The sequence below is a fragment of the Abrus precatorius genome, unplaced genomic scaffold, assembly GCF_003935025.1.
Source record: "Abrus precatorius isolate BTA unplaced genomic scaffold, Abrus_2018 Scaffold2, whole genome shotgun sequence".
Lineage (NCBI taxonomy): Eukaryota > Viridiplantae > Streptophyta > Magnoliopsida > Fabales > Fabaceae > Abrus > Abrus precatorius.
Window position 1 is genome coordinate 12,294,215 of NW_020874362.1, and position 144,179 is coordinate 12,438,393.

Sequence of the window (144,179 nt, forward strand, 5' to 3'; positions counted from 1 at the left end):
TGTAATGTTTTTCTATAAACAATTATGCACATTTCAATTGCTTTATAGTGCTCAATTGCATAGTGGCCGGTGGAGTGTACGGTAGACTGTGACCAAACTCCATTACGGTTCAATAGGAGGAGAATAAAAGAGGAACAAATGGATATAAACTAGCAAAAGGTAGAAGACAATGAAGCACGAATACGAACATGTACATTAAATTTCCAATTTATCTTTCATAAATATAACTTGTATTATCGGTTGCCTCTCTTCCACTTTTTACCATTGGATTTTCATCAACAATTCACAATGTTTTAACGTTTTTCAAAAAGACATATATCCCTTATTACCAAAAAAAGACAAGTATAAGTAAGGTTGGTAAGAAACTTTTACCCACTATTGATAATATTATTCTTCATGTGACTAAAACATAATCTATTTAACATGAGTCAATTTTGTGAAAGTAAATATATTATTTCATTTGAAAAAGAGAAATGTAAAGCTAAAATGCATGATAAATCCATATTATTTACTCTTGTAGGCATAATAATCTTTACAAAATATATTTAGAGGAGATAAATAAGCAAAAAATTATTTATCTATTTAAAACAAAAAGATGAAAAGTAGGTCTAACACAAAAAAAACTTGGAATATCAATTTAAAACATATTTCACAACTTCACAAGAAGAGTAATGTGAAAATACTACTTGATACATCCTTCAAATATAACATTTTATGTGAAGCACGCTAGAAAAGAGAAACAAACTAAAAATTCTTTCAAATCCAAAAATATTATTTTCACTTTAAGACTACTTGAGTTACTAAAATGAACTATTTGACTTCATTAGAACCTTGAGTTTAGGAGGTAAAAAATATGAATTAGTCATAGTCAATGACTATAACCCTGTTTGGATAAATATTTTTATAAGTACTTATATCAAAAATAACTTATTATAAAATGCCATGAATTGTAATTTTAAAATTTTGGTAGAGGTATTTTTTGTCTAATCAATTTTTATGGACAACTTCCCAGAAAGTTAAAATTTAGAAGCTCTTAGAAAATATGTCTGTAAATAGCACTTTTTTAATAGATTTTTTAGTCTATAATTCTCATTTAAAATTTCTTGCTTCATTTTTAAATTACAAACAAATATTTCTATTTATAAATTATGTTTGTAATGTTTCATGCAAAATATTAAGCCAATTACAAATAAAAAATCTGTAAATTTATAAATCTGTCTATATAACAAATAGGAAAAAAAATTTCTATAATTTTTGTCTGTATTAAGCGTATTTCTAGTAGTGTTGAAATTATTTTTAACTATTAATACTTAAACATATGTTTAAGTGATAATTTTATTTAATAATAAATTATATATATATAATAATATATTTTTTATAACTTATCACAATTTTTTTATTGGTATAATTTTTTTGTTTTAGTACCCATAGAAAAATTTTGAAGTATATACCACATCACGCACTTAATCCTTAAGTATCTTTTAACTTATTTAAGAATCCTATATCACATTTAGAACCGAACATATACAGACTAGCCATCACTTTATTATAAATTATGTTCAGAAAGGAGTCTTAAATATTAAGTTCATTGATGCATATCATCAAACCTTTATGAAAAGATAGATAGGTTTGCATTTACGAGGGATAACATAAACATGCTATATTGTTTGTCATTGGGGTTTTTATATATCAACTATCAACTGGTATTATGATGAGAACATGAGTCATATTACATGACAATTGAATTTCAAAATAACTTCTCAAATATCCCTCGGAGCCAAAATAACAAAAACACTTTTAGATAACCTTTCCTTATGCCTTTTTTTTTTATACTGGAGTTAAAGAACACCAAATGAACGTAAACATTAAGTACTCCTGAAAATACAAATTATTAAATTTCAACATTTAAAAGAAACCTTACACGTAGTAGGTGAATAGAATATTATAAATTGAGATCCCTTGATCAAATGTTTCTGTTTGTCACCTTAACCTTCAAGCCATGTCTCATATGAAGGACAATGGAAACACTGGGGGATATGGGGTGGCCTTCGCTTACTTTGATGTGATAATTCCACAGTATAGCAGCAGCAACCATCTTCATCTCAGTGAAGCTTATGTCCTTACCCAAACAACTTCTTGGTCCAGCATTAAAAGCAATGAACTTGTAAGAGGGCATATGAATAATCCCTCCTTTCTTAGAAATCCACCTCTCTGGTCTAAATTGCAAGCAATCTTCTCCCCATATTTCTTTCACCCTTCCCATTGAATATAGAGAATATAATATCATGGTATTTGAATTAATCCCATGGCCACTAGGAAGAACATCAGATTTTAATGCACACTTGTGCTCGAAAGGTAATGGAGGATAAAGCCTTAAGGCTTCACATAATGCTGCATGGAGGTAAATTAATCTGCTAAGCCTTTCGACACCTAAATCCTTCCAATTACCTTCTCTTGATGGCAAATTTTCTCGAATCTCTTGAAGAATATTGGATTCCACAGATGGGTGTGTTGCAACCAGCCAGAAAAACCAAGTGAGACCTGCACTAATGGTGTCTCTCCCAGCTGCAAGGAGATTCAGCGCTGTGTCTCTCATAAACTTGTCATTTATATTTCCCTTTCCTACCTCATCTATAAGAACATTTAACAAGCTAAACGGTGACTTATTTGCTAGGCCGCTATTGCTACTGCTTTGGCCTTTCACGTTGCACTTGGATGCGATTTCTTCATACAACATCTGGTCAATAACTATCTGGCTTTCTTTCAGCTTCTTCTCAGTTCCAACATTAAGCCATTTCAGCAGCTTCCATAAGCATCTTGGCATGACATGTCTGTGCAACAGAGCATCCTCGACATCAGTGAATGCTTTTTCACATGCAACGTGAGGGAGTTCAATGGAAAGGCAATTAGGATCATATCCTAACACTATGGAACAGATGTTGTCAAAAGTTAACCTTTGAAAAACATCTTGCAAGTCCACTTCCAACCCTTCTTTCCATGCATGATCAAGAAATGGAAGCAGGGAACTCTCAATCTTTTTCATGATGGTTTTGTGAATAAATAACTGAAAACCTGCCTGCTTGAAAACTGAATGAAGTATGGTTCTGTTATACTTCCATAAAAGGGAATCAGACCTGAAAATCCCGTCTCCCAGGATTTCAAAAATCTCGCCAAAATCATCCCCTTTCCCATAGTTTTCAAACTTTGTGCTTGTGATGTGTTGTACATTCAATGGGTCACTGGTACAGAAAAAGTTCATGTTTGATAGCCAAGGTCCTTCAAACATGGCAGTACCACCTTGTTCCTTCAGAACTGAAGTAACATAATCATAGATGCTGGACTTGTTAAGGAAGAGACCAGGTAGCATCCCAAGCACGGGCCACTTAGTGATGGGCGTGCGTCGGTTGAGTATCCAGTAATAGATTATAACGAAAACAAGAAATGCCGCAAGCAATTCTCCACTCCCAAGCACAGCCATCACTTGTGATCGTAATTGATACCAGTGCTGTTTAGTGTGTTGGAATCGAAGGCAGCAATGAAACTCTATTTATAAGAGTTTTCCTTTCCTTCAACATTTATGTTTCTAGTTACTAGTTTCTAGTTATTTTCTCCTCTAGCACCTACATTTCGCCATTAATATAAATAAAAAACCAACTTTTAAAAATAAAAACGTTACAACATTAGTAGCCTGATATAGCCACTACATCAGTCACGCGGCATTATTCAATTTGATAAAAACTAAAGTTTTAGAAATTTGGTAAAGCATTTAAAAAATTATCAAATTTTTCCCATATAGTTTAAATTTAGCTCATTTACATAAATATATTAACTTTATGTAATTTATTTTTTTATAAATTAAAATTAAATTTTGAATACTCAACTTGTTTTTATTAATCTCCATATATTAAATAATGAGTCTGTCTTTAAACGAAAGCATTTTTTAGAAACTATCTTAAATAATTGCACTTTCAAAAATTTTATTTTTCTGATTATATACGTGATTTTTCTTACATTTAATATTTAATTTTAATTTTAATTTTCAATATCATAACTCTTTAATTTAGTCTTGTTTAATATAGTAAAACATCAACTTTATATATAAATTATGAGTACTAATTATTAAAGTGTTTTAAAAACATTTTTAAACTAGAACATTTTTAAAACAATTCTCAAACGAGAATATTTGTAAAAATTATTTATTTCATCATGTTAAGTAAGTTCTTCTATATGGTGTGTTTATTTTTTAATTTAATATTAATTCAAGTTTTAATTTTTGTTTAGTATGCTTATCCTTTTTAAACACATTGAGCATACTCGTTTGATCATAAATAATACAATCCAGAATATATATAATTTCGTTTGCATTTATAGTTGTCTTTATTTTCATACATTTGTTATTATTTTTTATCTTTATATATATATATATACACACAGTGTATTTTAACGTGAAAAGATAAGAGAAAAATGACGTTGCAGTAGTATTTGCCCATAAATATCAGTTGTCTCACTGTCAGAAATAAAAACAGGGGAAGAAAGATCTGCACGTGTACGAGGTATGCCAACAGAGTCAAATGTTGTGAAATAGTTAACAGTTGAACGAAAGAAGGCACAGGGAACGGAGAATACGAATTATACGATGCATGATGCGATGCCTGACCCTCGAATAACTTCTGAAATGATCACTTTTTATTATACAGTTTTTAGTTGGGAGAAGGGCCCCAAATATACTTATTACACGTTAATTTTAGTATGGTTAAATTTTATTAAAAATTTAAAATAAGAAAATTATCATTAAAGTTAATGTAAAAATTATTAAATATAGGTTATCTTATATAATTTTTAATCAATAATATTCACAGTTTACTTAATTAAAATACAATTCACACCTTTTCATGATCTAATATTAAATATTAATTATAAAATCTTTAAATATAATGTGAAATTATAATAAATATAAGAAAAAGATCATTTAACATTAAGATTTTAAGACTAGATATTATAAAGTAGAGTATTTTATCTAACATCAATAGTTAAATATTAAAATAAACTTCTAATAAAGTTGTTTTATTAAGTTACAAGTCCTATTATAAGACCCTTAAGCTATCACTTTTTAAAGTCTGTAAATAAAATATACATTAACTATAATTAGTTATATATTTTAAAATCAAATTAAAACAAATAATAAATTTATTGTTTCGTTTCAATAACACTAATAGACTCAACAACCTTTAAGAAAATTAAAAATAATTTCTAATTAAAAGTAGTAAATATGAATTTAATTGAATAAATAAACTAATGTAATCCTTTTAAATTATTTCATAATTTTTTTTATTAAAAATATACTCAACATAAGAAAATTATTCAATATTTTTATAATATAACGTAAATAATTAACAATAGAAAAAATATTAAATATATGATACACCTTATATCATGTGTTCATAATTTAGTACTAATTAGAACATGTGAATTTTTTTACCATCAATATTTAATAAGTTGTTTGGGTATAAAATTTAATAAAAACAATTGACAACAAAACCATAATAACATGCCAACAAACCATTAAAACTATATCTAAACTAAACAGTATATATTGTGGAAGTATAATAGAGAATAAATTTTTACAAATAAAAATTAAATACACAACAGTGGCCAACAAAAAGTGCATAGATAGATGTAAGATTGATAATCGATGAAGATGAACTTGAGAATATCTTACTAACAGGACTTAGCAATAACAAAACTTGATAGAAATTTAAAAAAAGAACAAAAAGAACAAAAATCACAACACATTCCTCTCCGTAATATTGCAACATACAAGTTGTTTCCAGTCCAAAGTGCACGCCTTAATGACATGTCATTCTTTTTGTTATTGGAAAATATTACTGGAAAATATTACGTTCAAACAAATTAAAGTAAAAATATTTTTTCACACTAATGTAAATTTTAAAACTCTTATATTTGATTCAAATTTTTTATTTAACAATTAGTAAAGTAATAAATTATAACTTATTAAATATAAATTAAATAAAAGACTTAGATCGAGTAAAAAAGTTCTTAGAGTAATACTAATGTACATAAATTTGTACAACAAGTAATTACCTTAGTTGTTACTTATGAGTACATGAATACTCATTAAGGTATTATATTTGTTGAAACTTAAATAAATAAAAAGTCTTTAAAAATGAGTTTTTTATTTAAATAATACAATTTTAATTTTTTTTAAATAGGATAAATTAAAAATTAATTCTATGTTTAGTATTTTTTTTTTATCATGTTAGCATTAGTTTCACATCTATACAAACGATAATAGCTTTATATTATTATTTTAATATAGTATTGTCTCAGTTTCATTTTGTTTGATACAAGCTCCAAGTATAACACATGAGCATTGAAAAATCGGCAAAAAAGGTGAGAAAAATAAAAAAATAAAATAAAAATAATATCTCACCAATACAAACGATACATGTTACATGTTTGTGTTGCATTAGTGTGGACAAAAAGAGAGGGAAACGATACTTATTTGAAATAGACAGCTCAGAGAAAAATTTAGCCATGTGTGTAGATCTAAATAGTAGTCATTGGCGCAGCAACAGGGCTAACATCCTATCTGTGATGATAATGCTTTAAATTTTGACATGTGGCATAGTGGTAACAGCATTACAAAGCCCTTTTTTTCTCCCCTCCTTCTTCATCTTCCTCCATTACGTAGGCATAGAAAAAGTGCTAAGTTAGTTATGAGAAATTTTCAAAAAATTGTATTTTTACTCTATTTTTGTCAAAGAAATCAAAAGATAAAAACAAATTTATGAAATATTTAAGTTTTGTCTAATTTTTGAAGAAATAAATAACAGTTTTGCATATTAATTTTTTAAGTGGTGGTAGTGAATTGGAAGTTTGTTAGTGAAGGATGTAAATTTCATATGTATTCTTTTAGAATTTTTCTGAATATGTAAAATTTATTTCGTATTTTATTAAAAAAAAAGTTTAAATTGTATTTTTTATTTATTTATTTCTTAATATCAGATTTAGGTTTATGTTATTTTTTAGTATATAATATCTGGAATGTTAAACCACAAATTGAATCATTAGTTAAATTTTAAAAAAGGTTATTACAGTAAATAAATAAATTAGAACTTTGTAAAAATTTAGAAAAAAAATCATCATTGTTAATAATTAATTAAGAGTAAATTTAATTTATAAATAGTAAATTGAATTAAACAAATATAAATGTAGGTAAACAAATTTTATTAGGTTGTAGTAGACTCAAATTACATAATTAGATAAATTATTAAAATAAATAGGTAATTACATTAAAATTTAAATTACATATTTATTAAAAATTATGAAAAAGTTAATAATAGTTAATGATTGGTCAGGAGAGTGAATTAAATTTATAAAATATTTAATGAAAATAAATAAATTGAAATGTAGGTAAATTAAATTTATTAGGTTTTAGTACACTAAAATTAAAAGTTTAAATATTTTTAAAAATAGGCAATTACAGTAAACAAAAAATTTGGATATTTAAATAATATAATTCATAAAATAAATCATTATTAATGATTAATTAAGGGCTTTTTTCATAGAAATAAAACATTTTGATTACAAAATTACGCATGTGCTTCAGAAAAAAAAAATCTGTGAATGTCCTAAAACTGGTACATTGAAGTCGATTAAAATTGACATTCTCAATCAGAGAAAGACTATTTGAATCAACTTGTGTGTTGCAAATCTCCCATTACAAAAGTCGATTGAAGTGGTTTTCCTGTGAATACTGAAGTCAATTGATGTTGATTTTCCTTTGTCCATTCTATTCCAAATAAGTCGATTGAAGTTGACTTTTATTCCTCCTTTTTGGGTCTGAAGAAGTCGATTATAATCAACTTGCCTAGTGAGGAGAAATTAATTAGAATTGACTTCAATCATTCTGGAAACGAGTATAATCGAATACTATGTATCGTCCCCTAAGCCAACAATACTGAGACCAGAGAGAGTGAGAGTGAAGAAAAGCAAAGGCAGTGGAGGAAGATGGATAATGATCTATATCGGCTTAATGAGACGTCCCTATTTTCAATAGGTATTTTTCAATGTCATCTCATTTCTTGTGGTGAATAAGGAATAAATTAAAGTGTTTAACAACTACTCAATTCCAAATGAATACACATCAACATGCTTATTTTATATATATATATATATATATATATATATATACACACACACACACACACATACAGCATGTCCTCAAGTATAATGTTTAGAGTACATAATATAATATTATATACTATCTAAATTGTTTTCAAAATTATTTAACTATGAAACATTACAAGGAATGATAACAGTTTAGGATAGTATACTACATATAATACATAAATAAACTAAACTTCTCCTCTCCTCTTGACTCCTTCCTTATTCATCGAACCCCTCTAGAGGAGGGTCGAGATTAATGCCAAGGTATGCAGCTGCATGGCAGAGTGGCAAATGTACCTCCACTGTATCTTCTCCCTGTATAATAGTAAGACTAATGTAGGAATTATTAACAGTAGATATAGTTAAGATAATAAAGCCCTGAAATATGATGGTCTGGTTGGAGTCATTGAAACTCCACTCCCCGGTTCCCATACTAAAGGTCATGGTATGGGTGATTGGTGCACTTCCACTCATTCTGCATCCATAGATATATTGGACACATCACATAAAAGACAGGGGTGAGTACACACATTCATAAACAATCTAATAGGAAATGCTTATGTTTAAATGAATAAACCATCATTCAGACGTCAATAATACCAAGCATCAACAGTAGCTATGCTTAAATGAATGAAATAACATTCAAGCGTCAAACAATATCTATGCTTGAATGAACAAAACAACGTTCAAGCATCACGTAATACCAAGCTTCAACAATACACATGCTTAAATAAACAAAACAACATTCAAGCATCAAATAATACTTGTGCTTAAATAAACAAAACATTCAAGCATCAAGCAACAATCATTCAATGTCTTTTGTTTGTGAATTTTTCATGGAGTAATTAATTAATTATCCAACATTTTAATTTTAGATTGAGATTGAGAGTTTTGTGTCTACAATCTAGCTAGTATCATAGGTACATCTTCTCCCTTTACTGGAGACAAAACATAAGTGTACAATTCTTGTTTTATGATCACCATCAGTAGCCTACACTTAAACCAATCTTGGTATGCTCTAGTGCTTGTTAGGATAGGCTAGTAAAATTTTGACTGTTTACGGCACAAGTTAGCTAGACTTGGTCCCTTGTAAGTCTTAGGTACTCTCCTATCCTCTATGGTCAGACTAATACTATTTACTTCTCGCCTGTACCATGGTGTATTCAACTTTTTTCACAATCATAAATACAAATACAACAATTTTTTAGGCAATAGTTGTCCGACAGGTACATTTTAACATCTCTATTTCAAGAGAGCAATCAATCACATAGACATGGCTATCAATCAGAAATTTCTAGATTTCATAAAGCAAATTGTAAAATTCATAACTAATCTAATACAAGTCCAAACATTATGAAATCACAAAGTTTTTCTTCCTTTAAATGTCTAATATAATATAAAATTACAATCAAAATTCAAACACTTCTAGAAAATTTATTAAACCTCAATTCATCTCTATTGTTCTCAGATTAATTCACTAAACAGCCAGCACGTTAGAAAATTTGTAATAAATTCATTTTTCATCCAAAATACATGAAATTAGTGAGGTTATTCTCCTTAACATGTCTTCCATGTGTGCAAGGTCATTAATTCATGTCCAAATATGGTCCTAATCAGTTTCGTGGTCCTACCACACATGTGGTCAAGTGTCTTGCATTTCCAAGGTATTTGTGGTCCAAGTCCATGGTATTTTTATATTTTTAGGTTCAATCTTTCAAATTTATTTTTTCAAAGTTTGTTCTCATAATTTTTCCATGTAGTCCATAGGTCCAAATATGTCCATAAGTCCAAGGGTCTTCAATCACAACTTTGGGTTGAGGCTCCCCTTGACTCAAAACTATTTAAACAAGGTATTCCCCTTGATTATGAAAAGTACCCTCCCCTTTTACTTGGTGTTTTTGGGTTGATCTTGCCTTGATCTTTGGGTGATCCTCCTCCTATTTTATTTTTGTTTTATTTTTCCTCTTGGAAGTGAGTATCTCCTTCCTTGGCCTCCTACTTCCTCAAGTGCCAAATAGTATACAAAAAAGAAAGTTGGGGGCTTGGTGGATTATGTGGGGTATCTTGGTGTTTCTGGTGGGGTTAAAGGTTTGATTCAAGATCCTTATGGTGGGGTATTGGGTGATCTAACTTGTGAGGTTCAAGTAAAGTGTTTGAGATGAACTTGGATGTGTATAGAGAGAATTGAGATGAAGAAGAAGTAAAGAACTCTTGGGTTGCATAAGAATTGGTATGAAGGATCTTTTTCTACTTCATGCATGGCTTTATATAGAAAATCTCTTGATGTTGGCCCTCCCTCATGTATCTCACAGTTCCACCCTTTCTCTCACAAGTCTTGGTTTTCAATTTTAGTTCCTTTTTGGCTTATTTCACAAGCCTACCTATGTGCACATTTGTAAATGTTCAAAATTGCCCTTTCATGATAGTTTTGTACTTCTAGTTAGATTTTAACCTTCCTAGTTCCATTTCAACCATTCCAATTACTTTTTGAAACCTATTTAGTTCAAATTCAATGGTCATGGTCATGGTCCAATTAGATCCATTAGATGAGGATTAGTCCACAAATTATTCATCATTAGCCTTATCTTCTAACTAAAAATGCTCACCTTGTTGTTTTGGCTTGATTTCACTAGCTCTTATGGAATATGCTCATCCATCTAGAATTAAGCCATAAATGACCGTATCCCTTAATCATGATTAGTCTCACATGACTCTAATGGGTCACATGGCTCCTTACTACTATTCCTAGTCCACTTTCTTTCATGTACACTTGATTTTTGAGCCTCTTTTTGAGTAATTTCTACTTACTCTTTCAACTTCATATTTGCACGTCCATAACCTCTACACATGGGCCATCTATCATAAAAATTTCATAATTTATCTCCTTCATTTGCTTGTGCAAAATTACCCTCCATACTAGGTGTTTCTAGGGGTATTTTGGTCATTATGGTCAAATTTTACAATTTTATTTATTTTTTATTTTTGAATCTTTCTAAATTTTTTATAATTCATATAAAAATATTTTTGATAGTCTAAAATGTTAAATAAATTTTTTTGATATTTTTATTTCTTTTTTATATTACTCGATTATTTGTTTCGGTAAATTTTACTAAGAAAAATTTTAGTTCTCAAACTTTTTATGTACTACTTACTTCTAATTAGAGAATGTTAACATAATTCAAAATTATTTATGAAATGAGGAAAAATTTAGAGTATTACACTTAATTTTGTGGATTATATTACAAGGAAGCTATTAATATAAGTGAATTAATTTTTAAATATACTTAATTAAATTTTAATTAATTATTTCTATATTCAATTTAATGTATTATTAATTTTTAATTATATGTTTGGAAAGATGTGGAAATATTAGTTATTGTATCGTAAATTAAATTTAATTATTTGTTATAATTATAATTATTATATTGAGGAACGTAATTAAAATTTTATTATATATTTTTAATTAGTATAATAATTTAGTTTTGTATTGTAGTAATTTATAAATTATAATAATTTTGTTATAATGTTTTAATTTATAATCAAATTTTTTGTATAATTGAAGTCTATTATAATCGACTTCTTCGTTATGCTGCCAAAAATGATTTAAATCACTTGTGTATCAGAATTAAAGTGGATTTTAATTTATTTTTGTGTAATTCAAATTATGATATTTCTGTAAAATATTTTATTCTATTGTAGATTGAAATAGAATAATTAGTTAATTTTTTCTAAAAATTATGTAATTACTGTTAATAAAAAATACATGTCATTTATTAAAATTTGTGAAAAATTCAACCATTGTTAAAGATTAATTAAGAGTGAAATTAATTTATAAAATATTAAATAAAATTATAAAATTTAAAGGTACGTAACTTCTATTTATTAAGTTACAGTTTATAAAATTTGTATGCGACGTGAATATGAAATGTATGTATGTTAATTTTTAAGAAATTGTAATTTAGGAATATTAAAGATTATAATTGTAATAAATATAGTATGTTGAATTAATTATTATGGATTTTTTAAATTAAAGTACAATTTTGTTTTTTTTAATTGTAATAATATTTTGTATGATAGAATTAGTTGTTATCACAAATTATTATAAATATGAAATTTTTTTTATTAAAATTGTATATTTATTATAATTATGACACTGCTAAAAAAATGCTTTGTACTTAAATCATTTTAACATTTATTTTGAACAAGTGTATATAATTACTTAATAATATTAATTATTTATTTAAACTTTTCATACTGCTTCATCTTCGTCACAAGTTATAGTCATTAATCAGGAGTTAAAGGATCCATTTTTGTTGCGTTTTCAAAATATACATATGTTTGAATACATTTGGGATGGTCAAAAGCATCTAATATTGAAGGTGAGGAAGTACTAGTTTATACCAGCTAACCTAGAGGGTGTTCTAGCAAATATTCCTCCTCATTTGGAAAATTTTACTATTAATGCTTTTTTATATATATTTCCTCTATCCTATTAAAAACTCTTCTGTTTTGGGAGAAATGTTATCAAATCTAGAAAAATTCTAAACTAAAATATTATTCCTAAATCTTTCAACATTACTAAACCATCCCTCACTAATATATTAACTATTTTTTACCTATACTTCAAATTCAAGTTGGGATAACCGAGGAGCTAATAATTTGAAATAATTATCTCTCTTAATTATTTATTAAGAAATTAAGTTTCAATCAGAGAGCCACATGGTCATATATAACTAAAGAAATATGAATTAGAGAGTAGTGAGAAAATATGAATCATCATTCATTATTCACAATAATTCAATTAATTCTTTCCCTTAAATTTCCCATTTTCTAAGTAAAAATAATTCCTGTAAAATTTATAGTCCCCTCTCCTACCTTTTCATATTTATATAAGGCTAGGTTAAAATTCCCTAGTCATAACCCCTTTTTTATTAGACCTTTTCTCCAAATTATGGCAGGAATATGAAAGTATCCTAGACCAAGAAGAGGCTTATTGGTGTCATTAAACTAGGTCTAAATGGATTCATTTTAGTGATAAGAATAATAGGTTTTTCTACCAAGCTGTTGTTATTTGTAGGCAGAAAAATCAAATAGAATATTTTAAAGAATCTAAGAAACAATGGTATTATGACCCTAATTAACTTAGCAGTCTTGTTCAAAATCATTTTAAATGCTTGTTTTCTTATAGTCATATGATTTTGGGAGAAATATTACCAAATCTACAATGGTATTAATTTAATTCCATGTCATTAAATTAATCTTGTAACTTCTCTTATTGTTTATGTGGTTGGAAAATGGGGTGCCCAGAAACGGCAAGAAGGATGTCACACACTATAGATATAAACTTGACCATCTTAAACATGACAATGTATTATATCTTTTGAGTTTTTATGATTTATAATTACTATATTATTGGTATTTAAATCAATTATGTTATTCAATTTTTAGATCATATGACATCCTTATAGTGAGGAGTTACTTTATGCATTGCCTCACATTTTCTCGGAAGGGATGATCATTTGAAAGTTAGGGGTGCCCCTTATTTGCATTTAGATTTGTGGGGGCGCTGTAACACTTTAAGTTTAATTTTGAAATAATAAATTTCATGATACACGTTTTTCTATCGTAGTACTTAAATGGTGTAATTCACTACTAGCAAGTGTACTAGGTAGTTGTAGCAAGTTATAAAATGTGGAAATCAGATTGAGTCCAAAGTATCGTCCTCTAGGATCTTATTTTTAATCATCAATTCACAAGATAATAACTATTTGCACCAAACAATTCATTGAACAAATTTCAATATGCAAGAAAGTAAAATTCAAAATTAAAGAAATGAGAAATTGTTAAAAATAAAATGTTAACTTGTACTATTAGAATGAATTACGAATGGATGAAAGTTAGGAATTTATTTCACTAGAATATCAATATCAATTCAGTTCTGCCTCTGAACATTCAAGCAGTTGATTGATTGACAATCGGTTTCTCTTTACAATAACCAAAGATTGATTCCTCAGCTCATTGGTCCTAATATTCAACCAAATCTCCCTAATTCCTTAGGCCAAATTTAGTTCAATATTGCATTACGAATTAGAACCAAAAGATTGCAAAACTAAGACCACTTATCCCTAAGAAAATCAATAGTTTTGGTGATTAATTCAGATCCAAGCAACAAACCCAATTTCCATCAGTGAAGGCTACTCTTTGATTAATCAATTGAATTTCCATTCAAAGATCAATTAAACACAGAATTAATCCCTCAATCAAATCAAATACTCAAAGTTTAGGGTCAAAACGAAATCAATATATCAATTCTAGATCCATAAATCCCTAACAAAAAGAGTTAGAAACACATTACAATGAAATGGAGAGAAGCAAGAAGAAAAGAAGATGAAAAACAGAGAGCCATCTCCATAACTTTGCCTTCCCCCAGATTCCTCTAGCAAAGAAGAACAAAAGTCGCTCCTCCCTTCTCCCTCTGACTTCCCTTGGAAGTTAAAGCGGTTACAAAATGAATACCAAAAACTAAAAATGACAAAAAGCTTCTTTTCTAAGTTTCTAATTCCTATTTATAGAGTTCCCCTAATTCTTCGACTTAACCCTTGAAATTCTGATAGTTAGTTATCCCCAGGTGTTCTAGAATCTTCTAAAAGTGATACAGAAGCTTTAAAAATCCAAAAATTGGCAAGAAGAAGAAGTTATAAAGTTGCAGAATTTTGTGCCAAAACGCGCAGTAGCTGAAGTGAAGGCGCGCAGTTGCGCGCCTTGGTTGCATGTGATCTGCGTTCCCACGCTCTTAGCGCCAAGGCTTCAACTGATGTGCGTTGTCACGCGCAAAGTTCCAGTCTAGGCTTTACTTGGATGCTCAGTTTCGCGTTGCCATGCCCTGTACTATGAGTTACAATGCGCTCTTGCGTGCCAAGGCTTCAAGTGATGTGCGTTTCAACGCACAACACTTCAATGAATGTTTCTTCTATGTGTTTAGCTCTGCGTTGCTACGTCATCTGCTATGCGTTTCTACGCTCTATTGCGCACCAAAGCGCTAGGTGATGTGCGTTTCAACGCAATGACAGTTATCTAATTTCAGTTGCTGGAGTGTTAGCCCATATCACTCAGAGTAGCCACGCAGACCCAGTGTTGTATTTTGTTCATTCCATGTTCAAACGCCAATCACTTGGAGTTGTAATGCCCAGCTCTTAGGATTTCTTCAAGCTTGATTCTTTGATTATTCTTCTTCAATTTCAGCTTTTACTCCTTCCTTTAAGCATTTTCAACAACTTTCCATCTTTTTGCATGAACTCCTACAAAAATCTAAACAATTTTTAATATTTCAATAGAACAACAATTTATACTAATTATTTTATTTTTGTGATCTTTTCAAGTTTATTTTAGAACTATTTTCCTAATTATTAACCAAAAACTATGCTAAAATCATGGTAAAATATGGATTTATCACCACCCCAAACTTAGAATGTTGCTTGTGCTCAAGCAAATCAAATCAAACAAAAGGGAAAAAGAATAATCCAATTGACAAGAATTCTATCATCAAACTGATTTTTCAACACTTCTAATTCCCAATTCTGTATCTTTCTGATTTCTCATCCAAATCAAGTTATTTATCCATTGATCAACATGATCATTACACTGTTTTAACCAATTAATCAACAAAAACATGCCATTTGAATTCATGTAATTCAGCAAAGTTTCATATGAGCAAAATTGAAAATTATGTTCACAACTCATAAGTAGTGTTTCCCTCATCACTCAATTAGTGTTTAGGCTTAGTATTTACTCTCAAAATTATCATTTTTACTACACTCTACCATAGGCTTGCATAAATTCTCAATCTCCTCTTAAAAAAATGTAACAAATCACATATTAAGAGAACTTTTCAAGTGAAATTGAGGTTAAAGGATAGGTAGGTGTTCAATCAATTTGGGAAACAATGCAGGTTATGCCAAACAGAAAAGATGCAATTCAAGTAGATGATATTCAGAATTTAGCATGAGATTGCATTATTTTTTCTTCCATTCAATTTCTGCACAGCATTTTCTGAATTTTTTGAAATATTTCAAGTGCTTTTCATATATCAGTTTATGCATTTATGCACGAATTTCTTTTCTGTTTTTCACTTTTCCTATTTCTCTTTTCAATACTTTGCTTTTTCATTCAATCATTCTTTTCAAATGACTCATACTTTGCTGTTACCCATCCCAAACTTAAAACTTTACTTGTCCTCAAGCAATGTCATACAATATCACAACATGTCACCCCAAACTTAATTCTGAAAATCATTTTTGGTTAAACTTAAATTGCCTCTTTCTTATTTGGAAAGGAGTCATGGTTTTTCAGTAGGGCTTGAATTGAAGTTTATCAAAAGACAGGTTAAAGGCTCAAAAAGGGTGAGCTAGGATTTTCAGCACAAGGGAGGTTTATTTAGGCTCTAAGCATCCACAAGGAAAGCCTCCATCATATATGTGACTTTAACATATTATAAATTCAATCAAGAACAATGCAAGTTCTAGAGGTGCACCAAAATATGAGATCCATTTCACACATCAAGAAATGTTATGCATGAGGCTCAAATCTCACCAAGGAATTAAAGTGAAAATATTAAACAATCAAGCTCACAATCTACTTTTTCAGAATTGAATGCACATAATGGCAAGACTACCTCATTTTGAAATTGATAAGTGTGACAATCATGTGAGAATAGGAAAAAACAACTTAAAAGAATTTGAAATTCAGAATTCACAGAATCTTACTATATTCGATTATTTCAAAAGATGTAGTTCAATGATTCTTTTTCAATTATTTTTGTGTTTTTCAGGAAGTGTTTTCAGCTTAAAATCATGAAGTAGAGGTATAGACTTTCATCCCTCTTCTATGAAAGCTTGTGCAAGTGTGCAGTCCAAGTGTGAGTGTTGTGTGCAAATGTGAAGTGTTCTGCACAAACGAAATTTAGATGATATCATTAGTTTAAAGGAATTTCATGAAGTGAATACTACAGAAATTTTAAAGTAATTAACAACAAAATGCATTCCAACTGAAAATGATTTAAAATGTTCTCAGCATTCAAAAGTGCTAATTGAATTATACAAAATATAAATTATCCTAAGCACTAAAACTTTTACAGCTGTAACATAAAGCAAAATAACTCCTAATCTATGCTTCTTCTTCCTCTTCTTCATCTTCTTCTTCTTCATTTTCTCTTGGAGGAGTGCGCATACCAGGAGTGACCAATGGAAGATTGTTAAATGTAGTGGCCCTTAGACATGCCACATTTTGAACTTCAGACTCATACAACTGCTCCTTTGTCATTCCTAGCTTCTTTCCTGTGTTCATCATCATCGTGTCCATCAAAAGAAGTCCAGATTTATGACTTTTAAGGAGAGCATCCTACCTTGCAGCCAAGGACTCTTGCCTGTCCAGAATTCTCTGCAGCTGAGACTTCATTTTCAGAGGTGATTCCTTTTTGAATTTAGTTGGAAGAGGTGAGGCAGCAGTGACAGGGGTGTTGGTGTATATTTCCTTGATCATAGCAGCTGTTATAGGAGGAGTGACCTTAAGTTGTTCTCTGAAATCTGCAAAATCCACTCAGCATCCTTGCACAGCAAAGCTAACACACCTGGAAAAGCTAAAGAATCAGCTTTTGATTTTAAACTTGCCTTGATGCTGTTGTTAATCACCTTCCCAACATCCACAAAAAAGTCATCCACTATTGCAAAGATCAATTCTGCTCTCTTGATGACAATAGTGGAGCTGTGAATTACAGGCATAAAGGAACTCAAAATAAAAACACTCCACACTTTTGTGAAGGGCAACAGATTTCTGGTTGGGATATTCTTGGGTGTGGAGATGTTTTTGGCCTCATCTCTTGCTTTCATTTCCTAAGTTGTCCCAGGTCTGCCTATCCTGTGCAGAATTTCTGTATAATCCTTGTTCTTTTCTGTCAGAAATTCAGAGAAGTCTTTCTGCCCTTATTCCCTCTCAGTTGTGATCTGTAATACTCTGTTGATGTTCTCAGCTAAGAAATTGATCACTTTGCCCCTAACAAAAGTGAAATTGGAAGGTAAATGTTCTCCCTTAGTCCTCAAAGCATTAGCATAGAATTCCTGTGTCAGCTCTCTGAATCCCTTGCCAGCAGCTGATACAAATAATTCCCATCCTCTCTTCTTGATTTGGTCAGAGAATTCAGGATGTTCATCCTCCTTTAGTTCAAAGTTTCTATCATGCACTATTTCTATTTTCAGAATATTAGCCTTGAAGTAGTTTTCTTGTGGGATACCTCTGAATCTAGGATCATGGTCAGGGATTGTTCTTGAAGAAGGACCTTCTGAAAATCTGCCTCTTTTTTTCCTAGGAGTTCCCCTTGGTGTGCTTGCCATTTTTCAGTACCTATCACAATTTTACACCAAGAAAGAATTAGTTCAGAATTTAACCAAGTGTGCAGAAATTAATTCAACAGGTGTAGCACTTTTTCTAACTCCAAACACAGAGAGTATGCTATCTTAAAGCTTATGTGAACCATCAGCAAGTTATAATTCCAGTATCTAGCTATGTCCAAAGTTTTTAGGTTCAGCTCAACTCTTAATTTCCATATTCAATGTGCTAAATGTAGAGAAGTATGACAACAACTGCAGGATCAAAGTTCCATGATAAAAAAATAAAATTCAAAACAATTCACTGCAATTCATCAGAATAATAATCCAGAATGTCTTGATCAAACAATTTTCAGTACTAAAAAGCACATTAGTACTCATAATATTCAATTTGAATTCTTTTTTTGGATATTAAACTAAGGAAAATTAATTCAGCATTTCACAGAACATGTTTTGCATTATTCTCAATACTACATTGAACAAATTTTTCAACAAAATTCTCAAAATATTCACTGCTATATTTCTGCACATACTCATCAAAGGAACATAGCAAAAATTCATAATACAGATTCAAATTCTCATTAAAAATTACAAGTCTGTCATGTATTCGACTCAATCACACCTTAATTTCATGTTCCAATCATCAATTAAACATAATTCACACCCAAATCACAATCCCCAAATTATCCCCAAATCAAATTCAGAAGAACCCTAGAATTTAAATTTTGCAAATTGAGGAAAATTACCTGGAATTGGAGTGCTGATATAGACTTACTCGACAGTGATAATGTAGTGGAATGAAGTCTCAGATTTAGTAAACCAAACAGAAAATTGCTGATTTTTGATGAAGGTATCTGGGCAGCTAGGGTTTTTCACATTGCGCTTTGGCTCTGGGGGTTTAAAGTGAGAACTCTGAACGCGTGAAGGCTTTAAATAGGGAAAGTAATCACGCAGAAGATTTAGTTCAAAAATCCCCTAGGCGTGGCTACTTCACTCGTTCTGCGTTTCAACTTAAAACCCTCGTGCAGCTCACGTGCTTACTTAAAATGAAGGAAATTAAGGTTTAAAGATCTGACTTGTGCACGTGTTGGCTTCAAACGGTTAAGGTAAAGAAGTGCAACTGCGCGTGGTAACTTCTCCCAGTTGGCGTTAAGGCGCGCAACTGCTCTGTGTAAAGTGCTCTGAACGCGTCTTGGCTTTATTCACTTAGAGTGAAGGCGCGGTTTTGCGTGCCAAGGCGTCATGTAAGTAGAGTGAAGACGCGCAACTGCTCCTTTTCAGCTCTTCATTTAGAGCTTCTGCATTTTGGCTCTATCCATTTAGCGTGTCGGCGTGCAACTGTGTATAGAAGCTTTAGTTGTTTAGAGTGAAAACGCATAACTCATTACTTCAGATGCTTCTTTATTGGTCTGCGCATTTTGGCTTCAAATGTTTAAAGTTTCAACGCGCAGATCATAAGGTCCCTGCGTTGCTACTCTACTCACTTGAAGTCTCAACTCTTATGATTATTCCCTCTATAGTAGCTTAAGAACTACAATTTTTTTCTGCAATCTGAATTCCTTGATCATTACCCATCTTGAAACTTAAATTCACCATCTAATTTTTCTCTGAATCACAGCAAACAACCAATCAATTTTCACTACACTTCCTTATCAAAAATCAAATTTCAGAATATTAATTTCTACCTAATTCAAAAAAATATACTACTATGACTCAAAATTAACTAGAAATTCAACATCTAAACTACAATCAATAAGAGTTCAGGTTTTAGAAATGTGAGTTGCCTCTCACAAGTGCTCTTTTAACGTCACTATCTTGACGTTTGATGTTTCTCATTCAAGAGAAACCACTTTGATGCATGAAATTTCCTTTGAGAATGCCTCTCCATAATAAATTTTCAACCTTTGACCATTGACTTTGAACTCTCTCCCTGTATTAGGATCTGCCACCAAGACTGCACCATGAGGTGATACTTCTTTAATGAGGAAGGGTCCAAACAACCTTGATCTGAGTTTCCCTGGAAATAATTTTAGTCTTGAATTGAACAGCAACACTTGTTGTCTAGATTTGAGTTCCCTTTTCAAGATGAATTTATCATGGATCCTTTTGGTTTTCTCCTTATATATCATGGCATTTTCATAGGCTTGCTGTCTGAATTCTTCTAATTCTTGTAACTGCAGAATTCTCTTCTCTCCAGCCTTTGCCAAATCAAAATTCAACCACTTTGTAGCCCAATAAGCCTTATGTTCCAATGCCACAGGTAAGTGACATGCCTTTCCATAGACTAATTGGTAAGGTGACATACCAATTGGAGTCTTAAAGGTTGTCCTATATGCCCATAGACAGTCATCTAGCTTCTTGGACCAATCCTTTCTTGATTGATTCACCACCTTCTCTAAGATTTGTTTAATTTCTCGATTTGAAACTTCCACTTATCCACTTGTTTGTGGATGATAAGGTGTAGCAATCTTGTGTCTCACTCCATATTTTGCTAAGACTAAATCAAGATATTTGTTGCAAAAATGAGTACCTCCATCACATAGTAAGAATCTAGGTACTCCAAACCTAGTGAATATGTTTCTCTTGATAAAGGATATCACCACTTTAGCATCATTGGACCTTGTTGGGATGGCTTCCACCCATTTAGACACATAGTCTACTGCCACAAGTATATATTCATGAGAAAAGGACGTGGGAAATGGTCCCATGAAATCAATTTCCCAAACATCAAACATCTTCACTTCTAAAATATTGTTCAAGGGCAGTTCATGCTTTCTAGAGATATTGCCTGTCTTTTGACACTTGTCACAACTTTCAACATAATTCTTGGCATCTTTAAACAGTGTTGGCCAGAAAAATCCTGCTTGCAAGACTTTTGTAGCAATCCTTGAGCTACCATGGTAGCCTCCATATTCTGAGTTATGACAATGCCACATAATTTCAGCTTGTTCTCCTTGTGGTATACACCTTCTCAGCAGACCATCTACCCCTATTTTGAACAAGTAAGGGTCTTCCCATACATAAAATTTGCTGTCATGCAGAAATTTCTTTCTTTATTGCCAATTAAACTTTGCTGGAATCAGTTGAGTGGCCTTAAAATTTGCTAAATCAGCGAACCAAGGTGACTCTTCCATCACAAATAACTTCTCATCTAGAAATTCTTCATTAATGTCCAAAGAATTAGAGTTCAAACTGTCCAATGGTAGTCTAGACAGATGATCAACTACTCCATTTTCCTTGCCCTTTTTATCTCTAATTTCCAGGTCAAACTCTTGCAGCAGCAGAATCCATCTCAGCAATCTTGGTTCGGCATCCTGTTTTGACAACAAATATTTAAGTGCAGAATGGTCAGTATATACTATTACTTTTGATCCTATCAAGTATGATCTAAATTTGTCAAAGGAAAACACAATGACAAGGAGTTCCTTTTCAGTAGTTGTATAATTCACTTGTGCAGAATTTAAAACTTTGTTGGAATAATAAATCACATGCAATTTCTTGTCTTTTCTCTGCCCTAGAACAGCTCCTACTGCACTATCACTAGCATCACACATTAATTCAAATGGTAAATTACAATCAGGTTTGGCTAGAATGGGTGCAGAAATGAGTTTCTCTTTTAAAACAGAAAATGCATGCAAACATGCTTCATTAAACACAAATTCAGTTTCCTTGACAAGTAAATCACTAAAAGGTTTTGCTATTTTTGAAAAGTCTTTTATAAACCTCCTATAAAAACCTGCATGGCCTAAGAAACTCCTAATTCCCTTAACATTAATTGGTGGAGGTAGTTTACTAATGACTTCAATTCTGGCTTGGTCCACCTCAATTCCTTTTTCAGAAATTCTATGGCCAAGGACTATTCCCTCTTGGACCATAAAATGACACTTCTCCCAATTCAACACAAGGTTTGTATCTTGACATCTCTGCAAAACAATGGACAAATTAGATAGACAGTCATCAAAAGAATTGTCGAATACAGAAAAATCATCCATGAAGACCTCAATGGTCTTTTCTACTAAATCTGAAAAAATGGACAGCATGCACCTTTGGAATGTGGCTGGAGCATTGCACAATCCAAATGGCATCCTTCTATATGCAAATACTCCAAATGGACATGTGAAGGTAGTCTTCTCTTGATCCATAGGGTCCACCGCTATTTGATTATAGCCTGAATATCCATCAAGGAAGCAATAAAATGCATGTCTAGCCAATCTTTCTAACATTTGATCAGCAAATGGCAAGGGAAAATGATCCTTCCTTGTTGCATCATTAAGCTTTCTATAATCAATGCACATACGCTATCCCGTGACAGTTCTAGTGGGTATTAATTCATTCTTTTCATTTGCCACTACAATTATTCCTCCTTTCTTAGGAACTACTTGAACTGGGCTGACCCATTGACTATCTGAAATTGGGTAGATTATCCCTACATCTAACAGCTTCATTACCTCTTTTCTAACCACTTCCTTCATGGCTGGATTCAACCTTCTTTGTGGCTATACTACTAGCTTGTAGTTGTCCTCAAACAGAATTCTATGTCTACAAAAGGATGGGTTAATACCTTTCAAATCTGAGATGTGCCATCCAATTGCATATTTGTGATTCCTTAAAACTCTCAGCAACTTTTCTTCTTCATCTCCCTTAAGATTATTGCTTATAATCACTGGATATTGATGTCTTTGATCTAGAAAAGAGTACCTCAAGTGAGATGGCAATTGCTTCAGCTCAAGTTTCTCCACTTTCTCTTCTTCCTCTTCTTTTTTCAGCTCCTCTCTTGCTGAATTTTTGGATAAAGGGATGATAGGCAGTGTTTCAAGTTGCTGCACATATTCCATGAATTTTTCTTCTCTTTTTACAGCATCTTGTGAATTTCCTACAACTATAATTTCCCTTAACATAGAAAATTCATTAGCATTATCAATTAATTGAGGAAATGAAATAGATTCTAAGATATCAACTCTCATGCAAGTACTATCGTCACTAGGATGTTTGAGTGCTTCAAAAACATTAAAGGTAACCTTTTCATCCTGCACTCTAAGCATTAATTCCCCTTTTTGCACATCAATCAAAGCTCTCCCTGTAGCTAAAAAGGGTCTTCCCAATATTAGAGGAATATCGACATCCACTTCCATGTCTAAAATCACAAAATCTGCAGGGAAAATAAACTTGTCAATTTTAACTAATAAATCTTCTACAATACCATATGGATAAGTATATGATCTGTTCGCAAGTTGTAGAGTGATGCTTGTTGGCTTGACTTCCTCTATTCCAAGTTTTTTCATGATGGCAAGAGGCATAAGGTTGATGCTTGCCCCAAGATCACACAAAGCTTTTCCTATTGTACAATTTCCAATAGAGCATGGAATGCTGAATGAGCCTGGGTCTTTTAATTTTTGAGGCAGCTTTCTCTGCAAAATAGCACTGCATTCTTCAGTCAAAGGGACTGTCTTGTCATTTTCTAACTTTCTCTTCTTGGACAGCAACTCCTTCATGAATTTTGCATATGAAGGCATATGTTCTAATGCTTCAGCAAACGGTATATTAATTTGGAGCTTTTTGAAGATGTCTAGAAATCTCTCATACTGCCTTTCTTACTTAGGATTGGTGACTCTTTGTGGATAAGGCAGTCGTTTGTACCTCTCTTCATCTAGAGGTTTGTTTGAATCTTCTAAAATTTGCCTCTTCGTTCTTCTCATAGTTTTAGGAAGGATATCCATTTCTGAATTTTCTCTTTTCAATATGGTGAAGTTCCCTTCCTCTAGATCAGATTTGATCTTCTCCTCTTCCTTGGTTTTCTCTCTCTTTTCAGCTGGTTTTGGACTACCCACAACAGCTCCACTCCTAGTCATCACAGCTTGGCACTGTTCTTTTGGATTTATAACTGTGTTGCTAGGAAATCTCCCATCTTCGCTGCTGGAAAGTTGCTCAGCTAGTTGTCCAATCTGTGTTTCAAGCTTCTTCATGGAAGATTCTTGATTCTTAAAGCTTGTTTGTGTTACTTTCATGAATTGCAGCATGATTTCTTCCATTTCATTTCAGCCTTTCATTCAATGGTTTAGAAAACCTCTAATTTTTTTGAAGTTGGTTGGCTGGATTCCCTTGGAAATAAGGTTGTTGTGCTGCTGGACCTGCATTTGAAAATGGGATAGTAGAGTTAGAATTTTTCCAATTAGAATTTTGGTTATTCCAGCTATGTTGCTGCTGGTTTCTATTGTTAGAGAACTGAAAACCAGGGGAAATGAAGATTGTTGTCTCTGAAAAATTCCCCATATAATTGACTTGCTCTTGAGATTCAGAATTATGTCCATCACAAGCTCCGTTTACATTATTCCCTCCACAAAAATCACACACAAGTGGAGTGTTCTGTGTTAGTGCAGCTTGTAAGTTGCTGATTTGTTGGGTGAGTGCAGCTATTTGTTCAGAAAACAATTGGTTTTGCAACTGATTTTGAGTCAAAAAGGTCTCAAGAAGTTTTGTCTCATAGCCACTACTCCTTGTTGATTGTCTCAAACTACAGCTTTGATGCATGGAGGAGGCCATCATATCTATAATTCCTTGAGCTTCTTCTAGTGATTTGGTGTTCAAAGAACCTCCTGCAGCTGCATCTATCATTGTTCTAGTTGCTGGATTCATCCCATTATAGAAGGTTTCAAGTTGCATCCATTCCGGTATGCAATGGTGTGGGCATCTTCTCAAGAGTTCCTTGTATCGTTCCCATGCCTCATAAAGTTTCTCCTACTTGCTGCATGAAGGATGTGATCTCTCCTCTTAGCTTTGCAGGCTTAGAAGGTGAAAAATATTTAGAGAAAAATTTATTGACTAGATTTGTCCAAGTAGTTATGCTCCCTTGTGGTTGGGCTTGGAGCCAACATTTTGCCTTGTCCCTCAAGGAAAATGGAAACAACCTTAATCTAATTGCATCTTCGCTAACTCCATTGATCCTTATGGTATCATATAACTGCAGAAAATTAGAAATATACAAGTTAGGATCATCTGAAATTAAACCAAAAAATTGATCTTGTTGAACTAAGTGAAGTAACGCAGGTTTAATCTCGAAATGGTTGGCTTGAATGGTTGGTCAGACAATAGAAGAACTGTATCTATGCATATTAGGTACTCCATAGTCTCCTAAAGTCCTTTGTCTATGTGGTTCAGCCATCTTTGCTTTTGAATTTACAGATGAAGTTGGAGAATTGGCTTGTTTTTCTGCTAAGTTTGGTGAAGAAGGTGTAAACTGTGAATTCTGCTTCTTTTTAGCCGAGTTCTCTGCCCTTAATTCGTTCCTTATCCTTTTCAAAGTTATGTCTATGTCCGGATCAAATACAAGAACAGATTTATTTTTATTCTTCCCACGCATATAACACAAGGAAAACTAAACACAAACACTAATATTTGAACTTTGATTAGAACACAGAGCAATGAAGTGCAGAGAAATTACAATCAAAATATTCTTCAAGAGCTAAAAGATAACCTCTGTTTATTTAAAAATAGAACAGCAATGCAATATTACAAAAATTAAAATAATAACAGCTAATATATGTAAAATAACTACCAAAACTTAATATGAAATTGAACTATCAAACAGAATTGACTTAAAACAGAAAGTAGGTGGTACAATCTAGCTATCCTTTAGTTAATAATGATGTTAAAAATTAAGATCCCTGGCAACGGCACCAAAAACATGATACACGTTTTTCTATCGTAGTACTTAAATAGTGTAATTCACTACTAGCAAGTGTACTAGGTAGTTGTAGCAAGTTATAAAGTGTGGAAATCAGATTAAGTCTAAAGTATCGTCCTCTAGGATCTTATTTTTAATCATCAATTCACAAGATAATAACTATTTGCACCAAACAATTCATTGAACAGATTTCAATATGCAAGAAAGTAAAATTCAAAATTAAAGAAATGAGAAATTGTTAAAAACAGAATGTTAACTTGTACTATTAGAATGAATTACGAATGGATGAAAGTTAGGAATTTATTTCACTAAAATATCAATATCAATTCAGTTTTGCCTCTGAACATTCAAGCAGTTGATTGATTGATAATCGGTTTCTCTTTACAATAACCAAAGATTGATTCCTCAGCTCATTGGTCCTAATAGTCAACCAAATCTCCCTAATTCCTTAGGCCAAATTTAGTTCAATATTGCATTACGAATTAGAACCAAAAGATTGCAAAACTAAGACCACTTATCCCTAAGAAAATCAATAGTTTTGGTGATTAATTCAGATCCAAGCAACAAACCCAATTTCCATCAGTGAAGGCTACTCTTTGATTAATCAATTGAATTTCCATTCAAAGATCAATTAAACACAGAATTAATCCCTCAATCAAATCAAATACTCAAAGTTTAGGGTCAAAACGAAATCAATATATCAATTCTAGATCCATAAATCCCTAACAAAAAGAGTTAGAAACACATTACAATGAAATGGAGAGAAGCAAGAAGAAAAGAAGATGAAAAACAGAGAGCCATCTCCATAACTTTGCCTTCCCCCAGATTCCTCTAGCAAAGAAGAACAAAAGTCGCTCCTCCCTTCTCCCTCTGACTTCCCTTGGAAGTTAAAGCGGTTACAAAATGAATACCAAAAACTAAAAATGACAAAAAGCTTCTTTTCTAAGTTTCTAATTCCTATTTATAGAGTTCCCCTAATTCTTCGACTTAACCCTTGAAATTCTGATAGTTAGTTATCCCCAGGTGTTCTAGAATCTTCTAAAAGTGATACAGAAGCTTTAAAAATCCAAAAATTGGCAAGAAGAAGAAGTTATAAAGTTGCAGAATTTTGTGCCAAAACGCGCAGTAGCTGAAGTGAAGGCGCGCAGTTGCGCGCCTTGGTTGCATGTGATCTGCGTTCCCACGCTCTTAGCGCCAAGGCTTCAACTGATGTGCGTTGTCACGCGCAAAGTTCCAGTCTAGGCTTTACTTGGATGCTCAGTTTCGCGTTGCCATGCCCTGTACTATGAGTTACAACGCGCTCTCGCGTGCCAAGGCTTCAAGTGATGTGCGTTTCAACGCACAACACTTCAATGAATGCTTCTTCTATGTGTTTAGCTCTGCGTTGCTACGCCATCTGCTATGCGTTTCTACGCTCTATTGCGCACCAAAGCACTAGGTGATGTGCGTTTCAACGCAATGACAGTTATCTAATTTCAGTTGCTGGAGTGTTAGCCCATATCACTCAGAGTAGCCACGCAGACCCAGTGCTGTATTTTGTTCTTTCCATGTTCAAATGCCAATCACTTGGAGTTGTAACGCCCAGCTCTTAGGATTTCTTCAAACTTGATTCTTTGACTATTCTTCTTCAATTTCAGCTTTTACTCCTTCCTTTAAGCACTTTCAATAACTTTCCATCTTTTTGCATGAACTCCTACAAAAATCTAAACAATTTTTAATATTTCAACAAAACAACAATTTATACTAATTATTTTATTTTTGTGATCTTTTCAAATTTTAGAACTATTTTTCTAATTATTAACCAAAAACTATGCTAAAATAATGGTAAAATATGGATTTATCATTTCACAAAATGGGAATAAGAAAATTTTCATTCAAAATGGACTTTCCCACACAGAGTTTTACCAAAGTATTCAAAGTAATAAAGGTTAACAAATTCAGATTGAGTAACTGTTACAGGACTAATTCATGTACATCACAATTTCAAAATAAATCTAAAAACCCTATAGCAGTGTCATTCACCCCTTCACTGAGTCCGGTGTTGATCGTCTTAGTCACCTGAAAAATAAATGTAAGGGTGAGTACTCTATGCTATCTAACATACACAAATATAGAGACTCACCGTGCACACTTCACGCGTTTCCTAACATATCCTACTCAATTATAAACAATCACAATCAACACTTTCAAGCATTCCAAATCAATGAACAACTGATGCGCTTACTGCACCAACAACATTTTGCACACACACGTGCACTTATTGCATGTAACCATGCTCACTGTGGCACTATGATCACTGTTTCACACCATGGATGGTCGCCGATTAGCCATGCATCATGGATACCGCGTGTGTAGTCACGAGTTGCTCAGCAAAGGTGTTGGTCAGAGGTTTAGTCAGGAGGAGAGTGTATGGCCTGTAGTACACCTACGCTCACTGTTGGTGTCACCACCACTCTCTCTTTCCCAAGGTATTTCTACCGTTCCCATCTTTTATATCTCCAGTGTATCGCTGAACCATTTATAGCATATTTACAACTGCATATAACATGCCTCTTTCACACACATTTCAATTTACATGCCATATTCATATTCGCACACGGCACACAGGCCCATACTCATTCACATTACACGGCACAAATGCCCACACTTATTTGCGTTACATTTAACGCACAATAATTTCATACACAACTCTTTCAACATAATCCACATTTACATTCAACATACCATCCACACCCATTTTCAACTATTTACATTATTCAATCATCAATCAATGGCATGCTCATACACATTCACTCCATCACACCCATCATTCAATGTTCATTTCATCATATCTAACATAGAATTTCTATCAAAACATACATATTCTGACATCTTATCTCAATAACATGGTCACACATAGCAAACTAAACGAAATATAACCGAATGAGGTAGGGTAGAGTCCCCATTTACCTCGAATCAAAGACCCAACACAATCTAACGGTAGAAAACGTTCCCTACACAAATTTCGTCCCTAAAACACATGGAAAACTCCATGAGAAATCAAAGAGAACCCAGAAAATAGAGAAGAGGGATGAAAACTGAAATCCTAACAATTAAACTCACCTCCAAGTGTTCCTAACATGAATCAAACCTTCAATCTAGCTCACGAAGGGTTTGAAGGCAGTTTAATCAGTTAGAATGGCTTAGGAACAGAGAAAATCGAAAGAGAGATGAAGTGAGAATAGTGGGAATGTGTTTCCCAAACCCTAGACCCTTCAAATACCCTTCAAGTCACGATACTCTCGCTATAGCTACTTCACTGCAGCAACGCCCCTTGTCGCTACAGCAAAAATCTCAAAGAAAATTGCATTCTAGTTTCTGTCGAATATCACTACAGCGAGACCCTCTCGCTACAGCGATATTGCACCCAGAAATGCACCCCTCATTGTCGCTCTCTCGCTACAGTGAGGGACCTCTCGCTATAGCAAGAAGGCGACAATTTCATGCCTTCCTCCCAGGGCCCTTTAGCTACAACGAGAACACCCTGCACCATACACTTAACCTATTTTAAACGGTCCAGAAAGTCAATCTTGTTGCAAAATCAACATCCACATTGCATCTCGCAAACATACACATATTTACACGTATATTCTCATCACCATTTAATATTCATCATTATCATATCAACTCATCACGCACTCAAGTGCACATTCCACATTCATTTTCCCACATGAATTTCGTCCCTAAAACATATGGGAAACTGCATGAGAAATCAAAGAGAACCCAGAAAACTGAGAAGAGGGACAAAAACCAAAATCCTAACCATTAAAACTCACCTCTAAGCGTTCCCAACATGAATCAAACCTTCAATCCAGCTCACGAACAACTTTGGAGGTAGTTTAATTGGTAAGAATGGCTTAGGGACAAAGAGAATCGAAAGGGAGATGAAGTGAGAAGAAAGGGAATGTGTTTCCCAAACCTTAGACCCTTCAAATACTCTTCTAGTCGCAAAACTCTCGCTATAGTTGCCTCGCTGCAGCAACGTCCCTTGTCGCTACAGCGAAAATCTCAAAGGAAATTGCATCCTGGTTTCTGCAGAATCTCACTACAGTGAGACCCTCGCGCTACAGGGTTTCGTTACAGCGATATTGCACCCAGAAATGCACCCCTCATTGTCGCTCTTTCGCTATAGCGAAAACACCCTACACCATACACTTAGCCTATTTAAAACAGTCTAGAAAGTCCATCTCAATGCTTTCACGCCTTCCTCCGAAGGCCCTCTCGCTACAGTAAGAACACCATGCACCATACACTTAGCCTATTTCAAACAGTCCAGAAAATCCATCTCAATGCAAAATCAGCATCCACATTGCATTTCACAAACATACATATATTTACACGTATATTCCCATCATCATTCAATATTCATCATTATCATATCAACTCATCACGCACATCCACATCCACATTCCACATCAATTCCAACAACTTATTCGGGACTGATGACTGTCACCACAAACCACAATCACACACTTCCCGAAAACTTCTCAGAATGTCACCCATCCCATAATTTTCTCAAGTTAAGCACGCTTAACTTTGGAATTTTTAAGTGATAAATGCATTTTGTTTGTATAGGTAGTCCTAATCAATTTATTTATGTTATCCTCAACTGTATACACAGTCTCTGGATGGTGTAAGTTTGATTCATTCAGGTGTCCCTTACAGTTGGAAGCCTGCCAGGAGCCACTCTTTGTCCGTGTCACATTGCACCGGCGATCACTCCCCGCCTTCACGTAGCGCCTGGGTGTCACAGGCACCAACCAGATCATGTCATGCGTCAATTTGAGATGGTGTAACATATTCTTTGTGATCCATTCTAACATGATACAATACATGACATCACACTACGAGAGAATTGACATGATAAGTTTAGACACATCTTAGTATTAGGAAATGAGACTAGATTGGGTTTTGAGCAATGAGGTCTAGATTATATTATTGAGTTCTAATTCAGAGTACATGCAATGATATATCACTCATACCAAACGTTGGATGACAAAAGATGCAGTTGTATTTTCACTCTTGGTATGTATTTCTATACAAGTCCCTAATATGATTTGTAAACTATGGTAAATGTTTCAATGAGCTTTTCATTCCAGATCAAATCTTTACTTATGTTTATGCATTATAGGGAGATGTATATGAGAAGGCATACTACTTGGCTACTAATCGCCAAGAATCATTCACATTCAATGAGCTGCACGCATTATGCAAGACCATGTTGTCTCTACAGAGTGAATAGGCTCAGATCTTACAACTAGCATCATCAGTTGACCCACTTGTTCAAAGTGGACGCACAGAGGACCCACATATTGATCTTGGATGGCATGAGGGACGCAAAGAAGGCAGAGGTTTGAAATGGCGTCAGACACAAGTGCATGTTGCAACATGGTCTATCCCTTCTCTGCCAGTTAGATGAGATGGTGTGTATTATATCCCTCCTCAATTTCTATTCATCCCTTCTTTGTCTACATAGAATTCCTACTTTCACTCATCATAACCTACCACACATGGTGCGTTTCCGTTCAATAGTGGACAAGACTATGTTCTCAACTTTCATTCTTTTATGACCTTTCTTCCATACAATTTGTCGTTGTTCACAACAGGTTTGCACCAAGTCATGTTGAAGGTCAGACACCTTCAAACTCAACTCAAATCACATGTTTTTAATAAATCATATTTCATCCATTTAATAAATAATAAAACATATATCATCTAGTTCATCAACTCAAAGAATTCACTTTTATGCTTAGATTTCTAAAATAAAAAGCATGTAACCACTTACAGAAGCAAGAGTGTATACTAAATTCATATATATAAAGTGCAAAAGATATCCAAGCTTGGATTCAAGAGGAGTTTTAGGAGTAAAGGTATTTTCTAGCTGTGGAAGAGAGTGAGAGAACTGAGTGAGATAAAAACATCAAAGCATGTAATGGTTGCTTGCCTTGGAATCTAAGTTTTAAAAACATCAAAGTTACTTAAATACCTTTTTACTCGAAGATTTTTGCTTGAGCAAGATCATTCTCAGTTGAGTCGATGGCATTTTTCGCTTAAGCGAGACCACATTCTCACTTGGGCGAGAAAACCAAATAAATTTTGTTTACATATTTGCTGATATTTTTACTTGAGCGAGAACATCCTCACTTGAGCGAAATTACTTAATAAAACTCTCATTCTATTGCCTATTCTCACTTGAGCAAGAGAGCTCCTCACCTAAGAAAGAGTACAATTAAGAAATCTTTATCCACTCTCACTTGAGCGAGAGTGCTCTAGAGGCATCCTTGTCCATATAAACAATCTCGCTTGAGTGAGACATTTCTCACCTAAGCGAGAAATGTTGTAGTTTTAAAAATAAAACTTTTTCATTTTGAAAAAAAAAGCAATAAAAATTAAGGTGTTACAAAATAAACAATCAAAACAATATTAAATTAAAAATAAGAATTGCTCAAATAGGATAAATATTAGATTTTCTTAATATTGGAAAAAAATATTTGGTAACGACGCTGAAAAATTGTTCGTGAGCAAGAGTACTCGTTGAAAAATAATAAAGGAGTTCTAAAATAAGTTTCCAAAATATTGTCTCATAATGATTGTTTTCAATTACTAAGAATTTCTTAATTCGATTGTTTGAACTTAAAGGATATGAAATTAAATAAAACAAGAATTCAAATATAAAAGCAATTAAAAAGAATTAAAACAATGCAATCTTTGACAATAAACTAATCGAGAGGAACCTAGAGCGTATAGTTTCATCTCTACACTTCTTTATATTCACTTTTAGATTAACTCTAATTTTATTAGTTTCCTTATGATTGTCAATTGCTCATACTAAACCATATTAACATTCAATGGTCATACAATGTTAACAATCTCTTTCCTAAGCTATTACCCCCAATAATCATGCTAGGTAAAAGAAAGAGAAAACATAAAGAGTCTATGAGCTATTAATTTACTAATGATGAAAAAAGAAAAACTAAGTTTTGTCCACCTAATCCTTTGTCTCATTTTACCCTTATAGATCCATTAACTATATATGATACGATCGCCTACAATATACTTAATTATGATATATTTAAGAGTTGTTAATTCTAAACATACAAATATAGCACAGTAAGTGAAACACCAATCAAGAAAGAAAATAAAAATTATTATCAAGCACAAAGGTCACATACAGTTATGTAAATGAGCTATTATAGTCTTAACTATGGATTTAGTTAGACATAATATAATAGAAAACTAAAATAATAATAAAGTAATCTATAGTTATTCAAAAAGTATATGCAAACTAGAGGAGTCTCCAATAGAGAATAGACAAAAAAAACTTTTGATCCAAAGATATCTTCCCAAAGCTCTAATAGTCATTAGTGGCTAGCCAATCCTAAGATCCCCAAGTTGTAGCCCTCGAAATTCTTTAAATAGGGTTTAGAATTCACAAAATATGATGGTTGTTGCCACCAAAAGATATGCTTTATGTCTAATAAAGATATAACATATCAAGAAAGAAAAATATGATTTTTTAAATTTAAAATTCAAATTCTCTCTTTGTAGATGTGTAAAAAAATGTCTAAGTTGAATCTTCAGAAGGTAAGCACAGTCATGCTACCCATTATGCAGTCCCGTGCATGGTCCATGAAGCACCCCCATGCTTCCTCATAACCAAGGTTGTGTTGGCTACTCAGTGAGGCCCATTTCCATCCAATTTGGATTCAAAATGCACCAAAACTCAGTTGCGACACTCTTCATATCAAACTACACAATTAATATAAAAAAAATCAATATAAACTTCTAATAAAATAATTGGCATGCATGCATATATATGTTATAAAAATATACCAAAATATAGACTTATCAAAGACAAAACTTCAAAATAAAATAGATTGTGTGTTTCTTGCAAATAGTGTAGGTTTATATATTAAAAAAGATATTGTTAGTCTTTTTAGTACAAAGTCAATTATTGATGAACAATGAACTCAACTTTCATAAATAACTATCGTAAGTTTTTTTATTTTATCTTGCTACTTTACATTATATATAAGTATAATTATTATAAAACATCTAATTATTAGTTTAATATATTAATTTTTTAAAAATAATCTTTTTTATTTGGCCTTTTCAAGAAAACTATTCTACATTGTCCTTTTATGCAAAACTATTTAAATAATCCTCTAAAATTAAAAGTTTACTCATTAGTCTTTAAGATTAACAATTGTCAATTAATTTTGTTATTGTTATTAATTAGATATTAAAATTGAATAATAGAGTAATGATTTATCACGTTAAGTGACATAAAAAAGTTCATTCTAGACTAAAAAAAATGTTATTTTAAGATTTTTTTAAAAATAATTGATTTTCATCTTTAGTTTTTAAAATTTTTAAGTAGTGATATTCTTTCCACTTTTTCCTGCTTGTACTTTATTTTCTTGCATGACATCATCTTCCTTTTCTTTGACCACCATAATAATGACATTTACCGCCGAACAACTATATCAAACCTCACACAAGTTACTCCGTTTACTACAAAAAAAAGTGTGAAATGCAAATAGATTTTTTGAAATTTATATACAGATTTTGTAATTATAAACGGATTTACTCTCCCCGCCCCTTTGTTGGGTCATACACTTTTTTTCACTATTTTAGTTTTTTAGACCATGGGTCTTCCTTAAATTCAGATATGATATTAGAACTTATGTATGAGCCATTGAGCCCCTTTCCAAGAGTGTGAACGAGCAAGATTTTATTATCCAACAAACTCAAATTACATTTACATGAATGTGTTTTTGTCAATATTATAATTAGCTATTTTCTCATAGCAATTCATCTAATTTTCCTTCCTCAAAATAAAAGTTTTAACTTCAACTCATGCCATGTGGGTTGCTGTTATATTTTACTATAGTGATGTTTAAATTTTTAGTCACAATTAAAGGAAATAATGTACCATATATAGTTAATAAAATATAATTGCCATTAAGATGGCTTATGTGACATTTTAATGATACAAATGAAAGAATGTCTTGCACCGACCGTTATAGATAAAAATGTCTTCAAAGGACGGTTGATTACTTTTGCATATTCTCTCCTCTTCAAAGTTAAGCAGGGTCCCTCTTTGCTCACTCTCTTTGTCTTTTCTTTCTCTCAGTTATAACTTTATATCCACTGACATCAAACATGGACTCTATGGAAAACGCATAGTTATGGGCACTGTCTTTTGAAACTCCAAACAAATCATAAAACAGCTCACAGGAGTATTATAGTAAAAGATAGCCTCAAAAGTACGCTAACCCATTTCCTCTTTTCACATAATTCAATTGGAAATTGCTTCTTCCTGATTTGTTTTTCTATAGTTTCTCTGATTTCTAAAGGGTCTTTTTCTTGTGACAAAGGGGTATTATGGTGATCAACCTTTTATGTAATATACCATGTGTGGTTTGTTCAGATGGTGAGGATGAAAATTGATATCTTTTTTCTCGTATGATTGGATGCAGCTGGATTGGAGAATAGGGAAAGTGAATCCATTTATGAGTAGCATAAGGGCAAGGCTAAGGCCAAGACCGATGCCATTGAATATATTTCAGGACATAGATGGATTGCCTCGGATTATATTGACTGAGCCAACTGGTTCATCCGCAGAGGTTGGTTGTTTCTCTTGTACCAATTATTTGATAATTGTGTTTATGTTACGCTTTGATTTTAATGATTTAGTTACTTATCTTTTATAGCTTATGATAAGCTTCAGAAGTAGGATTTCACTTCAGAAATAGCTCGCGTTATGTTATGTAGCATATGATCCTCTAAGTCTGCATGCTCAACTCATGTTTAGTGTTAGATTAACACCTTCTGAAGCCTTTTGAGAGCACTCTTTGTTACCCCGGACTTCAATTTATAATGTTTGTCAAGCTTTAACAGTTATTTACAAACAAGATCTCAGAATCTATTTTAAGGCTGGTGATGTAGTTTCTTCAACTTTATCATTTGCTTAAAAGAACAAGATTGTGAATGAGGCTCACTACTTGCACAATATTTCCAAAAATATTATTAGTTTTTAAATAAAACCAACCATAATGATACGATATTCAAGAGGTTCATTTCCTATGATAGACGGATATATACTTCAAATTTTATAACGTACCCATATCGTATTCATACGGGATACTCGATACGTATACCATAGAATTGCTTCAGTATCAAAATTTTATTATATTAGCTTCAATTATCTTAAAGTACTCTTTTTTAATAAATTTTTCAAGAAGTAAAAGACCAACAGTAGTACAATAATGATGACAAATCTTAATAAATATCACCTATATAAAGAAATTAACATGATAAAATATAAGTAGTTTACAAAAGAAATTATACCTCATTTCAGATATTTTGCCATACCTGTATCTTAATTTTTGAAAAAATTATTGTTTTTATTTATCATGTTATATCGTATCCGTACCAATGCAACGAAGTTTACTTCACTTGATCAAGTTTTTAATTGACATATATGGTTTCAGGTGCTTCTAAATGGAGGGCAGGTTGTTTCTTGGAAGAACGAACGGAAGGAAGAGTTGCTTTTTATGAGCACCAAGGTAAGTAAATATTGTTCATTTGTATTTTCAATTTAAAAGCCAATTCAGAGCAGCACTGTTATTGTTTTAATATAATATATATGTCAAGGTGATACATAACGTATAGTGTGCTCGTTAAATTGAAGTATATACAATATTTGGTCCTGTAATAGAAATGAAAGGCATACTAATGCCGATAGTCATTTGAATGTCGAGAACAATCATTAAGAATCGTGACAATCAAAAGGAAAAAATGCTGGTCGAAACTATGTTCATGTTAGTTTAGGTGGCAAAGTACAAAGAAGGCTACTAGAGGCAACACTAAAAAAAAAAAATTAAATAATATGACTTTTAGTCTAATAAAAGAGAGGAGATAGAGACTTAAAAAACTTTAGAAAAAATTATTAAAAAAATTTAATAATAAATAATATTCTTAACAATTTAATTTTTAATTGATCTCAATAAGATGTGTGATGCATGTAGTCAAACTCACAAGGTTTTGTTATTGTTATTAAATGTTACAATTTTTTATAAAAAATTATTATTTATTGAATTTTTCTTGTGTGGACTTTTGTAAGTTAAAAAAAACAAACTATGATAGTTACTAAGTGAATCAAGGTGATACCCTAAATCCTAAAATTATTGTTATGGTAGAAAAATTATCATATATTCTTTTACTTTTGCATTGAATTTTTTGTAAGAATAAAAGGATATGATTTCCATGCATTTACCCCACACATTTGTAGTTGTCAGTTTGTCACATTCTCATGCTCGAATTCTTAACCCAACAGACTAACTGGAAACAATCCAAAGCAATCAGAGGTGGTATATCAGTTTGCTCTCCAGAGGTTAGCTTTAACATGTTGGTGGAAACATGTTTGAATTTTGTAGTTGTTTAAATTCTGCATCCTCAACTAGAATTTTTTATTTGCAGTTTGGGAATACTGGTTCACTAGAACAACATGGATCTGCAAGAAACAGATTGTGGTCATTGGATAGGGACCCTTCTCCTCTACCTCCATCAGACAATCAGTGCTCTGTTGATCTGATATTGAAGTCAACAGGAGTTGACTTAAAGACCAGACCATGTAGGTATGAGTTCAAGTTGTGTTTTCCTTTTTTCTCCATTCATTTCCATTGTGTTCCCTAAAGATGAAATATTTACTCAAGGGCTCCATTGAACTGTACAAAACTATTCAATTTTGTTCTGCTTCTGCAGTTTTGAGTTTCGGCTCATTCTGATTCCAAGAGTCAGAAACACTGATAATAAAGCACTTTCTTTTACACTGTCAATAAGCAACTATTTGTCTGTATCAGATATCAGGTATGTATTTTAGATATTGAAATTACCGTTTTTATTTTAGTTGATGTCTACAAAAGTTGCTTATCATCACTCTTGATTTCTTGCATTTTTATTGCCAAAGGTTTTCAGTTTTGCGAACTTTCACTTCTACTATTGCATCATCATGCCATGATAGTCATTTTTTGACCTTGTCATCGCTGCTATGATTCAAACAGAAGATTGAAAGATCTTACTTCATTGTGGCTTTATGATGGATTGAATAGTGTTGTTCAAAATTTGCAGTGAAGTGCGCATCGAGGGATTGGAGACACTTGATTATTTTGACAATTTGATGAACAGATCAAGGTTCACAGAGCAGGCAGATGCAGTTACTTTTGATGGCCATGTATAAATTCATAAGTGATAAGCTTAACATTTCTAAATAATTATCTATCATTTTCTTAATATATTTCACATGTTTGCACTGTAGATTGATACCAATCATATAGCTTTCAAACTAAGGACAATTTTGGTTGCCTTGTAGATGGACAGGGTGTACTTGTGCACCCCAACAAAGATTGCTATCATAGACCATGAGAAAAAAAGAACTTTTGTACTGCAGAAGAATGCAATGCCAGATGCAGGTTGTTAACACTTTGGATAAAATATCCTCCGTTATATTCTTCCTATTCATCATTCATATTGTGTATTTTTGCTTGGGGGTCTAGTTATTCAGTAAAATTATTCCAAATCACGGTAAAGTTGCATTTGAAATGATGGTAGAGTGAATTGATAACACTTTTTAACGAGAAAAACATTTTTAATTCCTTAACAAATGCACCGAGGGCCCACTGATTAGCATTTTCTTTTCATTTTATTTTACTAGTATTTCCATCACTTATTCACTTGTGATGGGAATGCAGGGGTATGGAATCCAGGGTATAGGAAGGTGAAGGCTCTACCTGATATGGGGAATGATGATTACAAGTTCATGATATGTGTGAATTCTGCAGCTATTGAAAACCCAATTGTCTTGAAGCCCTATGAAGAGTGGAAGGGCTATCAAGAGCTCTCTACTGTTTCATCAAGCTATTGCAGTGGACAATTGGATCCTCGAAAAGTTCTTTAAGGATTTCACTCATCACCTCAATGGAGCCAGTGAACATTTATAACCAAATGGACTTAAATCACCAAATTAGATATACAGAGTAAGTGCACTTGTGCAAGTATACCATGTGAGGTCGTAATAAAAAGTAAGAGCAAGATTAACATTCATTAAGCTGCCACTATCTAATAATTCAGAGACGCTTCTGTCTTCATATTTATGTCAACTAAATAATTTCCTTCTTGTCGCTGCAACTATTACTGTAAATCCATTGGATTGGATGTCAAATATAGCTTTGCAATTTTGTAATATATTGTTTGAAAGGAACAGGCATTGGCAACCAAATTAAGATTCATTGGTAGCACATTTATTGAACAGAGTAAAGATAATGTTTTAATTTCCTAGAAAAGTTATGTAGGCTGACTACAATGTCCGTTTTTAAAATGTTTTATAATTATGAAAGGAGGACTCTTTTAGAGGGAAAACACTCCTATGACCTCAAATATAAGATATTCGCTTATTGAAGAAAACTCAAATGTTTACAACAAAGCCTAAAATGTCTTTGTTTTATAATCTATAGTAAAGGTCTATTTATAAAACCAATAAAGCCTATTCTTATTCTAAGCTGGAATAAAATCATACAAAATATAATAAATTCTTTAACTAATAAGTAATTTCAAAAAAATGTTAATTATGAAAATAAACTTTGAGTAAAATAATAAAAATGTCTTAATTATATTTTACTCTCTATAAATGTTGATCATTTTGTTATAAGTTTTTAAATTTTATTATTAGAAATTAGTCTCTGAAAAGTTATAATTTAGTCACTAATTCATATAGCATTTCACATCATTTAAATTTATAATATTTTATTATTTAAAATTAATATTTACAAATAAATTATTAAACACATTTTTTATATTTGTAAAATGGACCTTTGTAACATTCTATTTGTAATTTCTAAAAATAGATAATAATTTGTTACGAAATGAAGGGATAAACGAATTTTATTTAAATTGTGTAATATAAATATGAGAGAAAGTTAAAACTTTTTCTCAGTTAGACATACATTCACAAAATTACACAAAGTGTGCAAATACCAAATCTAAGTTATATGCGAAAGTATACCTTTTACATCTTGGATTTAAAATACCTAATTACAAAATCAAAATTAGCAAAGTTTTAAGAGTAGTTCTGATTCATGACCAAAATACCGAGAGTCTATTAGCTAAGTCAAAATAACTCATCTTATACATATTTTGCATCATTTGAAATTGAATAGAGCCTTCATAATCCCAACTAGAAAATTTCTTTTCAACAACTAGAGTGGTGAGAAATTTTAATGTGAGCTCTCTATATGTAGGCTCAGTAATAGAAAACTGATTTTTCTAATGCCCCACTCCTACCAATTTCCTCACTTCCTTAAATAGATTATAGTGATGCAAAACATCCTAGTCAATAAATTTGCTTTGACATCAAACCCAATTTTTTAGTTTATCATACCTAGTGCGGTGAGTAGGGGCGTTGAAGGTAAGTAGCTGGGATAAGGGAGGTTGTGGAGAAGGTTCATGTTGGGGACAAGGATGCTTCCTCACTGGTTCCTTGCCTTTTATGGGCGCTCTTGATAAAGACCTATCTGCCATGATGGATGTAGAAAACAGAGAATGAAGAGTGTAGAAGATAGGGTTCAGAAATGGGTGAGTGGAGAGAAAGAGAGGTAGAGCATGGGGCTGAGAATGGGTGGAAAACTGGAGGTGAGACTTTAGGAAAGGTAACCCAAAAATAGGAAAGGGAGTTGGGGTTTCGAGGGTGGGTATGTAGAGAGATGGAGATGGCTTATATAATTAGGATTCTGAGAATGACAAAGGTGAAAAAGGGAAATTGGGGAGTTTAATAAGGGTCTAAGAAAAGGGATAGCACAGCGTATGATAGAAAAAGGGAAGAAAACATTTAAACTTCGTCACAAAAGGATACACAGTCATGTATCTGGACGTGTAAATCACTGCCTAGAAAATTAAAAAAACAAAAACAAAAGACTCACCTAGACGTTTACACGGTTGAGTACACGGCTATGTACATGGTCGTATACATCTCTGCCTAACAATATCAAAAGGAAAGTAAAAGTACATGGTCGTATATTTGGCTGTGTACATCACTGCCTAACAGAATTAACGTGAAAATAAAAGTACACAGCTGTGTATATCACTGCTCTCTCTTTTCTTTTTTTTTTATAAAAAAATATAAATAATTGAGCAAATAAATGACTAACTTAAAATAAACTAAACCTACCTAACCTAAACTATGTGATGTAATTCAAAATTCAACATGGAGGAGTTTAAAGTCCTCATTTGCAAAAGTTTAAAGTTGATCTCGTGGTACAGTTTCAGTCTATGTCCATTCACCTTAAAATTTTCTTTTTCTGGATGAGTTAATTCAATTGTACCATAAGGAAATACCTCATGCATAGTGAACGCCCTAGACTAACGGGATTTGAGTTTACCTGGGAATAATTTGAAGCGAGAGTTGTACAACAGTACTAAATCACCTTTTTGAAATAGTTTACCTTCCTTAATTATTTTTATCATGGTAGACCTCCATCCTTTCTTTGTAGATCATGGAGTTTTCATAGGCTTCAATGCATCATTCTTCCAATTCATTCAATTACATCATCTGCTTGTTGCCTGCATGATCAAGATCCATATTCAGGGATTTGATTGCCCAAAAACGCCTTATGTTCTAATTCAACTGGGAGATGACAGGTTTTACCAAACACAAGCCTATATGGTGTAGTGCCTATGGGAGTTTTAAAAGTTGTCCTGATGAAGCATTATCCAACTTATCAGTCCAATCCTTCATATTCTTCCCTACTATTTTTTCCAACACTCTTTTTAGCTCCTTATTAGTTACTTCAACTTGGCTACTCGTTTGTGGGTGATATAGGGTAGCAATTCTATGGGTAACTTCATATTTATTCAAAACTTTTTCAAGTTATGTATTGTAAAAATGTGTACCCCTATCACTAATTAAAACTCTTGGTGTGCCAAATCGTGAAAACAACTTTTTAAGAAACCTAGTGACTACCCTTGCATCATTAGTAGGTAAAGCTTATGCCTCTACCTATATGGACAAATAATCAATAGCAACTAAAATGTATTTATACCCTTTTGAATTAGGAAAAGGTACCATAAAATCTATTCTCCAAACATAAAAAATTTCATAAGTTAGGATGTAATTTTGAGGCATTTCATTTCTTTAAGAAATATTGCCTAACCTTTGCAATTATCATATAACTCAATATACCTATGAGCATCCTTAAAAATAGAAGGCCAATAAATTCTAAATTCTAGCATCTTTTTAGTTGTCCTATTCCCAGAATTATGTCCTCCAGCAGGGCCAGTATGACAGTGTCCTAAAATTTTCCATCCTTCAGAGTGTGACACACCTTCTAATAACCTGGTTTGCACAAATTTGAAACAGATATGGGTCCTCCCAAAAGTAGTATTTCAAATCAGAAAAAAAAAATTCTTTTGTTGATATGAAAACTCTTGTCGTAAAACCTTAGCAACCAAATAGTTAGCAAAATCTGCAAACCATAGTAAATAAAAATCAGAAGCAGTTACCACATTATATAGGTGTTTTTTTTTTTGGAAAGTTGTCATTAATGTTCTTTTCATCTAGTTCTTCCATATTAGGATTTTCCAACCTTGACAAATGATCAGCAGCCAAATTTTCTGAACCTTTTTATCCTTGATTTCCAAGTCAAATTCCTGTAGCAACAAGACCCACCTCATTAGTCTAGGCTTTGCATTAGTTTTGGTTAGCAAATAATGTAATGCAGAATGATCACTATACACTATAACTTTAGAAAGAATTAAATATTGGCAAAATTTATCAAACGCAAACACCACAGCCAATAATTCTTTCTCAGTTGTAGTGTAGTTCTCTTGAGCACTTGTTAGGGTTTTGTTGGCATAATAAATGGGCTAAAAATGCTTGTCTTTTCTCTAGCCAAGTACAGCTCCCACAGCATAGTCTCTTGCATCGCATATCAATTCAAATGGATAGTTCCAATCAGGACCACACAAAATAGGAGCTTGGGTTAGTTTTCCTTTTAGTAGCTCAAAAGCGATCAAACACTCCTCATAAAAAACAAAGGAATTTTCCTTCTTCCAAAGTCTGATAAGAGGTTTGGTGATCTTGAAAAAATTCTTGATAAATCTCCTGTAGAATCCCGCATGGCCTAAGAAGCTCTAAACTGCCTTAATAGAAGTAGGAGGCGATAGCTTCTCGATTGTGTCAATCTTTGCCTTATCTACCTCGATTCCCTTACAGAAAATTTTATGACCAAGTACAATGCCCTCTTTCACCATAAAATAACACTTCTCCCAATTAAGCACCAAATTGGTTTCTTCACATCTTTGAAGCACCCTTGACAAATTCTTTAAACAATGAGAGAATGAGTCACCAAAGACTAAGAAATCATCTATGAATATCTCCATTATACCCTCTACTATCTCATAAAAAATAGCCATCATACACCGTTGAAAAGTTATCAGTGTATTGCACAATCCGAATGGCATCCAGCAGTAAGCAAATATTCCATATGGGCATGTGAATGTAGTTTTCTCTTGATCTTCTGGTGCTATTGGAATTTGGAAATATCCTGAGAGCCCATCTAAGAAATAGTAAAATATATGGCCCAAAAGACACTCTAGCATTTGGTCAATGAATGGGAGAGGAAAATGGTCCTTCCTTATTGCATCGTTTAATTTCCATTAGTCAATACAAACCCTCCATCTAGTGATAGTCCTAGTAGGCACCAAGTTATTTTTCTCATTGGGCACTATAGTCATTCCTCCTTTCTTAGAAATGACTTGCACCAAACTTACCCATGGATTATCCGAGATGGGATATATCATTCTGGCATCAAGTAGCTTAATCACTTCAGCCTTCACCACCTCTTTCATATTTAGGTTTAACCTTCTTTGTGGTTGCACTACAGCCTTGAAATTAGACTCCATCAATATCTTATGAGTGCAAAAGGAAGGACTAATCCCTCTTATGTTAGAGATCTTCCATGCTATTGCTTTCTTGTGTTCCCAAAGTACATTCAACAACTAGGCTTTTGTTCTTGTGTTGACTAGTAACTTGTAACCATCTTCCAAAAAGGCATACTCCAGGTGTTCAGGTAGGACCTTTAATTCTACATCTGGTGGTTCATTAATAGATGGGTTGGATTGCTTCTCTAATTTTCACTCCAAAACTTCAAAGTCCCTTTTTTACAATAATGGCTTAGTGGCTTCTAAATGACACCAATGTTCTTAAGTTAGCAAGCTCATATCATCTCTTCCTCCATCATGAACTAAGCTTCTTTCCAATGGGTCTGAAATCAAGAATTATTGTGCATAATCAGAAAACAATCATCAATCACATTAATGAAGTAGTAAAAATCATCTTGTTTCAAAGACTTTATCAATTATAGCCTTTATAGTAGCTAAAAATGGACAACCTAAGATCAAGACGACTTCAGTGTCCTCGTCCATATCAAGAATCACAAAATCAACAAGAAAAATAAATTTATCCACTTTTACAAGCACATCTTCAATGATACCGCTAGGATATTTAACTGACCTATCAGCTAGTTGAATACTCATCCTAGTTGGCCTAGGCTTCCCCAAACCCAATTTCTTAAAGATAGAATATGGCGTCAAATTAATATGAACACCTAAATCAGCCAAAGTCCTATCAACTATCGATCTACCAATGAGACAAAGAAGAGTAAAACTACCTAAATCCTTCAATTTCTTGGGCATCTTGTTTTACAAAATTGCTGAACATTCTTCATTTAGAGTTACTGTAGCCAACTTCTCCAACTTCATTTTGTTGCACAATAAATCTTTTAGAAATTTAGCGTACTTGGGCATTTGTGCCAAAGCATCAACAAACGGTAAATTAATATGAAGTTGACGAAATAAGGAACAAAATTTATCAAATTGTTCATCATCCTTGTCTTTCTTCAATCTTATTGGGTAGGGAAGTGAAAGTATGAATTCCTTCATTGTAGGGGGCTTTTCCACAGTCTTTTTTTTACATTTATCCGCCTCTTCAACTATAGATTTTTTTGTTTCTTGCTTCCCCTTCTCTTGTAATGTCTTGCCACTCTTTAATGTTACTGCCTTGACCTGCTCCTTAGGATTAGTCTTAGTATTGCCAGACAAGCTTCCTTGGGGTCTTTCTAAGAGGAGTCTAGAAATTTGAGCCAACTAATTTTCTAGATTATGGATAGAGGCTTGTTGATTTCTTAGTTTAATCTCAATGGATTGAAACTGAGATTCTGAAGTTTGAATGAATTTAGATTAACTCCTCAAGATTTGATTTCTTTTCAGCTAGGGGTGGTGGTGGATGTGAAGTTTGTTAAAATCCTGGAGGTGTGTTATTTCACATTGGCTGTTGGTTGTTGTTCCATGGTGGGTTTGCATAATTCCTCCAACCTGGATTGTTCATGCCGTTATAAGTTTGGTAAGGTGGTCTATTTCCTATCACATTGGCATGCTTTTCTTGAGTAGCTTAACACTCATGATTAGGGTGACATCCTTCACAAATATCACATCTCATCACCGAAGCAACTGGATGGTTAATAGATAGACTATCAATCTTCTTTCCTAAGGCTTCAACTTACCTTGCTAAGGATGTTACAGCATCAAGACTATAAATCCCAACAGATTTCGCAGGTTTGGATTGAGTGGAGCTCCACTGATAGTTGTTCAGTGCCATTTCTTCAAACAGTTCTTGTTTAGCCTTTGGTGTCTTGCTATTTAAAGTTCCTCCAGCTACAACATCTATCATTTGTCTTGTGGCTGGGTTCAATCCATTATAGAAGGTTTGTACTTGAAGCCAATTAGGGATCCCATGATGTGGTTACTTCCTTAACAATTCCTTAAACATCTCCCATGTATCATATAAAGTCTCTGACTCCATTTGACAGAAGAAAGAGATATCATTCCTCATCTTGGCAGCTTTTGCAGGAGGGAAATACTTTGCTAAGAACTTTTCTACCATGGCCTCCCATGAAGTCATAGATCCTCGTGGGAGAGAGTTTAACCACTGTTTTGCTCTACCCATGAGAAAAAATGGAAATAGCCTCAAGTGGATTGCATCATCAATAGCTCAATTAATCTTAAAAGTATCACAGATCTCCAAAACATTAGCGATGTGAGCATTGGGATCCTCATCTTGTAGCCCATCAGATTGAATAAACTGTTGAATCATATGAATAACACTGGGCTTTATTTCAAAATTCCCTTGCACATCCAGATGGACAATGCTAGATTTTGTTCCAATTAATGATGGACGAGCATAATCGAACATGGTCCTTACTTGATCTTCATTGTTTGCAATTTGTTCCATGTGATTTTGTGTGTTTTTCCTCTGTACTAGTAGTCGCCTCTCTTTCCGAATTTTTCGCAAGGTTCTTTCTATTTCTGGGTCAAGTTCAAATAGTGCAACAGAACTGGTTCTGGTCATGCACCAGAAAAATCAGCTCCTAAAGAAAATGAAAGCCAAATAGAAAAGTTAATTAAAGACTAAAGAAATAAAAAAAATTAGTAAAGACGTAATCAACGAAATCTTAATCAATCAGTCCCCAGCAACGACACCAAAAATGATGTATAAAAATCGATTATTGGGCAAGTGCACCCATTGTTAGAGTAATATTACCCAAAAAAGAAAAGAGTAGAGTACCAAGTGTTGTATCCACAGTGGTTTAGTGTGTTTTCCCTCTGTACTAGCAGTCGCCTCTCTTTCCAAATTTTTCGTAGGGTTCTTTCTATTCCTGGGTCAAGTTCAAATAATGCAATAGAACTGGTTCTAGTCATGCACCAGAAAAATCAGCTCCTAAAAAAATGAAAGCAAAATAGAAAAGTTAATTGAAGACTAAAGAAATAAAGAAAATTAGTAAAAACGTAATCAACGAAATCTTAATCAATCAGTCCCCAACAAAAGCGTCAAAAACTTGATGTATAAAAATCTATTATTGAGCAAGAACACCTATTGTTAGAGTAATATTTCCAAAAAAAAAAAAGTAGAGTATCAAGTGTTGTATCCACAGAGACTATTACTAAGATTTACTTCCTTGATTACCTCATTGTTAACAACTATAAGCAAAGAAATTATGTTAATAAATTTTTTTGAACTAAAAAGAATAACAATTAAAAAGAAACATATTTCTATGATAATAAAATCTAGAAAAATATGACTAAGTGTATTCAGGAGAAATAAGTGAGTATCTGGGTTGTAAATCCTCATAAGTGTCTAAATAACTGAAACTCTCCATCAACTACTTAGTTCTAATCCCTTGTTGGTGCAGGAACTCCTAAAATAAACTAATACATTTCTCAAGGATAATGGTTCCTAACCTTCAATTGAACAATCAGAATCTCTTCCTTAATTAGTTCCCCTAGATTGCATTAAGTTCATTATGAATTCTATGATTAGGGTTATTCCTAATACAAAAAACTTATGTCTTTCTATCTCTAGAAATGCATTCAAGTCCTTTTAATTGAGTAATAGTAATTTCATGCAGGATTTTTACTCAAAATCAAACAAGAAGATAAAATAGGAGATAACTGAATCATCAACCAACAATTAATACTACTCAATTAAGCTCAAAAGAAGAGAAGCAGCATTAAGAAGAATTCCAGAAGGATTGGTCATATAGGATTCATTACATCTAGATACTCAAAGGAAAATTAGAACCTAAACATGTAGAAACTATAATTACAAAAGAAAGAAATTAGAGAGCTTGATTGCATTCTCTCCGCCGTCATTAATTCTTTTCTTTTCCAAAAAAAGCGTCCCCTAGGTTTCTATGCCAAGTGTCCTTTTATAGGAGTAGTCTAAGGGCTTATTTTCTCGCAAAAGTTCAATTCTGACGTACATTAAAAGTACACGCCCAATGTACATGGCCATGTACTTTGATCATATACATCTCCGGTTTCTAATATTTGCCCTTCACAGCTTTTCTGAAAAGTACATGCCCATATATACGATCATTTACTTTGACCGAATCTCTGGTTTTGATGATGTGATTCAATTGACACGACCAGTAAGATACACATTTATATATACGGACGTGTACTTGTCTGTGTATATCTCTAGTTCTTCTCTTGCTTCAATTCTCAATATCTTTTAAGCTCTCACTTCTTGATCATTCTTCCTAAAATATGAATAAAATTGTACTTAATAACAATTTCTCTCAACGAATAACTCAAAATCTCAATTATCATTAATGAATTACATTATAGGATTAAGTATAGAAGGTATTTATGACAAACTATATTAATTATTTTTAAAATAGAAAACAAATACATAAAAGAATTAATAAATTTATTATTTTAATTTTATGACCACACATAAATTTGTTATGCTTAATTAGTTATTTAATAAAATTAATTTTTTATAATATTAATTCTATTAAGTTATCAAACAATATGTAATAATTTAATCACTTTAAAAAACTCAATTCTATATTTTTTATTTATTTTTATTTTTATCGACAACTAGACTTCTAAATTAAGAATATATATTGCATTATTAATTTTTATTTACAATATTTTTATACAATAATTTTATTTATGTAAAACAAATAATATATTTTTATTTTTAAGTATTAACATATAGTTTTATATAAATTTATATTGAAATTATATTTTTAAAATTTCATAAATTAGTTAAATAAATATAATTTTATTTTTGTATATATTAGTCAGATGAGTTAATTTTAGAAAAGTATTATATCATTATTTTTATAATGATATCATAAAAATTTTATTAGTAATTTTAAATTATAATTATAAATAAATAATTTATTATATAAATTTAGATTAATAAATATAAACAAATGCATAAGTCAAAATCTATAGAGTATTTTATTTAAACTTTATAGTTTATTAAAAAAAATTTGTTATATTTAATAAGTCATTATTATAATTATAAATTTTATGTTATTTAAAATTAATTTTATAATTTTATCATAAATATTTTTTTAATCTATCAAATTTCTAAATTGATATAATTAACTCTAAAAAAAATACTAAATTATACACATTTTAATTTTAAAGTATTGTCTAATATTATGATATTTTTTTAAATAAATTTGTTTATATAACAATAAAAAAATATTTTTAATTTGCATACATTATTATATATTTTTTTTTATGTATTTATGCTTAAATTATTATTATTATCATTTTTAATAAAATTATGATCGTAATAAAAAAAAATTCTTTATTTATGCTTTACTTAATCAACATGTTTTTTTTAGTCTAGCATTTTAATTTTATTTATTTTTATCTATTAATAAATAACTAAAATTAAAAAATATTAAAAATATGTATTATATTATTATCAATTTATTATTTATCACAAATTTGTAAATTAATTTATTGTTTGTAATCATAAAAAAAAAATATACTTTTTAAGTAGTAAATAAAATATTTATTAATGTTATCATTAATTTTTAAAAAAAATTAGAAAATTTTTAAGTATGTTGATATTTATTTATTTATCTTTTAAATTTTTTTATAATTATTACTATATGAAATTTAATTATTATATTTTATTTTAAAATAACTAATTATATATATATATATATTAAAAATTCACTTATTTATTTATTGGTAATTTTTTAAAATTCAACATATTTAATATAATAATTTTTTTTACTATATTTATTTATATTTATATTTAAATTATATATTTTTATTTTAAAATAAATTTATTTAATAAAAATAAAACAAATTTATGCAACGCACACACATATTTATTTACTAATGTTATTAAGAATTTTTTTATTAAATCTATTAGTCTTTATAGTATGAATATTACCGATAAAATTATGTTAATTAGTTAGATATTTGGTATGAACTCATGTTCTTTGAGTTTCTTAAGACTTGTTCTTTTCTTTCATTAGCTCATCGTTTAATTATTTTTTATTTAATTATTGACAATTTGATTTTCCTTTCAAGTCGAGGGAATCGTGCAAATATTATTAAAGATAGGATTATAATTTGTTCAAAATTTGGTCATTTTGCCTTCACATAAAAGTTATTTTTGAGAAATTTTTAACTTAAACTTTAGACTTGCTTAGGGTTTAAAATTATAATTTTCTATTTTTATTTTTTAAATAAAATAAATATTTTACATCATACGTCAGTAAAGAGTATTTTGGTTATTTTATATTTTATAATAACATTTTAAGGTTTAATAAATATTTTACATACCATAATATTATATTTATATTAATATTATTTAATTTAAAATATATACGATAAAGTTTACCGTAGTTTTAGTTTTATTATTTAATAAATTTTACAATTTACCTAATTATAATATTAAAATTAGTATTAAACAGAATTTTATTGTTATCTGGTTTTAAAATTTCAGGCTCACGGAGAAAAAAAAAAAATTAAACCCATCGGTGGGATAACGGTAGTAAGAATATGCAACTAAAGAAGAAAAGAACCCTAGCATTGTTACTTCATTGTCGTCAGTTTTGTGGGAACAGAGGAAAGAAGAAGAGTTTGGTTCAGATTTAAAGTCTGAATTGTAGCAATGACTAAGAGCAAGGTTGAGAGCAAGAAACGAACGAGGCAAAGGAATGGTGTACGAAACAAAACGAACAAAGAGGAGGAGCCACGCCTTATTCTTTCAGCTTCTGCTACCGGCACAAAGTCGAAGGAATCCTCTTCCTTTCTCGAAAAGGCACACTTCCCCAAATTCAACATTTTTATTAATTAATTATGTTAACTTTGATTTGAGTTTTCATCAAAACGTTGTCTTTCTTTTAGATGCGAGCGAGGTTGTCTGGTGGGCATTTCAGGATGATTAACGAGAAGCTCTACACTTGCACGTATGTTATCTACTATTCATTCACTGCTCTAATTCCTGTTCTTCCTAGTTAAACACCCTTTTTTTAAGAATGGTTTAAACTTAAATGATCCACTCCAGTCACCTGATTTCTTAAATGTCCTACGCTGATTTTTTTTATGCTGTGTGTGTTTCTTTTTCATGTTGACTAGAGATAATGATTTGTGTCTTCCCTTGCAGTGGAAAGGAGGCGCTAAATTATTTCCGGGATGAACCATCCCTATTTAACTTGGTAAGGGATTTTAGTTCACAATATTTTAAAAAATATTTATATATAGTTTTATCATTTATTGTGTGATTGAACTAAGATTGGTTCCTCCTTTGAAGCTTGCTTCAATTCTTCTGATGTATTAGTGCATTAATAGCTTGGAGATGTAATAATGGTTTGAATAGCTCATTCTTATTGTCCATCTCAATTTGTTTTTCATTTGTTTGGCTAGTATCATGCAGGATACAAAAGCCAGATGTCAAATTGGCCCGAACAGCCAGTTAATGTAATTATTAAGTGGCTGAAAAAACAGAGTCCTTCTTTTGTAGTTGCTGATTTTGGTTGTGGTGAGAATCGAATTTTTTCTTTTTATTAATTATAACTTTTACCAGACATACATGTTCTTTTTGTTCACTGCTATGGTTTCATGTTTGTTACTATCTAGGGGAAGCACTCATTGCTAAAAGTGTGAAGAATACAGTGTTCTCTTTGGATCTTGTGTCCAATGATCCAGAAGTAATTGCTTGTGATATGGCAAATGTAAGTTCTTCTGTGTGTAAGGCTAGTAGTAGTACACATTGTAAAGTTCCCCTATGCACATTGAACAGTAGTAATATTTTTTGCTACCTCACATCACAATTATGTAGAAAGCAAAGCAATATTCCTTCTTTTGATGTTTATTTCTTAAGTGTGTATTATTTGAGAAATCAAAATTAGATGGTCACCAATTTTTCAGAATACAAAGATTAAAATAGGCTGTTTCTGTTATTATTGCTAATATACTACAGAACCAATACAACTGGTTAGGCTCGAGGTTTGCATCTTTAATTTCTTCTAGTCAAATAATGGGGCTACCTGAGATGCAGTTCTTTTGGGATATTTGCACCTTAGAGGAGAGCTAGCAACACACACACACACTTTCCAACACATTCTTTGAAATACACTCTCGATTATTAGTTAAAATTTAGTGGAAAATACAAAAGTTTGAGTGAGAATCATTAAATTAGGAGTGAGACCCACATTGTTATGTTTCTTGATAAGGATCATAGAATTTATAATTCTCACATGCACGTTGAAATAGCAAGAGATACTAACCTTTTTTCATGAAATCTGATGAGAGTAATTCTTTAATCTCCTTTCTCAATCTATCTCTTTGCCCTTTCGTTTCTGTTCTTTCTCACGTTCGATGGTTAACGGTGAGTTCCTTGAGATTTTTTTTAGCAGAGATAGAACCCTTATTCTATTAGATCCACTTCCATCAAGTTGGTTTCTTTCAGTTGTAACTTCCCATAATAATAACCAATTACCAATAGGCCCTTTTATCCATAATTATATTTCACATGAGTCACACTAATTAATTTATTAATTTATTTATCAATTTATTAATTTATTTATTTTTCCAACATTCTCCCACTTGACTCATGTGATGCCATAACATTTCATGATTTAACAATTACATAAATCATGATGCGCATTAAAACTTTAAATAAATTGGTTCCGTCATTAATCATAATTAAAGATACAGAAATAATAAGAGTCATGGTGGTTACATGTCATTCAATCAACATATTCCCTTTCATGTACTACTATATTACCCTTCTCCTTAACATGACTTTAAACTGAGAAGTCCATAATGGGTTCAAACATAAAGTCATTTTCATTAACAATAACATAATTAGTTTTCCACATCATAATTTGCATGTATGTATATAAAGTAGAAAACATAAATTTCAGAAACTTGTACATTAATGAGCTCAGTGTCAAATAGGCATTAAAGACAACATTAACATTTAACATTCACTAGTAGACATAATGCCCATATTCTCTACATGGCCAGTAAACACTTTGGGCGGTAACCTTTTTGTTAAAGGGTCAGCAATCATGAGATCAGTGCTAATATGTTCTATTGACACTCTATGTTTCTGAACTTCTTCTTTAACGGCAAAGTATTTCAATTCCATATACTTAGCACCTTTGGAATACTTGTCATTTTTAGAAAAGAAGACAGCTGCGGAATTATCACAATAAATTTTCAGCAGCTTGGCAATATTGTCAACTACTCCAAGTCCTGAAATAAAATTCCGCAACCAGTTGGCCTGAACTATGGCCTAAAAGCATGCCACAAACTCAGCCTCCATGGTAGATGCAGCAATGACTGACTGCTTCGCACTCTTCCATGAAATTGCTCCTCCGGCTAAAAGATACACATAACCAAATGTAGACTTTCTTGTATCTATACAACCAGCAAAATCTGAATCTGCATATCCAATCACCTCAAGGTGATCAGATCTCCTATAAGTAAGCATGTGATTCTTTGTTCCTTGCAAGTATCTTAATACTTTCTTTGCAGCTTTCCAATGATCTAGTCCTGGATTACTCTGGTATCTACCAAGCATACCAACTGCAAAGCTAATATCTGGCCTCGTACAAGTTTGAGCATACATCAAACTCCTAACAACAGATGCATAAGGGATATTTTCCATCTGTTTCCGTTCCAATTCATTCTTTGAACATTGTATGAGACTAAATTTGTCTCCTTTTTGTATTGGAACGGGAGATGCTGAACATTTATCCATTCTGAATCTCTCTAAAACTTTGTCAATATATGCTTTCTGAGACAAGCCCAACATTCCTTGTGATCTGTCACGGAATATTTCTATTCCTATCACATAGTCCGCCTCACCCATATCTTTCATTTCAAAGTTGTTAGAGAGAAACTTCTTAGTCTCACTTAATAGACCAAGATCATTAGTTGCAAGCAAGATGTCATCAACATATAGAATCAGAAATATAAACTTGCTCCCACTGACCTTCAGATATATACACCGATCAACAGTGTTTTCCTTAAATCTAAAAGACATAATAGTATCATTGAACTTAAGATACCATTGCCGGGAGGCTTGTTTAAGTCCGTATATTGATTTCTTAAGTTTACACACCATGTGTTCCTTTCTTTCAATGAACCCCACTGGTTGGTCCATATAAACATCCTCTTCTAAATTCCCATTCAGAAAGGCAGTTTTAACATCCATTTGGTGTAACTCCAGATCATAATGAGCTACTAGCGCCATGATAATTCTGAAAGAATCTTTCTTAGAAACTGGAAAAAATGTTTCCTTATAGTCAATGCCATCTTTTTGAGTAAAAACTTTGGCAACAAGTCGAGCCTTGTAACGTTCGATATTGCCATGAGAGTCACGTTTAGTCTTAAAGACCCATTTACACCCAACTCTCCTACTTCCTTCTGGCAATTCCACAAGGTCCCAAACACCATTTTGTGCCATTGATTTAAGCTCATCTTTCATGGCATCTAACCACTTATTAGAATTATCATCATTAATGGCTTCTGAAAATGAAACTGGATCATTATCAATGCCTAAGTCATTTTCTGACTCTTGTAGATAAACCACGTAATCATTTGAGATGGCAGATTTTCTTTCTCTCTGCGATCTTCTTAATGTTATTTCTTGTGGTTGTTCTACTACAAGTTCATTGTTAACCTCAGGATCATTAATTTGTTGTTCTTCTTGATTGTTATGTGGTTCAACAACATGAGGAACAACAGTTCTTGAAGTAGAAGCACTAGTTAAAGGAACTTGTACTCTAATTTCCTTAATCTCCACATTTTGTGAAGCTTCACTCCCACTGGTTTCACCATTTTCAATGAACCGGACATTTCCTGTTTCCACAATTCTTGTACTATGGATAGGACAGTAAAACATATACCCTTTTGATTTTTCTGGATAACCAATGAAATATCCACTAATTGTTCTTGCATTTAGTTTCTTTTCTTGCGGATTGTATATTCTAACCTCTGCTTGGCAACCCCAAACATGCAGGTGCGTCAAACTAGGTTTCTTACCTGTCCACAGCTCAAAAGGTATCTTTTGAACTGCCTTACTAGGAGCCCTGTTTAACAAATACGTGGCAGTTTTTAAAGCATACATCCACATCGATATAGGTAAAGATGAATTACTTAACATGCTCCTAACCATATCCATTAAAGTACGATTACGCCTTTCTGACACACCATTTTGTTGTGGTGTACCTGGTATTGTGTATTGAGCACAAATACCACGTTTTTCAAGGAACTTAGCAAATGGACCTAGATGTTGTCCACTTTCATCATATCTTCCATAATACTCACCACCTCTATCTGATCTGACAATTTTCACCTTTCTGTCTAATTGCCTTTCCACTTCATTTATATAAATTTCTAAGGCATTCACTGCTTGAGACTTCTCATGCAGTAAATAGACATATCCATAACGTGAAAAATCATCAATAAAAGTGATAAAGTACTTTTCTTTATTGAAAGAGTTTACATCAAAAGGTCCACATATATCAGTGTGTATTATTTCAAGAAGCTGAGTGCTTCTTGTGGCTCCTTTCTTTGTGTGTTTTGTTTGTTTGCCTTTAATACAATCCATACATATATTTAGATTAGTAAAGTCTAACTTTGGAAGAATTTCATTCTTTACTAATCTTTGCATTCTTTCTTTGGAAATATGTCCCAAACGCTTATGCCACAAGTAAGCGGAACATTCATTTACTAAACTACGTTTAGCGCCAACATTATGATGCACGGTCATAAGAGTTTCAGCATATAAATTATCAAGATTCAATTTATATAAACCATCATAAAGTGTACCAGATCCAATCATACAAGTACGCTTATACAAACTGAAACAACCATTCCCAAACCTAAAAGAATATCTAGCAACATCAAGTTTAGACAGAGAAACTAAATTCCTAGAAATACTAGGTACATAAAAAGTATCAAACAGGTCTAAATGAAATCCAGTGTCAAGGATTAAACGATAAGTCCCGACAGCTTCCACTGGAATCTTCACTCTATTCCCCATGAAGACAAACTTCTCATTTGGGTTTATGGTTCGGGTTGAAAGGAATCCCTGCATCATATTAGAAACATGAGTTGTACATCCAGAATCAATCCACCAAGTATTATGTGGAACTTCAGTTAAATTTGATTCAAAACATACATAAGCATTATGCTTACCTTTCTTTTCGAACCAAACTTTACGTTTTGGGCAATTCTTCTGGAAATGCCCAGACTTCTCACAGAAATGACATTTGTCATCTTTCTTCTGGATTTTAGTAGAGGACTCGCCAATCTTTAATGGTCCTTTGCCCTTTCCATGTTTCTTATCAGCTTTCTTTCCAGCTCCCTGATTATTCACATAGTGAATGGAGTGGTTTCCTTGATTCTTTAAGTCTAGTTTCCTCTTGAACTAACATACTGTGCAATTCATGCACATTCCATTTGTCTTTCATGGTGTTATAGTTCATTTGGAAGGGACTATACTCAGACGGTAATGAGTTCAAAATGAACTGCATAAGGAAATTCTCATCCACTGCCATTCCAAGAGACTTAAGTCTTGCTGCAATATTTATCATTTCAATGACATGTTCATGCATAGTACAAGAACCATCAAACTTCATGGTGGTTAAAGTACTCATTAATGTCCCAGCAAGAGACTTATCAGCAGTTTGGGAGCGCTCTTCCACATTTTTCATAAATTGTTTTGCATTATCAGTTTTGGGAAGAGCCGATTTGATATTACTTGCTATACTCATTCACATGAACATTAAGCTCAATCTGTTTGATCTTTCCCAAGCCTTAAAATGGGTTTTCTCTTCATTGCTACTAGTAGCAGTAATAGTAGCAGGCTTATCAACTTGAAAGGCCAAATCAAGATCCAAGACACCTAAGTGAAATTGGACTTGTTTGCTCCAATCAGAGAAATTCAACCCATTAAAAACTGGAACAGACGTAGCATGCGAATGTAAAGATACAGGAACAGATACTGCAATTAACACATGTCTAACATTAACACTTTGAGTCATAAATTAATCATACAATACAGATTCAAATAACAAACAAACATTCTATACATATTAATGTTCTTCTTTGGGTGATACACTAATACGCAAAACATAATGATGCTAATAAAATTAACATTATTTGGTAAGACACATGCATTAATTAGAAATACTTATTATCTTTGGATATATAAACAAAACCAATAATGCATACTCACTACCAACAATCATATTCATTATTTAAAAGAACAACTAATCAACCTTTGGGTGATTCATAAATGTCTTATAATAATGAATTTCAATTAACCCATAAACCAATTATCTATAATTTAGCATCTATTCTTTGGGCAATCGAAACATAGTTCTATGAACTCAAGGAACTCACCGTTAACCATCGAACGTGAGAAAGAACAGAAACGAAAGGGCAAAGAGATAGATTGAGAAAGGAGATTAAAGAATTACTCTCATCAGATTTCATGGAAAAAGGTTAGTGTCTCTTGCTATTTCAATGTGCATGTGAGAATTATAAATTCTATGATCCTTATCAAGAAACGTAACATGTGGTATCAGAGCCTGGTTGTTGGATTTATGATTCTCCATAAATGTTTTTTTTTTCAATACCCAATTTTATGAAACCAAAAGGCATGTTGATTCCCTGTGTCACGTTAATTTCAAATTGGATAAAGATAAAATATTGGAATGCTACGAGCATTTGAAGGTTACGAATATTATATTAATATCAATATTGAATGGTCAAAGGCATTCGACATTTGGTGATTTGGGATTTGCCAATCTAATGTTTCAATTACAATTATGAATGCCCCTGTGCGTGAAAGTTTTACATTGAAATTGATTAAAAACGTGAATGCGATTTGATTGCAATTTGAATGCCCTGTCACGTCAATTTGATTTCAATTCGATATTTGGTATTTGTTAAATGCAATTTTTCGCTGTGCTTTCAAAATGCATAAATCAATTATATAATTGTTGCAATTCAATTGTTGGGATTAAACGTATGATAGATTTGTTAATCACCAAAATGATCAAGTCTGTAATTTTATTTAATTCCAAATATAGTTCATCACTAATTTGGAATAAAATTAGTGATGAACTATATTTGGAATTAAATAAAATTACAGACTTGATCATTTTGGTGATTAACAAATCTATCATACGTTTAATCCCAACAATTGAATTGCAACAATTATATAATTGATTTATGCATTTAGAAAGCACAGCGAAAAATTGCATTTAACAAATACCAAATATCGAATTGAAATCAAATTGACGTGACAGGACATTCAAATCGCATTCACGTTTTTAATCAATTTCAATGTAAAACTTTCACGCGCAGGGGCATTCATAATTGAGATTGAAACATTAGATTGGCAAATCCCAAATCACCAAATGTCGAATGCCTTTGACCATTCAATATTGATATTAATATAATATTCGTAACCTTCAAATGCTCGTAGCATTCCAATATTTTATCTTTATCCAATTTGAAATTAACGTGACACAGGGAATCAACATGCCTTTCGGTTTCATAAAATTGGGTATTGGAAAAAACATCATTTATGGAGAATCATAAATCCAACAACCAGGCTCTTATACCACATGTTACGTTTCTTGATAAGGATCATAGAATTTATAATTCTGACATGCACGTTGAAATAGCAAGAGACACTAACCTTTTTCCATGAAATCTGATGAGAGTAATTCTTTAATCTCCTTTCTCAATCTATCTCTTTGCCCTTTCGTTTCTGTTCTTTCTCACGTTCGATGGTTAACGGTGAGTTCCTTGAGATTTTTTTTGGCAGAGATAGAACCCTTATTCTATTAGATCCACTTCCATCAAGTTGGTTTCTTTCAGTTGTAACTTCCCATAATAATTACCAATAGGCCCTTTTATCCATAATTATATTTCACATGAGTCACACTAATTAATTTATTAATTTATTTATTAATTTATTTATTTTTCCAACACACGTCTTTTGTGATTTTCAATAAATTTAGCCAATAAATAAAACTGTATTGGAGAGTATGTTGCTAGCATTTCTCTTGCGCTTTAAGCCTTTAACCAACTCATGAAAGGGCATATGGACTCCTTTATACACTGAAAGACAGGAATTGTGGTTTTCCTAACTGTATAACTTTGGATACTTTCAAGCATAAAAAAAAAAAATCTTGAATTGCTGATAGAAACTGGTTCAAAATAGAGATTGATAGAATAGAAAGGAAATTTTATAGAATACAAACTCCCACACTGGATCAATGGGAATCCAGATTAAAGAGCAAGAATGATATGTACGATGTCTTCTCCTGGAATTTAAGAGCTTGGCCTCCCCCACTCAAATGAAAACTAACTGACCAATTAACTGATTCCTTGACATTTTCTGGCCATATTTATATAAGATCAACTAATTACTATTAACAGCTTTCCTAATGAGGTCTGCCCTTAACTAACAGAGGCTTACTAACAATGGCTGATCTGCTTACTTCCTTGCATGCATCTGATGTAAGCTTCTGTAATTATGGGCATGTTCTGAATAGTTTACCATACATGCAAATTTCAAGGTACTTGAATTGAATGATAGATACCCTGGGTATTAGTTAGTTAGTTACATAGATAACTAGCTTTGTTGATTGAAGAGATAAGGCACATTGCCTATAAATAAAAAGGGAGGTTAAGAGAGAGATCTTGTCATTTGTGAGAGAATTGAATCCTGTGGGGATTAGGTGGTGTAGATCCTCAAATGTTCTATAATGTTTGTGTGTGTTCCATTTCATAATTGGGGAGCTTTTCCCCACACTTTCTAATAAAGATACCAGGTTCCTATGATTGAATTGCAAAATATTTGAAGTAGAGCTTGTGAGGGAGAACAGTCTCAGATTTTATTTAAATGTTTTATGGTTATATTACTTACGAGTGGACTTGCTCCTGTGAATTATTGCAGGCTCCCCTTGTCTCCTCATCTGTTGATGTTGCTGTCTTCTGTCTTTCGTTAATGGGAACCAACTATCAGAGTTACCTTGAAGAATCATGCAGGGTGCTTAAGCCAGGGTTTGTTCTCCTCTCTATAATTTAAGCTTTTCGCTGGACATTGCTTCACTACTCAGGATCTAATTTAGTATAGTTTTCAACAGTGGCTGGCTTTTGATAGCAGAAGTAAAGAGCAGGTTTGATCCAAATACTGGAGGAGCAGACCCTGATAAGTTTTCAAGTGCTATTTCTGAGCTAGGTTTCAACTCTGTAAAAAAGGTATGGAAATGTCTCATTTCAATACCAAAATAATCGGAGTTGGGTTGTGCTAACGATATTTACTTAATGCAGGACTTCTCAAATAAAATGTTTATTTTGTTTTACTTCACAAAAAAGGTATGCAGCTGATGGCAGTAAATATGATTTCATTTTCCTCATTTGTTATTTATATTTGCAGCATATGTTTTGATGCTCATAACTGAATTAGCTTACTCTTCTATGTATAGGAAAAGCATATTTCTAAAAGGAAGGAAATTGAATGGCCAATGCTTAAACCTTGTCTGTACAAGCGTCGTTGAGATTATGTTTTTTTTTTTTTTTTTTTTTGGGGGGGGGGGGTGTCACTCAATTGTTATCTAGAGAACAGTTAAATCCTTTTCTTTTCTTTTTCGTGTTAGCATGGCCAGCTAATCACAAAAGTTGTTGAGAAACATGGTTGAATTATAAGAGTAGAAAATTATAGAGAAAATAGATTATTCAAATCTCTATAATTGTTAGAATGAAATGTGGCGAGTACAAATGTGTTCATGTAATGATTTATATACAAGAGGTAATTCTAACTAACCATAGTTACTAACTCCGAACTAATAATTGTCTCTAACACTTCCTGTAAGCTGGAAGTTGCATACAAGTATTTATAGCTTGAGATGACTAATACAAAGTAAAATAGAATGAGTAATTAAGAAAGAACACTTACACAATGAAAAATTCATAATCACATTAGCAAAATAGAATGAGAATGTGTTTAGCCACCATAAAAGGTAGAAGTTATAATAGCAATGACTTAAATTAATTTTCTTTGTACTTTTTGTGCAAGAATCCATCGAGTAAGATCATATCACGTGTAGTGTGAACAAAAGGCGAAGGCATTATAATATCACCAAATAAAATCTTCAGAACATCGACTGTATGATATGAAAATATCTTGACCATTAGTCCCTTTGGAGAGCTGCTTCATATTGCACAAGACGCAAATTGAATCAACGCAAACTTCATGCCATAGACAAGAATGAGAATGCTTGCGGTACCACACTTCAGCAGGCAAGCAAGTAGAAGCATCATTAGATACACGCCATGATCAGGACAAAATAGCAATACCCTTAGTAGGGTCCACAAATGGATGCTCCAAGAACATCATTAACAATCATAGTCAAAGGCGAAGTGAAATGGATCTAAGATAGAAACCAAGAATAGTTGCAAAGATTTAATACAAGTCTTCAAATACATATCCAAAATCATTATTCCCCGGAAGCTTTGACACCAATCAACATTGAAAGAGGGTTCTATATCATGGAGGAATCAAGAAAGTAGCAGTCTTTTTTATGAAATTCAAAAGAAATGACGGGAAAATGAAGAAAATGAAAGTGAATGAAAGGAAATCAATGAGCTCTCGGATCTCTGTAGCAGTGGAATAGAGTTTGCTTTCATGGTGAGTACCATGGCTCCAATAGCATGATAAGAAACATCGTTAAGCCATAAGAGAAGAGAAAATAGATTAATCAAATCTCTATTATTGATAGAATGAAAAGAGGTTAGTACAATGTGTTAGTGTAATGATTTATATGGTAATCCTAACAAACTCCTACTAATAACTATTTTTTCCAACTTCTCAACCATATCCAACCAAAGTTATTGTAGTATTTATTTCCTTTACCTTATTTCATTTCTTTGATTTAAAATGTGTCGTGAGTTTCCTTGATTACAAAATACACTACACCCTATCAAATATCTAATCAGGTGACTTCACATAAAAATATGTTTCGCCTTTGGATATGGATGCTTTTGTACAAAAAGAAAGAAAGAAAAAGAAAAATTTGTGCAGTTTGTGAATAATCTTATTGGGTAGAAAGCGATAAATACTTCATTTACTTCCACGCTGATAACACCCGAAACGAAATTTACAGCCACTCAACCAGTTCCAATGCATTGGGATCGTAAAACTCAACTTCCAACGTGTAAACCAATCGACTTGAAGTAAGACCATGTGTATGAGAATCACAAGCATTGCGCCAATTTTGCATTGGTCATGTAGATACGCAACCTGTGTTTTTAAAATTTTGCATTGACAATTGAGAATCCAATTTCATTAATAACTATCCAGAAAATATTAAAATGAGAAATGAATTGCATCAATCAATTCAATTATCATGTACCTTTAAGTTCTCTGAAATTTTGAAATGCGCTATTCAAAGACAGCTCTGTCTGCTTTAGGTAAAATACGAATACTGGCCACACATTTTCTCAAAATTTGACAGTGACACTACAAAAAAATCACGATATGAAAAGAGAAAGTAACAAGACAACTTAATCATAAGTAAACATAATAAAAATAGTACGAAAGAGGTAAAGATGAAAATTATAACTTCAAATCCAACCAGATATATATCTTCCTGCATTTTCCACATGACTAGTTAAACTGTACAATTCAACAAGAAATGTACAAAGGTAACCATGCAGAAGCTAGAAGATGGTACATCATTATTCAGTGTCTTCCTCGTCGTCACCATCTTCAACATTCCCAACATCATCTCCAATGCCTTCAAGTACTTTGTCCACATCCTCCCCCAACTCAAGCAATCTAGCACTAAGTCTATCAACCTTGCTCTGTTCTTGCCCTAGACAAACTAGCAGCTTCTTCAGCTTTTATTGCCTCAGCATCTACGGATGTTGCAGGCCCTCCACTCTTCAGCGATTTCACCTCCTTCTCCAGTTGTATGTTAGATTGTTCAATACTATTGCAGGCAGCAGAAAGACTCCTTAAATCAGCTTCCATCTTTTCAGATAAATTCTGGTACTTCTTTGCCTCAGATTCAACTTTAGCCTTTTCTGCCTTAAGCATCTCCAACCTTCGAGATGCTTCTTGGAGATCTGTACTGAGAACATTGATTTGGATCTGAGCTCCCACTCACTCTTTGCTCAGACTGGAAAATTACTACCCCCACCTGTCCTAGCCAGGTCCCCAGCCAAAGTAGCATTTCGTACAAGGAGGTCCTGAAATGAAAAGAATAAAATACATGCTAACATTTGCCAAACTTATTTAACAGTGATATTTGCACACTCCAGAGACTCCTTAACATACTCTTATTCTTTTGTCGAGATCTATGTCAAATTCATGGAATAAACCAGTATTGCCAATGGTGAATGGCAAGCCCAAAGAGGCAAGCCAAAAATCCACCATGGGTGAACCGTGAAGGATGGTGGCCAAGATTTTTTTAAAATGCTTACTCCTGTAGAACAAAAATAAAAGTCTAACAACTTATGTAAAGAACAATAAACATAAAAAAAAAACTTTTAGTAAAACTCATCAGAAGTATAACAAATTCAAATAAAGACAGTAGCAAAAGAAAAATGTAAATCACAGAATTTCACTTGTTCAAGTACACAAAACAGCTATTTGTTCACAAGTGGGTTGATAACAAATTTACACAATCAATCAGTTGGCTACCCTTGAGAGACAAGGGGAAAAACCAAGAATCAAAGATGAGTAACAAGCACAAGAGAGCCAGAAATAATGACACGGGATACATGAAATTATGCAGAAATAGAAAGATAGATGCAAGAGTCAGGAGATGCAAGGATTTTGTCAAACTGCAGTCTAATGTCTATTTTTTAAATATTTAGACACAAATTTTCCAAAAATACTAAAATACTTTTCCTAAGCAAGGTGAAGACATGGGATGAAGATGAGGGCAGATTAGAAAATTTTCATCTTTAGCCTTAACTCAGGTTAGAATATAGGAGAGGAAACTGAGATTGTAGAAAATCAATTTGGTTTTATGCCAAAAAGATTTACAGCAGAAGCTATATATCTTTTATGAAAAATGATGAAAAAATATTGCTACAAAGAAGAACTTACACATGATTTTTATTAACTTGGAAAAGACATATAATCAGGTACCAAGAGAAGTGCTATGGAAGGCTATAGAGAAGAAAAAAGTTTGTGAAGCATATATTCAATCTATACAAGATAGAATAGGTTTACATCAAGGCTCCACTTTGATCCTTTACTTGTTTAATTTAGTCTTAGATGTGCTTACAAATGACACAAAAAATTATCCCTCAATGCATGTTCCTTGCAGATGATATAGTGTTGGTTGAAAATTTGAAATAAGAGGTTAATGCTAAACTTGAGTTATGGAGGAGACTTTAGAATTTAAGGGTTTTTGGTTAGCAAAAATCAAGATGAAGATCATGGTTGAAAGTTTAAATTGGAGATGATATTATATCATAAGTTTCTAGCTTCAGAGGAGTTTATTATACAAAATAATGAAAAAATTAATGAAAATCTTACACACAAAATATTAGCTAGGTGGTTAAAGTAGAGAAAGGTATCAAGAGTTATATGTGATCATACAACACCTATCAAGCTGAAAGGAAAGGTTTAGCGTAATGCAATATGACTAGCTATCATTTATGGTAGTGAATGTTGGCCCTTAAGACTTTGTTTGGGAGTTAGTGTTTAGAGGAAAAGGGAAGACTTATGTGATGGTTATCCATATTTGGAAGATTTTAAATAGAGGCCAAGGGTTTATACACCTTTAAAAACCCATCTAATCTCATGTTTTTAAATTCCCCTAATTTAGAGGGTTTCGTATTAACGCCCAAATAAAGCATAAAGGAACATAAGTAGACACATGAGAAAGGACATGATACAAAATAAAAGTATAATTGTAGTAGCACCTATAATGGAAAAATGACTGAAAATCATCGAGGGTGATTCGGCCATGTATAAAGAAGACCTTTGACAGTACTAGCAAGGAGAGTGGATCCGGTAAAGGGGTCAAAGAAGACCCAGAGAATCTTAGACGAAGTTATTAAAAGAAGGCTGTTGATTATTAGATTTCAAAAAGTTTGGTTTTTGACCAGCTCAATGGCGTCGTGTGATTCATGTTGTCTACCTCACCTAGTAAGAAAAAACTTTGTTGTTGTTGTTGTTGTTGTTATAATGACTAGTCATCCCTCATTATGGCAGCCATCACACCCATTCGGCCATGAAATTTTGGTGGCAGGTTACTTTCAACAGGGTTATCATATACCTGTCAAAATAGTAACATAATAATGTACTATCACTCAATAATGGATTAAAGCTTTTTCCTAATGGATTGAAGAACCAGGCAAAACAAGCCTGGATTGCGATAACAATCTGACAAAAGATACCGACAGTAAAGCAGAGTACCTAAAAGAAACAGATTCAAGACTAATACTCACTAGAATATTTTAGAAAGAACAAATAATTTAAATTAGTACCTGTATCTCAGAGCACTGCTTCTCAAGAAAAGTTTTCAGCCTCCTTATGTACTAACCATCATTTTCACCATTCTTCTCCACTGACACTTTGATTTTAGGATGACTATACACCTCCACAATTTGTTCCCTGATGCCTACCTCCAGTCCTTTGACAAGATTCACAAAATAAGAATCCAACATTGAAGACAGAATAGGATGGTCCATTTTTTTCTGTTCAGGCAAATCATTTTCGTCTAAATCTGCAGTATCTTCCATGCTAGCTGCTGAAGATCTAGAGAATGATTTATTGTTCAGAGATGAATCCACATTGGCAAAATCAAAACTTTTCTGCAGCTCATCTAACTTCATAAAGTATGAACTAAGCCCAATTTTCTGACTCATGATATCAACAATAGCAAAAGCATCCATTGCACTATCAGTGATTTTATTATAGATCACACATTCAACCAAGAGAACTGCAGCCAAACCCCTTATGCACACTGTTTCTGGTAAGGTGGGGACGAGCATCTAGGAAACAGTGCACTGCACCTGGGCAATCTGCTAGCCATGTAACCAGTAATTTTAAGATAATTGCTTGAATAAATGAGTTTTCTGATGATCTAGACTTTCCATCTTTGCTTTTCATGGAAGAGGCAAGGGCCAAATATTTCGCCATTCGATGCATTAGTGGCTCTGGAGCTCCTAAGGATGACACGGGTGCCTCGATTTCAATTGGTAAAACCTGCAGCTTTTCTCATAAGATTTCTCTGAACACAACCAAATTTCTTGTTTATCCTTTCTTTAATATCACTGACAATACTCCCATCATATATCTATGTTGAAGGACTCTAAACAATGTGTACAAATGAAGAATAAAATGATCAGAGCAGTTTGAGGCATGACTAAAAGAAAAGAAAGAACACACAGTGTATGCTGTATATATGAAAAAAATATCTTACATTGCATAAATATGAAAACTAAATACACAAAGTTCTCTTACAAAGGAAAACCTATGGATAATTGTGTTAGAAGCCATGGAAAACTATCATCTGCTGTGTTCAGATTAACTCCTTTTAACAAATGAAAAAGAACCTACAATTTTATAAAATATAAGGAAAATATGACAGCGTAAGGTATGCCTCATGAAACATTCATACATATAAATTAGATACACTTTCATCAAGTAACACCAGTGTCCAATGGCAGGGTCACACATGCTCCACTTTGGAAAATGGTTCACTGATTTTGGCCTTGGTTTGGTCGGTTTGTTTCTAAGTTCACGTTGCTTACTTGGCTGCATCGAATTCCAATTTAATTTGATCCTTCCTAAGGCTTCTGTTCATTCACTTGGCTGAACTCCATGCATATTGAATTGAATTTCTCTTGACTGACACTTATTTCCTTAGGCCCTTAAGTTGATGCCTTCTTAGACATAGGCTTGGTTCCTAAGTGAATGTTCAAGCTAATTTACACTTGGTTTACAATTGCCTTGGCTTTCACGTGGACAAAGCCTTGGCTTACAATAGTTGTTTAAAAGTCCAAAGTTGAAGCAAGCTGTGCGCCTGAGGTTGACCCAAAGGGATAAGTTTCTTATTGTTCAGCTATGGTAGAAAAAAGAATTTGGATTTACAGGAAAAACTAAATTGATAGAAGTTTTCCAAAAAGAATAATATCATTTGTGGTACTATAGACTAGAATTCTATTCTTGTTATAACTTAACATGCCATCAGCATGATTCTTTTATAACAAGGTCTCAGTCATAAAACAAAAATGACTAAAGCCTCCCCAACAGAGTTCAGCAGCGAAGGCAAAACTGATAGTCATAAAGCTAAGAGTATGTTTCAAGTTTTCCAAAATCATTCCCGGGAATATGAACTTGGGAATATTGCATTCCCATGTTTGTTATAAGTTTTTTCAGAAAAATAAAATAAAATCAAGGCATAATTTGTAAAAAATATTATTCACATTTTGCTAGGTTTTCATTCCCATTGGGAAAAGCGAGAATATATCATTCATGTGGGATTGTTGGAAGTTAACATATATTCCAATTGTAACCTTTATTTTTCCTTCTATTATTTGAATTTTAAAAAACATTCCTGGGAATATTAAATCACAACCAAACATGCTTTTTATAGTTTATCCTAGAAACACTATAAGCAGAAATGTTATTTCTAGGAATTGAATAACATACAATAGAATAAATGCCACCTAAGAATAAATGAAGTGAGAATTCTTAACATACCCTTTCCTTGCAATGGAGATTGTCTTTCAATACATGAGACAGAACACTAGCAGCCCTGCCACAAACCTAAATTTTCAAGAAAATGTTAGCGTGATAGTTCTCACACAATAATCAACCAATCAAGAAAATATTGACTTCCATTGTACTGGTGCAAAGATTAAAGGCCAAAGTTATATTAATGTTGATTATATTAGTTATTTTTTTATAAGATTGTATGGTTATCACATTATTAGTAACTGCTAGGATTATATCTAGCTGTTACTCTGGCAATCTGTTCGGTTTAGCATTTATATAATTGTAATCCTTTGAGTGAATAGTGTCAAATAATACAGAACTCCAGTTCAATTTGAACAACTAATAATGCCGTCATCATCTCAGCTGGCATTAGCATGCAAAACAAAAATAAAATGAATAAAACAAGCATCACAAACCTCAAGATCACCATCATTTTCACTCTAAGTAAGACCATGTAATAGCATGCTGAAAGAGAAACAATTTACAATCAGAATTTATTAAAGATAGCATTCAGAAAAAAAGAGAGAATTTAGACATGCATGAACAAGGATCTGTTATATAAAATCTAACATTAGCTACAGGTAAGAAAAAAATTCAGTTATTAAAACACTAGCAACAAAACAAACCTTCCAAAAGACATACTGACATCCTCCTCAAGGGGTGCATGATTCATGGAATATGGCTGTGGAATTAGTGTAGATGCCAGCATTGATTGTCCATCAGCATTTTTCTGGTTTAAATTATTTTAATAAATATTGTGACAAGGAATTTTTTAAAGAATGAAATTGATAAAAAAAAATGAAGCAAGCATTTACCAACCTCACAAAAGCTTTTAAAAACAAAATCAGCTGCAATGAATTCTTGCACGCTAGAAGTCCTCAAAATGATTCTAAGTATAGAGTTCAGAGCCGGTTCAACTTGTGGCCCCTCTCCAAGAAACATACTACAAAGAACATCACAATTCTTTGCATCTCCAGCAATCAGATCACCAATGCATCTCAATGCCTAACAAGGGAAGGGATCAAGTTTATAGCAGCAGATAACCGAAGGTGCATTTTCATACTTTTGATAAATAGAAAAGGGTTTTACAAGCTACGTACTAAGCATTTCAGAACCACAAAGAAAAAAACATAACAATGAATCTGAACAACAGTAATGCCATAAATAATGAAGGTGCTCTTTTGAAATGTATGTACATCAAAGCAAAGCAGTTTTATTGAACAGTGATAAGTTTGCAAATCAGTTACACTCCTAAGTTTAACTAATTCATGGACAGGAAGTAAAAACTTGGGGTTTAGGGTTTGCAACTAGTATCATCCAATGCTTTCAACTGCCTTATGATAACCTTCAGACAGTGTACACTTTAGTGTACAGAGTAAGAAAAAAGCCATTTCTTTTGCTTTATACAAGCAAAAGTATGTGAATTTTATAAATTCAACAAGAAAATAGACTCTGTTGCACAGATGAAAAGTTACAATGGATAAGTAGACACTACACAGGACAATATTAGGAATGCATGCAAAAGAGAGACTTGGAGTAGAGTACCTATTGTGAAAAAAAATGGGAGAATCTCTTGTTGAGTTGTTTGGACATTTGTAGAGATCAGTAAAAGTTCCAATAAGGACATATTATATCAGAGCAAGGATCATCCAATAGTTAGATGTAGAGGAAAATAGGTCAAACCATTAAGAAACATTTAGATATAAATGGTTTGTCAATAGACATGATTTACAATATGATACTATGGCATTGTTTGATCCGTGTGCTGACTCTACCAGGTGTGAAAAGGCTTTTGTTGTTGTTGTCCAGGTAAATAAATTAATACATTATAATTTGTGAAAATTTTAAATAAATGGAACATGATAAGTAAAAGGGTAACCTAAACTTTACACACTAAACAACGAAAATAAAACCAAGCATTGTAAAATATAGTTCTCAGTATGCTGTATGAAACAATTATCATTAATGGGCATATAAATAATATATATATATATATATATATATATAGGTATAGAATCTACTAGTGTAAGTCTAAAAACTCTTACATTTGATCTGAGCCTTTTATTTAACTTACATCTAACGGATTATAATTTATTATTTTATTGACCGTTAGATGTAAGTTAAATGAAAGGCTCAGATTAAGTATAAGAGTTTTTAGACTTACATTATTATAGGAAGATCATTTCCCATATATATATATATATATATATATATATATATATATACATATAAATTTTAAAACCAAATCAAGATAGGTTTAAAATTTTAAAACCAACCTAAGTGTAGCAAGGAGAGTTGTTTAGACGTTAGTAAGCTTAGATAGTGGTCCCAGTAATAAGTCCAAAGGATTGTAGTGAATCCGTTGGTCAGCTAGAGTATCCCCGTCGCATAAAGGGTTGTATTTTAAAATGGCAAATCTATTAAGAATTATGAGTAAGTTAAACTTAGGACTTAATAATCAGCTAGTAAGGAAAGAAATGAATGAGGATAGAGCCTTAACATCTGGTACAACAACTCCACAACAAATTATAATAAATGATATAGAAAAATCTTTACATAACTGGTCAATACCTATTATAAAAGAAAAAGATGTTTATCAACAAAGATTGTTTTGGTCTTTCAATAGTGATAGTGAAGAGAGACATAAGATAGAATACTCATACCCACGAACACAAAGTAAAAAAGATATTCAATTATTAGAAGATCAATTATTATAAAACATAAGAAAGATGGATTTAATTTTATCCATCTAAGATTAATTCAATTAGCAGTTAAAACAAACTATAGGATAGGTGTAGATCTTCCTGTATTAATATTATTAAGAGATATGAAACTTTTAAAAATAAAAGATTTAATAATAGCAGCATTAGAAACAAATTTACAAGATGGTCCTGCTTTCTTTAATTGTTATCCAAATTTTTCTATTAGTCTAAATAATGACAATACTGCTAAAGCAATAAAAATATTTATAAAATCTCCAAATAATATAGTAGACAACACATTTGATCCTTTTCATTTAATGTATAGAGTATATTACAAAAGTAAATTATGAGTTTAAAGCTAGAAGAGAAACTCCTAATAATGAAACAACAATAATACAAGTTAACCTAGGAAAAAGTATAATATAAATACCTAAAAAGTTAAGACATGAATAATTAAGTATACTAGAAGAATGGATTCTAGAAGAAAATAGAGAATCTAAAAAGATTTATAACACTGAAATTAGAGAAATTGTAGAAGGAACTAATGGAAGAATAAGATTAAAAATGAATAGATCTTCGTCGATAAGAATGGTAAAAAGGATAGAAACAACCAATATTTTATGTATTAAATTAAAAGGAGAAATAATCCCTTTTGACTGTTTACAGGATGCTTGTCAAAGTTCAAAATTTTTTGCAAGATCTAATTATTCTGTAGAGACATAATGTATTAATATTGAAGAAAGATTTATCAAAAAACAAAAAAGAGAAGCTAGCGAAATAGAAAGGGAAAATCATATATTAAGACAAGAAAAAGAAAAGCTAGAAGCCGAATTGCGATAATTACATAGTATGATTATTAGACCTTTCCAAAATATGCCTTCTTTGAAAAATATCAATTATAAAAACTTGTCCCAAGATTATTCTTTACGCCTTTCCCTATATTTTCTTCTTTTCCTTAAAAAATACAAGAGATTATTTGGAAGAAAGCTAAAGATAACTTTTATACCCATGCCTTATCCATTTATAAAATCATAACCAATATTAACATCCTTGGATTACACTTTAAAATTTTTTATTTAAAAAGACCCCAGAAAGACTTACCTATTATTTCTTGGCCAAAGTTATTTTAGACTTATCCATATTTCAAGAGAAAATTGTAAGTTATATTCCACCAAAGTTATCAACTATACACAAAATCTTAACAATTCAATCTCTTATGGATCTAGGATTTCTAGATATTATGAGTTTTACTAACCTATCACAAATCTCTTCTCTTGAAAGACAAATAATAACTACTTGCAATATCCAACATATACTCAGTCATACATAAGTTACCAAAGTGTTATTTTCATCAATCCCACCTACAGACAAGACTAAAGAAAAAGAAAGAAATAAGAAGAAATCTAAGAACAGAAAAAACTTTCTTTATATATGCTCAAGAGAAAGAAGAGGTATGGAAATTTTACTTTCATCAATTACAATTCCAAAACTCTCTTTATAATTTTTATTTCAAATATTTCGATATCTAGTCTTGTACCAATTCTCTTCAATATAATACAAAATTTTTCTATAAATTTTACTTGCATACTTCTATATACTTTATTTTTATCATTATCTTTTTTAATTTTTACATTAAAATCAGAATATTGTATGATTTATTTCTAATTGGTATCAAAACCTAAAGTTCTGATTTTAGGAAAAGAGAGAGGAAACTAATAGCAGTTTATTTAAACTTTTAAGTTTCATGTTTCTTTTTATAAGAGGGGTACGTAAATTACCCTAAGTAATTATTAAGCCCAAAAGCATAAACAGATTGTGTCTGGGCCCACCAAACAAAAAAGACAAGGCTTGGTTGCTCCGTTAAACCCTCTATCAGAATCAACAGTTGGGCCCATAAAAAAATATTTTGGAATTCTTGTCAGACAAACTATTTGAATCTTTTGGACCAAAAAACCTAAACAAAAAAATATCCATTTAATACTGAAACCAAGTGTACGTAAAAGAATTGTACACTTATATCTAATAACATTTCCAGTAACCAAGAAATAATGATAATCATATTGGGGTGGACTTGTTCAAAAACTTGCATTTTACATCTCAACGAAATTTCTCTGCACAAATCCAATAGTCAATAGCTCTCCTACAAAATACTGAATCAAGTAGTTTTTAAAAGGAAGAAGTGCTTCACTCTATTTCGTCATCCACTCCGCAAGCTTCGTAGTTCAATGAAGAGGGACCAAATTTGGGCAATCCAGCCCAAAGACAACCAAGCCCGTCAACTCCTCAAACTTCTCATCATTATTGCTTATTTCTTACAATATTTACAAAATCAAATTTGTGCAGAGAAAAATTAATACATTATTTTTAAATTAAAAATAACACATTAGATCATATGTACAAAATCAAACAAAAAAATTAATACATTATTTTTTATTTAAAAATAACACATTAGATCATATTTATTAGAAATAATAAATTTATTCTCTCCTCTCTTATCCAATAGTGATTAAGCGAAGGTAGCAACAGTAATGTCTTTATTAAAAAATTCAATGGACTGAAGCAATAAACCCGCACAAGAAAATGCGTTTGACTAAAGTTTTAAACATATTTTTATCATTAATTTATTTTAAATTTTTATAAACTTAAATTATTTTTTAACTTTTGCTACAGTTATTATTAGGAGTGTCCATTAGATCAAATAAACTAACAAACTCGGTGATTTAAATCGATTTAAATGCAAAACAATCCAAATTAATATTTAACAGGTCCAATCTGATCTAAATTAATTAAACCTGACGTGGTTTAATTCGAATAACGGATTGATATTATGTCAACTCGTAGACCTGATGACATACCCAATTAACATGTTGATTTGCGATAACTTACAAAAAAAAAACACACTATCACATGCTGTGAATCTGTTTTTCTTTTTTTTTAATCAAAACTTGTTTTGAATTTGTGTAATTGTGTTGAAATTATGTGTCAAGAATTATTCAAATAAAAAAAGATGACATTTTTTTTTCTATTTTCATATACGTTTTTTGTTTTATGGTATTTAATTAGACAATTCGATAATTCAAACTGAACCAACTCATTTGTATTTGGATCAGATTAGTTTAAATTTTCAAATTTTTTTACACAAATCCAAACCGATCCATTTTGATTAGTTTAGATTATTTTTTTCACTCAAATTTAAACCAAATCGGCCTTTAGATATCCTGGTTATCATAAACTTTTCAAATATTGTTTTAGAAGTAAAAATACCTTTTCTAAAGAATAAATAAATTGAGCTTAATTAACTAGGTTATTTCTACCCTAATCGCTCAACCCAACAGGATGCCAATTTTTTAATTAGTTTAGATAAGTTGGCAGTTCACCAAATAAAATTTCCTAAGATTAGATCGAAATTTAAACGGGACTAGTTCATTTGTATAGTATCCAGAAGTTAATAGAAATGAGCCGAAAGAGTCACCAGTATAACACTGTATCATTAACTATCAAGTTTTTCATGAATTCCGTAAGTTTACTTAACTTTGTATTAAAAATAAAATTTAATTGTGTATTTAAATTAATTAATAGTATTTGAAAAGAATTAAAAAAAATAATTAATATAAATTTTTAAAAATACTTTCATTTAACAAGTAGATGCATCCCTTAAATCGTTAATTCTCTAGGCCAAAACTTAAAATGTCAATTTCGGGATACTGTCTGTATTGTAATAAAGAGTACAAGCAATCTGCTATGGCTATTGGCCTCTGGTGCTCAAATAATAGAAAAAAGAAACGTAAGAAAATGTTTTTAAAATCATTATTCTAACGTTGTAACAAAAGTTTCATTAGGCAAACAGTAAGATACCAATTTGTCTTTTCCATGCTTAAAAAACTTGCACTTTCTGGTTGGTATAGCTGTTGCTTTCCGGGTTGTGTTCTATATAATACATTTTCTTGCTGCTAAATTGTTTCTGTGAAGAGGGGTTTAAAAAAGTCGCTATGCGAAGAAACTGAATATCAAAATGAAAGAAGTGATTATTAAAGTACATAACTTATTGGTTATTGAATTTGGCCTTGAGTCATGCATTGATTTAACCGTCCCCATGCTATTTAAAATACGTCTACTCTTTTCTTTATGCGACAAGTTTACAAGAGTAGCGATAGAACAAAGCCAGAAAGTTTTCTAGCTGTCCTCTTCTGCCTCCCAAATATGCCTGCTGGAACTTGCTTATTTTTTGCCTTTCACTTAATTCTTCTACTTTTTATTTAAATATACCTTTTAATAAAAATAATTAAAATTAATTCTATGATATGTTTTAATTATATTTGTTAATTTTGAATCTAAAGGATCTAAATTCCTTTTTTGTTTATTGAGATTTTTTGTCTGAATTAAACGACTTAGATGGTGGGATCACAACTTGGAAACAATACCTAACTCAATTATTTTTGTGGGAAACAGATATTTTCGGCCCCGAAAGAGAATCTATATGGATAGAGATATGTGCGTGTACGAGAAGGATCATATATTTATTTCAGATGTAAGTCTTGTTTAATTTATTTTATTCTTTCCTTTTTATCAAAGTTATAGTTTATTAATTTAGTTGTTGAATTAAGAGTTTATGTTAAATAGGTTAAAAAATATTTTATATTTACTTTATTATAAGAAAGAGATTCATTTACTGTCAGACTAAGCTTTGGTCAATTTATTTTGTTTGACAATTTTTATATATTTAAAACTTACCAATTGTATGTTATTCCAATTCTCAAATGATATTCTGCTGATCAACTGATAGTCTTGTTTGCTATGACTGTTTCCAACTTATTGGTTATCGACTAACATCAATATTTTGTTTGTATGTGTTAAAAGGGGAATTGAATGAATGGTCAAGGTAAGTCTTCATATATTCACCTTCACCAAAATGAACTTGGTTTTCTCTGTTTTCTTTTGGTCTACCAAATATCTCTTCTTCAAAGTAGAGTTGCTAATAATTTTTGGGGAGGGACCAAATATTTTCAAAGTTGTTTTACTGAAAGTGAAATGGACAAATAAGCCAATCCAAAATGGTGGGTGTGTGAGGGAATAGTAGTCGCTATACAACATTGAAGGCTCATTCACAAACTGCATAGCCATATTTATCTTCATACAATTTGATGAACAAACCTATCCAATTTCATTGTTCCATTACTAATATCCTTATTCTAATAATCCCAAAAGCTTCCTAATTGTTTGTCGTTAATTGCAATTCTTCTCCAACAAGAAAAAATTAACACCGCAATTAGTTGAGAAGAATGTGGTGGTGACGCATAAGCACTCTTTCAAAGAACGTACAAGCAAGCAAACACAGCACATGTTGCCTGTCTTTCTTAGTTATGACTGTTGGGGTGCTAAGCCTATTTTCAATCACAAGCTTTGGTTTCTTCTTAATGGATAATGTAAAATATTAATGTCCACAACTCATTGTATATTGGAAACCAAGCAATATGAATTGGGAAAGGAAAAATTAAGATACCACACACATTCACATAGTTGTTATTCTTAAGAGGTGAGACCAACTTCAATATGTTTAGGATACTGATCTTGATCCTCACAAGTACTTTTCTAACATGTTTAGGGTTTAGGGTTGTGCCAAATCAAGAAATAGGAAATCAAAAGTAGACAAAACGAGCTTCGATATTCTTTGAAGAATATGCTATATAATGAGTTTCGTCTTTAGCGAAAATACCAACAAGCTTTTGCATATGATTTAACAAAGCATTCTGGGAAACTACGCACAAACCCCAATGGTAATGGTGACACCCAATAGTTTTGGAATGCCTTGCCTGCACTGATCTCCTTGATTGGTTCCTCTCAATCTATCTTTGGATTATACAACTTGCACCAGTTTGCTCCTGTTTTTACACCTAATACCAAATTGCCAAGTTTTTTACATGCTGCTTGTTCACATCCATGTCACCACTTAGCCTAGCTTAGCTACTTGTGTTCACTCTCCCACAATTATACATTCCCAAAGAGATCAAGATATTTCTATGGAATTTAATGACTTCAAGATATCAGTGTCACAAATTTTCTTTATAACTGTTTATTAACTCGCTCAACCTATTTTGTGTTAATATTGTTCATGTTAAACTCTAAATTTAAAATATAAATAAATCAACATAGTATATATAATAGTACAAATATCATTTTCAATCTTTACACCGATAAAAACTTTATATAATTTTGATATATATATATATATATATATATATATATATATATAAATAAATAAGGTATCAAATAATTTTAATCTACCTGTTGATTTTGAAATCAATATTTATAAAAATTTCTAAGTTAGTAAATTATTAATATAATTATATTTATACTAGCATAATTTGATTCTTCTCTTATTAATATATTTTTAAAATAAATAAAATTAATTAAATAAGTTTAAATTTTATTTATTTAGTTGCAAAAGAAGTAATTTAGGGATTTATTGAGACAAAACTAAAGTTGAAAGTGGTAATTTGCAAAAAAGGGTAAAGTATAAAGAATTTGAATCTCTGTCTCCTTTTTAAAATTTAAGAAAAAAATTCAAGTGAATCCTTATTATATAATTAACTTGCATATATATTTTATGAGTATTAATTTTTAAACAAAAGTGTTTTAAGTATTCTCTTTTTAAATAGAAGTGTTTTTAGAATTTAGTTTTATTTTTTTGTCATTTCAAATAATTTTTTATATATCAAACATTTATCATTTCATTAAATATTAAATTATATTTTAATTTTTTATCATTTAATTTTTAATTTTAAAATTTATTTATTTATTTAGATATTAGAATGCTTATTATTTTAGAATTTATTCCCATAAATTATATATAATAGTTGATATATAAAATTTAAATAGTAATAAAATTAAATTTTATTCACATAAAATGCTTTAGATTAAAATAAAATATTTGATGATAAATATGGCAAATATCTTTTAAATTGTTGTAATTTATTTAAAATAAATTCTTAAAATTTAAAAGTAATTAAATGTCAAGTATAAAAATAAAAATAATAAATAAAATAATAATAATTTTTCTCTCTGTGTGTATATATATATATAAGTTATTATTTTTAATTTTATAAAATTTGAACTCAATTTTTTTTAAATAAATTAGTCAAATTTAAAACTGCTTGATTAATAAAACTATTACATTTAAATAAATATTTAGTCAATTAATCTCAAATAACTCATAAATAACTTATCTCCTTTAAACTTATATTTGTACATGTTTAAGTCTTGTTATAAAACATAACAAATTTGGGTTATTATTGAACCTCTTCCTTAGCCTTTTATCTATATCAATCATAGTGCTCATTTTGTTTTTAAAGCAAATCCAATCCTTCTATATAAGAATTTATCGAATATAAGTAAGGGTAGCAAAATTTATATCTATTTAAATATAAATTTAAGTAACGTAAAGATATTGAAAATAAGAAAAAGACAATTGAATATATTTTCAAAAAAATTTGTAAGTTTTTTTTAAGATAATTTGATAAGTCTATATTTTAAAAAGTATTTATAACTTATTTTGATATACTTGACACTTATTTGATAGAGATTTAGCAATGATTTAGTTATAAATTGCTGCATATTAGCATGAGAAGATCACCAATAAATTGACGGAACATTTTGGTCACAATTAGAGAAAATATAATGAAAAACAAGGTTATGCTCAGCAATAACTACAACATTGCTTAAAACCCAACTTAAGGGCACTTTGAGGATTAACATAACCGTGTTTGATGTATGCATAGTCATGCTGCTCATGCGGTGATTCAAATCTAATGTATATTTAGGGTTTAAGAAATCCTATTTAAGCAACAACTTTGACACCTAAAAAATAACTTTTTGCTTAACTGACTTTTGACAATACTTAAAGTCATTTGGAAGTGAAGATCATTGGTGAAAACGCATAATACCTTTTCAGTGTCTGAGCAAGGGATCATAAGTGCTTTTTGAATACAAGAACTCCTTTTACCTCCCCTTTTCTGGGATTCTTCTAGTTTGCATTTCTATTTTGAATAGATATAGATTTCTTTACAATTGTTTTTTTTTTTTGTTTATTTCACTGAGTTGCTAAATCTATAGCTAAGTCTATTATGGACCCTTTGCACACTTTAGGTAATCTTTATGTTTAATGACAATTGCGATTTTCTTCATAGATTGGTTTTGTCCTAGCGTGTTTACATTTATATGTCTAGAATTGATCACTCTTTAGATTTCATAATTGATTGCATTGTAGGTGACCATATCATATGTAATTAATGTAACTATATGATAAAAACAAGGCAAAGAATTAATTGAACTAAACTTAGTTTTTCTCTTTTATACAGTTATTAAATTAACAAACTCATGATTTTTTTATTATCCCTCTCTTTTTGCCTTACATGACCATTGAGGGTAATAGTTTAGGAAAAAAATACTAATATTGCATGACTATAGAATGTTAATAGTTTTAGTATGAGTGATTGGTAGTCATAGAAAAATCAAAAGTGGATTTAAACTAAAAGTAAACATAAAAGGTGTGTGAATGTAAAATTAAAAACCCTAGATTCATCTCGAATAATTTTTTGGTTAAAAATTGAGCTACTTTCTTGATCTTTTAATTGCCTTCTTATTTAATTCGTTCATACTTTTTATTTTTCTCTTATTACGTATTATTTAGATTTAAAAAATTAAATTATAGTATTTTTATAATTGGAAATAATATCTTTATTAATATTTAATGGGTACACTTGCCAACGAATAATTTTTTGGTGCCATTGTCAAATATTGTTTCACAATATTTAGAAAATTCAACATTTAATTGATTTGAATATTCTTTTTATTTACTTAGTTCCTTAAGTTTAGTTTTTAATTTTCGCTTTGCATTTTATTATCGGTTTATTTCCTTTGTTATATGTTCACTAGTTCTAGGTCTTTTATAACTTGCATATTTGATCTGAAAATTAAAATGATTGTACATAGACGAAGGAAAGAGTTAAAAGAGCAAAGAATGATAGAGAAAAGGAGAACTTTGCAATATTATTTAACACCCACTACTGAGTGTGTTGCTAGAAGTATTGTGACTCCAAATATGGAGGCCAATAACTTTCAGTTGAAGCCGACTCTAATCAGTATGGTTCAGAACTCTATGTAGTTTGGAGGTTCACCCAATGAATTATCACAACCTCTATCTTAAGAAGTTCCTCCAGCTCACTAACACCATCAAGTACAATTGGGTTACTATTGATGTTATTAATATTTTTACTTTTCTTTCTCTATCATGAAAAAAGTGAATGCATGGTTCTCAACATTATCAACCAATTTTATCATAACATAGGATGATTTGACTCACCAATTTCTGAAAAAATACTTTTCCTCACCTTGTTTTGCTAAGCTCATTGCAGAAATATCCAAGTATAAGTAGTATGAGTTTGGATCCCTGTATGAGGCCTAAGAGCAGTTTAGAGAACTTTTAAGGAAGTGTCCACACCATGATTTTCCTGTCAAATGATAGCTGCAACTCTTTTACAATGTGATATTATTCTTTAATAGGTCCATGATTGATGCAACTTGTAGAAGGACTATTATGAAGAAAGGGCCAGATGAGGGGTATTCAGTGATAGATCATAGGTGAAGAAGCATAATACCTTTCCAAAATTTGAGCAAGGGATTGAGAATGTTTTTTAGAGACAAGAACTATAACACCCTTATTTTTATTATTTATTAATTTTTGTATTATATGTTAATTGTTTATATATGTTATTTGAAATTAGGAGAGTTTAAGTTATGTGAGCTACAAGATTTCTTGTTGTAGCGAGATATGTCTTGTTGTAGCAAGAGAGATCATCTAGAATCAGGCTCTCTCTCACTATAGCGAGGAAGTCTCATTGTCCCGAGAAGTGGATAAAGATGACTCAATAGCACTCTCGTTGTAGCTAAGATTCTCGCTGTTACTAGAATGACAAATAGTAAAGGAAAAATAATGTCTAATTTTTTATTTTTTTTTGGCTATAGTGAGAAAAGGACTTGTTGTAGAAAAAGACAACTCGCAGTAGCAAGAATGTTACGAGTTAAGGAGTATTTAAAGGATTTCAACTTAGAAAACTTGGATTACAATCCAAGTTTCGAGCTTCTCACTTCCTCTTTGTTTTCTCACTCCATTCCCTCAAAGAAACCTCCCCAAGACCTTTACTTTTCTTTGAATCCAAACTTGGAAGTTCACTTGATTGACTCTAAGTAAGTTTTTGGAGCTTAGTTCTCCAATCTTTGTTTGTTTTCTCTATTTCTTACTTTTTAAAATGCTCTCTTTTATAATATTTATGAGGAACTCAGTTCTTTAAGAAAGATCCTTTACAAATCCCTTTCTAAACTTTCATCTCAAGATAAAGAGAGTTCTATTTTCCATTACCGAGAAGATGATGTATCTTGTGCTCTTGGAAATATATTATTGTTTGTTCTTTGTTTGTAAACATGTATTTAAGTGAAACTATTGATGATTAAGTTACCTGATGAAATATGTAACACCTTAATTTAATTTCCAGATAATAAATTTCACAAAAATAGGAATAATAAGTTTTTCATTTAAATATAATTTTCCATCACAAAATTTCATCAAACATTTCAAAACAATAAGGGATTACAAGTTTATATTAATGATTGCTAAAAGACTAATTCAGTTACATAATAATTTCAAAATAAAATTTAAGCCTTATAGCAGTTCATCTATCTCTTCACTGAGTCCAATGTTGATCATCTTGGTCACTTGAAAAATAAATGTAAGGGTGAGTACTCTACACTATCTAACACACACATAACATAGAGACTCAACTTGCCCACCCACATGTATTCTAACATAATCTACTCAAGTACAGGCAATCACAGACAACACTTTCAAACATTTCATTTTAATTCATAGCTGATATACTCACGACACCAAAATATTTTACATACACATGTGCTCACTGCACGTAGCCACGCTCATTATGCCACTGTGATCACAGATTCACACCATGGATGGTCGCTGGTTACCCCTACATCATGAATACCACGTGTGCGGTCACAAGTCGCTCGACAAAGGTGTTGGTCAAAGGTCTAGTCCAGAGGAGAGTGTGTGACTTGTTGTGCACTCATGCTCACTATTGGTATCACCACCACTCTCTCTTTCCCAAGGTATTTCTATTGTCGCCATCTTTCATACTTCCAGTGTATCGCTGAACCATTCATAGTATATTCACAACCTTATTTGACATGCCTCATTCACGCGCATTTCAATTGCATACAACATTCATATTTGCACACGGCGCACAGGCCCACATTCATTCACAACACATGACACTTAAGCCCATATTCATACACACGACACGAAGGCCCATATTCAGTCATATTACACGGCACAGACGCTCACATTCACAACACAAGGTTCAATCATACAGTTTTTATCACAATTTTCCTTCAATCATTTTGTTCATCATACACAACAATTCTCAATGTCAATAATACTAGGTTCCACACAAGATTTCCACTATACCCTAATACAATCAAGTCATTTTCATCTAAACACACACCTTTCTACGTGCTATTTCAATCACAACTCTACAAGTAACAATATAAATGAATTTTCAAGCATAATGAGATAGGGTAGAGTCCCCTTTACCTCAAATCAAAGATCCAACACAATCTAATGGTAGAAAACATTTCCCACGCGAATTTCATCCTTAAAACACATGAAAAACTCCATGAGAAATCAAAGGAAATTTAGAAAATAGAGAAGAGGGACAGAAATCAAAACCCTAACCATGGAAACTCACCTCCAAAAGCTCTAAATGTGTTTCTAACCTTTAATCTTGCACCTAAACGGCTTTCGAGGCAATTTAATCGGTAAGAATGACTTACAAACAGTGAGAATAAAAAAAGAGATGAAGTGAGAGGAGTGAGAATGTGTTTCCCAAATCCTAGACCTTTCAAACACCTCTCTAGTCGCAACACTCTCACTGTAGCGAGACACTCTCGCTGCAACGACGCCTTTTGCCGGTACAGCAAAAATCTCAGAGGAAATTATACTTTGATTTCTGCAAAATCTTGCTATAGTGAGATCCTCTTGCTACAGCAAGACTACACCCAGAATTGCACTCTCGCTATAGCGAGAAGGCGATAGTTTCATGCCTTTCTCCCAAGGCCTTCTCTCTACAGCGAGAATATCTTGCACCAGACACTTAGCCAAATTTTCATCAATCAAACTAGCCATAGTCCAATATTCTCAGTACACACACACACACACACACACACACACATATATATATATATATATATATATATATATATATATATATACTCTTACAATCACATATTTATCCATACGCATCATACACATCATCATTTAATATTCATCACGCACTCAAGTGCAAATTCCAACATCCATTCACACACACACATATATATAACAATAATCAATATTACAAAAATTTGGGGCGTTACAAAATATATTTCCTTTGTTCTTGATGACTTGAGTTATATGTGGTATTGAATGTGTATGTTTTGGACTGAACTCAGAGGTGTTTGATCTTCAGTATAATTGATTGAGATATGATGTAAAAGTATATTTGAATAAAATAGAAAAAGAAAAGGATGAAAAATATGTGCCATGAAAGTGATAAATTTATGATATGAGAAGAAATGCAAAAGAGAGAAACTATAATGAAAAATATGAAAGAGTGCAATGATGATGAGAAAGGAAATATCATAAGGATAAGTATGGATAGTTTAGAGATACACTAGAGTGTAGAAGATGGAGGTGATTTTGGAAATCTTAGAGAAATGAGAGTTATAGATGTTTTCTTTTAAAATTTGCGCATAAATAATGAGAGTAAAAGCAACACAGGTCGCACGCTCATTTTTTGACCTAAATTCCTGACCATGCTTTTGCTAAATGGGGTCGGGTAAACACACGTTATATCTACATTACTGCGACTATCCAGCAATTATCTATACTAACGAAGACCTCAAAGGATCCTAGGAGCAACAACTATGAAATTATGAGATGTGTGATTATAAGTGAGTCATAACGGTTTGATTGGTGCGATTATAATACAGCTACTGTAACATACATCGACGGGTGTAATTATGATGCATGTCTTGTAATGCATTAATTAATATGGTTTTAACGCACGTATTATGACATATTGCTCAATGTGAGAATGTGTAAGTGAAATCATAATATTAATAAATGTTAAATTTATATAAGTTTGATTTGAATGTATTTGTCATTTCTGATTGACTAATGTGTTATTTATTTATATATATACCTTGAAATTATTATTTACTCATGTTTTGATGATGAGAAGATGGACTCATCCTTACTAAATATTTCAGGGAAGCAGGATGACTAGTTCCTAGAGAAGCATTAGATTAAAGGGTTGGTTTGAGGATGACGACTAAAATCGTCCTCAGCATTTTGGTGTGAAGATAACTGTTAATTAGGACTAAATTATTTTGATTTTTGTAAATGGTGTATATAAGTCCTAATGTATTTTGGTTATGTAATTATGAAACTCTTGTATATTAATGAAGTCGATATCTATATATATGTATCTTATTTCAATTTTAGCCTAAATTTATTTATTTCTCATTATTTTACTATTGGAATATTTTGTAAGCCCGAGTAACAAAGATGAAAGTTTTAAATTTTCTCAAATTTTTGCACAATGAATATAAGTAAATTTATTTATTTCTTCTTTTCAATATAAATTATTTTACAAATTCTTTAAATAAAATAAGGACGTTACAAGAACTCCTATCACCTCCTCCCTTCTAAGATTCTTTTAGTTTGAATTTTATTTTGAATGGATATAGATTTCTTTACAATTGTTTTCTTTGTTTATTATGAGTAGTTAAATTCATAGCTAAGGCTATTATGGACCCTTTGCATGCTTTATGTAATCTTTATGCTAAATAACAATTGCAATTTTCTTCATAGATTAGTTTTGCCCTAATGTGTTTACATTTATATGTTTGAAATTGAGCATTATTTAGATATCATAATTGATTGCATTGTAGGTGACTGTATCATAAGTAATTAATGTAACTATATGATAAAACGAGACAATGAATTAACTGGACTAAACTTAGTTATTCTCTTTTATTCAATTTTAAATTAACAAACCCATATAATATTTATGTTATCCCTCTCTTTTTGCCTTGCATGACCACTAGAGGTAATAGTTTAGAAAAAAAAAATGTTAATATTACATGACCAAGGAAGTATTAGTATGAGTGATTGGTGGTCATAGGAAAATCAAAATTGGATTTAAACTAAACGTAAACATAAAAGGTATGTGACGTGAAACCAAAAATCATAGATTATTCTTGTTTTCTTGTTAAAAGTCGTGTTACTTTTTTTTTAATCTTTTAATTACCTTGTTTAATTCTTTCATACTTTTATTATATTTTATTACGCACTATTTATATTTAAGCAATTAAATCACGATATCTCATCGCTCAAGTATTCTTGCATAAGTCCTTTTAAGTTCATATAAAATTCAAATATTCTTTTATGCACGGCCTCTTAAAGCAAATAAACAATCTTCAAGTATAATCCCCTAGTCTCTTTCAAGTTAACACACTTTTTGTATAAAAAAGTAAAATTCATACATAGGAAGAAAGTGAAATAAATATTTTGTGTTTTTGTATAATGTTGTTACACTATTTTTCTTTTCGGATAGAGGTGTCTTCTATCACGACCCTTTTTTATAAAAGATCAATGACATTCAGAACTACTGTTCCCAATTTAACTTCATTTATGAGATAATACATGTATATTATATATAATATAATTTTTAAAGGAAAATTTAATTTTAACATCCAAATCAATAGAATAATAAAGTTCCAAAGACATTTTTACATAACACAAGGATGATATAAGTGTATATACATAATTATAACAATTCCAAATGGAGTTAAAAATACAAAGTCTTTGCATAATAATTACATCAAAATATTAAATCTGTAGTCAAGTAACTTAAGTCCATACTAAAATCTAGACTATTAAAACTAATCTACATATCTCAAAAGTCTTCATCCCGAACTACTCCTTAATCGGACTCTCTAGCATGGAAAGTGGACACTCCACTTGTCACTTCTGCTCACATACTACCGTATGATCATCATAACATACACACGACAACACAAACAAGTGTAAAGGTGAGCTTACGAAACATAGTCATAATCATTATATTGCAAACATAAATATTTAAACAACTCATTATTTAGCAATTTCCCTAACATTTTACTCAACAAAACAACCCTTTTCATTAACTCACTAAATACCAACAACTACGACTATAACAACAAGAACAACAATATCAACCTCAATAATAGCAACAATAACATCAATACAATCTATCACAATAATTATAACAACAATTTGGCTCCATTTAACATCACACCGTTAGTGAATTCAGGATGAACTTACCATTTGGCACATTTGCCTACCACTCAGCCCATGGGCCTACCACTCAACATATTTGCCTAACACTCAATATATTGGCCTACCACTTTTCCATATGATTTCAACACTATCACATAATAAATATTAAAACACCTCATTCATAATATTCATCAGTTGATCTCAATGTAATATACAATCATTTTTGACAATTTTCTCAACTTAATAAATACTATACCCCAGAATGAAACAACATAAGACTCCATCATAACCACATCAGGCTCGTCACACAGATCAACAACAATCAAATCGCTCAACCATGTTTACTCTGGGTTCTACCCTAAGGTTTTGCTCATACATCAACTTGTCCTTAACCAAAACGACATCTTTATATATGTATTTACACATTTCAATATTAGTTGGATATATAAAGTCAACTAGGGTAAGCTCTCCTTACCTGGAATGAATTTCTTCAACTTAACTCCTAGTAAGTTCCAAAGGGATAGATCAAGCGTTTGGGTGCAGAGTATGGTTCAAACGGCTCAGATCTACTCAGAACAACATGATATAAGTCATTTGAGAAAGAGAAAGCAAGAAACAAGAATAAAGATAGAGAACTGAGCTCCAGAAACTCACCTAGATCATGATAATGACGATCTCACTTTGGTCGAAAAAGAATTTGGCCTCAAGAAGGTTTTCTCTAAGAAGAGGAAATGAGAAAATAGAGAGAAAATGATAGAGGAAAGCTATTTGGTGAGAAAATGAATGTTTCTAGTGTTGAGATTCCTTAAATACCCCTCCAGCCCGCGTGCTCTCGCCTGGGCGAGAAAATTAGACACTGGAACCTCCCAAATTTCTGCTATTCTCGCTTGAGCAAGAAACACCTCGCTTGAACAAGCAACATTCTCGCCTGAGCGAGATCGGGTCTAGAGAGCCACCTAGTTTTACTGCTACTCCTTACCTGAGCGAACTTCTCTCACTTGAGCGAGGTCGCTTTTCGCCTAAGTGAGAGGACAGTTGGAGAGATCTTATCTTGTCTCGCTTGAGCGAGACTGATTTAGCTTGACCGAGAACACTCCAGAATGTTCCATTCTACACGACTCAATCTTGCTTGAGCGAGAACTACCTCACTTGAGCGAGACACTCAGCATCCCAAACTCTCAATTCTTCCTAAAATGAAACGACACAAGTTCTTGGCTATAATTCTTAAGTTATCACACGCACAACATACTTAAAACTCAATCCCTGACCTGCACAGCTAACTATTTTCAACAACACCATCCCACATCACTATGAATAAATTGCTACCTATCCGTAATTATACAACTCTTTCTTATTCCAAGCATACACATTACCATTGAAAAGGAGTAATACTTTTATAAAATGTTTGATATCCAATTAAAACCCTCACTACTAGTCTTACTCAACGATCAACCAAATAGTACTGTAACTCACAACTTCCATCTAGCAACTAGACAACTTAACCGTTTACATTTTAACATATGGAATTTTATACAGTCCAAATATATATAACATAGCTTAATAAGAATAATTCATTTATAAAATCCTGGCCTGACACCTTCAGTTCATAGTAAACTTATTCAAAGTTTGCAAAAGACACTATCATATGTCTATTAAACTTATCAATTTTTTTGTCAAAAAGTTTTCTAATAGGTGTAAAGATTTTTTTTGAGTTTGGAACACTTTCTCTCATTTACTTTTTTGTATTTTTGTCATTTTGGTATAATGTAGAGAAAATAAGCTTTTGTCTTTTATAAATAAATACAATAATATTGTTCTTCTCAATAAAGGTTATGCATGCATGGTCAACTATTCATATTTTAGTGCATCCCTTATATTTAAAAAGTTTTAAGTTTTGTATTAGTAGTTTTTGTTTTTTTTCTCTAGAGTAGATAGGGATGCTTGCTTCTAAATCAAGCTTTGCATTAGATGATCTTGTGAATCTATCTTATCATCTAAATTGTCTTTTAAAACATCTTACTTCACATGTGATTTCACAGACAATGTGATCTTTACTGATTGATTAGTTGTATTGTCTTATAAACACTTCTATAACACTTAAGCAAACAATTTAGTAATATCGATAATTTCATCTTAAATAAAAAAATTCATTTATCAAAACTTATGTTAAAAATTATTTTAAAGATAAAAAATAAAAATGAAATTTATGTTAACAAACAAATTTTATTTTATTTTTACTTAAAAAACTATTTTTAAAAACTGAAAACAAATAAATTCTTAGACTTTGTCTCTTAAAAATTTTACTTTAATATTAAGTATTTTCTTTTTTAATATTTAAATATAGAATACATAATAAGGATAATTTTAGAGGGAATATAGCTTAAAAATTTAATCAATAAAAAAAGTTGTTTCAGATATGAAAAATATATAAACAATATTCCTTGCAAAAGCAAGTGGAATTTATCTCTTGCAATAAAGACCATACTTAAATAATAAAATATACTAAAGTAACACTTCAATATTTTATAAACATAACAAAAATGGTAATTAAGATTTTGTCATAGGTTACACTAGAAACGGAATGGTTAAAAATAGTTAAATATTAGAAGAAAAAAATTATATACAACTGGCAAACATATAATAAACCTAAAAAGAACTGCAAAATTAATTCTTTGTGCAAACCATTCTTAACCATCTTTAAAATCTTCAACTCGTTTTAGAAGTTTGTGACATGTCTAATATTGTAAAAGAAAACTTATGAAGAGTTAAAATAACTGAGACCTTTGGAACAATTTTCAACATCATTTGTAATCTTTAACTAATTATATAAAAATCCAAAGTCTAGTCAATATGTCTATTTTGTGGAAATTATAGACCTTCTATACTGAAAAGGATCGAAGGTAGATATATATATATATATATATATATATATATATATATAGTCAGCAACTTAATTATAAGCAGGAATCTATCTCAATCACTCAACTCAACACCTATTTTCCGCATCAATTTTTTTCCAAAATGTAGTGCTGTAATTTTGGAGGAAGCAAGAGAGAATGCATAAAAATGTGTTAAATGAATTTTATTTTTAAATCTTCTTTAATGAAAATAATTAATTGATATTTTTATAAACTGTATAAATATTATTCCTAAAATATTTTTAAAATAAAAAATAAAAATATATTATATTGTTATTTTTAAATTTTAAAAGAGTAAATATTTTAAATTTTTTTTTAAATATTCTATTATGTTAAATTAAATTAAATTACAAAATAAGACTTTTTAAATTAAAAAAATTATTAAAAAAATAAATTTAAAATAGGTTAAATGTTCAATGTGAGAAGAGACATATGAAGATAATGATATTTGTTTAACGTATATTACTTAATGCAATTCTACTGCGAAAGAATTTGACCAAACACAAATTGATGATTCCTTTTCAAAAGCTTATGGGCTGTGTAATATTTAAGATGAGAAAATATTGCATTTTTTTGTGCACTTCAATATCTTCATGAGACTGTGATACATGATGATAACAATTTATATTTACCTAAAAATTTATAATTACTAAACATATGTAAAATTCAATGTGGAAAAGAGTAATGGAAGAGAGTAGTAATGTATAATTTACAATAATATAAACAATTTGACTTCAATGAAATAACATTATTTTCAATAACAGTATATTAAATACTAATAAAATATTTGATTCTATTAAATATCGTTCTTGGAAGTGGTTTACAGCACAACCTTTAGGAAGATCAGTTATGTATGTAAATTGTATTAATAATCCTTGATATGTATTGTTAAATTTTGGTAGAGTTGTAACAAGTTGAGTACCTCTTGTACTCTTAACTTGTCTTTAACAAAATATTTATGCTTAACAAAAAAAAGAGTAAAACAAGACATGCATAACAAAAAGAAAAAAAATTATAAAATAATTTCATTTAAAATTACTTCCAAATTTACTCTTATTTTAAAATAATAACTCATATTAATTTTATATTTAGTATTAGATATATTGATTGTACCCGGAAATCAATCCGCGGTCGTTTGTGATAGGAATACGCTGTTTGTGATCATTAATGGAGTGATTGAAGAGGCGAAAAGGAAGAGAATGCCACATTTAATTTCGAAAAATCATATAATTTGCTAAGTATTTAGTATTTTCTCATTTGCATGATAAAAAGATTTTGAAAAGGAATGTGTTTCAACGAAAAAAAGGCATACGTTTATTCTATTTTTAATATTATTTATTAATTAAAATAAGATAACATAATTATATTTAAAGTAAATTACATTCTTCCTAAAAGATGTATATATTACATTACCCTCCTCTCTATTTTGAAATTATATAACTCACTTTACTAAAAATTTAAAATAGATCGCCATTTAATTTATTTTAAGCTTTTTTAAATAACTTCTAAACACGTGTTTGTCATTTTTATTATCTAAATACTCTTTTAAATAAATTTTATACTTTCTTTATCAATATTTTAACAAGTTCGTTGACTTCAATGTAATTTTCATGAGACAGTAAGCACTTATCTTTTTTATCGAATAAAAAAAAAAAACTAAAATAATTTATATTTTTAATAAAAAATGTATAAGTTATAAATAATTTACAACTTAAAAACATTAAAAAAACATAAATAATTTACAACTTTAACATATTAAGAAACATTAGATTTTTTTTAGAAATTAAAGCATACTAACATAAATTTTTGTACCAAATTTCAGTTATATTTTATATATAGAAACTTTAATATATATATATATATACATATATATATATATAGTATATTCATATATTAATAAAAGAAATTAAAAAATATTAACATTGAATTATTAACATATAAAAATAAATAAAATTTATATCACATTAAAATATATATATATATATATATATATATATATATAATGAACAATAATTTTTTAATGAAATTAACATTATTTTAAAATAACTTATTTAAAACACTTTTGTAAGTTAAGAGATAAAAAAAAAAAAAAAAAAGACTAGTGGAACAAATCATAGCAAAGTTCACATTATCTTTTAACATTAGGTTGTCAAATTTTGATACTTTATACCATTTAATATTTTCTTATAAAATATGAGATTGATCAATCCAATCATATTATGTAACATCTTTATTTATTTAATACAATAAAGAAAATAATTTTGGAGTTAAAAAAGAAAAATTAAATTAAATTTGTTTGTAAGTCAAATATAACGTGCAAAAATATAAAACTTTTATTTAATTTAATCATGCTTATGAAAATTTAAATGATAAAGCAATGGAAAATAAATAAAGGTAAGTGGAAAGTTGAAACATCATTAATGTATATTGTTCTTATCACATTATAAGACTTTAATATTTACAAAATATAACTTTTAAATACATTAAGACTTATCTATATCATTTACAAAATATAAAATATGATAAGTTCTAATGAACAGTCTATCCACCAAAAGACTAAAAATGATACTAGTTGTTCCCATGCCATTTCTCTATCTCTGCAAGGTCTTCGAAATCAAGATCCTCATCTAATTTGAGATAGAGATCTTTGGAGTCTCCATCAACCTCCACAACCGGGACCTACTCAAAGGGGACTTGAGCTAGTCTTCTAAGAATGTCATGATCATGATACGTGTACAGGTAGGTCGCAGTCGCTGGAGTCATAACAGTACCTCTATAAATATAGATACATAAAGTATAGTGGATTCTATTGTTCACAAGAAAATCTAAAGGTATGCTATAATATAATTACATTTCCAAAATAATAATATGGCTATGTATATCATCACAGTGTATAACCAACTTAAAATAACATGATCTTTGATATTCATTAAATACATAGTTTAACTTACACTACATCGAACTATCTATCAATCTAATCCTCTCTTGGCTGTCATCCTGGTTCCTGAAAAGTTTTGTAAGGATGTGTCTCTCTTCTAATTACCAAACATGTATTTGTTCGGAAGGCAAGTGTACCCATCAAGAAGTAATAAAAGGTTCTTAAATTAAGTTCTCGGAATATATCGTCCCACAAGGATTGATTTTCAATTATTAAGAATTTCCTAATTCAATTATTTAAGCTTCAAAGATACGAGATTTATTAAAACAAGAATTTATAAAATCAATTATGGAACTAAGAGTAAGGAATACAATGCACGTCTTGGTTAAACTTATTGGAGAGGAACCTAAGGCGTATGAGTTTTCTCATTTAATCCTTTATGTTATTTTTCTGTTTAACTTTAAATTTGATTTCCTAGTGATTACCAATCATTTATCCGAATAATATTAATGCCCAACGGTTATGTAACATTAATATTCTTTTCTCTAAATTAACATCCTCAATAGTCATGCAAGACATCAATTAAAGAAAGTATCACGCACCTATGAACTTGTTAATTTAATAATGATTAGAAGGGGAATATTGGTTTGGTCTACCTAATTCCTTGTCGTTTTACCCTATAAATCTATTAATTAATCGTGGTACGGTCGCTTGACGATATAATTAATTTAGGATTAAGAAAGAAGCGCAATAAGGTAAAATCTAATCACGAACAGAAATCAAACTTAGATTTAAATATCAAAATCCCATAAATTCATAAACGATAGTTTGCATAGACCTAACTATGAATTTAGTTACTCATTTTAAAAGAAAGAGTTAAAACAACCATAAACACATCCATAATGAAAAGAAATAGCAAATTAAAATATGAGATAATTTCCTGGTCTTCAAGTACGGTCGCTCGAAGCTTCAGTTCCTGCCAAGAATATGCCAAGGATCCCGTGCAAGAGAGACCAAAATGATAAATATCTCAAAAAACTAAGATTGGATGTAAAATGATGTCAAAAGAAAGTCCCTTGGTGATGCCTCTGGTCCCCCTTTTTATAGGGTTTGAGACTCCTTTAAACTTCCCAAGATTAGGTTTCCTGCAAACGAGCACGACCACTTACACGGTCGTGCATGACCTTGAAGTACCCCTATGCTTGTTAAAAGGGATTGGGTTTTCTCACTGCTGCGAAGCTCTAATCTTCATTAATTTGGGCCTAAAATACACCAAAAATCCACTTTCAACTTTCTCGTACCAAATTGCGCAGTCAGTAAATAAATTTGTATAAAATCTAAATAAAATAAAGGTCAAATATAAATATATGGGCTGTAAAACAGGGTCAAATTACAGACTTATCAATTCCTCCATACTTATCTGTTTGTTTGTCTCAAGCAAAGTGCTAGTTAAGAGAATAACATAATAAGTTTAAACATAACACCACACAAGGAACCCGAGATAAAGGAGATAAAAAGAGTAATAAGAATAATATCACTGAGCATAAACAATCAAAGGATTCTCATGAGAATCTTATATTTCCATACTTTTCACTCACATATCAAACTAAGGTGCCCTACTTTTCTCTCTCACTAAGGGACAAAATGATACATCACTCAGTTCTCCTAAAGAAAAGTGTACTACCATAGCTTGACTATAAACTAACTCTCTACTAAATAAATTAAATGCAAGTAAAAATCATGAGGTCTTTTTTAGGTCATAATGTGGCCAAGAGGTTATAATAATTGAGGTGAGATAAATGAAAGGAAAGTGATATATAAAGGGGTAATAAATTATAAAATTATAAACATCCCTTAAGTTTACAAATGAAGCTCTTGGAGTAATTTTATATTTTTGTATATAAACAATATCTTTACTCCACTCTCCTTTCAATCATATATAACCCTTTTTCTTTTCTTTTTTCTATTTTTCTTACTTTCTTTCTTTCTTTCTTTCTGTACATGAGAGATATAAAGGAGAATTTATCAAACAATTCAACAACTCAATTACTCCATTCATAAACTCAAGGTCATCAAAATATTTTATAAATTTAATGCAATGAACCAAGAAAATCAATAAAGCTCAAAGTGGACAACTAGTTGCATCTCAAACATGCTGAAGGCCAAGAATAAAAATCCTATTATGCCTCAATCACATTAAAAACATGCAGTAGCCAAGAACTGAAAACTTGAAATACAACTTGAAAGAATTGAAAACTTAAAATACAACTTCCTCATCATCTAGCCTCAGTGTGAGCTTCCCTTCTTGTATGTCTATGATGGCCCTTGCAGTGGCCAAGAACGGTCTCCCTAGTATGATGAGGACATCATTATCTTTCTCCATGTTAAGCACCACAAAGTTAGCCAAAAATATAAACTCCCCAACTTTTACAAGTACATTCTCCATTATGCCTTTGGGGTATGTGATTGACCTATCTTTCGGCTGAACTGACATAGAGGTCGGCTTAGATTTATGCATTCCAAGCTTTCTAAAAACAGAATAAGGCATAAGATTAATACTTGCTCCTAAATTACATAAAGCCTTATCAATATGAGTTTTTCTAATAATGCAAGGAATAGTAAAACTCCCTGGGTCCTTATGCTTATGTGGAAGCTTTCTAAGGATTATAGCTGAGCACTCCTGGGTGAGCTTCACAGTTTCATGTGCTCTCAACTTTCTCTTATTGGTCAAAATCTCCTTTAAAAATTTAGCATATTTCAGCATTTTAAAGATAACATTAATGAAAGGCATATTGATGTGCACTTTGCCCAATAGGTCTAAGAACTTGTGAAACTCTTCATCATAAGGAGGGTGACCTTGCAGCCGCTGTGGAAAAAGTATTTTAGGCTCATAGGACCTTGGTTGAACAATAGGCTCTTCCTTCTGATCTTTTTTAGGCCATGTTGTGATCATTGTCTTGGGTGTGCTTGTATAAGCACGATCGTTCTTTTATTATCATGGGCATGCTTCTCAGCAACCATGGGCATGCATGTGCTTCTATTATGCTATTCTTGTAATTTCTTTCCACTTCTAAGAGTGATGGCATTGCATTGCTCCCTTAAATTAGGTTTAGGCTGAGATGGCAGTGTTCCCATCACTTTTTGACTCAGAAAGTTCGTAATTTGCTCTAATTATACACTCATCTTAGAAGAGTTGGCTTGTATTTCATATTTGACCTCTGCGAACTTCTTATCAGTTCTCTCAATATGTTGGTCCAATTTGGATTCAAGCTCTGTCATCCTTTTATCATAGTAATGCACATATTGCATCATCTATTCTTGAAAGTTGGACTGATATTTAGGGGCTTCTTTCCCTTCTGGTCTTGCTCCTTGATTTTGCATATGGGGAGGGCGATAAACACTTGAATTTTGATTTCCAAAACCATTCCCCCAAGAGTTAGAAGGATTACTCCTCCACCCCGAGTTGTGATTGCCCATGAAATTTGCCTCTTCTTGCTTAAATTCTGGACTTGCAGGAGCTCTTACAGGTTTGACTTGAGCCTTCATTAAAGATTCTAGTTGTTTTGCAAAGGCTACCATTTGGTTCATTAGTAGGCTGCTGCTTTTTGCTTGGTAGACCGGGGTGGTCTCTTTCCTCTTGATGTCATAAAAGTCAGCGGTATGCCACTGGAAGCTAGCAGATTTCATCTCATCTATTAACTTGTATGCATCATCTAGATCTTTTCTTATGAGGGACCTTCCTGGTGCGGCATCGATTGTAGCCCTAGTAGTGATTGATAGGCCACTGTAAAAGATTTGTACCTATCTCTACGTCGGAAAATCATGATGAGGACACCTCCTCAAAAGCTCTCCAAACTGCTCCCATGCGTCCAACAAGGATTCTGCATCATATTGTTGGAAGCAACATATCTCCTTCATAATTTTTGAGAACCTTGATGGAGGAAAGTATTTTCCCAAGAATTGTTGAGTTAGGTCCTCCCAAGTTGTGGTCAAGTTGGCTGGGTGTGAGGTGAATCAAGCATTCACCTTTTCAGATACCAAGAATGAGAAAAGACGGAGTCAAATGGCATCATTGGAGACTCCATTGTATTTTATGGTATCCGTCAATCGAAAGAACTCTGTCAGATAGAGATTAGAATCTTCGTTAGGCATGCCTCCAAACTCGATGGAGTTCTATACCATAGTTATCAATGCTAGTTTAAGTTCAAAATTGTTGGCCTCCACATTAAGGGTCGCGTTGCTTCCAGGAGTGCCTCTGCAGTAGGTGTCATGTAATCTTGAATTGATCTTCCCTCTGCCATTCTTTTCTTTGTCTACGCGTTGTTCTCTTAGTCTCAAGATCAAATAAATAAACTGTAAAGCACTTATAACAAGTGAGCATACATTAAAAGAAATAAAAAAAATAAAATAAAAAAACTAAAAAAATTAAAAATAAACAAAACAATAATTAAAATAAATCAAAACACAAATTGCACAAATCAATTAAATTCAAAATTTTCTTAATATTAAAAAAGAAATCCCCGACAACGACGCGAAAAACTTATTTGGAGGGCAAGTGTACCCATCGATAAGTAATAAAGGGTTCTTAAATCAAGTTCCCGGAATATATCATCCCACAAGGATTAATTTTCAATTACTAAGAATTTTCTAATTCAATTGTTTAAGCTTCAATGATACGAGATTAATTAAAACAAGAATTTATAAAATCAATTATGGAACTAAGAGCAAGGAATACAATGCATGTCTTGGTTAAACTTATCGGAGAGGAACCTAGGACGTATGTGTTTTCTCATTTAATCTTTTATGTTATTTTTCTGTTTAACTCTAAATTTGATTTTCTAGTGATTACCAATCATTCATCCGAATAATATTAATGCTCAACGATCATGCAACATTAATATTCTTTTCTCTAAATTAACATCCCCAATGGTCATGCAAGACATCAATTAAAGAAAGTATCATGCATCTATGAACTTGTTAATTTAATAAGGATTAAAAGGAGAATATTGGTTTGGTCTACTTAATTCCTTATCTTGTTTTACCCTATAGATCTATTAATTAACTAAGGTACAATCACCTAACGATATAATTAATTTAGGATTAAGAAAGAAGCGCAATAGGGTAAACTCTAATCACAAGTAGAAATCAAACTTAGATTTAAATATTAAAATCCTATAAATTCATAAACGATAGTTTTCATATCCCTAGCTATGGACTTAGTTACTCATGTTAAAAGAAAGAGTTAAAACAATCATAAACACATCCATAATGAAGAGAAATAACAAACTAGAATATGAGATGAATTTTCAGTCTTCAAGTACGGTCGCTTGAAGCTCCAGTTCCTGCCAAGAATATGCCAAGGATCCCGTGCAAGAGAGACCAAAATGATAGATATCTCAAAAAACTAAGATTGGATGTAAAATGGTGTCAAAAGAAAGTCCCCTGGCGATGCCTCTGTCCCCTTTTTATAGGGTTTGAGACTCCTTTAAGCTTCTCAAGATTGGGTTTCCCGCAAACGAGCACATTCGTGCATGGCCTTGAAGTACCCCGTGCTTGTTAAAAAGGATTGGGCGTGCTTACTGCTGCGAAGCTCTAATCTTAATCAATTTGGGCCTAAAATGCACAAAAAATCCACTTTCGACTTCCTTATACCAAACTGCGCAATTAATATATAAATTTGTAAAATTCAAATAAAATAAAGGTCAAATATAAATATATGTGCTGTAAAATAGGGGCAAATTACAGACTTATCAATATTCATAACAAATCAATTAACTCAAACAAGGACAATACATTAATCCATCACATATTGCAATTCATGTTCATATGCATACAACAATTATCAATCATTCAATTTATCACATTTTCTTCCTATTAATACTTGGAGTTCTTATTTCACAATTTTATTGCCCATGAGATTTCTTGAGATCTTGCTTAGCATAGATAGCTGTTGGATAGCTACAGCTACATGAATATCACGTGTGCCGACCCGACCCCTTTTAGTAAAAGCATGGTTAGGAATTTAGGTCAAGAAATAAGTGAAAGACCTATGGTGCTCTTACTCTCAATTGTTGTGCGTAATAAAAGAACAACATCCATCATCCTTATTTCCCCAACACTTGTCCTTATCATTTTCCTTCTTCATTCTATTTCTCTTTTCTTATTTCTCATCAAAATCTGACTTGACATTTCCATATTAATATTTTGTTCATAATTTCCTCTCTCTATTTTATGAAGTTCATTAACTATACCATATATTAATCAATCATTGCCAGGAGTTGGTCACCTCTGGACTTATTCCACAACATATATACATATATGCTCAAAATAGATATCATTTAGATCATCAAAACACAAAGAAACATATTTCAATCCAACATATAATCACAATCATACATCACACCACAACATTTTCATGAGTACAAACATATCATGTTTTTAGCAATGAGACAAAGCTCTCCTTACCTTGAAATGAAAGTTTAGAAAAAGATTTGTAAAGAATTTTGCTTAAAAAGCTGAGTTCTTCCTATATATTATAAGAGATCCTTTTTAGAGGTGAGAAACAAGAAATATTAAGGAAATGGAGAACCAAGCTTCAAGAGCTTACCAATAGGAAGAAGAATGAACTTCTAAACTTGGATCGAAAAAAGAGTATAGTTTATCAAGGATTTTCTTAGAGAAAGGAAAAGAGAAGTAAGAGGAAACTGAGAATTGTTCATAACTTGGATTATAATTCAAGTTTCCTAACTTGAAAATCCTTATTCACTTCTCGCTACAACGAGACTTCCTTGCTACATCGTGAGGACTAATTCGAAGAGCTTGATTTTGGATGATCTCTCGTTACAGTAAGACATATCTTGTAACAGCAAGACATATCTCACTACAGTGAGAAATCTTACAACTCACACATTTCAAACTCTCCTAATATCCAACAAACTGCATTAACAACGCACATACAATACAAAAATAATAAATAAAAAAATAGAAGTGTTACATATTCAATAAAAAATTATTAAGTGATATAAATATTTAAATTTGACACAGTATTAACTAATCAATACAGTCGGTTAATAATCTTATATTATTTTTATGATTGTACATATCAAAATTAATATAATTTAAGCTTTTATAAGTATATTATTTAAAGTTTCGTATTTACTTATATTTAAAAAATATTATATATTACAGTAAAATAATCAGATGAAATATTTTACTAATTTTATTTTTTATAAAATTTTATAAATTTAATTCAGTTATAAAAACATATAAATTGATATTGTATTAATTTATTTTAACAGATAATATATATAAATGTAGGCTCGTATTTACGCAGCTCAATTCCATTACTTATCTAGTAGGCTGCACCTTCTCACCTTCACTCTCAAATTAAATCACACCCATTTGTCTCCAATAAATTTGACTAATTTAATCAACTTATCAACTTTTATAGCTATTAAATTTAATTAATTTAATTGTTAAATTATATTTATAATATATATTCAATTTAAAAAATTAAATTTTATAAGTATATCATCTTATAAATAATATTTTCTTATAAAAAATATATGCTAAATAAAATTTTATATAATTTGTAAATTATATATAGAAAGAGAGAGACGTGGGAATTCAAAGAACACGTGGAGATAGACCGTCAACGTAATGGGAAAGTCTCTCGCGGACAAGTGGCATAGCAACTTGAGGAATATACCAAAATAATTCTCACGTACATATGTACATATCTATCAATTAGTTTACAATTGGGATTTTTATAAGAATGGTGTGTTTGAGTGATATATTCAAATTTATTTATTTTTAATGATCGTGATTTTTTAAAATTCAATTGTAGTTAAAGTCATTTATAAATATTTAGAAATTTTATATAAAATAATCTCAATTCATTATAAAAATAAATTTTTTGTATTAATAAATTATTTAATATTTTTTTAAATATTTCTTATGTAATTGTATATTGGTCGTATTTACTTTGCATAATTTCTGCAAATTTTGTTTAAACAATATTTTCTTTGATTAAGTGAAAAGTACAAAAAAAAATGGTTAAATGGACAAATATCTTTTAAGTGACCATTAATTTGCTTAACTCACACAAAATATTTTAATATTTGTTTAAGTAATAAAATTTGACTTAAGCTAAGATTGTGTATTATATTTTTGTTTATGTCAAATTATTATAACTTAAACAAAATTGACTTAGTTTAAAGCTAAGAATAATGGCTTAAACGAATATTATAACTTAAGCAAAAATTATAGAAAATAATTTTTTTTGCATTTTTTAGCATTCAACCACATCTTTTAAGTCATTATCCTTATTGCAATCTAGTCAAATTATTCGTTTTTAAGAGAATTGAGATGAATATATGATGTTTACAAATTTAATTAGTTCCATTAATAAAGATCAGAATTTAAAGTATGATATTTAGATTGTTAAATTTGAGAAACATGTTTGAATGTTATTTAGAAGAGAAAAAAAAAGGAGAAATTGAGGTAGGATAAGAAGGAACTAAACAAAACTTTTACAACACTATTCCAAATAAAAATTATTTGATTCGATCTTTTATCTTTTATATTTCTTTCAAATTTTTATCGCTTAAATTTCAACAACAACGACTATATTAGTTAAACTAATTGTTAGAAAAATAAAAGAAATGTTTAAACTATTTTTAGAAACAAAAATGAAAGAGAGTAAATTTGAAATAATAGAATTGAGTTTTACGTAAATGAAAAAAAATTAATTTTATAACAGTAGAATATATTTACTTTTAAAATAATTTATTTTAAATATATAATACTTAAAAATTATATCCTACATAATCTATTAAAAATTAAATTATAAATATTATAACAAATTATTTTTATAATTTATTTATAAATCGTATAATATATTAATTTGTAAGAGTCGTCATCCAAATTTATTTTTATTATAACTCAATTTAAGTCTCACTTCCCATTGAGTCACGGAGGTGAGCTGCGTGCTTGGTAATGCAAATTCAAACAAGCATTTAAAGGTGAGGTAGCTAATACAAAGAATTTTTTTTCAATAAAGTAAATGATTTACATATATATATATATATATATATATATAATTCATTTTAATTAAGTTTAATAACGTTTTATAGATATCAAATTCTATTAATTTAATTGTCACTTTAAAAATTATTAATAAATATATTAAATTTATAAAATTTTATAAATATTTAAAATTATTTTAATAAATACTCTTATTAATGTAAATATAATTTTAAAATAAATAAATATTAACTACAAAATTATACACTTATTAATGTTTAATTCATTATAAATTTGATATACATAATTAAAAATCCTATAATTTAACAATTTGATATACATATTTATAAAACATTCTTAAACAGAGAAAGTAATCAAGCCTTAGTCTTAGACTAACCAAATCCCTTCCTAAATAATGTATCATGTGAGAGATGAGATGTGAGAACATGAGAAGGGATTTAAACCACAGAATTGAAATATATGGTTAAGATTAAAACTAATTTAAGCATTTTTCTTCTTCTTAAGTCTACGTACCCTTCGCAGGAAATTAATCTTATTCAAACAAAGTTGGCTAATATGGACAACATTTGGTTTATTTCTGTCTCTCTTTTTTTTTACCTTAAATTACAGATTTGTCATTTTAATCAATAATTTTAAATTCAAATCCTAAATATGAACTTATATAAATATTCAAAAAAATAACTTTAATATTCAAACTTATTTTATTCGACTTAAACATGTATAATCATATCGTGTAGATGATATATGCAATTTAAATAAAATTAAAATAATTTAATTGGTACTAATTAGATAACATGTGGAGCTTATGATTTTATTCTTTGCTCCAATCATATCTACGTCTAATAATCGACTTGGAAAATATCATGAAATATATTGAGGAAGCTTTTTTTTCTTATTATTTGGAAATTTTAATTTTGAAGATATATATTATTTCAAATAGAATTTGTCAATTTCTTTTATTTTCATTGTTATTATCATTTAAAAAATTAAATCCATTCAAAATTATAGAAATATATATTTATGCATAATCATATATGATTTATATCCATGATGTAAGAAAAGTGAGCCTAAAGTTGTGGAAAGAAAAAGCAGAAAGAACAAATAATTGCAAACTTTTGTCATTGTCTGGTGCGATTTTCGCATATTGGTTTAAGCAGCATTTAATAATTGGGCTACAATTTTCGAATTTTCATTTTTTTAGTAATGAAAAAAAGAATAAAATAAATAGATGGAGAATAAAGCAACCGCGGGACATATTAAATATACTTTGCAAGTAGCTAGAGAAGTTAATGACATTTGCAAATTGGACTATTTTCAGTTTGAAAAAAAAAAGTCAACTAATTTTATTTATTTTATAATATTTTTATTCGATTTATTTGATAGAAGCTATAAATGTAACAAGATGAATTTAATCAAATTAATTTTAATAGAAATTATTTTTATAATTTAAATAAAAATTAAAATTCATTATATATGTGTGTGAGTGAAAAAATAGTAAACCTCACTAGCACTAAAGTTTGATTTCTCTTAAAAAAAAAAGATTTTAAGTTTAAATATTATGAATAATTATAAGAAAAAGTGAATATTGAACAACTATTTTTCTTATGGAAAGTGGGAAAGTCTCTTTAGTCATTATCTTAATTTCAATCTAGTTTGTTCGTTTCTAAGATAATTGAGATAAATATATGATATTTACAAATTTAATTGGTTTCATTTACAAAGATTACAAATTAAAATATAACAATATAAAGAGAGCATGATTATTTAGATTGTTAGATTTGAAAAACATGTTTGCATGTTATTTAGAAGAAAAAAAAAAGGAGAAATTGAAGTATGATAAAGAAGAATTGAACCAAACTTTCACAACACTATTCTAAATAAGAATTATTTGATTCTATTCGATCTTTTGTCGTAGATATCCCTTTCAAATTTTTATCATTTAAATTTCAACTACAGTCATTTAATCTATCAAACTAATTGTTAGAAACACAAAAAAAATATTTAAATAATCTATAGAAACAAAGATGAAACAAAATGAATTTGAGAGAATAAAGTTGAATTTTATGTAAATAAAAAAAAGAAACTTAATTTTGTAAAGGTTACAATTATATTTTTAAAATATAGTTACTTTTAAAAAAATTAATTCTAAAATGATTTGTTTTAAATATATAATACTTAAAAATCTTTATCCTACATAATTTATTAAAGATTAAATATATTATCTTTTAAAATTTATTATAACAAATTATTTTAATAACTTATTTATAAATCACATAATACATTAACTCGAAATAGCGTCATCCAAATTTATTAGTTTATAACTCAGTTAAATCACACTTTTTTATGTGAGCCTGCATGCCTGGTAATGCAAATTCAAACAAGCATTTAAAGGTGAGACAACTATTTTATATAAATAATACAAAGAAGTTTTTTTTCAATAAATTAAATAATTTATATATTATATTTTAACACTTAGTTGTAATTCAACTTCATTTTTATATATTTTAAACTTTTCAAAAACTTCATCCTTAGAAAACAATAGATATACATAACAATATTATGTATGATCATCGATAAATATTACTAAATATTTCTTATTTCCTATGTAACACTCCAAATTTTGTAATAATATTTTAATTACTATATATGTGCATATATGGGAATTTCCATGTGTTTGCATGATTGATTATTGATGATGATATGTATTGGATGGGGTGTAAATACGTGAGATGATTATGGATGTGTACAAATGTGTTTGAATATGTTTGGGGCTGGATTGAGAAATTGGCTAAGTGTTAGGTACAAGGTGTTCTCACTACAGCGAGAGGGCCTTGGGAGGAAGGCGTGAAACTGTCGCCTTTTCACTATAGCGAGATGTCCTCGCTGTAGCGACAAAGCGACAGTTTATGGCGCATTTCTGGATACAGGGGCGTTGCTGCAGCGAGAGATGCCTCACTACAGCGAGAATGTGTCATTGTGGCACGCGTGTCGCGATCAGAGGGGTATTTGAAGGGTTTAGGGTTCAAGAAACCCATTTCTCCTCTCTCCCCTTAAAATCCTTTCGATTCTCTCTACTCTCAACTCATTCCTACCGATTAAATTGCCTCCAAAGCTGCTTAGAAGCTAGATTAAAGGTTGAAATCAAGTTTAGGACGCTTGGAGGTAAGTTTATAGTTAGGGTTTTAGTTTCTCGCCCCATCCTCTTGTATTCTCGGTTTCTCATGGGGTTTTACTTAAGGACAAGGATCTGTGTGGGGAGCTATTCTACCATTGATTTCTGCGATAGGTCTCCATTCTAAGGTAAGGGGGAGTAAATCCCAAACCTTAACCTCTCTTGGGCAGCTAAAATAAGAGATTCGTAACTATTTTGTTTACTATCTAAATTTAAATTGTAATAAAGGCTGTGAATAAATCTATTCTTGAAGGAATATTACACTTTTAACGCGAAAATATCATTTGGGAGTAGTTAGAATAATATCCAACCTTAGGATAGATAACTCTATGGCTATTCTTGAGAAATGTGAGTGATGGGTTGTACGCCTGAGCTGAGTCCAGAGGTGTCTGACCTCTGACACCTTTTATTGATTGTGTGACGTGTGAACTTGTGTGATGAATTTCTGTGTTGGATGAATATTTAATGATGATTGAGGTATGTTGAGATTGGTTGATGATGCTTACATGATGAATGACATGATTATTGTATATGTGTTGTTTAATAGTCAAAGCATGCTGAATGAGCGAACCAGTGACATAAATGCAAGTGTGTGTGAACATGTCGATGATTGAATAAAGCAAATGGTTAGAAATGGGTGTAGATGACATATTGAATGTTGTTGAAGATGAATATAGGCTGTGTGCCGTATGCTATGATTGAATATGGGCACTGTGTGTCATATGCGAATATGAATGTGAATAAAATGCTGAAAAGAGTAATTGTAATGCGGGAGTCAGAATAGATGAATGAATGTAATTATAATACAGGTATTGTAGTACGATCCAAAGGACGTACTCATAATATATGTATCGTAATACACCAAATTATTTGGTTAAGGCTCACGTATTATGACTCGTTGCTCTATAAAAGAGTGTGGAAAGAATGAGAAATGTGGTGGTAAGTTTAGATAGCTACAGTGGTACAACTAGGGTATAGAGTTCGGAGAAGATTTGGGAAATCTTGAGAAAATGAGGGTGATGAATGCTTGTGTGGATAGTGCACAACGATTTGCTAAAAATAAAAGCATTCACAGGCCACACACTCATTTCCTGACGAGACTCCTGACTATACCTTTGCTAGAAGGGGTTGGGTCGGCACATATGTATCTGTGTTGCTGCGGCTAATCGGCGGCTATCTAAGTTGTGAAGTCCTCAAGGGATCTCAGGGCATTGAATGTGAAAATGTGATGTGTATGATTTGGTATAGAAATTGTGCAGTTATAATATATGCATTGTAACATGTCAGTTGGTGTTGTTATGATATATGTGTTGTAATATATCGACGGGTGTAATTAGGACACATGTGTTGTAACATATTGATTGACGTGGTATAATACATGTAGTATAACATGCTGATCAGTAGAAAGATGTATGATCTGAAGTTGTAAGTGTGATTGATTGTTTGTTCCATGCGTGCTTCCTGGTAATGGCAACTTGGATATTTTTGCGTTATTGTTGATTTAACCCGTGCTGGGTGGTATTCTTAGTACTGTACATGCATCTGAGTATTTATTTATGTTAAACCAGAGATTTAGTGGGGCGAGAGATACTCACTTTTACTAATATTTTTAGGTAAAGAATGTGACAAGACAAAGATGTTTAGCCCATCTTAGGATCATAATCCGAGGGCATTGGAAGGAAGACTGCTCTGTAGGGATTAAAATAGTTTGAAAATTTGTATTGTTTTATCAAGTTATAATTTGGTTTGACCAAAATTTGTAAATGACTTTGATTTTATATTCCAGAATTTAAATCCTTGAGCAGATTTTGGTTGTAAAGGATATTTTGGAAATGTTCTTAGTGGAACTTCAAAATTTATATATATTCCAAATAAACTGAATGGTCTGTTAGAAGTCGAGTTTTATATGATTATTTTAAAGTTTCAAAGTTTGACCATTAAAAGCTTGACTTCTCTTAAAGTCTTATGAAATTTTCCAAAGAAGGAAATATAAAATTTTGTCTTCATTCAATTATTAATTCCAGGAATAGAAACAAATTTATTTATTTTTTTTGCTGTGAAAATTTTTTTACTGTTAAAAGAAAATTTAAGTTGTTACATCCTAAGGAAAGAGTATTATGGAAATCACACAAATCACTATGCACCAATTCAAGCAATGTAGTCTTTTCCATATTAGGAAATGAAGTTATTATTATTTTTGTCAATATGCCGCCACTGGGACCACTCCTCCTTCTATTACTACAACAATCATAAATACCACTTTTTCTTCAAAGATCATGCATAGTAACAATAACACAATGGAGCTCAAAAGCACTGCATTCAATAGCCTCACCTTTGCACAACACCAATCTAAGAATATGCATCTGATACTTCTATGCCTAACAACATCAATAGGTCACTAATTGAGTAAGAAAAGGAAAAGAATAATTTATTTATTTTTAGTTTATTTGTGAAGTATCCCAACATCTATTCTACAAATCCCCCCAATTTTAAATAATGTATGCAAAATTTGTGCTTATCTTCTTTTCATTTGGTTAATGAGTGCAATGATAGAACCAGGAACCCTCCAGTTATGTATACATTCATCGTAGTCCATATTCAAAAGATGTATATCAGTCACAATTTTTTTTAAACTGAAGTTGATTATGGTGATTGGGCTGAGCAAGTTCGATTCTAGCTAAGTGTTATGGAGTTGGACCTGACAATCATTATGGAACAGAAGACTGTAACCATCATAGAGACCAGTATGAAATAGAAAAAGACTCTTCATGAGGCTTGGGAAAGAGGTCTAATAGGCTGAGCTTGAACTTGCTGAAAATGACTATGACTAAAAATGTGAAGCCATCAATGCTAAAGATTGAAAATGTTAGGGAATTTATGGCAAAGGTAAAAAAGTATACATAATCAGACATTACTAACAAGTCTGTTTCAGGTACCCTGTTGTCTGAGCTGACTATTAAGAAGTTTGATTGGTCACGACCTATTCATAACCACGTGACTGACATGATCAATTAAGCGACAAAGTTGAAATCAATGAGCATGGAGGTAAAAGAATATTTTCTAGTACAGTTCATTTTGAACTCAACTCCCTCTTAAGTTTGCTCACTTTCAGGTGAATTACAATACCATTAAGGATAAATGGAACATACAGGAAATCAACGTCATGCTAGTTTAAAAGGAAGGGAGGTTGAAGAGGGTGAAAGAACACTTTGTCCATCTCACATTTCATGAAGGGGCTAGGGCAGCAAGGTTAAGCCAGGAAAGAAGGATAAGAAGGACAAGAAGGATAAGGCCTTATTAAAGGTTCATGAAGGTCGAATCTATAAGGGTCAAAGATACTTCTTTTACAAGTAGGCTGGCCACTTCAAGAAAAATTGTTTAAAGAGAAAAGTTTAGTTAAAAAAGAAAGGTATATAATATGTTTTAGTATGCTTTGAATCAAATCTTATTAAGGTACCTAAAAACACCTGGTGGTTAGATTCGGGTACAACTACTCAGGTGTCACATGTAATGTAGGATTTCTTTTGATCCAGGCCATAAGTAGAACTGAAAAGTTCTTGTACGTGAAGAACAAAATGAAGGCACGGATAAAGGAATAGGAACTTACATATTGATCTTGCATACTGGTTGTTGAATAGATCTAGAAAAGTGTCTTTATGTTCTTGAATGTACTAAAAATTTAGTTTCTGCTGTAAAGTTTAACGAATTTGGTTTTATTTCTAAGATTAAAAATGCTACTTTTTCTTCGCATAAACATTCGTAATATTTTGTTTCTCGTACATTAATTGATGATTTATATAGTTTTAATCTCAATGTTAAATTTGTTGAATCTCTGTTTCATGTTGAGAATACTATTAGTAGTAATTTTAATGTGCGTAATAAATACTCTGCTTTCTTGTGGTATCAAAGGTTAGCTCATATATCCAAAGAAAGGATGATGAGGTTAATAAAAAGTAAAATTACAAGAAATGACAAAAAGATCAAAAAGTACCCCCTCTTCTAATTGAGAATCTATTTATAGTGAGTTTTACGCACTCCTAGAATAATCACTTTGAATGGTGAAAGTAATTACACAGAAAAATTCCTGTAGTGTTGTCCTGATTGGAGTGATTACTATTAGTGAGGAGAGTAAACACGCGCAACTTTATCAGAAAAATATGCTTGCGCATGTTTATTATCAATAGTGAAAGTAAACACACACAACTTCGACTCTCAAATCTGGCTCTATAGTGACTACTTTCACTGTTAGAAGTAGTTACTTTCACTTGACTTGTGGGAATAGCATGATGTAGTGATTACTTTGGGTACTGGAAGCAGTTACTTTTACCCAATTTCTTCTCAAGAGTTCAACTCTCATAGATTATGTCCAAAAATTCCTACACAATTATTCTAGTGAGCAAAATTGCAAAAGAAAATTATAAAATCAATGTAAATTGAACCAAAAATAAGAAATCTAAAATAATTAGCATAATTGATATTTTTATGGTATCTACATTTTCTAACTTCATTTCTATTAAAAATCTATGAAAAAGACAAGTAAAATATTGACAAAATGTGCATTTATCAACTACGTCTTCTTATTGGTTGGAGGTGTGATTTTATAGAATATCGAAAAAGAGTCCATTATTAATACATCTACCCTAGAGGCAAAATTTGTGGCATGTTTTGAGGCTACTATTCATGCTTTGTGGTTGCAGAACTTTGTCTTAGGGCTAGATATTATTGATAGTATAGAAAAGCCGCTAAAAATATATTGTGATAATTCTACAGCTGTCTTCTTCTCTAAGAATGATAAGTACTCAAAGGAAACAAAACATATGGACTTAAAATACTTGTTATTGAAAGAAGAAGTGTAAAAATAAAAAGTGTCTATTGAGCATATTGGTATTGATTTGATGATAGTGAATCCGCTAACTAAGGGATTGCTCCCTAAAACATTTTCTAGCCATGTTAGAAGAATGGACATTATAGACAAGTCCTTGTTAGCATGATTGTGTGATTCAAATATATGTGTATATATTGTTTTGCTCATATTATTGTAGGCATTTTTGGGAATTTAATAAGAGTATTATTTTTCCTTGTTTACTCGTTATTTGAATTATGTTAATGTACATGTATGGTTTGAGTTTGATAACAAGTTGAGTGAGAACTATATATTATTGTGAGAACCACAAAATTCAAGATCATTGGGAGTAGTAATTTCATAATAGTTACATCAAAAATAGAATTTACATAACGAATTAAAATCTAACAAGAAATAGGCTGAATTGCTGCATTGCTTTGCTGAGCATTTTGATGTATTAAGTTGTGCATATAACTACATTTGTATTAATATTATGACTATGGCTATTTATTGTGTAAGGTCACCCTTACATTTTGTCTATGTTAGCGTGTGTGTTGTGATGAACGTATAATGGTACGTGAGCAGTTGTGATAGGTAGTGCGTCCACCTCCCATGTTAGAGAGTTTGGCTAATGAGAGACTCGAGTTTGACATTGTTGGGATTTGTAGCTTTACTTTTATTAGTTTAGGTCTTAGCTGTAAGTCTAGACTATTTAGCTATATATTTTGTTATAAAATGTAAACATTTGTTTTAATTTGGTATTCTTTTGAGCTCCATGTAGAGCAACTCTTGTATATATTGTTAAAGAACAATATGTGTATATGTATGTATTCAAAATTTTATAATGACGCCATGAGGCTCTACTTTATTATTAAGATGTTGAATTTTAATTTTCTGTCAATCGTCCTCAATCAAGTTTCAATTCTTTTTAAGTGCTTAAAATTTATATAAGTTTTAAATTGGATAATATGTCACAAATCCTTCCCAAAAAGGGGTTGTGACATGGCTTGCCACATTACTAACAACCAGCTACTTGATTCTTCCCACGATTTTTTGGCTTCTTACCCTTCTTACCTTTGGTAAAATTTTTGGGCCTTTTCTTGCCCTTAGAAGTTGCTTTTGATGTTCTATCATGAATTAGAATTATTGGTATCCTTTTGACCATCTTGCATTTATATTCCCTCCTTTATGCGAAGATGAGTTGCCAATTGTTCAACATTCATATTTATATTTAAGTGAACATCTTTCCAATTTGGTGGTAATTTGTCAATTATAAAAGAAACGGTAAAAGTCTCATCCATTTTAATGTCATGTTGTTTAAAACTTCCAAGGATCCTTTGGATTTCATGGAATTATTCCATTATTAGCCTATAATCAACCATTTTGTAATTATTAAAATTACTAACAAGAAATTTCTTGCTTGAGCACAATGTTTTGAATGGATAATACTCTAATCCATCATGCCTAATATAGTGTTAATCTAGGATGTGCATTTTCTTGGTGATAGTGATGAGAAGGTTGCCACTACCTCCATCAAAATATAAATTTAATTAATGTAGTACTAGAGTGAATCAACCTATGTTATCCTCTTGTGAATCATTGGATGAGTGACCAAATATCAAGCATGTAGTGTGCATTGTATTTAGAAAATAGGGGGGTTTGTTGTAGTTTTAAAGTACTAAATCAATTAAAGTAGAAATTCAAAATTAAGAAAATCAATCAACAAAATAGATTAACCCTTGGTTCATCTACAATAGGTTCCATCATTAGCTACTCAAGACTTAGATACTAGTTTCCTCATAGATTTCAATTAATTAGAATAAGCGTCAATTAACTCTTAAATTTTCATGCAAGATTAAGCAAATTATATGAACTCTAATCCCTAGTTCTTGGAATTAAGCAAACCTAAGACTTAATCCAAAATTAAGCAAACTAAACTATGAAACCCTTGTTAAGAAAGAAACTTGAATTGAACTAGGCAAACAATCCTCATTCAATTTCTAACCTAGTTTTCAAAAGATTAGGAAAAATAAAATTCATACAAAGGGAAATTCGTATCAATAATTAAACCAAAACTTCAAGAATTCATTGTGAACTACACCAAGGATTAACCCTTAAAACTTAGCCTTCCATCAAGGTTGGATTCAACATTACAAGCATTTAATGTATAGAAAACTAGAAAAACAAAGTGAGGAAAGAAAAAGAAATGGAAAACTTAAAATGGAGTTCTTGGGCAGCCGCCTAGAACTCCTACCCTAATCCTATAAAAGTGGGAAAAATGAAAAATTACAAGAAATGGTAAAAAGTTCTTAACCCTAAATGATAAAAATCTATTTATAGTAAACTTGACGCCCTCCATAGTAGTTACTATTGTTCATGATAGTAAACAGGTGCAGCGTCCATGAAGTTTCTCCCTTTCTGTAGTGATCACTTTCGTTTGTGAAATAGATTACGCGCGTGCATAATCACTATTGTGGACAATAGTAAGTACGCGCAATATGCATTACTCTGGAGCTCTTTGTAGTGTTCACTATCATCAACGATATTGAACACGCACAAGTCTACACCTCTTCTTGACTATGTAGTGATCACTTTAGCTTCTAAAAGTAGTTACTTTGGCTTGTCCCTTAAAAGTAGCTTGCTGTAGTGATTACTATGATATCTAAAAGTGGTTACTTTCACTTTATATTTTCTCAAGAGCCAAAAATCCATTGAATTTGTCTGGAAATTCCTACACAATTATTCAAATGATAAAAAATTCAAGATATATTTACAGAATTCAGTGTAAATTAAACAAAAATTAAGAAGGCTATGATATTTGACTTAAATGAGATTTTTATACTATATCTAAGTTCATTTTTCTAATAAAAATCAATAAAAAAAGATAAACAAAATATCTATAAAATGTGGATTTATCATATAGACCATGTTAATTTTCTAAAGAAAGATTATGTGATATTTTTGGATTAACTCATATCTTGAAAAATGTGTGATTCTTTGTTGAGGCAAAATTCTAGGGTAGTGCATCTTGGTGAAATGATTAGAGTATTCTTTAGACTGTTTGAGCCTTTTAAGCTAACCTGATAATATATATATATATATATATATATATATATATATATATATATATACACACACACTTAAGTCCCTTTTGAAGCTGGAAAGAAATTTGATAAAAGGCCTTTCCTTTGTATTAACTTTCTTTTATCTTACCTTTCCTTAAGCCTTGAAAAGAATATAATATTTCACCTGTAATAAATTTTGTTGAGTTCTTTAAGTCATGCATTACATGTTTTGTCCATCTTATAGTTAGTGCCACATTTTTACAAATGAAATTATTTTTGTGAGTCACTAAAAAAAAAGACAAATAAATTAAAGTAAAGCAAAAGAAATGCAAAGCATATGATATATATATATATATACACACACACACACAAGCTTTAAAATATCTTTTTCATCACCCTGATACATTGCTTCTATATTAGTAGAGATATGGATTAAAAATATGACTTGAGTTAGAACTATTTCTTGAGTATTTGCATAACCCAATTCTGATTATTTGATCTGAAATTGATTCATGATTTTGTGCATTTTTGGTTGGGTCATAAAGAAGTGGTGACTACTTGATTTTATTTAACCTTTGTGCGTTGTTCTAAGAATATATAAGATGCACAATTCTTATTTGAAAACATTGGTTAAGTGCATAATTATTCTTTTAATTTTTCTTTTGCTTGAGAGCAAGTAACATTTTAAGTTTAAAGGTGTGATTTTTCTTCAAGTTATTGAGATTTTTAGACTAAAAACATCCAAAATCATGTATTGAAAGTTATAGGATTTAAAGAAATTTTATTAAATCATTATACGATTAGTTATCTTAAGTAAGAATAACATAAAAAAAATATTTTAAAATTATAAAATAAAAATAATTATATACATAAAAAAATATTTTGGTTTCATACACAAAATGCTACTAAAAAATCAATGAAGAGAGTGAATAAAATAATTTTTAATATTAAAAAAATGGTAGAGGTAGGCCCAAAAAAGTTTTAAAGTAAGTCATTAAAAAACTTTAATAATAAATAATAATTTTAAAATTTCAGTAAACTTGATAAAATAGTATATTATATCCAGCTGAATTCACCTAATTTTCGATCTTTGATATAAATTAAAGTTTAAAAAAAAAAGAATTATGGTGGAAATACTGTAGCAGATTCCCTGGGGATTTTATAAACAGTATAAGATAACATTAGTACAAGATAAACCATTATTTTGCTCCCAGCATTGCTTACCCATAATGATCACAGGTCACGTAGCAAATACGTTATTGGTAGTAGATTTGCATATTCTTTTCTATCCATAGATATCACTTTTGAAGCCACAAATTCCTCTTAGCCTTTCATTGCAATACAAAGATCCAAATACCTCAACCGTTACCATCGCAAATTTAATGAAATCAATTGTTATTTTAACCATTATTTTTAACTTATATATTATAAATAAAAATATAATGAATGGAAAGAGAATTACCAACTAGACCTATTCTTTTCACAACATTAATATTAATTAAAAATAACGTATGAATTATATATTCTTTTGCTTTAATATTTTAATTTTTATATACTTTTTATATTAATTTTATTTTAAAATTTAGATATTATTAAAGTTATTACTTAACTTTCTCTTATTATTTTATATAAATTTTAAATTTTTCATGAATATTTAATTTTATATTTATATATAAACTTTTTATTTTTTAAATACCTTTATTTATATTTATTAAATTCATAATATTTAATTTATTATTTATAATATTCTCAGTTAAAATTCTTAACAATTATACATCTTTAATTTGATGTAGAAAACATATTTTTTTATTAAAAATTATCGAGTTCATTATTTATATTTGATTAATTTTTATATCATATAAAATTATCAATTTTTATATTTTTTAATTTTTATAATATATTTTAATATTTAATAGTTTAAAATTATAATTTAATTATTAAATTATGTATTTGTTTGCTTTAAAATAAAATAGCTGAATATTTCAGAAATTACATAAACACCATAGTGTCCTTGACGTGGCTTGCAGAAGTTTATCAAAAATCATTTCCGTAATGGAATTCCACACAAAAATCTTTGGGAATCTAAAGTATACACAAATTTCACACGATATTCTTCTCCTCACGTGAATCCAACTTTTTAACCCTCAAGTATATTTTTTTTTTATACTTTTTCTTTTATTATATTTTTATTGCTGGATATTGTTAGTCATTTAAAAAAATGTTTAAAATAATTTATTTAAATAGTGTATGACCAAGCTAGTGAATTTGATAATAAAAAGCTACTTAAAAGTTGATAAAAGTCAATTGAATTAAAAGTATTTAATAATGAAATTAATTAATTACGTAAAATAACATAAAAGATTATATTTAATTACTTGACTTTAGTTTAAAATATGGTAAGTATATATATTTTAAAATAATAATCACTTTTTATATTTTAATTTAATTTAAATAATGTATCATCTTAATAATTAGGATAACAATTTTATTTTATCCTAAATTTTAAATATTTTTAATTAAATAAAATGAGACAGTTTAAATAATTTTTAATATTAAAATAAAAATAAAATTAAGATAACGTGTACTTAAGGATTTGTGATGTTAAAAAAGGTAGTCAAGATATTCTGTAATAAGAAAGTAGGATAAAATAACAAACAAAAAGAAGTTAAAAGCTTATAAATTTAAAGATTACACGAAGTAAATTTTCTCAAAAATACTAAAAGCTGTTAAAATAAGTTCTTATATTAAATAAGTCTAATCTAGTCGAATAAAATTTTAAGTTAATAAAATAAGTGGTATTAAATAAATATAATTTATTTTTAAGATAACATATTATTAATTAGTCTATTTATCTAAATATCTAGATAAAAGATATTGAATGTGTCATTTTATATAATCTAATATTTTCTTGACAATTAAACAATTTTTTAACGTAGTATGATCATGTATTTCATATTTTGATTTTACATAATCTGTTTTATATTCAACTTTTAGTTTTGTAAACTTTGTTATATGTAACATTTTGATGAAATTAAAACATAAAACTCATTTATTAGGAATTATAGTTACTTCATATTGAAAAAGTATGTACATCATTATAATATTTAGAATTATTTATAACATTTATATCAAGATTAATATAATATTCTTATAGTAAGTTAGTTTAATACATTATTATTCTTAAAAAATATTTGTGTGAAAATTTAATATTTCATTTTTATAATCCATAAAATTTGATCATAAGATTAAATATGAAAATTCACTAACACATTAGTTTTAATATATTACGTTGTCCTAATATTAATATTTTGTTTAAATTTTTTTAAAAATAGTACTTAGTAAAATTCCATATCTACTTGATATTATAAAAAAGTTATATTTATTATTATATTAAAAAATAAATAATAAACATAAAATACCTTAATATATTTAAATAAGTAATCATTAGATATATAATAGATATAGTAACATATTGTTCTTCTAATGTTTGAACAACACACTACAAGATAATAAAGTTCTATTTATATTTAATTTTGACATTATTAGCAATTAATCATTATCTATAACTAGCCTTTTGAAGGAAATATACACACTATCAATGTGTCATTTACAATTTTAGGCCAACATAGATAGTTGTGATTTACTTCTAATTAATAAATATATATTAATTTCTTGTGATTTTAAAAAAGATAAAAAAATGAAAGAAACAAAAGAATGAAACTTTAAGTCTAACTTACAAAAAGGACTAATAACCAGCAAGGAAAAAAAATGAAAAAGAAAAAATAAATTAAAGTATGACTCTCTTACAAGGATTTGAAGGTGCTATGATAAGGAAAAAAAAAAGTATGAATCTCTTACAAGGATTTGAAGGTGGTATGATAAGAACAAAAAAAAAAGAAAGTCAAAGAAGTTCTAGATCACATAGTGATAATTATGTTCAAGACATCTAAGAATGTGAAAGAAAATAAATCAAAGCTAAACTTTTATGTTCTAATTAAAGAGTACAAAGATTAGCTCAAAAAAGTTCAACTAAGAAAGATAACCTCATGGTGAGGAGCTAGATAAAGAGTGATGGGATGAATGAAGATATCTTGGAGAATATTAAGTAACGTTTGGTTCAGGGACAGAGACACAGAGATAGAGACATGGAGGTATACGTCCTCCATTTGGTTAGTGTTTCAATGATGAGACAGAGATAAGGAAACACACTCGAGACACAAAAACAAAGGACACTAGTGTACTTTGTGGAAGAAGAAACACTGATATCTCTGGTTAAGAGACACATAACTTAATTTTTGTGTGACAAAAATACCCTCATATCTTATTAAAAATGACAACTTCTACCCTTAACCCTAATTGTCTTCTCATTCCTTCTCACATAGAGCCATTGTAGCTTCTATTTCCAGCACAACCAAGGTGCAACACAACCTTCCAATGAATTTTCCATTCCATGTCTGCTATTCATTCTTCCCAAAAAGAAAAGTATGAACTTCGTAATTTTGAAAATTGGAGGAACAGTGCCTCCCATCAAGGTTCTGATTGGTTCGTAAATTATGCAATTCTCTTGTCAATGGAAGCAATGCGATTGCTAACTTTTTTTTGGTTTCTGAGCTCAACAATGTAGCTGGTTACAATAAACTTAATGTGCAGTTTAGCAATGCATATGATGAAATAAGCAGAAGAGAAATTCATAAGCAATTAGGTGGGTCGTAGAATCCTTCTTCTTCTTCATCTCCATTGTCTCAAAATGCTTTGCAAGATATTGTGAAATCAACTTCTATCAGTGCCCACGGGGCAAGACATGGCTTCGCTGATGTTCCTATGCGTGATTATTGACCATGAGAGCACCAATTTCACCCTGGTTTAGGGACCATATGCTGATGGGGATGATAGACGCAAAGGAGGTTTCGACTCATATGAGCATTTAAGATGTAATGCCTTATATTTCTTTTCTCAACATATGATGAATTTTCATAAAAGTTTAAATGATAAAGTAAATTTCTTTCAAAAAGTCTAACAAGAAAGAAACAATAAAATGATATAAGGTTTATAGAGTAAAATTTCATTAATTCATAAGTACTTTAGAGAACAAAGATTTTAAACTTTCATCTGCAACAAAGAAAATAATAGTTTTATAACTGTTTCAAAAGAATGCTATAGAACTAAAAATATTCATTACATAACTCAAAATAACTAAGTCCTACAACAGTTCTCATCCATCCATACACTGTGAGCTTGGTACTACTTGTCCTGGTTTTCTAAAAATATTGTGTAAGAGTGAGTCTCTACCCTACCACTCATACAGAACATATATTCATCATAACACACATCTCATTAGAATTAAAGAAAATATCATGATATTGTGTATATCATAGTGTCACATAAAGCAAGTTCTCATCTCAACACATATTATATTCCATAAATTCACAATTTCTTTTCATTATCCACGTTCACCGCACCCTATAGCCATAATTATCCGATACTTCTATCCCGAGATTTTACACTTCCATGTAAATAGTCGTCGGATGGCCCAATGCAATATAGATTCAATGCATGCAATAAATAGCCCCTTAGCAAAGGTAATGGTCATGAGTCAAGTCGAAAAATGACTGTACGGCCATGTGATGTATTCGTACACAATATTCCATGCACAACCCTGAATGTCACTTACCACCCTGCATTTTCCCAAGATATTCCATATCGTCTCCATCCTCTATCCCCTAATGTATCTCCGTAATTATTTACATCATATCCATTTCTATCTCATACTCTTTTTGAGTATATTCACATGTTCACATATGCTATTTCTCATGTTCACACATATTTTTCATTATATTTCCACATACCTTTCATCATATACATCAAAACATGACATATTCACAATACACATCATTTTTACATGAACCACAAGATATTCAAACATAAAACATTTATTTCTTTGTAAATTTCATATCACAAAATCACATCATATCAACCATCCTCAATATAGCTTATCATGCACTATTTGAACATAATAACATATTTTCACCATACAACTTCATATATTCATCATAAAATCATATAAACAACTAATTATTCTTACCTTTCACCGATTATTTTCACAAAACAAGAATTATTCCACATATAATCACACATATAACAAAATCTATGAGAACACATATAATAAACATAACAAAATGATAAAGTAGAGCCCCTTTACCTTAAGATAAGGATTTCTCAAAGATTTAATTGAAGATTTTGCTCTAAAATCAAAGTTTATCCTAAAAATCATAAGATACCTATAAGAAATTTGAGATGAAGAGAAATGAGTGATAAATCTAGATTCAAACTTAGAGAAACTTACTTTGAATCACTTAAAATGAACATACGATCCAGATTTGAAGAGAAATCTAAGATTAAGAGGTTTAGTATAAGGAAAAATGGTAGTATATGGCCTTGAGTCTTTCTAGAACTTTTGAGAAGTGTAAATAATGAAAAATTTCGTGCAAGGTCCCTATACACAGAATTTTGAAAAAAAAATTAGATATTGTTCACGTCGAAATTACTGTTCACATTGCCTTACTGTTCATGTTAGAATCACTATTCATGATTGAATTACTGTTCACTTTTTTTTATAATAAATAATTTCATACTCCATCTAAATCTATTCTAATTACACTTAATATCAAATAATTCTTTAATTAATATTTAAAAATACTTGGTGTTACATAAGACATTTCAAACAATTTTGTATCTTTATACACAGAACTAAACATAATACAAGATACAATATATAATATTTTGTACTAAAATTCAAACACAATACACAGACACTACTCATTGTGTCTTTGTCTTCAATGTCCAAAGACATCATCCAAACACTACCTTAGAGAACTTGAGACACCTTTTATGTACTGCAATAACCAAATGATATTTGACCTTAACAAATTAGAGTTAATTTCGTTTAAGGATAAAGTGAAACAAAGATCAAATTTTTTGATGTATAGATGATTATAATATACCTTTAGATAAAAAAAATGACATATAAAATTCTATTAAGCTAAATATTCATATGAAATTCAAAATTTTATTGGATAATTATGAAAGTTGGTATATTTCTTGAAAATTCATTTAATAGTCAAATTATTAGGTAAAAATATTAGCCTGAAATATATAGATAATAAACTTAAATGTGTAAAGGGTTAAAAATAAAGACTTAAAGATTCTAGATTTTAATAAAGATTTTTTTAGTTAAGTTTAAAAATATGAAAAATTATTGACTTATTTTGTTTGAAGAGCCTTGGATCATAATCTTTTGGTAAAATGATGGAGATCTCTTTTTAAATTTAAAATAAAAAATTTGAAAAGATTGCAGTCTAGGTTAAGAGTCCTAATCTTTCTCAAAAACTGTATAATAGAAAATTGTTTTGGAAAATAAGATTGTATTTAGGATTAACGCTAAAAATTGATAATAAAATTTCAATCCTAATAATGGGTAAATTTGTTAGGGTCTATATTAAAATTAAACTAAGACGTAAATTGCTCCCAACTTTATAAGTGCTAGGCCAATAATTCAACATTCAATTATATTTAATTTATTTCTTTTTGTGAGATATATAGGTACAAACAAGAAAAATGCAAAGATCATAGTAAGCAAATTTAAAATTTAGAATTTAATTTAAAATACTTATGAAACAAGAAAATGAAAATAATAATAATAATAATAAGAAGAAGAAGAAGCTAGAACTAGACTTGACAAGAAATTTTTTTTTAAAATAACTTTTATTGATTTTAATATTTTCTCATCTTTTAAAATATAATAAAACAATTATTACTTTTATGTTAAATAAATTTGTTAAAATTTTATAATAATTTTACACAGTTATTTTAAGGTAACCATTGCACAATCATTCTCACAATTTTTAGATATTAAATTTATAATAATCACTGTTTTTTTTTTTCATAATAGTTCTTCTAATAAATTTTTGAAAACATAAATGTCATAAACCAAATAATTATTGTATAATTAATTAATTTTACATTTAATAATTTTATTTTATTTTATTATATGTTATATTACAAAGCATGATATTTATATCAAAGTGCTATTAATTTTACTTATTTTAATAGATTAAATTTATTTAAATTAAAAAAAATTTAATATATTTTTTAGATATATAAATTTAAAATGATTGTTTTTTGTTCAGCAGTAATTTTCTGAACTAAATTTTAGTTATATGAAAACCTATACAAGTAGTCAGTACATTTTAATTAATGTATTATTTAATGGTTTTAGGTATATTATTATTAGTTGTATTTAGTAAATATAGCAATTACTATCAATATGTAGATAATTGTGTTTCAATTTTGCTACATACAATTAAATTAATTTATAATTATAATTCAATAATTAAATCGGCAAAAATATATTTTATATAAAGGTATAGATTCGTATCAATTGTTTTCTAATAATTCTATTTTATTAAGTTTTTGTGAATTTAACTGTTCAATTGTAATTATATATTACTAAAATTTATCTTAATTAAATAATTATAAAAATATAATTAAATGGTCGTTATTTTTATATATATTTCAAAAGTATATAATACATTAATTTTAATGTATAAATATGATATCAAATAATTTAAAATTTTATAAATATGATAAGAGCTTTAATCTAATAATTAATTTTTAAATTATTGTTTAATAAAAATTTATTATCTACTATAATTCTTGGTATAAATTACACTGGTAGAATTTGAAAGCATATATAACCTGCCTCAATTAACTTGGTGAGGAGAAGATTGGTATCTGACCGAAGCTACCATGCATCTTACCTAGACAAAACTAGTCTAGAGATCTAATATGCATCGATAGCAGATAATGTCAAAAGCTTGGTAGCTAGGTTTTATGAAAAAGTACATACAAATCACACACTCAAATTATTCTAAACAAGCTACTCTGACCCCCTTTTATTTTAACCATTTGGTGTATATGGAAAGCTCGTAACCTACTTTATCATAATGTCAAGCCTAATCTTATTCTACTTATGATTGTCTCTCCTAACCCAAGTTGAATATGGATGAGCTTGATCTTGATCTTGATGGCTACCTTAGCTTTACTTATTTTGTTGTACTTTCATATACAAGTGTTTTGCTGTCTTCTAGGGTTCTAACTTAGATTGCTAGCTCACATTGACAAGCATTCTTTTCTAGGCTTTTATGTCTCCCAACCTTGTTGTATTGCTGTTGGACAAAAGAAAAAAAAAAACATTTTTAATTTGAATTTATAATTTAAAAGTTAAAGTTCAAACCTTATATTTATTATACATTTTTTGAAATTCAGTTAGAATCGATCCATCTTATTGGCTTTACTCAAAATTCATGATTTCAATAAAATTATAACAATATTTTTTTTATTTTAAAACTCTCTCTCTCTCTCTCTCTCTCACACACACACACACACACACATATATAACTTAAACTTCAAAGTAATAATTATTTTTAAAAATTAATATTATTATCAAATTTTTAACAAAGGTGCATTAATAATATTAAACAATGTAACTTTTAATAAATTTATTATCACTATTATTATTTGAAAAATTTAAATTCAAATTTAAAATTATATTTAATAATTTTATAATTATGGTAAAAAATAGTCATCATATTAATTTATTATAAATATAAACAAGAAATGTTAAAATGATAAATTAGTGATAAGTGAATTTTAAAAATAATTGTTTAACTTTATTCTAATTTAACGTTTGAGATAAAAAAGAATTAAATTATTTAATAATTTTTTATTTATTAATTTTTATACACATTAAAACTTATTATTATTATTATTATGAGAAAAAGTCTAAAATTCAAATGACTCAAATGGCATCGTGGACAGGGTGTAATCGTGCACGAAGATATCCAAAGTGTGGGGCTATATCCGTCAAAAACAAAAACGTTAAACGAGTTATTGGAAAAACAGCCACAAGTCATGTCAATAAAAAAACCGTCTCTGCATTTTCTTTAACCTATGACTACAAGGAGCGGTTTCCTTGTACACCGTGTCCGCTGTAGTACTAACCATCCAAAACCGCTATCACCCCACACACTAGTCCACCGTAACGTCCATGGTCCCTCATTATCAACCATCAGATTAACACATCAGCACGCTCGACGGTCCCCGCGAGACACCGTGAAAAACAGTATATAATCTTTAAATTGTTTTTGGCACAAGAAGATAATCTTAAATTTGAAAAGGAAATAAAATAAAATATTATTCTAATTAGATTATAATTTAATTTAGAGTGAAAAACAATTAATTGGAGGAGTTTATACTTAATGGGTATTCCTACAAGGGCGTGTACTTAAATGAAATCCCTCCTCCTCATCCATTAGAAGAGGGGAAGGGAGAGTAGCATCGGATGAAAGTGCGAAAAACCACACCAAACGGCTATAATTGACGTTACAAGAGTTAGAGAGGGAAACAGAGAGGCTCAAAGATCGTAGCTTTAGTGGGTTTTGTTGCAATTTTGGCATCAAGGGGTTGATCTAGTTTCAATCTTTTGTTAGTGATAGATAGAGGAGTGTTGTTACTCATAACCCAACAACAACAAAAACTTTGTTTTGTTTTCTTAGGTTGTTCTGTTTCACCATGTCTGAGGGGTATTATAATTCGAAGAAGACTGATGATATCTGCGATAATGTTTGTGGACAGGTACTTTTTTTTATTTTTGCTGTTTTCTTACCCTTTTGGGTTTGTGTTTTTGTTTAATTCCACCCTACTCTTGTTTTTCATTTTTGGCCTTTTCGGGTTTTTTTGGGTTACGGTTTTAAAGAGTTTCCTCTGTTGGGTTTTGTTGGCAATGCAAAATGGGAATTTGAGTTAAGCTTTTCTTTTCTTTCTGTGTATAATTTTTTTTTTTTTGTTTTTTTTTTTGTTTGTGTTGAGTATTGTCTTTTCACCGTTCAATTTAATTTTGTTGTACGTTTTTCAGTGCTTCCCTTGAAGTTTTTGGTAATGGGATTTATGGATGGAAGGAAAGAATTTTCCCCCTTAACTGGCTAGTGTATTTGTATTAGAGATATCAAATATGATTAATTTGTCGATTACTGTTTCGAACTTACGGTTTATGGGTTTATGCTTTGATTGATAGGCCGTTGTTCTAATTTTTTGAGTTCATAATTTCTCCGCGGATTTCATGCTTTTGAACCTTGAACCTCTGTAGAGGTTTCTGAATTCAACTTTGAATGCGTTATTCTTCACTCTTTGTTCTGAACTTTTTGTCTATGTTTTCTCTGTTTATCAGAATGATGGCTGCTTCAAATTTTATGTATTTCCCTGAATACCTTTTTCTGGATTTTCCCCAATTCACATTTGTATGTGAAAATTGTAAAAATAATATAAGTTTTATTTTAGTTTTTTGAGTTGTTTTCATTTGATTTCCATGTCAAATATGTGCTTAATGAGGGCTGGACTTGCCAGTGTTTTAATCAGTCTATTTTGGGCTGTAGATAGAGTCAGTGTGTATGTCATTATGTGCAGTGAAGCATGTGAGTTCATGATCATCAATTCATGTATCTTAGGGATTCTTTTGTTTTCTATGCAGCAGGGTACTCGTGGAGTGCTGAGCCTGTCTAGACTCAAGTGTATTTTACGGGGATTGGACTTGAAGACTTATGTTATTCTATTTATGGTCATTCCCGTAGGCATCTTCGGTCTCTATTTACATGGGCAGAAAATCTCCTACTTTTTAAGACCACTGTGGGAATCTCCTCCAAAATCTTTCCAAGAAATCCCTCACTATTATCACGAGAACGTGTCGATGGAGTCTCTCTGCAAGCTTCATGGGTGGCGAATTCGAGAGTCACCAAGACGAGTCTTTGATGCTGTTCTGTTTAGCAACGAAGTTGACATGCTTACCATCCGTTGGAAAGAAATATATCCTTATGTGACTCAATATGTACTTCTTGAATCGAACTCAACATTTACTGGATTTGTCAAACCGTTGCTATTTGCGAGCAATAGGGACAAGTTCAAGTTTGTTGAATCACGGCTGACATATGGGATGATTGGAGGAAGGTTCAAGAAAAAGGAAAATCCTTTTATTGAAGAGGCGTATCAAAGAGTTGCCCTGGATCAGCTTCTGAGGATAGCAGGCATTGAAGATGATGATCTCCTGATAATGTCTGATGTTGACGAGATTCCAAGTGCGCACACAATCAATCTCTTGAGATGGTGTGATGACATCCCTCCAATTCTTCACCTTCAACTGAGGAACTACTTATACTCTTTCGAATTCTTTCTGGACAAGAAAAGTTGGAGGGCATCGATCCATAAATACCAGACTGGTAAGACTCGGTATGCTCATTACAGACAGGCTGATGTGCTGTTGTCAGATGCTGGCTGGCATTGCAGCTTCTGTTTCCGACATATCAGCGAATTCATATTTAAGATGAAAGCTTACAGCCATTATGACCGTGTGAGGTTCCCTCATTACCTGAACCCTGACAGGATTCAGGATGTGATATGCAAAGGAACTGACTTATTTGACATGCTTCCTGAGGAGTATACATTTAAGGAGATCATTGGGAAATTGGGACCTATTCCTCATTCTTATTCAGCAGTACATCTACCAGCATATTTGTTGAATAATGCGGACAGATACAAGTTCTTGTTGCCTGGTAACTGCAAGAGAGAAAGTGGCTGACTTTGAATGGTATAGGTGGTTACTTCTTTAATGTGTATTATTACACCAAAAAGGGGCTATATTGAATGATTTATGGCTATGAATGTAGGTCATTTTTTAGAGGGGTATTCAGGGAAGAATTTGACAGGAACCTCTGTATATCCAATTTGAAGGACTGGGGTGTTAAACCGGTATTGGGGGGTGGAGACACTTGAGATTCTCAAGTGAGGAGGGTGAGGGAAATGGTCTTTTATGATGATGGCCTTTGGGCAAGCTTTTGTGTACCTTCTTCTCTTAGGGAGGGTATGCATAAACCCCCCAACCTGCCTAATGGTAGCATGACATTTTCCCAAATCTCTTGGGCTGTTATACACATAGTCTAAACACTTTGGTTGTTAACTGATTCATCTTTAATTTAATTTCTCGACTGTATTTAATTTCAAGTGATGCTGTAGTACACACTCCAGTGCCCAGTTTGAACCATCAGTGGATTCAGTACAACCTCTCATCTTAAAAGTTGGAATTTCTCTCATTAATAAAGACTGCATGTTTGAAAAACTCTTAAATTTAGGAATATAATTGTTTGGTTTCGAAATTGATCTCTAAACATTATGAAATCAAGTAATTGTTTGTTTAAATAAATTATAAATCAAACGCGCATACATGTTTAATGTGAACTTGACTATTTCCAATTTCTAACAATTAGATCATGTAATGAATTGTATTTTCATGTAAATTGTACTTGTGAAATGTTAACAGAGTTACTAGACACAATTATCTATTTAGTTTGTATAGTTGATTAATAAAATATTTGTTTTACTAGATTTAACAAATACAAAAATATGGAATTCAGGTTGAGTCCATGAAGGCCAGCATGTAAGTTTACGTTTGGATTCATATTTAGTTGGCATGACACACATTTCAAAGCTCAATTTTGTGACAAGCAGAGAAATTGTTGGTTCTATTCAAACGTTTGTTTGATGAATTTGGAATGGAAAATACAAACACAACATTAATATATTTACAAGGGAAAGAATTTTATCAAGTTAGTGGAAGTTTAAAAATTTTTAAATTTTAATTTAAGTCTTTCAATTAATTTACATATAATGATAAGTAAAATAATAAATTATAATTTATTATATATAAGTTAAACGAAAAGTTTTAAGAGTTGATACTGGTCCTGTTAATAATGTATTTTTATCGTTGTATTGTATATTTGGCATGATTAATAATAAAGAAATATTTATTGACTTTTAAGTAACATGCAGAGAGCATTATAGTCTGTAAGGCACTTTTCCCCGTTATTTTGTATTGCAAATGGAGCTGCGTTGACTTGGAAGAGAGTAATGTACCGCACTGGTTGGGCTTTCCCTGGAAATTGACTTGTTGTTTCCGAAGACTTGCTGTAATGAAATGTTTTTTCACCACCCCGGGAGTAAAGACCACGTTTTAAAATAACTATATTGAATATATAAGTAAAAATACTAATTGAAATATATAAAATATATTAAAAGCCTTTTATTTTTATTTATTTATTTTATAATTTGTATAAATCAATGATATATTATATTAGGGGAAATTTTGAGATAAAACATTTAACTTAAGCAAATACGTGTTTGTGAGTTTCTTATTGCTGAACAAGTCATTTTCCTCAACATGGTTTCCATGAGCTTACAAATACGTCTTTGTTGCCGTTTCCGTCGGATATGTCCGTTAAGCTCGAATATTTTATTATGCGCTCTTCTTTTGATACCACATAGAAAATTATCTAACTTCTTTAAAATGAAGGCGTAAGAGTATAGAATTGTTGTAATGGTTAATTGAATCGATTGTTGAAATTACAATTAATTATATAGATATGTATTATTATCAATAGTTTTAATTGCACATTTTGTAGAACTATCTCAAATCGTGAATGTTTTGAAAAGATGAACAGAACTTGAGAAATTGCCATGTAACGATGAAATTGTATTACAAGGCTTAAGAAATAAAGTGATACAATGATGAGAAAGAAAAGTCAATGACACAAAATATTCCTCTGACAGTTAATTGTTAATAGGAAAATAAATTGAATGACACTATAATAATTAAATAAATAATATATATAATTACGAATCACACAACATTTTAATTTTAAAATACTGTTTAGACAGAGCAAGCATGCACGTATGGAAGCTTTAAAAATAATACAAGATTCTGATAAGTCTTGCACTCTTATTTTTTTAATTATTTTTCTTTGTTTTATATAAATTTTTAATAAAATTTAATTAAAATAGGTAAAGAATATCAATAATTTTAAAAAAGTTTACATTTATATAAATTTAAGATTAGTAAAATTTTTGAAACTTTACTCATAAGTCTCATTTATAATAAAGATAAAAACTGAATTTTGCCATTTAAATTCTTAACTACAATCCAATATAAATTACAAGTAAAATAATTATTTATTGAATGTTATAAATAACTCTCAGTTCGCTATTTACAATAAGATTTATTGAAATATGTATAAATAATTACATATTCTAAAAATTGACATTTAAAATAGGTACATATCATTTTCAATTTTTATTAGTACTAAAAAAATTATTACAAAATCAGAATAATTTAAATCCTAATAGAATAAATCCTTTTTTACAATACAACTAAGAATATGATTTTAAAACAGATCAATCTTCATTGATCATACTATTCTAGTTTTTTTTTTTTTGTTTTTTCATTTTTTCATTTTTATTAGCTGAAAATAATTATAAGGGTGAGTATTCTCAGCTCACCAAATTCTCAGTTTATAAAACAATAAAACAATATAGAAAACATTAATCCAATATGATATGTACTAAAATAAGAACAACTTATTCATAAAAATTTCATTCATAATCACTAAGACACAAAATTTCACTCTCAACCAAATTCTGATTATACAATCCTTGAATTTATGTCACTTTAATCATTTCAATTTTGATAGATCTATCATTTATCGTACTCTCAGTACTCACAAACCCCTAAATCGTTGTCAACATGTTTTTCTAGTCACGAAGGAGTTAGCATAGATAGTCATCAATTAACCACCACACACGGATACAATGTGTGTTATATGGCCCTATATGAGGTCATGTGATGCTTTCGCTTTCAATTGTGTACATATTAGTGAATAATATTCACCACTCTTATTTCCCTAAATTTTCAAAATGGACTCCTTATTCCACACCTCCAAAGTGTATCTTTGCAACTATCCATGCAAGAACTTTACAATGGCAATTTGCACTGAAACTTATCCATATGAATACTTAATAGTGGCATTTACATTGAAACTTATCCATACGAAAACTTACAGTGGCAATTTACACTGAATTCTTTTATTCCACATATATTCATCAGTCTTTCATAGCATACATTTTCACCTTGATCAATATGTCGTAATACATGTATTATAATCATACCAATCAATGTGTCATGGCATATATGTTATAATCGCACCTATCGATGTATTACAACACATATATTGTAATCACACCAATCAATATGATAATATATATATATATATATATAAATCACAATTTCACATACATTTCTAAGCACACAAATTTTTATTTTCATAATTCCCTTTCTCATGCAAATAATGTCATATTTTCTCAGCAATTCAAAATATCATATTACATAAATCAATTCGATGTGCCGAAGGTCGATTACCTTTAGAATCAATTCAATCGTACAATTTAAAAATACATTGAAATTAAATCACACACTATAGTTACATTGCTGAAGATCACACTTTCTTGGTCTTAATGAAAATCACTTATCCTAGAATTTAGTATTTCCTATTTTTATTCTCCAGAGCATACATTTTTCAAAATTAATAGTTTACACATATGATAATCAATAACAAAATTCATAAAAGCTTCTTAAAACATTGTTTTGCTCATAACTTTTACTATAAAATTATGTTTTAGCAAAAATCTTTGTCACAAACCATTTTTATAAAAGATCATGCATTCTTGCTCCTATTAAGATTTATTTATGAGATAAAATAAATATAATGCACAAGGTATAATCTTTTGAAAGTAAATTTCAACATTTTCACAAAATAATAAAGCCCATGTAACACCCTCAATTTTGTTGCTCTTATGTGGAAAAAATTGGAATTTTGGTGCTGAGTTTCTCACTTAAGCGAGATAGGTCTCGCTTAAGTGAGATAGATCATTTTAGAAAAAGACATTCTAGAAATTTCTCGCTCAAGCGAGAAACGGTAAGGTTGACCCAATTGTCCTCTTGTCCAAGCGAGAGAAAATCTCGCTTAGGCGAGAAGTGGCTCGCCTAGACGAGGAGTCACAAGGAAAACAGGGAAGTCTCTGAACTCAATCTCGCTAAGGCGAGATCAAGCTCACCTAGGCGAGATTGTCTCTCACTCATGTGAGAATGTTCTTGCTCAAGTGAGAATAGCAGAAAAAGGAACAGTTTCACTGTCTAGTTATCTCGCTCAAGCGAGGAAGGCTCGCCCATGCAAGGGTAGAGCTCGCTCAAGCGAGATCGCACGAGTTTGGAAGAGTATTTAAGGAACTCCACCTGTGAAAACATTCATTTCTCACCAAACAACCTTTTCTTCTTGTTTTCTCTGTTCTCTCTCCTTTCTCTTTTAAGGGAGAACTCTCCCTAACTCCAAATCTATTCCAGATCTATTCCAGATCTAAGTTCAAACATCTATTCCATTCAAAACCCAGTAAGTTTCTCATAGTTTAAATCTCCAGCTTTATCCTTTTTCTTCGGTTATCTCTCTCTCAATAGGCGTTTACCTTGTAATAATTAGGAAAATCTCTACATTTTGGACAAAATCTTCCATCGAAAGTGTTGTACCTTTGCTTTGGACCTCAAGAAGGATTTGATATTAGAGACTTGTTTCTAAGTAAGGGGAATTAGAGACTTGTTTCCAAGTAAGGGGAGTAAATTCTGGACCCTAACTGTTATTATGTGTCTTGGATAAAAACATCAATACTTTATGCTGATTAGTAAAACCTTCATAAATTGGGATTTTTAGAGTACAAAAGTTTGATGATTTATTTTTTAAAACACCTAAATGGGATTTTATAACAAAATTTATGAGTAAAACAAGCTTTTAAGAAAAGTTGTGATATTGATGTTAATATGTATGTATAATTATTGTTGTATTATGACTTTGAACAATAGAGGATCAAAGGTTTTAAACCCCAAGATAAACGATTTTATAAAAGATCGAGAAAGTGTGATCTTCGGCAATTTCTCTATGGTTTAGCTTAATATGTGTTTAATTGTGTGATTGGTTTGAGACCGAGGGTGACTGACCTTTGGCACACTTCATTGATGTGGATAGTATTAGATAGGTGAATGAATTGTCAATACAAATTGTGTATTGTAATGAGTGTAAGTTTGTATTTGATAATCGATGAATGTGGAGATTGATGAATTCATGTCATTATGAAAGATATTTGATTGTTTGAATAATAATGTGTATTTACTCAAAATTTATGAATAAAGAGCTTATGTGAATAAGTGTGCATGTTGAATTTAAGTTGTTTATATTATCAAGTGGAAAGGGAAATGATGATGAATTGTATGGAATATGAAATGCTGAAATAATGATAAGATATGGGTTATGTGGAAATACTGAAGTGTTGCAAAAATAATTTGGAATGAAAATTGTTGAAAATTTGAATGTCATATGAGATATTGAAAAAGTAAGTGTCATGAGAAATGCTGAGACACGGTATAGATAGTTACAGAGATACACTGCGGGTATAGAGTTTGGAGAAGATTTGAAAAATGTTGAAAAATAAGAGTGGTCAATGCTAATTGTAAGAGAGTGCATAATAATTTGCTGAAGGGAAAAGCATCCACAGGCCACTCACTCATCTCCTGACGAGATTCTTAACTATACCTTTGCTAAAAAGGGCCGAAAGAATACACGTTGTATCTATGTTGTTGCAGCTAACCAACAGTTATCTATACATATGTAAGACCTCAAGGGTCTCAAAGGCAATGAATGTGAAATTGTGAGATGTGTATTTATAATAAGTGAATCATAATGAATTAATTAGTGTAATTAAAATACAGGTATTGTAATACATCGACGGGTATAATTAGAATGCATGTATTATAATGCATTAGTTAATATGGTTGTAATGCACTTATTGTAACATACTACTTAGTATGAAATGAATGAAGAGATGTGGAAATTGTAAAGTTTGATGTAATGATAATGTGATAGGATAATCTGCTCATCTGTGGAACGTATGTTAGTAAAAAGCTTGAATTGATTTTATGTTAGTGCATGATTTAAAGTATAATTAACATGATTGTTATTGCTATAGTTTTATTAATTTTGTATTGAAAACAATATTATTTACTATGTTGGCACAAGAATTTATGTCTCTTGTTTTAATTTGGATGATTTTTTAACTAAAGAATTATTGGGAACAAAATTGCTCACCCTTACAACCATTTTTCAGGAATTTAAAATGAAGGATGGTCCGCTCTAGGATCATATTCCCAGTGGTGTTGCAAGGAGGAATATGCTCTGTAGGCTTTATATTGTAAGACTTTTTATGCTACTCATTTTATCTTATAAATTAATTTTATTTCTTTTAAATATTTATGATTTAAATAGTAAAAATATTGCAAATATCTTCAATTGAAGAAAAGTTCAAATTTTCTCACATATTTATATTTTAGGAATTGAATAAAACTTATTCTTTTGCTTTATTATTATTATTATTATTTATTTTTAGAATTCAAAAATAGGATGTTACCGCTCAAAGGGAATTTTCATTGAACCCAAAAATTTTATAATTATATGTATTTGCAATAGTCACTCTACATGAAGCTCAAAATACAAATTCATAAACAATAATTATATTTCTTAAAAAATGGTAGCAAAATAGTGTATACCTATTGCTAAGATGTAGACTAATAAATACATAAAGCTACAATCTTCCCAAAAGGCATGATGACTCCAAAATTCCTCAGTCAGACCTTCCAGCATGATAAGTAGATGCATTTCCTGTCATATCTGTTCACATATCACCATACAGTCATCGCAATACATACATCAGCATAAAAGGGTGAGCTTGTATAAAAAATAGTCATAATCATACTATTAATGCAACTATCATGTACTTATCTACACAACTTATTATATTAACAATTTTTAGCAAATCAATACAATAATTTAGCCCACTACCAGTCCAATTAATACAAATGCAGTATTTTAGTTCCGACTGGTTTCACAACCTAAGTAATTTAGCAGGAATTATTTCTGGTCTATGAGCGACCTATCCCAGTATCTGGATCCAAACACAACATAACTCAATGTTTTTCTTATCGCTACATGTCTAATCACCTAAATATGTAACTCTGCTATAATATGATTAACATAAGCAAAATGCAACGTAGCTATATATATATATATATATATATATATATATTATATGTATATATATTCTCAGTCAATCTCAATATTTTAAACTCTTATCACAGGCACAACCAGTATACAATATCAAAATCTATCAAACTCTTATCAGCACGTTATAACACAACATTTCAAACATTTTTTCCACACATAACAAGCTTTTTACAATCAATCAAACAACAAAAAATCGCCTCAACTATAGATACTCTGGGTTCTATCCTAAGGTTTGTTCTTACGTTAACTCATTCTCAACTAAAACGAGATTATGTACAATATCACGGCACCCAAGTGAGTAATAAAGCTGTTCTAGGGTAAGCTCCCTTTACCTAGAATGAGTTTTTTTAGATTGACAGCTTCGTGAGTTCCAAAGAAAGAAACAGAGCCCAAGGTTCTCAGATCTCCTTATTATCACGAAATAGAGACCCTTGAGAAAAGAAATCAAGAAAGAAAGATGGAATAGGGGAACCTAGTCCTAGGAACTCACCTAGATCCGTACTAAGTAGAGGTTCTCGCTTGGAACGGGGAGAGGTCCGACTTAGGAAAGTTTTTTTTTTTTTTTTTAGGAAAGGAGGTGAGAGAATAGAAAGACAGGGAGAGGGAATGGTGATTTGATGATAAATGAAAGTATTCAGCTTAAAATCCCCTTAAATACCCCTCAACTCATAATCATCTCGCTATAACGAGCAGCTCTCGCTACAACGAGATATACCAGGCAATGAACCCTTGCTCGCTACACCGAGATATACCAGGCAATGAACCCTTCATGCTATCTGTCATTTTCACTATAGCAAGGGTCTCTTGCTACAGTTAGAAGGTCATTGGTTTAATCTTATCTACTTCTTTTTACAGCGAGACTATCTCACTATAGCGAGAGAGCTCTAACTTCAGCGATATATCCTACAGTTCTATATTAACCAAAACCATACAAACTCACACATATATCATCTTTTTACTCAGCAACTATATAGTCCCTGAATACATAAATTCAAGTCATTACACACCATTATCAACATACAAAGGCGTCATAGTTAAATGATTACAATATTATCTTCAAAAGAATGCATGAGTATATTTATATACAGGCCTGATAATCTTGAATCAAACCATAGATTTCTATACTCAAAGAATCTATTTTTGACATTATAATTTTAATAAAATATTATAGATCTATTCAAAATAGGGTATTTTAAGTTTTTCAAGCTAAGACACATAAATATGTCTTAGGGTTTGAGATCAACTCCACTTACTTGAAAATAGATCTTTCGCAATGAAGAGATAAAAGATGATGTTTCTAGGACCAAATTCTTCTTAAGATCCAAAGGAAAAGTGCAACATTTCGATGGAAGATATTGTCCAAAAGACCAAGATCTCTCAAAGCATTACAAAGTAGAGCAACTTTTGAGTAGAAGGAAAATGATGAAATGAGAGTGAGATTAGATGATTAAGATCCAATAACTTACTTAGAATCAAGAGGAAAAGATATCCAAGCTCGAATTTGAAAGAGATTTAGTGATAATGGTGTTTGCTAGCTGGGGAAAGGAGTGGAAGAACAGAGAGTAATATGAGGATAGTTATTTGCCTTGTGATCTAAGTTTTAAAATGATAAAGTCATTTAAATACCCATTTTCTCGAGGTATCTTGCTTGAATGGGCTACTGTCGCTTGAGTGAGAAAATCAGACAAAATTTGCTACTCTTTTGCTGATATTTTTGCTTGAACAAAAATATATCAGAGAGCTACTCATTTCTGTTGCCCATTAAAAATGACAGATTTTTCACTTGAGCAAAAATACAAATGAGAAATTCTAATTCATTCTTGCTAAAATTTTTCGCTTAAGCTAAAATGAATCTTTTTGTTTAAGAAACTTTTCCATTTTGAAAACAAAAGCAATAAATAAAAATTAGGGTGTTACAATAAGAGTAATGAAACTTACATAAATTGATATAGAAATCTTGTATTGATGATTGTACTTGTTACAAAATTCTGGAAGGTTGATACAAAGATATTGAAAAGAAAATAAGAAAATAATAAAAAGGCTTATTTGGAGGATAAATTGTGTAAGGCTTGGTTGAGCTATTTGAATCCTATAGTGGGATTCTCTCTTATCAACTTACTGTTGATAGATACTTATTGTTTGCCACACTTGTATTCTTTAGAGATGCTTTGTCTACACATTTGTCCTTTGAATTGATTTTACTATTTAGAGATGTTGTTGACACTTATCCTTTTTTGCTAACATCTTCTTTTATCAAATCTTATGCTACTTACGCTTATCTTTTATTGAAATGGAGAAAAGATTCCATAGGAATCATCTTGGTTATTGAAATTCTCAAAATCTTCCATGTCTTGTAATGGATTTAGGCTTGGACTACTTTAAACTTCTTCGTCTTCCTTATTTTCTAAAGCTGCATAAGAAACATTGGGAGATACTGTTTGCATTATTTTTATTAAACTCTTCTTCATATCTTGCAGCACTGAGATTGGCAAGGAGTCTGGATTTTTGTTGTAAAAATAATTGATTTCTTTTTTTACAATGAGTCATTCTCTCGCTGTAACAAAAAAATCAGACAAAATTTTTCTTTACTATCTATCATTCTAGCTACAACGATAGAGTGTCATAGAGCCTGAATCTGGACGTTCTTTCTTGCTATAGCGAGATATTCTGCAGCTTATACAATTTAAACTTTCCAAAATTCAATTAATTCACACATACAACTAACATTCAATACTATAATAATAAATATAAAAACAAGAATGTTACAAATTCGATGATTGTAATAATTTTGATTAAGTTCTATTTTTAATTTACAAGAGTTTGTAGATATTATTTTATGTCAATTTGTTTTGAATTTGTGATATTTAGTTAAATTTTGTTGCAATTAATAATTCAAAGTATTTATAATATTGATAGTTAGTTAATTTAATTATAATTTACATTCTGTTTTAGACAGAAGATTACCTACTAACTAACATAGTTATTTACAGTTTAAATTTAAATATATGCAATATAAACTTTTATTTCCACTCAAATTTTTACGAAAATAAAGATTTTGAAATTATTTCTTTTAAAATTTTAAACACCTTTGAGTTTTCATAGATAAAATAAAGAAATGAAAGTTTTTCTTTTTCACTTAAAGTCTTTAAGCTATAAATATTAAATTAATTTATTTTATTTTCTTCCTTCGTTTTAAATTACTATACGTATTTGAGATATAAAATAAGGATGTTACATGAAGTCTACTACAATAATAGTCTTAGTTATCATACATTATATACAAAGTTGAAGGTCTTTCACTTTTTCTTTGCAAACCTCCTCCTTTTTTAAAAGCTTAGCTTGACATTTTTAAAAGCCTGATTTGGCCTATTAGCCTTTTTAATTGCTTACTTCATATTGAGACATTCAACAGGTCGTTAAACTTCCTTATAAATAGGCTGTTAAACTATCTAAACAAGTATGTCTTTTAAAAGTCATAAGGCTTATATCTAAATAAACTATTAACAAAAAGGTTCAACACCTTGAATATATATAATAAAATTACATATTCCTTTTATCACTTTCAAACCACATATTTAATTTAAATAAATAAATCACTACACATACAAAAAATACAATAAAATGAATATCAATTTATAAATTATTAAGCAAATCTAGTAACATAAAATCTTACACATTAAATCAACAAATACAATATAACTAAATATGTTTTAGACCTAAATTAGTAAATACAATAAACAAAAATGTAAAATGCACAAATAACAATATTTTTTCATATAGGATATGCAAAAAAACTCTACCAGCAAACGTGGCTCTCTCTTTTAGACGATATGTAGTAGATACATTTTTCAACTCTAACGAAAAGGATTAAGGTTTTTAATTTAAAATTTTATTATTTTAAAATTTAATTGATTTAATTTATTATTATATTATAATTTTTATATAAAATTATTAAATATATTATTATAAATTTTATGAATTTTAAATAGGCTATTCTAATAGGCCTGATAGGCTTTTTCTTAAGCTCAAGCCTAACCTATTTAATTAATTAAGCTTTTTAAAAAGTCTAAATTAAGCCTATTAATTAAATAAGTTAGGTTAGATTAGGTTTTAAAAAGGTTAAGCTCTTGTAGGATGGCCTGTCTTATTTCTATCCCTACACCTCTCCCCCTCCCCTAATTTTAGTTAAATATTATGCTTTTTCCTTCTTACTTTGTTTTTTTATTATTTGTCCTCCAATTTAATAAAATAGAGTATTTTAATGTCATTAATTGCTTTTATTGAAAAGTCAAATATATCTTTTCCAAGTTTAAAAATTTTAAAATTTTGACATTAAGTGACTAATGATCGATAAGTTTTGACACGTTTTTCTTGTATTTTTTTAAGAAAAAAATATATCCTTTTTAAGAAAATTTTAAGCTCGATTATTGAGACAAAAAAAAGACATAAGTCACAGCAAGTAACAATAAAATAAAGAATGAAGAAATAAAATAATGAACATAATATCAATAAATCAAATAGTTTTGACACTTCAATTTTATCATTACTACCAAGTATTGTTTCACATATACTTATCTTTTAATTTAGATGCTTTTTACTTATTTTCTATTTTATTAAAACATTAAATTAAATGAAAAATATAAAAATTTTATAGGATAAACAATTTTATAAAATAGCTAAATATAAAAAGTATTAAATAACAATAATGTGTAACATTATGATTGAATTTATAACATCTTTATTCATAAAAAATAATAATTAATATTAAGTAATGATCATTTATTTTTTAAATAGTCATTTGTAACAAATTAACATAAAATAAACAAAGTTTGAAGCTTAAGACAATAATAATCTTAGTTTTCATCTCTAGTTTCATAAGAGATTGTAACAAGAGGGTCATCCACCTTTGTTACTATTATTAACTTTTTCATTAATTATTACTAAATCCTAAAAAAAAAAACATAGAGAGCAGAAATAGATACACTTATAGAAATATTCAAACAACAAAAACAAATTTGAGAGAAGGAAAAACATATCAAAGGAAACACCAATACTTTTGTAGCTTTCAAACTAAACAAAAGAAAAACCAAACCTATTTTACTCTAAGTATACAAAGGAGGCATCACTGATATTCCTTATTTTGACCGCATCAATATCCCCATTTGACTATGTGTCAATGTGATCCACTTGAAAAATAAATACAACAAGTTATTTTATATTTGAATTCCAATTAAATTAAATGGGCTCATGATTAAATATTGGCCTCTAATATTTGAACATATGGGTAGTTTCACAAAAACAAAGAGTATTATACATGAAATCTCCTTAAACAAATCTCTTCTCCATTTTGAAAAATTACGCAAACTCTCCTAATAGTAAAATCATACCTTTGTAAACCTCTCTTGATTTTACTTTATTTTTCACAAAAACAATGTTTTATTTAAGGCAAGTGAGAGTGATTTAATCAAAATCATAATTCTGTTATAGAAAACTCCAAAATAAAATGCTCAAATCCAAAATTTCACATACAATAGAGAAAGGCCAAAACAAAATTAATACTATGACACAATTTTTCATAATCAAAATAGAAGACCTGTTGTAAATTAGGATTCAAGATTTTAATTTTTTTTTTTACTCTAGCAACAATTGTAGTGTATCAGAACATTAGCATTGAAAAATTTTGGGTTGAAGTTATATATTTTATTCAACAGATCAATTTATACTTTGTATTTCTTTTACTCTAATTTTACCTTTTTGACAAATAATGATGCTCGATTAACAGATTTTAATATAAGATATTTTAAAAGGGAAATTAAATCTAAAAGTTGTTTTTGGCACAAAAGGACTAGAAGCAAGGGAAAAAGGGTTGCGGGAGGGGGAGACAGAGCTGGTGGGTTAGGGGAAAAGGGTGAGGAGCTGCAGGAGGAGGAAGGAGAGAGGAAGGGAAAAGTTTCACCATTTTTCAATAATTTTTTAAATAAAAAAAAGTTCACGTAGGATTAAATAAACAACGTTAAGACACTCAGTGCCACGTAGGACGTCTCTATTAGGTTATGTAGTAGAGTTAATGGAAAAGACTAACGTGGAAAATAAAAAACCAATACTTCGAGGAGAAAAATGAATAAAAAGAAAGCTAGAGAACGAAAGTGAATTTTACCCTAAAATTAAGGGATGAAAAAAATAATTTTACCAAATAAGTACAAGTCATACTATTCAATTATTAATGTCCTCTCATCCTAACGTAAGAAATTATAAATTAAGGCAGGAGTTTGAACATTCAACATTTAAGTTCATTCTCGTGAAATTTTCCAAAACCTAATGTGAAACAAAGACAAGACATCAACCTTACTGGGACCTATCTCTAACTTTGCATAAGTCTATAAATAGATGGAAATATTCAAATTTATGGGGTCTTTTGTTTGATTTTGTAATGCTCACTTAAACGAGATAATCTTAAGCCTTTCTTATGTTTTATTTAGGTGAGCCTTTTCACACATTGTCAAGAGAATATTTTTTTGTTTAAGCAAAATTTTCTTCACATAAGCGAATATTATATATTTTTGCTTAAACAAAAATAGATTGCAAGGTCATGTTCATGTCAAAACTATAGAAGATTTGTATTCATAATGAAAGAGTTAGAACATTAATGATAAAACGTGAAAGGGTTAAAAATATTAAAGGTGAAAAGAATTTTTTAAATTAAACTCATACAACATTAAGAAAGAATTGAATAAAAACTCCCTTAACCAAAGTTGGCAAGTGCATGAAATCAAGTAGTCTAATTAAATGAAAATAAAATTAGAACTTGATAAAGAGAAAAAAAAAAAGATAGTAACAAATAAAATAATAAAATGAAACTATTTTTTTAATTATTATCTTTATATTATAATAAAAATATATTAAATAAGAGTTAAAATTCATTAATATTAAATGTAAAATTTTAATATTTATATCATTTAATAACTTTTTATAAATATAATATTGATTAATTTAACGATTAAATTATTTTATATTATTTTTATAATAATGTATATCAAATTTTATGTAACTTTTACTTAATTTAAACATTTATAGAATGTTATCTAAAATTTGATATTTATATATTTTTTTTTAAAAAAATAATACAATAGAATAACTATTAGTTTTGTTTCTTTATAAAATTTTATAAAGTTAATTTATTAAATGAAAATCTTCAAAAGTGAGATTAGTTAATTTTAGATTTATGAAAAATTTTAGACTTGTTTTTAGAAACCTTGTATTAACTAACCATACTCCTTGCATATGATATATTTTATACTGTAATGTCCTACATATCATGTATCCCTTACCCGTGGTTGTACCAAATAGAAAAATGTATTAGATAACTAGGGTCCAGGCTTCGCTTCCTCCCTCAAAAATTCACGATTTCTTAGAATTTGATGAACAGAAGGAGTCTAAATTTTAGATGCAACCGTGTGCAATGCTACCAAGGAAGCATAGTCACCACCTTTTTTTATCAATGTTTCATGATTTCCTTTCTCTGTAATGACTCCATTCTTAACGACTGCAATCAAATCTGAACCCTTAATAGTAAATAAGCTATGTGCTATTATAATGGTGGTTCTGTCCACCATTACTCGATCCAGTGCATCCTGAACTACTTTTTCAGACTCAGCATCAAGGGCACTGGTGGCTTCATCTAGTAGTAATATTTTTGGATTCTTCATTATTGCTCTTGCAATTGCCACACGCTGCTTCTGTCCACCAGATAATTTAGACCCTCGTTCGCCTACAATGCTGTCATACCCCTGCACATATTTTCCAAGAATTCAAGCAAGTAGTGATTCAAACTAGTTTAGTATTTTTTTAAAGAGAGATTAAGCTATTTACCTGCTGCAAACTACTAATGAACTTGTGAGCATTTGCCATTTCTGCAGCAGTTATGATTTCTGTCTCTGTGGCATCTCTTCCCTTTCCATATGCAATATTAGCTCGTATGGTGTCATTGAACAACACGGGCTCTTGGCTTACCAGGCCCATTTGCTGCCTTAACCATTTAACATGAAACTTTTGGATTTCTATTCCATCAAGTGTAATGCGACCTGAATCTGGGTTATAAAATCTTTGCAATAATGAGACTACAGTTGATTTTCCGCTTCCACTTTCTCCCACCAGTGCAACTGTCTGATATTCATCAGTGTAAACACACTGTTAGTTTCTTCCTTCTGTTCATTTTCGGGAGGATGATAACTTTGGACAAAATAGATATTGTTAGTGTTGTTTAACAATTAAATTTAGGGTTTTACTCAAATAAAATGTTTGCATTTAATATTATGACATACTACCAAGACAAAGCTTTTTTTTTTAGTAAACAACAGTCAAGAACTGCACCTAAGTTTTTATCCTTGTACTTGTGAATTATCCAATATAAATTAGGAACAAAAATACCTTGTTTGAACAAATGGTCAAGCAAAGATCCCTGAATATTTGAACATCTGGTCTGGCGGGGTACTTGAAACTTACATGGTGAAACTCAACTTGCCCCTTCACGTCTTCTAGTGTCAATCCAGAGTCATCACAGGGGTCGATTCTTGATTTTCTATCAATAATAGCTAATATAGTCGCAGCAGCAGCTTTTGCTTTAGTTGAATCTGGGGCCAAGGAACTAGATTGAGAGATCCCCACAGCTGCCATATTTAGAGCAAAAAAGACCTGCAATCAGTAATCAATATCATAAATATCTGCTAAATGAAAAGATAAAACATATCCTTGTCTCCATGACATATTGATATATTTAATAATAATTATATTTCAAAAGAAGTCTAAAACAAAAAATATTGATAATTGCATTACTTTTATTTACAAGAAACAGCTGCGAATACTTTTTTTTTTAATCTCAATTATATGAAATAAAGATCTATTTTTAAATGCATTTTATTTTTATGAGGCGTAAAAGTTAGGAGAATGACTTACACAAAAAACATTGGAGACCGATGTTTTACCATCTCCTACAAGTTTAGCTCCGGCATAGAAACTGCATGCATAGACTGAAAACAACAAGAAGTAGGATAGCCCAAAACCAATGCCACTAATTATCCCTTGCCTTATGCCTGCCTTAATCGGTGCTTCACATTTCTTTTGGTACAACTCCATCACCTTCTCTTCAGCACAAAAGGAAGCCACTGTTCTAATGCTACTTATAGCATCGTTTGCTACTTGACTTGCTTCCTCATACAATTTCTGTAAAACACATTGAATATTATAACAATTTGTCTTTAGCAAATGATTATAGCCTTTGAACTATGCTTTTAAAGTATTTCTCCATGTCCTCTTACAAAAGATATGAAAAGCTACATACAAATGGATTTAATAACTTCTAGCAAATATAAAGTTTACTAGTTGAGAAGTTAGGAACAAACCTTTCCATCTGCAGTGAATCCTTGGATAAACTTTTGCTGAAGATATCCATTTAGTGCTAACAGAGGTAGCAAAACAAGAATTATAAGAGCAAGACGCCAGTTTGCCTCAAATGCAATTACCGAGCCAACAATTGCAGTAGCTACATTCTGAACAAGTAAACCAAGTGCGTCCCCAACCAAAGCTCGAATAGAAGCTACATCAGTGGAAAGCCTTGCTCCAAGTGCTGCACTTGAATGCTCAGATTCGTCGAACCAACTTACTTCCATACAAATTATTTTCTCAAAACAAATCAGTCTCATCCTTTTAATTAAATTTTCACCAGCAACAGCAAAGAAGTAGGACCTTAAAGGAGAAACTAAGCAGGATGATACACCAAGTGAAACAAATATTAATGCCCAAAATTTTGAGTCCTTTCGGAGTTCATCTGCAGGCTCATAAAAAATGTTTACCATTTTGGAGAGCATAAACCCAAACATGGGTAATATTGCTCCATTAGCTGCTGCAGCTATTGTTCCTAAGAGTAAGATTGGAATCTCAGGCTTGTTTAGATAAGCTATGCGGTGGAGTGGTACTTCCAGAGGTGGCTGTGATTTTGCTGATGGATTCACTTCATGTTCTCCTCCATCTGTTTCCAAGACACCGGTTGTTGTAGCAAGTTCGCTGTTTCCAACTCCTGAAACTCGGCTTACAGATTGTAAGAAAGAAAATCGTTGGCTTGAATGTGTAGAAGAATATGTAACAATTTCCTCTGTGTGTGTCTCAACTGCAGTATTCTGTTCTGTCTCATTAATCTTAGTCTCTTGAAAACTAATGAGCTGGCTGTAGGCTCCATTAGGATCCTTAGTGAGATCAGCATGAGAACCTGATTATCATTAAGAAATGCGGCAAGGATTTTTGTTTTTTAAGAAATATCAACTTATGAATAATGGAGAAATGAATAACAAATTGAAATTCAAGAAAAAGGATATTCGAAAGAAACTTTCATCACCTTTTTCTACTATTTTTCCTTGGTGAATGACGGCAATAGTGGTGGCATTTCTTACAGTACTCAAGCGGTGGGCTACAATAACAGTAGTGCAGTTTGTCATGATTTTATCCAGTGCCTCCTGTACTATTTTCTCAGATTCCGAATCAAGGGCACTTGTAGCTTCATCAAGAAGTAGAATTCTTGGGTCTTTCAAAATTGCTCTTGCTATGGCAACTCTTTGTTTTTGACCACCAGAGAGCTGTGTTCCATGCTGACCTATCATCGTATCCAGCCCCTATATATTGTATTGCCAAACTGTTAGGGTAAAGGGCCACCTAGTATAAGCTAGTGTTTAAGAAATTAAGAAGTGGTATTTAGATTGCTTCGATACAAAGTTCAATTAAGTGCTTATTCAATAAAACTTTTTTAAATGATGACTTATGTTAAAAATTTAACCTTAAAAGTTTTTGGGATATTAAGTTGAAAACAACTTATTTTGATAAGTTTTACTAAGAAACTTATTGAAATAAGTTAAAAACAGCTTATGAGAGCCATAAACTACTTTCATAAGGTGTCTATAAGTTCTAAATAAGCATAAGTAGAACATGCAGCTCAACAAAATGTAATTCAAGTAAAAGAACACTTGAATTTCCAAATTTAATTTCAATGACTACATAAATAGTTGATAATTTACCAGGGGAAGTTTATCTATGAACTTAGAAGCATTGGCAAGATGTGCTGCATATTTGATTTCATCGTCTGATGCACCATCGTTACCATAGGCAATATTTTCTTTAATGCTACAAGTTAACAGAACTGGCTCCTGGCTGACGAGGCCTATTTTCTGTCTGATCCATTTAAGTTTAAAGGCTTTGATATTGATTCCATCAATGAGAACTTGCCCAGCTTGTGGGTCATAGAATCTCTCTATCAAGCTAATAATTGTTGATTTCCCACTCCCACTTTTCCCTACCAAAGCTGCAGTTGTTCCCTTTGGTATTGAAAGAGAGAATCCATTAAATATAGGCTCATCTGGCCTTGCAGGATAACTAAAGCAAATATCTCTCAGTTCTATATCTCCAACAATATCAACAAGTTCTTGACCTGTAGTGTCATAAGCATCAATATCTGGTTTCCTATTAATCGTTGCAAACATCTTAAAGCCTGCAGCTTGTCCTGCAGCAAAAGCACTTAGGCTTGGAGATGCCTGCCCAAGAGAACTGAAAAAATACAGGTAGGCAAGTGTTATGTTTATATTCATTCTGGATTTTGTTATTCATATTAATCTGCATCTGGTCTTTTTTATAAGGCACATTCAAGAAAGTTACAGTGATTGATATTTTTTTTAAGGCATTTTATAGTTTTTATGAAATATATTTATTGCATTTTTCTCGTTTGCTTTTAAGAAATGAAATTGATGGGCACTTAAATTAAAATCAACAAGAGTAAATTTTTTATAGCGGGGTTAAGTTTAATGATATTAAGTAAAGGTAAAATTGTTACGTCATAATATTTTTTAAAAACTCAGGAAAATCAATTAACTTTTAACGACTTGATTTGTATAATTTAGTTGAATGTGCTTTATATAATAGACGGAGTAAATTGTAATTGACTTACAGGGATCCCGTCATTATTGCAAAAATTATGGTGACAATGTTGCCTCCTGTATATCCTTTCTCTAGTATCAATTTCACACCAAACCATATAGCCAAACCATAAGTG

The 144,179-nt window shown here is 30.7% G+C and overlaps 6 protein-coding genes, 3 non-coding genes and 1 pseudogene across 10 annotated transcripts in view; 6 read left to right on the forward strand and 4 right to left on the reverse strand.

The window, feature by feature from the left end:
• Positions 1 to 1,963: 1,963 nt before the first annotated feature.
• Positions 1,964 to 3,478, reverse strand: LOC113859472 (alkane hydroxylase MAH1-like). The gene has a single exon (XM_027492239.1). It carries the CDS (start codon positions 3,476 to 3,478, stop codon positions 1,964 to 1,966), a length of 1,515 nt encoding a protein of 504 aa, XP_027348040.1.
• A 19,587-nt stretch (positions 3,479 to 23,065) lies between these two features.
• Positions 23,066 to 24,082, reverse strand: LOC113859473. The gene is made up of 2 exons (XM_027492240.1): positions 23,770 to 24,082; positions 23,066 to 23,703 (listed from the first exon to the last, which is right to left on the reverse strand). Exons 1-2 carry the CDS (start codon positions 24,080 to 24,082, stop codon positions 23,066 to 23,068), a joined length of 951 nt encoding a protein of 316 aa, XP_027348041.1.
• A 1,157-nt stretch (positions 24,083 to 25,239) lies between these two features.
• Positions 25,240 to 25,344, forward strand: LOC113860463. Its single transcript, XR_003503914.1, has one exon. It is a non-coding gene; the product is annotated as a small nucleolar RNA R71 (small nucleolar RNA).
• Positions 25,345 to 35,804: 10,460 nt separating this feature from the next.
• LOC113859082 (putative glucose-6-phosphate 1-epimerase) lies at positions 35,805 to 39,250 on the forward strand. Its single transcript, XM_027491898.1, has 8 exons — positions 35,805 to 35,918; positions 36,786 to 36,860; positions 37,631 to 37,687; positions 37,774 to 37,931; positions 38,059 to 38,163; positions 38,425 to 38,527; positions 38,666 to 38,765; positions 39,045 to 39,250. Exons 1-8 carry the CDS (start codon positions 35,805 to 35,807, stop codon positions 39,248 to 39,250), a joined length of 918 nt encoding a protein of 305 aa, XP_027347699.1.
• A 6,880-nt stretch (positions 39,251 to 46,130) lies between these two features.
• Positions 46,131 to 46,237, forward strand: LOC113860387. Its single transcript, XR_003503839.1, has one exon. It is a non-coding gene; the product is annotated as a small nucleolar RNA R71 (small nucleolar RNA).
• Positions 46,238 to 50,666: 4,429 nt separating this feature from the next.
• On the forward strand, positions 50,667 to 64,205 carry LOC113858392 (ribosomal RNA-processing protein 8). The gene is made up of 9 exons (XM_027491039.1): positions 50,667 to 50,986; positions 51,073 to 51,134; positions 51,332 to 51,383; positions 51,592 to 51,706; positions 51,805 to 51,899; positions 60,161 to 60,267; positions 60,351 to 60,465; positions 60,538 to 60,582; positions 60,693 to 64,205. Exons 1-9 carry the CDS (start codon positions 50,837 to 50,839, stop codon positions 60,762 to 60,764), a joined length of 813 nt encoding a protein of 270 aa, XP_027346840.1. The 5' UTR covers positions 50,667 to 50,836; the 3' UTR covers positions 60,765 to 64,205.
• On the reverse strand, positions 62,944 to 94,826 carry LOC113859475 (annotated as a pseudogene).
• An 864-nt stretch (positions 94,827 to 95,690) lies between these two features.
• Positions 95,691 to 95,797, forward strand: LOC113860274. The gene has a single exon (XR_003503729.1). It is a non-coding gene; the product is annotated as a small nucleolar RNA R71 (small nucleolar RNA).
• A 26,459-nt stretch (positions 95,798 to 122,256) lies between these two features.
• LOC113858239 lies at positions 122,257 to 125,214 on the forward strand. 2 transcript variants are annotated; one of them, XM_027490770.1, is made up of 2 exons: positions 122,257 to 122,690; positions 123,583 to 125,214. In XM_027490770.1, exons 1-2 carry the CDS (start codon positions 122,628 to 122,630, stop codon positions 124,681 to 124,683), a joined length of 1,164 nt encoding a protein of 387 aa, XP_027346571.1. In that variant the 5' UTR covers positions 122,257 to 122,627; the 3' UTR covers positions 124,684 to 125,214. The 2 variants fall into 2 exon arrangements, with proteins under 2 accessions (XP_027346571.1, XP_027346572.1); XM_027490771.1 differs by having other exon boundaries at positions 122,386 to 122,690; positions 123,586 to 125,208.
• A 14,310-nt stretch (positions 125,215 to 139,524) lies between these two features.
• The window catches only part of LOC113858603 (ABC transporter B family member 11-like), a 5,886-nt gene continuing 1,231 nt past the window's right edge, over positions 139,525 to 144,179 (reverse strand). The window contains exons 5-12 of the mRNA XM_027491308.1: positions 144,075 to 144,179; positions 143,152 to 143,677; positions 142,479 to 142,752; positions 141,490 to 142,352; positions 141,044 to 141,310; positions 140,519 to 140,782; positions 139,961 to 140,254; positions 139,525 to 139,878 (exon numbers count right to left, since the gene is read on the reverse strand). The exon at positions 144,075 to 144,179 is cut by the window's right edge and continues 134 nt beyond it. Of these exons, the coding sequence (XP_027347109.1) occupies positions 139,525 to 139,878; positions 139,961 to 140,254; positions 140,519 to 140,782; positions 141,044 to 141,310; positions 141,490 to 142,352; positions 142,479 to 142,752; positions 143,152 to 143,677; positions 144,075 to 144,179 (2,947 nt within the window). The remainder of the gene's footprint in view (positions 139,879 to 139,960; positions 140,255 to 140,518; positions 140,783 to 141,043; positions 141,311 to 141,489; positions 142,353 to 142,478; positions 142,753 to 143,151; positions 143,678 to 144,074) is intronic.

Excerpts from the sequence above, each read along its gene's own strand:
- LOC113859082 (XM_027491898.1), top strand. The coding sequence starts at position 35,805 with ATGAGTAGCATAAGGGCAAGGCTAAGGCCAAGACCGATGCCATTGAAT. Across the intron at positions 36,861-37,630 it reads TGCTTTTTATGAGCACCAAG|ACTAACTGGAAACAATCCAA; the intron begins GTAAGTAAATAT and ends TTAACCCAACAG. Across the intron at positions 37,932-38,058 it reads TTAAAGACCAGACCATGTAG|TTTTGAGTTTCGGCTCATTC; the intron begins GTATGAGTTCAA and ends CTGCTTCTGCAG.
- LOC113859473 (XM_027492240.1), bottom strand. The coding sequence starts at position 24,082 with ATGCCTTCATATGCAAAATTCATGAAGGAGTTGCTGTCCAAGAAGAGA. Across the intron at positions 23,704-23,769 it reads ATCATATACTTATCCATATG|ACATGGAAGTGGATGTCGAT; the intron begins GTATTGTAGAAG and ends TTGTGATTTTAG.
- LOC113858239 (XM_027490770.1), top strand. The coding sequence starts at position 122,628 with ATGTCTGAGGGGTATTATAATTCGAAGAAGACTGATGATATCTGCGAT. Across the intron at positions 122,691-123,582 it reads GCGATAATGTTTGTGGACAG|CAGGGTACTCGTGGAGTGCT; the intron begins GTACTTTTTTTT and ends TTTTCTATGCAG.
- LOC113859472 (XM_027492239.1), bottom strand. The coding sequence starts at position 3,478 with ATGGCTGTGCTTGGGAGTGGAGAATTGCTTGCGGCATTTCTTGTTTTC.
- LOC113858392 (XM_027491039.1), top strand. The coding sequence starts at position 50,837 with ATGACTAAGAGCAAGGTTGAGAGCAAGAAACGAACGAGGCAAAGGAAT. Across the intron at positions 51,707-51,804 it reads AGTTGCTGATTTTGGTTGTG|GGGAAGCACTCATTGCTAAA; the intron begins GTGAGAATCGAA and ends GTTACTATCTAG. Across the intron at positions 60,583-60,692 it reads TGTTTTACTTCACAAAAAAG|GAAAAGCATATTTCTAAAAG; the intron begins GTATGCAGCTGA and ends TTCTATGTATAG.